This window comes from Microtus oregoni, unplaced genomic scaffold (assembly GCF_018167655.1).
Source record: "Microtus oregoni isolate MIOR12 unplaced genomic scaffold, Mior012 000025F_ref0000491, whole genome shotgun sequence".
Classification (NCBI taxonomy): Eukaryota; Metazoa; Chordata; class Mammalia; order Rodentia; family Cricetidae; genus Microtus; species Microtus oregoni.
Window position 1 is genome coordinate 31,682,254 of NW_024543084.1, and position 144,179 is coordinate 31,826,432.

At 41.9% G+C, this 144,179-nt stretch overlaps 1 protein-coding gene across 1 annotated transcript; it reads left to right on the top strand.

Annotated features, from left to right (window-relative positions):
• Positions 1–1,185: 1,185 nt before the first annotated feature.
• Cpe (carboxypeptidase E) lies at positions 1,186–95,340 on the top strand. The gene is made up of 9 exons (XM_041674740.1): positions 1,186–1,635; positions 68,774–68,970; positions 70,701–70,868; positions 77,820–77,937; positions 79,536–79,718; positions 81,999–82,138; positions 89,812–89,911; positions 92,973–93,091; positions 94,660–95,340. Exons 1-9 carry the CDS (start codon positions 1,329–1,331, stop codon positions 94,756–94,758), a joined length of 1,431 nt encoding a protein of 476 aa, XP_041530674.1. The 5' UTR covers positions 1,186–1,328; the 3' UTR covers positions 94,759–95,340.
• Positions 95,341–144,179: the final 48,839 nt, after the last annotated feature.

Consider the following 144,179-nt stretch of genomic DNA (forward strand, 5'->3'; position numbering starts at 1 on the left):
AGGTCGACTTTGGAAGGCAGTGGGCATTCTTAGAGCCACAGAGACCACACAGCCTGTTAGTCTGATGGGTGCCACTTCCCAAGCATCTGAGTTCCCTTTGTCCTCTAGCTGCTTCTGAGGCCAAACTGTCTGGAAGAGAAGGTAGGTCCAGCCAGTGTTTCATGCTGCACTAAGAAAGAAAAAAAAAAAACCCTAATGAAGCTATTTATAGATCTGGATTCCTTTCCAGGTGACAGGTTTTATTCAGGACAGTGTATTATTAGACAGTGGAGAAAGAGACACCCGAGCAAAAAAAAAAAAAAAAAAAAGTCCAACATGAAACATTAGTCAGCGTGTTCAGCCTTTCTTTTTGGTGGCCATACTCAATGGATTATTTATTCAGATCCGTGCTGTCGTTAAATCCGAATGGCAACCTTTGCAGGTGTTGCTCTAAAAAGGCAAGTCTTACCCAAGGGTGGTCATTTAAGCCCACGCTTTTAGATTTTTGCAGTCACTTTGTGAACAGAATGGAGGTGCCATTTGTCTGTATTTCCTCCAGTACAGGACTTAATCATAACACCAAACTAAATCCTATGTCTCGTTCAGAAGCAGAGTCTGATTTTGTGTTTTGCAGGGTGTCACAGAAGGCATCTGGTATAGGTCGGACTTGCAAAGGATGTTGTCCCGCCTCACTCCCTATTCCCCCACGGGACACAGGAGTATGTCTGCTAAAGACAGTATCTATTAATGGATAGGGAGCATCTTTAAATCAAAATGCAGTGTTCTGATTTAGAAATCAGAGCCTTGCTATGATGAAATCACAACCCTTAAATTTGGATTATTGAAGCAGCGATGATGGGGAGAGAAGGCAGCAGCTAGCTGCTTCTCAACCCCACCCCACATTCTGTTGCGTCCAGGTAGAAATCCTGAAGATGCAACCTTTTAAAGCTCTATTAACAACCCAAGAATGTGTTTTCTACAACCACGGTCCTGGGTCATGGTTCCCTCTCACTGACAACAGCCTTCCTGAGCCAAGGCCTTAGCTGTCATTCCACCTGCCCGGTCCCTGGCGCCATTTGACTTTTGACGTGGGTCTGAGCCAAGGAATAAGGCCAGCATCCCTGGTGGTTGCCAGCCCTGTGCTGGGCCTCCTGGCTCCCGCTTCCCGGGGAGGGTAGGGCAGCGCGCAGAGCCGCCGCGTCGCCGCTGTCCTCTGGGTGGCCCCAGCGTGCACCACCACTCATTGAGCCCTGGAAGGTGAGGAGAGAGGAGGCTGGTGCTGAGCTCGCCAACTCCACCCGGGCCCGGGCAGACAAAAGAGGCCTGCGGTGCAGCTTGCGGGGGACGCGATGGCCCGACGCGGAGGACGGGTGCTGCTGGCGTTATGCGCTGCCCTGGTGGCCTGCGGGTGGCTGCTGGCTGCGGAAGCCCAGGAGCCCGGGGCGCCCGCGGCTGGCATGCGGCGGCGCCGGCGACTGCAGCAGGAGGACGGCATCTCCTTCGAGTACCACCGCTACCCCGAGCTCCGCGAGGCACTGGTGTCCGTGTGGTTGCAGTGCACCGCCATCAGCAGGATCTACACGGTGGGGCGCAGCTTCGAGGGCCGGGAGCTCCTGGTCATTGAACTGTCGGACAACCCCGGGATCCATGAGCCTGGTAAGTACCCTGCCTGCTGCGGGACCCCGGTGCCCGTAAGAAGAGGAGATTGCCGTTGGAAGATGCTTGGATGGAAGGTGGGAAGTGGGAGAGGAACCAAGCGCCCAATGTCTCCCCAGTCGTTCTTATATCCGACCCCTTTTTGGCGAACACAGGCAAAGGAGGTTGGAACGATGCTGGCAGGAGTAATAGGCAAGCAAATCCCAGAGCTCGTTCCCCGGGTGTTCACCCTCACATATGGGTCGAACTCCAAACAGAATGAAATTGTGAGTTCTCAGGAATGCCAACACCTTTCCCGCAGACACCAGTGAAAAATAAGGTGCAGAAGGCGGGGTCTCAGAGGAAACTAAAAAGAGTCATTGATCATTTGTTCTAGAATTTCCAAAGGACCAGCTTATTGGGCGCCGCAGGCTCTGCGCACCCACCTCTACGTTTGTGTGAACCTTAGGTGCACTCTTAGCTGTGGATGGTGTCAAATTTCAAAAAGATAATGATGATCTAGGTGTCGTGTCGGGTGCATATATATCGCTCTTCCTACCAGGGTGGAAAAAGGGTCTCTATCAGGCATACAAATTCTGAAACTGCAGATGGCCTTACTGAGAGAAAAATAGAACATTACGTTTTGTCCCCTCTGCTTTAGCCACTCCGAGATTTTCATGACCGGCTTTCAGCTCCTGTAACCATCGTGTTAGGCATTTTCCTTTAAAGTATGTTAAATAAAGCACGTTTTGATTTATGCTAAAGGCTGTGGGCTTACTATAGCAGGCATATTTTAAGCCGTGTTTTGGGACCTTTTGGGTTATGTTTATGCTCTTTAGAATGATTTAGGCCTGAGCTTTCTGTTGATAATAACAGCCTGCTAGAGCGATCTGGGCACTAAAATCAGTATGGGATGCTTTTTATTTTTATTTTTAAAGGCGAAGGAAACACAAAAGCTAGGCTAAAAATTCTCAGTGCAGGACGTGAAAAGTCTCCCTTCCTCCATCTTCCCCTCCCATTTTCTTTCCTCGCTGGGTCTCTTGCTTAGCTTGGCCTTGAATTTGAAATGCTGTGGGTGCTGGCCTTGAAGTCCTCATCTTCCCTCCAGCTCCCAAATCCTAAAGGATTTATGGGTTATGGGTGTTTCCCATGATTCCTGACTTTTTTCTTTTCCTCCTCTTTTTTTTTTTTTTTTTTTTTTTTTTTTTTTTTTTTTTTTTTTTGACGTTGTAGGATGAAATCTGCGAAGGCTGAGTAAGCCTCTATCGCTGAGCCATGCATTCAGCTGCCTGCTTAGATTGCCCAGCTGCCAGCAGTTTCCCCATGGTATATACCAACCAATCTGAGACGGGATTACAACAGGCACTAATAGAGACACCTTGGTCTTTCAATGTGGAGTGTACATGTTGATAAATAACAAGCCTTTCGAAAACATTTCTTGCGTTCGAATATGGTAAATGAGAGGACGTGAGTGAACGTGCTGTGAGAATCCTCAAGCCAGGTCCTAGAAAAATCCACACGGGGTTGCAGCCGGGTTCAGTGTGGAAACCAGAAACTCGATGGCTTGTGTTTGGGTAGTTATTGGGAAATTAAGGAACCATGCTAGCACGAAGAAGAGTCGTTTCAAGCAAGTCAAGCAGTCAAAGCTGGCTGTCCCTGACAGTTACTGACTCTGCTGCTTACTCACGGTCCTCTGTTCGGAGTCTCCTGAATTATTTAGAGATTTTATGAAAGCTATGGTTTAACGTTATGTGGCTTCATATGTGGAGACCAAATGATAGGATGATATTATTGTAAGATATGATAGGTTCTACAAATGAAAACGAATGATTTTGCTTGAAGATGTGGAATGGATAGTACATTAAGATCTACAAATATGGCTGAAAATGATCATTTTTTTAAAAAAATGTCCTTCAAATTCCTTTTAGGTTAAACAAATAAAGTAATAGCCACACGTCTTCTGAGGCAGAAATGGGTTCAATCAGTGTTTTTGTTTTTGTTATTTGAAATCTTACACCTTCAGGGTGAGCTAAATTACACAAATTATCCACAAGGTAGTTCCTGCCCTCAGGGGCATGGTGAGTGGGACATTTGGCATAAAGGTTATAGGGCAGTAAGTGACTGGTAAGACTGGAAAATCATAGGTAAGGGGGACTGGAGAGTACGTTACAGAAATCAGGAAAGGCCCAAATTACTGAAATTTACAAATTCTAATATTGCTCAGACCTCTTTTGAAGGCAACTTAACTAATTTTATCTCAAAAGTATATCTGAGATTTGTTTGAAATGATGCTAGACATTTAAAAGACTTTATTATTTCTTTATCTGTGTGTGTATGTGCAGATGTGGATTCATGACGTGATGTATGGGCAGAGGTCAGAGGACAACTTTCAGAAGTTGGTTCTTGCCTCCAACATGTGGGTCCTGGGAATAAACTCAGGTTGTCAGGCTTGGCAACAAATGCCTTCACTTATGGGCTCTGAAGTAAAGTAACACTTTTAATTCTTCTTTAAGTTCATTTGACTTGATTAAAGATTTCCATGCTGTTTGAATATTCATTTTATTTCCCAGCATGAAAGAAGAGTCAAGTGTTGGTTTTCTTTTCTTTCTTTTCCTTGATCTAGACAGTTTGGGAGGTAGCTGAGTGGCGGAGCACCCTCTTAGGGCTTTGTGTTGGGTCCCCAGTATGGAAAAAACTATGTGTCTATTTCTAAGGATTTAGTTGCTGTAATGGAGCACAGAATAACACCCCCACTCCAACAATGACAGCAACAACTGAAAGTTTCCTTTGGTTAGATTAGCATTTTATGGGTAGACACTTGTCGAAACCCCCAGCTTTCTTCTTGGACAGAAGGAAGCAATCTTGGTATCTGTTTGGCACAATCTGTGAACCGAGTTTAGCATCTCCCCCAAATGATGTCCTTATTTATTCACCCTTTGAGCTCATCCAAAGGGAAAGGAGGTCAGGGAAGATGGTTCAGTCAGTGAAGTGCTTCTCTCCCAAGCATGAAGGCCTGAATGGGATCCCTCAGAACTCAAGGAAGAAGCTGAGCAGAGAGCACTCAGTGCTAGCGATGTAGTCAGGGGACCCTAGGAGCTTATTGGCCAGCCAATCCAACCAATCAACAAGCTCCAAGTTCAGCAAGAGTCTTGCTTCAAAGAGTGAGGTGGGGAGTGATTGAGGAAGCTACTAATGTTGGCTTTGTACCCTCCCTCTTGTGTGCAAGCAAGCAAGAAAGCACACATGTCCACACTCATGCATGCATGCACAATCAAGAAATCCCACTTTGGAATCATCAGTGAAAAACATCTATACATATTATGTGATGATTTAATAGGAACCAGCTTGGTTTTTGACTTGCTAAAATATGCACGAAAGAAACCTTTATTAATTTATATCTAAGTAGTAGGATCCAAATGCGCAGACTATGCTTTCCAGGGTTAAAAATCCATTGTTTGGAACAATAATTGTTTACATGTAATTTAGGTTTGCTTTTGTAAAGTCAACCTGATTCACAGCTGAAATTCCATTTTAAATGCATTCTTGAGATTTTCTCTTTTACAGCCTGGAATGATTATTTTGGACCTATTCCCCCCAAATCTGTAAAAATTTAAAGTTCTTGAGTGCCAGTATGCATTTGCCAAATGTTGTGATGAAACATGTTTCGCTTACAAAATTCCTGCAAAGCTTGAAAACACAACAAACAAACAAACAATAGAGATTTTGATGACATGTTTTTTTTTTTTTTTTTTTTGCCTAGCAAATTTGGTATGAATTAGTGTGAACCGATTACAACTGAGCAGGAACTGACTGTCAGTGAAGATAGATGTTAGATTCTGAAGAAGAATCTGAACCAAATCACACAAGGTCAAGAGTTATATTTAGACTGGGTGAGTCAACAGGACTTTTGCCAGAAGCTACATTCTTGATTGACTTGGGATTGGCCAGTGGAAGTGGGGGAGAGATGAATCTGGCCTATAGCCTTCTATTTAATGCTCAGACTCCTCAATCTTGAGGTAGAACCCAGGGCTGGTATAATCAGGGCAGCACATCCCCAATCCAAAGGGACAGCTTTTTATGGAAACCAACATGAGAAGAATCATTTCTATCACATGCCACATTGGTTGACCTAAGGGATAAAGTGCCTTGCCCTTCACACACATCTTCTTTGGAAAGATATTAAGGAATACAGAGGCGCCTTAGAAAAGGTAACATTTCCTAAGTTCATTTAATGCAGCATTGATGCATGGCTCCACAGGCATTAGACAAATAAGAAAACCAGGTTTGTCTGTTTAAAAATTTCTCAGGATCATTAATAATTAATAGCACTCTTTTACTGAGCTATATCATCCCCAGTCCCGTTGGGTGTATAAAACACAGTATTGGCATTTATTATCTTATTATTAAGGATTCATTTGTAAGTCTTCATCAGAGCACCTCATAAGGAAAGCTCATCAGGAGGTGGGGCATGGGATTATCATTTCTGTTATTGTTGTTCATAAGTACCTAGTATAGTGATTTATTTATTTACTCATTACATTGATTGCAGAAACATGCGGAAGATTCTGAGACCATGAAGCATAGGATAATTTAATGAGAAGGCTAGTAAGACTGAGTCATTGTAATTTGTCTTTTCTTATTAGGATATATATATATATATATATATTCATTTTTATTCTGTGTATGTCTCTTTGTGGCATTGTGCCCATGAGAGCAAGCCCAAGGAGTCCAGAAGATGGCAACAGATTTTCAGGAGCATGAGTTGAGGATTGATTACAAACCATCCCTCATGGGTGCTGGGAAGTGAACTCAAGTCCTCAGTAAAAGCAGTGAGTGTTTTTAACTGCTGAGCCATCTCCCCTTGCTTTCTTTTGTTATAGACTCACACCTCACAGGAATGGCAGGAGGCTAGACGAGCATAGTCTATACCAAAGGTCATCCTGAAGTTGTTTGTGTCTATTAGGAGATGGGCTAACTAAAGACGTACCCTTCCCTTGGCGGCTCTGGAACTGTGCTCTATTGACCCAGACTGCTTAGGCCCGCTGCCCACCTCTTACTGCTAGTGCTATACTGACCTGGTTGACGGTCCTCCTGGTCTTACTATTTTCTTCTTCACAGACGTTTGCCTTTAATTTGTTTTAAAGTGTGGGGTCTTGCTTTTGTTCCAGTCTGACAGACTATTTTACTTAATAGAAACAAAGTGCTTCTTCTTTGAGACTACCTTCATGATGGTTCCTTTAGGTGAATAAATACATCTAGGGTAAATTTGGTATTTTCATTGGTGATCTAACTTGTTTTCCTAAAGAATTTATGATGGAGTTGCTGAAGGTCATGACCTGTCTGTCCATCTCAGCCCATGTGAAAGGTATCTGGAACTGGCTTTTCCATGCCTTCCCAAGTATTTCTGTACTGGGGTTCATTCTATGTGTTTCTGCGAGTCTTTGGAAAATACAGGGTAAAGACTACAGTGATGATTTTGATATTAAAAAAACTGGAGTTCAGATCCTGTGTTTTGTTTTCAGCTGAGTGCTCGTGAGAGAGCCGATGAATTATCTTCTCACCAGTCCACATATCTGTCACCTGTGAGATGATAATAGCACGGTAAAAGAGATGATAAATTTTAGGTTCTTGATCCAATATGTAGTAACAGTTAATGTCACCTCTGCTATGACAATTCCTTTGTTGGCCTGTGTGCTCTTCTAGTAACTATGTGCTTAGGGGTTTTACTCTGTTTTTTTTTTTATTATCTTAAGTGTCTAGTACAGTTCTTGTGGTTTAGATATGAAATGTCCCCTGTAGGCTCACGTGTTAGAACACCAGTGTACTGGTAGCACTGCTAGGGAGGGCGTGAAACTTTTCAGAGGTACACCACATCTGGACGAAGTTCATGGGGCACCCATTGAGGATTTGTACTTCGGTCCTACTCCTTGTTCACGCTCTGGTTCTTTAGTGCCAACGAAGTGTGACCAGCTGTCTGCTTCTCCCATCATGCCTTCCCCACCACAATGGAATAGATGTCCAACTGCAAGCTGCAGGAAACCCTCCTTTCCTTAACTTGCTTTGGTGGCCAAAGCCGCAAAGAAGCTAACGCGGCAATGCTTCAGGCACACGGTTACTCAATGGTTATCGGTTGAAGAAATACGCACTTTCTCAAACCGGCAAAAATGCTCACTACCAAACAAGGTCACGAAGAAGGTCATGATATAGTACATGTGAGCATGCTGAAGTGTGAAGACAAAGAATCACAGGAATGCCTCTAATTATATTTCATTACATACTTTTTTTTTTTTATAATGGAGAAATCGCCAACTACTGTCTTCTCAAGTTGCAAGGATGTCCTTGCTGTGTTGTTGAACTGGAAAGACTTCGTTTTGGGGCTTCTTCACTTTATAAAGCTAAATTGCCCTTTAGAAGAAAAGTTAAATTAAAGTTTAAAATGTAATCAGCAAGAATTTCTTCAGCGAATTTTGACTTTTAAAAGAAATCTGCATGAGTAGCTAGTGAGATGGCTTGGTTGGTAAAGATACTTAGAACCAGCCTGAAGATATGAGTTCACCCTCCACCCCATGCTAGAGAGAGAGAGAGAGAGAGAGAGAGAGAGAGAGAGAGAGAGAGAGAGAGAAAGAGAAAGAGAGAGAGATAGAGGAGAAAGAACTGACTCCCTCAGGCTGTTCTCCGATCTCTACACTCAAAGTGATAACACACGTGCTCCTGCTCATGTACTCCCACACAAACCAACCAGAAACGAATAAAACATGCACCAAGGGTTAGTGTTGCACAAGAAGAAATGAACACTTGTTTTAAACACCGAAGCTGCACATCTCCAGACTTTAATTTTATTTTCTTCCAGTACATGATGTTGACAATGTCACACGGAAGACCGCCCAGAAGCTGGCTGATAGATCAAATGAACTCAAATGTGAAAGATGTTTAAGTGTGTTCTTCTATTCCCAGTAATTATTGGAATGGCAGGAATCCACCAATGTGTTTCTATTTCTTTAAAAATTCATGGTATGACTCTTTCTAACAACACCTGGCCCAAGAGAAGAACTGCTTCTGTTGCTAGAACTTTTAATTATTTTCAGATGATCACCTACATCTTAAACTGTCCCCAGATGAGTTATCCTGAAAGAAGAAGTGGAGTATGTAGACTATTACAGGGCAAAAGCCCAGACAGCTGCTCGGACAGTACACTCAGAAATAACTTTCTGAGGCTAGTAAATATTTTGCCTTTTATAAAAACCTGTTTACTGTAAAAAGCTTCCTGGTTCTACAGCAATCGCTTAAAAATCTTCATTTAAGTATATTTCATTTCAGTAAAGGTTTTTTTTTTAAAAAAGGGGAGCAGATCATGTATTTTTAAAATGAACCTAAATAGAACTTTCAACTTAAACTTAGATTGCTAAAAAAATAAAATAAAATAAATGCTTTGCTGTGGTTTTGCTTGGCACCAGAATTGGGATAAACCCATAATTTATTTGATTTGCTTGCTCATGGCAGATGACTCTCTCATGTTCAGATCTAGAAGGGATGCTGTCCTAGAGAACTCTCCCCGTTCCTCTTTCTGTGTCACACTGACTGTGTAAACCAGAAAGTTTCACTTCTGCCCAGTAGTGCCATTTACTGCAATCCCACTCCCCCTCCCCAACAAGAAGCATCTTGGATCTACCAATAGACACAAATCATACATTTGATCATGTTTAGGGCAGTAAGCCAGTATTTTTTTTTTTTTGAGTACTAAGTAAGTAAGTATTTTATGTGTTTGTGGGTTTTTCCTGAATGAATGTATGTGCACTTTGTGTGTGCCTGTTCTTAGTGGGGGCCAGAAGAGGGTGCTGTGACCCCTGGAACTGGGATTTCAAATGGTTGTAACCTCTGGATGGGTGCTGGAAACTTTGGTCCTCTGCAACAGCAATTAAGCTATAACTTTATTTTGCCATTAATTAATTTTTAAGCTTTTGAGTGTAACTGTCATTTCACAGCAAAATGGATTTCTTAAAAATGAAAAGAAAATGTATCTCTGATAATGCAAATAATACTTCCACTCTAATTTAGGCATTACTTAACAAATGTTATATATATATATATATATATATATATATATATGTATATATATATGTTTTTTATCGTGTTTATTAGGTCCTTTGAAATAAACCCTTTGCACATTAAAAAAAATTTTTTTGCATGTATGCATTTACTCTCTCCTCTCTGCCACAGCATTATGTGGAGGTCAGAGGACAGTTTGTGCATTCTCCCTTTTCTTGTGGATCTCTAGGATTGAGCACTGGTTTTCAAACTTGATAGCAAGTGCCTTAACCCACTAAGCCATTTGGGAGGTGTCTTTTTTAGTCTTTCCTCTTTTTCCTTCTTTCTCTCTCTTCTTCCTTCCTTGTTTTCTTCCTTTCTTTCTTCCTTCCTGCCTTCCTTCCTTCCTGCCTTCCTTCCTTCCATCCACAGCACAGGGGCGTTTCATCACATATCTAGGATAACTGCTAACTCACTATGTATACCTCACGCTGTCTTCAAAAATAGCAATGATGCCCCTGCCTTAGTCTCCCACCTGCTGAGAGCATAGATCTGAGACTTGCATCCAGTTCTTTGTTTATCCTGCCTTGGGTTTACCCTCTACAGATAAAATTCACTGTTACACTCCGATAACATTCTCCATTCTGGAAAATGTCTGTTGCATACAGATTCCATGGTTATGGCCTTCCCTATTCTATCCCAGACAGGCAAACATAAAGACACAGGACACAGGAGAAGCTGCTAGAAATGCTAAAGGCATTTACAGAATGAATGGTTTGTGTTCTTGGAAGCAGGGTTTAATTTCTGCTTTTAACGTGCAGTGGTCCTAACAAGATAGCTTCATTTGTCATGTTAGCACAGATGGTTTCTGTTTACATTTACTAGAGGAAATCAGACTTATTATTGTGGGAACTCAGTAAATGTTAACCCAGATTCTGGACTTTCCAGCATTGGGGGATTAGACACTGCAAGTTTTGGAAACAGCTTGAAAAAATTGGCACAATCCAGTGACCATCACGCACTCCTGCAAAGAGAAATCAGTGGGTTAAATGGATTTTCTCAAGACTCAGCTTTGCTTGAGCAAACTAATAAAGCAACAATAAAATAATTCTCATGCATTTGCTGTATAGGCGTAGGTGCAAGAACACACTTTAGAATATGACAGACACATATATTTTGTCTAAGTTTTGATTGTGGCAAGACAATTGTTAGAGAAGATATCATCTTAAAATACTTACATTTTCAGATTGGTTTTCAATATGTATAGATGTCTCATACTACTAATTTAAAAGGTAAAGAGCAATCATTTCTAAATTGTTATTTATTTGAAGAATTTTCTTTGGTTATTGTCCCCTTAAAATTTGGTCACATATTCTCCCAAGGTTTTTAAGTAGCTGATCTGAAGTTGCCTCCGCTTTTGGGTGAGTGCTCACTTGGTGCCTTGGGATCAGCTTGGAGAGGCCGGGGAACATTAACACATCTTTCTCTTGTCTCTCACTCCATTTTTGTTGTGGCTATGAAAAGAGGAGAGACGAGTAGTCCTATCTTTAAATCTTACTTCTTTTATTATTTTATGTGAATAAGTATTTTGCCTGCTTGTGTGTATTGTGCATGTCTGGTATGGAGGTTAGAAGAGATCGGATCCCATGGGACTGGAGTGACAGATGGTTGCAAACTGCCGTTGGGTACAGGGAATAGTACTTGGGTCCTATGTAAGACAACAAGTGCTCTTAACTGCTGAGTCAACTCTCTGGACCCTAATTTGTGGCTTTTGTCTGCTTAGTTTGAGTCACAAACAACCAGGCGTGTATCCTCATGCCCAGCCACATCTGTGTCTGTGGTACATTTGCTGCCAGTCATTTGTCCATAGCTGTCTTTCTCTAGGGATGCCTCCACACTGGGTTCTGAATTAGCGGCATCTTTGTGTCTATGGCACAGAAGGAATTAGTGCTTACCTTCAGAGGCTTTGGAGTATGCAGGGTCCTTCTTTTGTTGAAAGGTTGAAAAGAAAAAGGCTAGGGATATAGTTCAGGTAGCAGTGGGGCACTCACTTGAGTGTTTGCATTCAGTCCCAAGCCCTGGCGGAGAAGAGAAGAGAGAAAGTACCTGAGTTTTCTTCCTTTTGAAGGATATTGTCGCATGGTCTTATTCTCTTCAAAATGCAGACACCCTGTTGTCATTTTATAGCTAAATGTACATATACATATGCAGCAAAACATTCACTTACATAAAATATAGAGTAAATTAATCTTAAAATTATTAAGAGTTTTATTTTAAGAAAGTTAGGTAATTTGGCTATTTATTTTTCTAGTGTGCTATTTTTAGGAGAATTTATGGAGACCCATGTCTTAAAATAGTCATATTTTGGTTAAGTCTATGTTTTCTTATTTCGTTAGAAAAGGATAGCCTGTGGCTGGCTACACAAAGGAGCTTTTTTCCTTCTCATCCACATCCTTGCACTCCTCTGTTCTTTTATGACAGAACAAAGAGCTCTGTAAAGGACTTTAAGAATGTATCTCTGAAATCCTCTGAGTGTCCACGGTTTGAGTATTGCTTGTGCTGGAGCTTTCTTCTCTCTGGAGACCCATCCTTTCCTTTAATTTCTTAGTCAAACATACTAAGGCTGCCAGGAGACTGTAGTGACGTATGGCCATTTATTAATTAAGCTTTCTAAAGTTGTCTGAAAAATAAGCATGATTAAAATGTCACCAAGATAATAAATGAGCAAGTCTAAATACCTAACAAAAACCATGCTTTCACAGTTTGAGACACATTTTATGTCAGTGTTAAGTTTTCATGTTGCCAAGTTATGTATTGGTATGCCCTCCTGCTTTTTCTTAAGTTTTATTTTTTACTTACTTATTTGTGTGTGTGAGTATGTATGAACACATGCATATCCCGGCACACATGTGAAGGTCAGTGAACCCCTTGATGTTGTTGGTTCTCTCCTTCTACAATGAGGGTTCTGGAGGTTGAACTCAGGTCATCCAGACTATTGGCAAACATTTTCACCTCCTGAGCCAGCTTGTTGACTTTTTCCCATTTCTTAAAAATAGATTTCCTAACCGATCTGTTGTTTTCTGGATCCAGGATAATGACTGTATGTCTTGAGGGTGGACTATCCGAGGTGTCTGTTGGGTCTGTAGTAGGTTCTCAGTGAGTGCATGAATGAATACTTCAACATAAGCGACAAAACATGTTAGATGTGCCCACTCTTGCCAGTCATTACTTGTGAGTGTGCAAACTAGTAGTGATGTCAGTGCACAGTTTTGTCTTCCTTCCCATATTCTCAGGGAGCTTTATTGTTATGTTCATAGTGTCTGGCACACGTAATTTTATCACCAGTAGGGCCCTGTGGTAATGCCCTAGGTTGGTCCTACTTCTTATCCTGTCCTTTATACATAAAGGCCTTACTCACATGGACCTTCAGATCTGTTTCTTCTCCAGACATCGTTCTGGGCAGGTGAGGTAGCCCAGCAGGTAAAGGTGTCCACCCCTGAGCCTGGGAGCCTGAGGTTGGTTCCTGGAACCCACACGATGGAAGAAGAGAATCAGCTGCTGGATGTCCTCTGCCCTCCATACACACACTCTCCACAGCACAGCCATATCTACACATCTACCCACTCCTGCACACAAAACAAGCAAACAAATGTGAAAACAATAACAAAGCAAAACCTGGCTCCTCTTTGTACGTGGTGGTGCCTCAGTCTGTACAAAAAGGCTTTTTGTACCCTGGGGAACTATCCTGGAGACTGTGAAGGAAGGACTACACAACCCCGTGTGATACTTAATTTCCAATTAAACACCATTTCAATATTTGTTGAGAATAATGTGGGGGGCTGGAGCGATGACTCAGGCGTTAAGAGCACAGGCTGCTCTTCCGGAGGACCTTGGTTCAATCCCAGCACCTATACAGTGTCTCAGTGGCCTGTAACTCCTGTTTCAGGGGATCTGATGCCCTCTTTTGAACTCCACAAGGGCCAGGCGCCCACATGGTGAATAGACCTACATGTAGGTAATGCATTCACACAGTAAAATTAAAGATATAAAATAATAATATAAAAAAAGAGTAATGTGGCTCTGTCAGACAGGGTGGTGATGAGGAGGAAGTCTTTGCAACAAGAAGAACAATTGGTTATTAAGTATACCAAGGAAGTATAGCACCAAATACTGTCACCTGGGAGGAATTGGCAATTCTAACTCATGTTGAAAATTAAGTCATAATAGGACATAAACCCATGGATATGGGCTGAATCACTAGTATGCTCTTTGTCTATGGGAAATAGAAACTATAAAGGGCGTTCAGTGTGCCTGTCGAGCAGGGAGAAAGTTTGCCCTGTCAGTGGCTTCAGGTGTCATTTTTGGTGGAACTTCAGTTGACACAGTCTCTTCCTAACTTCTCCCTGCCTTCCATGTGTGTATAAATGTCTCTAACACAGCAGGCCTTGACATACTGTGTGCCTTTGGAGGAAGAACCTTTAGCTTCAAGAAAATTTAGAAAAAAACATAAAGCAGGAAATCTGGGGACTGTTTTATCTTTTATTAAATCAAATCTAATGCCCAATGATATTACAAGACAAAAGGAGGAATCCAGGTCACATTTCCAGCTACTCCACTGTCCCTCGGGGGACCCAGCTCTCTGGCTGTAACCTCTTTCCCAAAGGGCCAAGGGAGCTCCAAGCCATAGTTCTGCTGGTCCCACACTGTCCCAGAGAGTGTGTGACCTTTGGCCCTCAGTTCTTATTCTGTCACGTACACAGAGAAGACAGCGCTCATAAGGCTACATCACCCCAATACCATTGGCTTATTGGACCCAATTCCCACCACAAAATTATGTGTCTGCTCAGTATTTTAATTACATTTAAAACCTTATGATGGTTAATGGAATTTGGTACATTGCAGTGTCTAAAAGCTAACCCGGTAAGATAAAAACCAACCAACCAACCAACCAACCAACCAACCAACCAACCAAACAAGCATGTAACTGCTGAAGTTTTGAGTGTGCAGTAGGATCTCATGTAACTCAGACTGGCTTCCAGTTCTCTGTGCAGCTGAGGTTGACCTTGTCTCAACCCACAAGCGTTGGAAGTACAGGCTTGGACTAGGGCTCTGCCAACGAGTCGCAGCGCCAGGGTGAGGTTTGTTTGTTTTGTTTTGTTTTGTTTTGTTTGTTTGTTTGTTTTTGAGAGTGTAGGTATAATCTAGTCAGTCTTCTGATCTCTCTATTTTTTTTATTTAATTTTTAAAGACAAGGTTTCTCTATTATGTAGCGCTGGTGGTCCTAAAACTTACAGTGTAAACCAAACAGACAGATCTGCCTCCCAATCCCAAGAGCTGAGATGAAAGGCACCTCTATACCTGGCTCCAGTTTTGTGATATTTTTAATTTGAAAATTTTTAATTATGTTGTAGCAGTAAAACCCCGTGAACTGTGATTATTATTGAGAAGTATTTTTGTGGCCTCCCTTACTATCTCTAGGCTTCTGGGTGTGCTGTTGATAGTTGCTTCAGGGAATCAATGAGATGGTTCAGTGCATAAAGGAGCCTGCCACTGAGTCTGGGGACCTGGACTCGAGCTTTGAAACTACTTGGTAGAAGATGAGAACCAAGTTCTGAAAATTGTCCTCTGACTTTCTCTCTCTCTCTCTCTCTCTCTCTCTCTCTCTCTCTCTCTCTCTCTCTCTCTCCTCCTCTCCTCTTCTCTCTCTCTCTCTCTCTCTCTCTCTCCTCTCCTCTCCCTCTCCCTCTCTCTCTCTCTCCTCTCTCCTCTCTCCTCTCTCAAAAACTTACATATGTCCCAACACACACACAGAATAAAATAAAGAAAACCATGAAACAAGCCATGTTGCTGGAGAGGACTTTGGTCCCTAATGATTTTTAATTTTGAAAGCGTTTTCCTTTCTCACTTATCTCTGTTTCCGTTTGTATGCACTGTATTTTAAACCTCGTGTGGCATGTAGGAGTATAAGTCAGAGTGAGTTTGGAGCTACTTCTCCTAAGCATTTAAAATTCTTATTTTGTTGCTGTTATTCCTTTAACGTTGAGGTTGATCTCACTGGTTGCCATAATTCCATAAGGGGAGGGGATGGGCGAGAATGTGTTTTTTAAGAGAGTGTGCAGGAGGGTGAGGATTGCTGGTATTTTTTCAACAACTTATTGGATGAAGTTAGTGTGTTTGTGGACTCTCAAAAGACTGTAGCATAAGGAAAACATTCATCCTCCAGCCAGCATTTGCCACAGGCGGAGAAGGCTCTCTTTTGTGGACCATGTAATATTTTCCATGATGTTCTCAGACCCAGGTCATATGCTGTGGTATCAAAGGGCCCTGTTAGCAACATTCAGGTACAAACACCCTAATAGGAAAGATCACCAGAAGAGAAGAATGGCTTTCATTCATGAGGTATTTGGCAATGCCATAGAGAAACACATTTGAACCTGTTCTCATTTGGAAACCAAACTCCACGTCCTAGAGGGCACTACCTCATCTCTGTGTCTCTGTATCCACCTCAGATTCAATGTAGCAATAATAATTCAGTGCTTTGTGAGTGACAATCAGCAAATCAAAGAGATGCTTCAAGAGCCAGGAACAGAACCTGGTGGCATGGTGGTTCTTGCCTCTTATTCTGCACTCAGGAGGCTGGGTAGAGGGTTGCCATGAATTTGAGACCAGCCTGGGCTCGGAGCAAGACCTTGTGTTCATGGCCAAATAAAAATAAAGGAGCAGAATAAGAAATAAAACAAACAATAGTGTGTTGGTATGTAATTAATAATAAAGGATTGAAGGGAGAGTGGGAAGAGTGGAGGGAAAGAAAGAGGGAATTAAGGGATACAGGGCTAATTTATATCTACTATATGATATATGTTGATATATATTAAAAATGGGTATATGAGCATTGAAGAAAGGGCCAAAGGGGATGAGGGAGGGGGCAAACAGGGTAGTCGGTGGTCGAGATAAACAACTCTTATGTGTTTTCTCTTTAGGTAGAATCCACACTTCAAACGCTAAAGCGGAAGGGAGCTCTATGCTGAAGTAGGAAATCAGGGAAGTGAGGGAGAAGGGACAGGGGACAGTGATAGAGGGACGATGAGGAAAGTTCAGTAATACATACGTGTGACATGTCATAGTGAAACCCATTGCTTTATAGTATACATGTGTAAAATGTCATAGTGAAACCCATTGTTTTATAGTATGTACGTGTGACATGTGAAACCCATTGTTTTATATGTACGTGTGAAATGTCATAGCGAAACCCATTGTTTTATAGTATGTACATGTGACATGTCATAGTGAAACCCACTGCTTTATAGTCCATACGTGTGAACTATCATAGTGAAACCCATTGTTTTATAGTCCATACGTGTGACATGTCATAGCGAAATCCATTGTTTTATATACTAACTAAAGCAATTAGAACAATGGATGCAACACTTTTTGAAAGAAGATCATTTTAGAAGAAATTGAGGGTTTGGGTAGGGTTAAAAGATGAATTTAAAATTTTTTATTTTGGCTTGGTGATGGTGGTACATGCCTTTACTCCCAGCACTCAGGAGGCAGAATCAGGTGGATCTCTGTGAGTTCGAGGCCAGCCTGGTCTACAATATTGTTCCATGACAGCCAAGGCTGTTATACAGAGAGACCCTGTCTCAAAAAACAAAAAAAAAAATATTTTATTTTGTTTTGGGGATAAAGTTTCTCATTGTGTAGCTCTGACTGTCCTGGAACTCATTATGTAGACCAGGCTGGCCTTGAATTTGTAGAAATTCACTTGCCTCTGCCTCCTGAGTGCTGGGATTAAGGTGGGCCTACTATGTCTGGGTTGTTAGAGACTTTCTAGTAATTCATAGAGTAAAAACATGTTAGATAGTTTTGATTTTGCTAAGCCAATTTCTACCAGTTAAATATAGCTCAGTTAGCATTCTGTTTTCACCCTGCAATTAAAAAAAAAAAAACATATTTAGTGTTGAGCAGAGCGGCTTTGCTCACAGGTCCAGATACTCAGGACACAGAGATGGTTGAATGTCTTAAGGCAGGGGATTCAAGGTCAGCCTGGTTCACGTATCTATACCTGGTCTCAAAAGTAACACAACGAACGTGTTTTTAAAAAACGTGCCACAAATAGAAACAACCAAAGTGGTGATGTAGCTGAGGAGGTGAGGGAGAACCCAGCCTTCAGCGTTGCTTTCCAAAGTGGCAGCTGCTATAGAACATTGGCCCAGCTGCACCTAACCTTCAAATAATGATCATGTGGTCTGTTGGATGATTGGTGGGAGAGATTCACTACTTGGAAATATTTAGCATTTAGCTAATTTTTCCAATTATAGGTTTTTGATTAGGGCAAATTTATTTTGAATGACTCCTAATGTTGGACCCAATCTTCATTAGCATCCCTTAGAACTGTCAAACATTAGAACTATAGCTTTTTTTTTCCTGACTGAAAGGAGTACTCTCTTTCTGTGGATGGTTGTATTAAGGGTCCGAGAGAAGTGAAACACCCTGTGCTATGTTTTGAAGCCTAGATCGCCTGGACCTGATTGAGCTGAGGAGTGGATGATGCTGTCTCTCATGGCTGTGAACTGTTTGTGCAGACTTGTCTGCGGAAATTAACAGAGTGTGACATATCAGTGTGTTTTCCGTTCTGTTGAGCAGTGCCTCCCGACCTGTGTGATGTGAATGCTGAAGGTGAATGGGCATGGCTTGGGGTAGAAGAAAGTCAGGAAAGGACTGCATACATCACTCTAGCTCAGCATAAGCAAATGCAGAAGATGTTATTTTTCTTGGCTGTAAAGTCCACTCTCTGGAAAGAAACAAACTTTTGTTGGAAGACTTCTCTGCACTTGTTGAAGGGTTGGGCTTCCAGGGCAAAGAAAGGAATTAACATAAATAAAAAACAGAAACACGCATTCGGAGTCTGGAAAGGAAGGAAGGGAGGGAGGGAGGGGAGAGACAGGGAGAGAAAGAGAATGAGTTGATGGTGGCCAGGATTTAAGAAAATACTGGGGATTAGCAGATTTACTTTAATCACATATCATGCTTTGTGAATGGATGATTCTGGCAGATGGGATGAAGGATTTAATTTTGCTTCAAGATACGTATGGCAGTAGCTGAGAATGGAGCTTAATGGTAGATCATGTGATTTAAAGAATATAGTAGGCTCTAGGTTCAATGCCAAGTATCAATATAAGAAGCACTAATCTTACAGAAAAGAAAGTGGGGAATAGCCTTGAATAGAAGACAATTTCATGAACAGAACACCAATAGTGTACACACTAATATCAACAATTAATAAGTGGAACCTCATGAGACTGAAAAGCTTCTGTAAGGCAAAAGACACTGTCAACAGGACAAAACAGCAACCTACAGAACGGGAAAAGATTTTCACCAACTCTACATTCAAAAGAGGGCTAATAGCCAAAATATATAAGAACTCAAGAAACTAGATATCAAAAAACCAAATAATCCAACTTAAAAATGGGGAACAGATCTAAATAGAGAATTCTAAACAAAGAAACACAAATGTCTGGGAAACACCTAAAGAAATGTTCAACATCCTTAGCCATCTGGGAGATGTAAGTCAAGTCTACTTTGAGATTCCACCTTACACTTGTTAAAATCAACAACACAAGTGACAGCCCATGCTGGTGAGGATGCGGAGCCAGGGAACACTCCTCCATTGCTGGTGCAAGTGGAAAGTTGTGCTGTAACTATGGATGATATATATGATATATGGATATCAATATGACGGTTCCTCAGAAAACTGGGAATGGATCTACCTCAAGACCCAGCTATGCCACTTTTAGGCATATACTCAAATGACACTCTATCCTACTACAAGGACACTTGCTCATCTATATTCATAGCAACTTTATTCATACTAGACAGAAACTAGAAACAACCTAGATGTCCGTCAACCAAAGAATGGATAAAGAAAATGTGGTACATTTACACAATGGAGTACTACTTAGCTGCTGAAAACAATGACATCATGAAATTTGAAGGCAAATGCAGGAAACTAGGAAAAAAATCCTCCTGAGTAAGGCAATCCAGGCCCAGAAAGAAAATCATGGCATGTACTCACTTATAAGTGGATATTAACTATTAAGTAAGTGATAACTATTCCACAACCCACAGACCCAGAATGGCCAAGTAAGAAGGAGGGTTCTGTGTGGGGCACATGGATCTTACTGAGAAGGGGAAATAGAATATACTTTGGGGATAGACTGGGGGTAGGTGGGGATGGGAATAGCAGGATCAGGTTGGGGGAGAAATGGATGGAGAAAGAGTGGAGAGAGGACTGAACTGAAGGACATTTCGGGAATGGTGTGGAAATTGAGTGCAGTGGCAAGTCCCTGGGATCTATGAGTGTGACGCTAGTGACGACTCTTAGTAATGGATAATTGATTTATCCCATGCTTTTTCAGACTTAGGCCAGCTGGCCTTGGTGAGATCCCAATAGAACATCCCCATTGTCTTAGTGTGTGGGTGCACCCCTCGTGGTCCTGAGTTCCTTGCTCGTGCTCCGTCTCCTTCTGCTCCTGATTTGGACCTTGAGATTTCTGTCCGGTGCTCCCGTGTGGGTCTCTGTCTGAGAGCTTGGTGTTCTGACCAACTCAGAAAACACTCAGTCCCAGACCAGGGCTATGAGTTGGCCCATCCTAACATTCACCTCATCTATGAAGTGCTGGAGCATATGAAGGGCTCATCCTGCAGAATCAAAACTGCGGGATCTCCATGACACAGGGTAACAAGATATCCAAGAGGAGCCCAGCGAGGACCCAATATTGGTAGTGTAGCAGAGACCAGAGCCTTGAAACAAACCAATGACTCTTCATGATGAACACTTGCAAGTGAAGAAGCGTGAACTAAAGAGCATACTGTGTAATTCACTGTATCACACTACAGATTCCAGGGGGAGAGTTTTCTTTCTTCCTTTTTCTTTTAAGCCAGGCAGTGGTGGCGCACACCTTTAATCCCAGCACTTGGGAGGCAGAGGCAGGTGGATCTCTGTGAGTTCAAGGCCAGCCTGGTCTACTAGAGCTAGATCCAGAACAGGATCAAAAGCTACAGAGAAACCTTGCGTCAAAATACCAAACCAAACAAAAAAAAAAGCAAATAAAAATTTTATTTAGTTTTATCTTGCAGGGTTGGGGAGGTTGCAAGGGCAGAGGATGGATGTGGGTGGATGGGAAGATGAATGGGATCGAGATGATGTGAGATCCACAAAGGATCAATACAAAGTTAAATTAGGAAGAAAGCAATTAGAATAACTAAGATAGGAAGACCCAGCCTGTTTTCAGCATTTCATGGACCGGTGTTCCAGACTTCATAAAAGGAGAAAGTCAGCTGAATCCAGGTGTTCATCTTCCTCTGTCCTCATTGTGGATGCAATGTGACTAGGTGCTTCAGACTCCTGCTGCCATCACCCGCCACCCCCATGACCGACTGTATCCACAAATCCTGGGCCAGAGGAAACCATTTTTTTCTATAAGTAGTTTTCAAGAGCTATTTTATTATAGCAAGAGACAAGAAACCAAAATGGCAAGTTATTTATCAGTTATAACACAGTTAGGACCAGCTTCTCCCGGACCACAGCACTGGTTAGAATAAATATATAAAACTGATTTAGTGGGGATAAGTTGAAAGAATTGAAGTTGGCTATCTTCCATCAGATTTTTTTTTTTTACTAATTTAGGGGGGATAAATTGAAAGAATTGAAGTTGGCTATCTTTCATCAGAATTTTTTTTCAAGACAATGTTTCTCCGTGTAACAGCTCTAGCTGTCGTGGAACTAGCTCTGTATTCTAGGATGACCTCGAACTTATAGAGATTCACCTGCCTCTGCCTTCTGAGTGCTGGGATTAAAGGTGTGCACCACCACTGCCCAGCCAGGATAATTCTTAAAAGGTTCCTGAGTTGTGTTTTCCAAAGTAGAGTCCTGGTCCCACGGAAAAGCAAAAAATGGGAGAGGCCCTTTGGGAAGGTCCTGTGGGAACGGCTCCTGTTGCGTGCAGGGTAAGACATGCATTGTGCCGTCAGAGGTTAGAAAGTGAAAATAAATAACCCATATTTAGAGGGCTTTCTTTTTTTTTATTTATTAAAGATTTCTGCCTCCTCCCCGCCACCGCCTCCCATTTCCCTCCCCATCCCCCCATCAAGTCCCCCTCCCTCATCAGCTCAAAGAGCAAACAGGGTTCCCTGACCTGTGGGAAGTCCAAGGACCATCCACCTCCATCCAGGTCTAGTAAGGTGAGCATCCAAACTGCCTAGGCTCCCCCAAAGCCAGTACGTGCAGTAGTTCTTGCCATTGTTCTTGAGTTCTCAGTAGTCCTCATTGACCGCTATGTTCAGCGAGTCCGGATTTATCCCATGCTTTTTCAGACCCAGGCCAGCTGGCCTTAGTGGGTTCCCGATAGAACATCCCCATTGTCTCAGTGTGTGGGTGCACCCCTCGCGGTCCTGAGTTCCTTGCTCGTGCTCTCTCTCCTTCTGCTCCTGATTTGGACCTTGAGATTTCTGTCCGGTGCTCCAATGTGGGTCTCTGTCTCCTTTCATCGCCTGATGAAGGTTAATATTCAGGAGGATGCCTATATGTTTGTCTTTGGATTCACCTTCTTATTTAGCTTCTCTAGGATCGCGAATTATAAGTAGAGGGCTTTCTATGAAGAAACCAGCCCTGTGTTAACCTGTTCATGTGTCTACAGGAGCTGGCAATGCAGGAAATTAATTGTTGAGACTATTTTCCAAACTAACCGTTAAGAACAGTTTCTTCAAGGAGGCTGCTTCCATATTTGTGACTATTATTTCTGCTGAAGTATCTGCTGATCATAGCTCGAGTGATCTGAAATTTTTAGATGGGCAATTTGTCTTGAAAACCCAGCACTCTTGCTGAAGTAGCGTTGCCATGGTGAGAGAACAGCTTAGCAACCGAAGACTGATCTCATTGGCTGAGTGTCACCTCACAGCATCCGTATATCCCCTCCTGTTATTTTTTTTAATTGATGAGACCTTCTGGCATTATTTAAATGTATAGTTCTGTTGTCAGAGAACCCTAGGCAATATACACCTAGTTGTTAGGCATAGACATGGCAGATAATGTTTTAACCAATCAACTAGTCCATCATTGTTACAACTAGTTAATTCCTGGACCTAAATTTTGGCACTAGGATTTAAAGGGCTTTTCTTTTCCTCTTATTTATGTAACAAAAAATGAATTGCCTAAATATTCTTCATTATATGATCACATTAATCTTGATTTACCTAGAAAAAGATTCATTTGGGACACCATTCTCCTCCATTATATATCCACATGCCAAATAGTTTTACATGTTTTTTCTTTCCTTTTTTTTTTCGTTTTCTTTTCTTTTATTTATTTTTTAAATTTTTTTTTAACAAGGTCTTGTGTTTGGTTGATGTCTTTGAGAAGCCTTTTCTTTTCTGGGGGATGTGCGAGAGGGGAAGCTGCAGTCAAAATGTATCATATGAGAGAAGAATAAAAAAAAATTAAAAAAAAGACAGGGTCTCACTATGTGCTCTGACTGTCCTAGAACTTACTTTGTAGACCAGGCTGACCTCAGACTCTCCGAGATCCATCTGCCTCTGCCTCTGCTTTCTGAGTGCTGCGATTAAAGGCATGTGACATTATGCTTAGCTATACATGTACTTTTAATTACATTTATTCTTGTTTTGCTTTTTAAGACAAGGCCTCTGTCGGTAGTCCAGGTTAGCCTTCTTGATATTCCTGCCTAAGTCTCCCAAATGCTGGAATTATAGGCATGTATGGCACCAAGCACTTTTTAAAAAAAAAATACAAAAATTATTTGTGCATATTAATGGGGGAAATGAGATATTTTTACACAAGTATACATTGTACTATGTTTGCATGTATATATTTAAGCTAATGATTACTGGTGGTGATTAATGTATCAGAATATGAGTAATTATTAGTGTTTTCAATTTAATGATTTCAAGTGAGATTTGTAAAGGTGGTAACTATTAATTATAAATGATAAACGTATGTTGTGCATCGATTTAAAAATATGCAGTCTTCTACTATTTTTTAAGAAGCTTCTGCTATGTAGCTGTGAGGATAAGACACATACATATGTTATGACAAGCAAGACCCAACATGGCAGGTACTTTCAGAGTAATTGAAAGTTCCAAGTTCAGAATGGAGGGATATCCATTTAGTGGGGGCAGTGAGGAAGAAGAGATGTGGAGGGAATGATGTCTGTTCAGCTGAATTGTGGCCAGTGTTGGTGAGAATTCTAGAAGATGAGTTCTCATCTGGGTTTTAACTCCATCCTCTGTTGGCATGGTTATCAGATCCTCTTTAGGGGACAGCCATAGAAGGTTTTGTGCATAGACCTAGCAGTACAGGCAGGGGGAGTGCAATCTCAAATGATGGACTTTGTCCATGTTATGAACGTCCCTGAATGCCAGGCTGAGGATTTAACCTAGTTGTTGGTTTGTGCAGAAAGTAGCACATGCTTCTGGTAGATTTAGGGAGTCACTGGGACCAGCCACCTGGAAGGAGATATCTGATCATCACTTTGAAATGAAGATCTTCATTTGAGTCAAGATGTTCTTTAGGAACCTTTGACTGGCTGGTGAAGGTAAAATGGTAATCGCAGATCAGCCACTAAAGGAGAGAGATTAGCTAGGGAAGTAAGGGTATTTCAGGACAAAACCTTAGCCTCACCAGTACCTTGAAGACTGCAGTAGTCAGAAGAGAGCAGAGAGGAAGAGGCAGAGAAAGACAGACGGCCATGCATTAGTAGCACAGAACTCGTGGCATATCAAGAAAGGGTTGGGCCTGTGATGACCGGCTGGATGAGCTGGTCTATTTGCAATACAAAAGGAGAATCTGATAATGCTAATGGTGGCAAACATGTTCTGCCAATTCACTCAGTGTATGCTCAGTCCCTTTACCTCTTTACGTCTTTGGGTGGATTATGAAATTGACTGGTCCCGGCGTTACAGAGAATCCTCACGATGTACATAAAGTTACTCTTGGTGGATGATTTTGCCTGTGTGGATGCTGGCCTGATAAATGTAAAACATATTACAAAAAGATTTATTCTCTATAGAAGAAGACATAGCAAATCAGAAAGCCCTAAGAAAAATTGTAGGTTGGAGGATAGAAAGGAGAAAACCATTTGTTTAAAAAAAATGGTCTAAAGATTGTTTTGAATAGAATTTTATTTTGAGGAGGATAAGCACACATACTTATGTACACCCCCTATACACATACTTATATAGGGGGTGTACAGGTGTACCACAGAGATCAGGGACTTTGGGTGCCATCCTCAGGAACCATTCACCTTGGTTTTGGAGGTAGGTCTTTTACTGGGGCCTGGGGTGTAATGATTAGTCTAGGCTGGCTGGAAAATGAGTCCTAGGGCTGGCACACACCAGCATGCCCATAAAGGCTTTTGTTGTTGTTGTTGTTGTTTTGTGGGGATAGAATTCAGCTCTTTAAGATACACAGCAAGCATGTTATGGACTGACCCATTTCCGCAGGCTAGATTGTTTTGAAATTTGAAATGCGGAATTCTGGAGTCTTGTTCCATTTTTAGAGATTTGAGGTACACAACACTGGACTATCTTTCGTACTGCACAGGCACACCAGATTGAGATCAGGTTTTAGAGGTCACCTCTAGACATCTATGGCTAGTAAACAGTAATTATGAACATTGTTTTGATTGCTACAGTCTTTCCTGCTCCATGCAACGTATTAGCAAACCATGGAGAAGAACTATCTGGGTCTGAAGAGCTAGCTCAGTGCTTAGGAATGTGTGCTGCTCTTGTAAAAGACCTAGCTCTGTACATGAAGGTTCGAGTCCAAATGGTTGTGTGTGTTCTTACTCTAATCAGTTCTGTTGGGCCCACTTGGAGGATAAAGTATTTACTACATGTTGACTACATATCCTGGATGGAGGATAAAAATGTCAAGGCAGGAATATTTATCGGAGAGTTCTCTTCTGTCAGGAACTGTTTCACGTTCTTTCATTTCACAGATGAGGAGAGACAGTTTAGACTGATTTGTTCAAGGTTGACAGCTCAGAAGGAGTGTCATATGAACGCAAACCTGTCCATGTTCTGTTTCAAAGCTTCACCTTTGTTTCAATATATCTTTCTTTCAACCTGGAGTCCACGTCATTGCCCTTGTTAGAACAGATTGATTGACACTCACTATAAGTTTCTGATTAATTAAGTCTGAGGTGGGTTTTGAAATTTTGTATTTCTGCATTCCCAGGGATGCTTATCTTGTAGACTCAGGGATAATTATAGACCCCGGAATCAACAGGTACACTGGATCCATTGCCCTGGGTATCACTCCCAATACTCAGAAGACTTTCTGGTTAAAGGGCTAAGAGTATATAGAGGAGGAAGAGCACTGCCCTGCAGGAGACACCGTGGGAACAGTCTGCTGACATCAACTCAAGTGTTTCCCTCTCACTGTGAACTCATGGAACAGCTACTGTCCCTCCTGACATTTGACATGTCACAAACATACCTATTGTAGGTAAGTTCTTACCTGTGTATGGAAGCTTATTCTGGATTGCCTAGGGCAAGGAAGGCAGAGAGATCAGAAAGATAATTACACCAAGTACAAGAATATAAGACAAGGGAAGCTTGCTAGACTTTTCTAGTTACACTTAGATACTGTGGTCGGGAAAGTTGATGTTCCTTAGAAGAGAGAACAAAATTAAATAATAGGTTTTAACTTTTAATTGTTCTTGAGACAGGGTCTCAGGTACCCAAGGCTGGCCTCAAACTCTTTATATAGCCAAGGATGTCTTTGAACTTCTGATCCTCCTGCCTTTACATCCAGAGGGCTGGGACTGTAAGTGTTTGCCTCCATGCTTAAATTATTTTGTTTGTGCTGACCAAGGACCCTGCTGACTGAGCAGCATTCTTGGCTCCACACAATTTTTTTTCCATTCTGAATCTTTATTTCTTTTTTTTCAGAATTTATTTATTTTCATTTTATGTGCATTGATATTTTGCCTAGATGTATGTCTTTGACAGGGTGTTAGATCTTGGAGTTACAGACAATTGTGAGCTGACTGCCACATAGGTACTGGGAATTGAACCCAGGTTCTCTGGGAGAACAGTCAGTGCTCTTAACCACTGAGCCATCTCCTCTAGCCCTGTGGGTCTTCAATGTATATATATTAAAAAATAACAGTAATATTATATGTCAGTGAATTTCTAAGAGTCTATGAAATACTATGTAGTTATTATCTGGGAAGAGATGTGAAGAGACCATTTTATTCATGTTATACTATGGTTGGTTTGTGCTTTATGACCACCCGGAACTCTTACTTGTCCCTGGATTCTGTACAGTATCATTGCAGGACCAGTGTCCATGAAATTGGCGGACCTCAGGATTGTTTAGTGGCTGCTCTTCTTTAGGAAGTTGCCTGTCAGTCATAGAAAACTCCGCTTCCCACAACCTCAATAGAGAACTTGACCGACCAATATTTAAAAATATATAACTTAATTAAAAATGTAAACATTTATCTATTTATTGTGTGGGGTCTCTCTCTCTCTCTCTCTCTCTCTCTCTCTCTCTCTGTGTGTGTGTGTGTGTGTGTGTATGTGTATGTGACAGTACACATGTGAAGTCAGAGGGAAATTTGTAGGATGTGGTTCTCTCCTTTCAACATGTGGGTTTTAGGGCTCAAACTCAGGTTTTTAGGCTTGTTTGCAACTGCCATTAACCCTAATTTAATTTAATTTAAAAATACCTCAGCATACAAAGTTTTAGTATCATTATGGTTCCTCTTCCTCCTGCTCCTTCTTCTCCTTCTTCTTCTTAGGAGACAGGGCTTCTCTGTGTAGCCCTGGCTATTTTGGAACTCACTCAGTAGACCAAACTGGCCTCAGATTCATAGATATCCACCTGCCTTTGTTTCCTGAATGCTGGAATTAAAGGTGCGAACCACGATTGCCCAGTTCATTATGGTATTTTCAAATGAAGTGTTTTAGTAAATTCCCGTCCACCTAGTTTCTCCCAGTCTCTTGTCCTTCCTCATGATGACCCTCTTTCCCACCTTCATATCTCAAGTCTTTTTATCCTACCCATCCTTAACAGCTCTTCTTAGCATCTCTTCATATTCTTTCTAGTTTTCAGACTTAACCACATTTATACTCATGTGTATAAACCTATGCATTCCGGACCAAAACACATATGAGAGAGAAAGTGGCTTTTGTCTTTCTGAGTTTGTGTCATTCCATTTAACCTCAATCTTTCCAGATTCACCCATTTTCCCTGCACACTTTGTGTCTTGTCAGGCCATGTTATATGAAGCCCTCACTCACATGAGTAATTTCAGTTTGTAGAAGGAAAGCGACAATTCTCCGAGTCCCACAGTTCTGAACGACCTCTTGTGCCCAGCTTTATTATCCAGGGTCTTAGTCATGGCAGGCTCAAAGGAGAAAGTCACGCTCAGCCCAGGTGAGTAAGCACCAGGGCCAGTGTTCTCTCAGCTGCCACACACCCAGCTATTAATGGCCACTTCTTTTTATTACACATTTACAGTCTTCTCATACTCGCAAATGCTGAAATAGAAACTCATTAATACTTAAGAGGCAAGGGTTGTATAATCTTGTGGTTATTTTTAAAAAGAAGCCAGAAGAAGTATGATATTTGTCTTCAGGCTTGCTCTGTTTATCGGACGGAAGTAGAATAATCCAATAGAAGGCATTTGAAAGATCTCGCAGGCACGTTGAGTTTGGCTTAGCGGAGAAGGACATCTATCTCCCCGTTGGTTTTCTTCTTTCCATTTACAGTGCTGCTGTGCATCCGAGGATGAGGGAGGGAGGTGTGTGAGCATAGTTCCTGTCAGGCTGGGGGCACATGTGCTGGCGGACCTCCCTCTTGTGTGTGATTCAGGACCACCCAGTGGGAAGTCCATTCCCAGGGACTGACATGTGCCCATGCACTCCACAAGGTTTCCATGTGTGTTATGAAGATAAAAACCAGAGCAACCAAGTCCAAAAACAAGTGAGAAGCTGTTTTCTCCTCAGTTCTATCTTCAGTCAACCGTGAGTTTGAAGAGGAAGATGCATCCATTGATCAGAGCTATTCTCACCGATCATTTGGTACTGATTAACCAACTGTGCACAGTCAGTGTACCTGCCAGATGGTTGGCTGTGTGTGAGCTCTACTGCTTAAGATAAGCAAAGTAGAACAGGAATCACGGAAGGCGGGTGGGGACATTTCCATCATTTCCTGGATTGTTTGGTCAACAAACTCAGGCTGGAGAATTTATATGGGAGAGAGGAGGAAAAGGGGAGTGTGGGACCTTATCTTCCCAGTCCCTAAAGAAATGGGTGAAAATGTCAGTATTGCCCCCAGGGATGTTGACCACACTCTCACCCTGGGATTTCTTAAGATAGAAGTCTGACTCTCTGCTTTGGAGAGTCTGCCTCTTTCTCTTCACCAAAGGGGCTAGTTTTTCCCTCTCCATGGAAAGAAGTTATTGTGCCTAGAGAGGTTGCTGGGAAGGCCTTTCAGTGGTGGGAGGGGGACTGAGAGTCAGTATTCATCTAAAAGACAAGGCTCCTGTGAAAACTGCTTTTCCCTTCTTCTTCTCATTCTTGTCTTCATTTCTCCTTCTCCTCTTTCCCCTTCCACTTTCAGACTTCCCTCCCTCCCTGGCTCCTGTTCTATTTAGTTTATCTTATGGAGTAGATCTCACGATCTGTGGGAACACAGAGGAAGGGGTAACTGGCAGTGCTTAAGGGGTCCAGGGAGATCCCACTGAAGCTCCGTCTTTATCTTTCTCAGTTTCTTGGTACAGAGGTGCCAGGAGGCATCTGAAAACTGGGCAGCTGTTGATCTTTCTGGCGGTGATTGGTCAAAGGTCTTTTTGAACTGAGAACTGTGCAGGTGATCTGTCCATTTACAATTCTGCTGAGTTAAATGATTCGTAATGGCCTTTCAGGAAGACTCTGCTATAATGTAAACAAGAGGAATGCCTGGTTCTAAGTGCTTACCAAGCTCGCTTACAGATGTCAGGGACAAGTAGCTTGGTTTTATTATTTTCTCAGAGTGTTTATTTTTTCCTCCTGCTGTGTAATGAGAAAAGCAAAGTCTGTGTAGATTTTAGCACTATCAAAGCTGTATAATCCATGATTTAAGCTTTTCTTTTTCAGAGTTATTAAAATAACGGAAGGAATTACTATTCGGGAGAGTCATAGCATATCAAATTGCATTTATCTTCAGAGAGTTCTGCATCTTTCAATAACATCAGTTTTTGAAAGAAAGTTTTGTTTTAAGACAGGTAAAAAATATAAGATATGATGTTTTACGGCGATGAATCTGTTTCACAGAAAGATGTGAATAATGTGTTAATATTTGCACAAACCTTGAAGCCACATATGTTTTGCAAAATAGCTTTTACACATGAAAAACGAACAAACAAACAAGCAAATGGTATAGCTCAGAGGCTAAGATTATATTTCTGTCATGTAGTAGGCTTTTGTTTTTCTTGTTGCTGAGTCTGAGTAACTGAAAGAAGCAAGTAGAGGAGAGAAGAGCAAGTTAAGGGTTATGCAGAGGATTTATCTTGGCTCCAGGCAGGGACAGTCCCTCAAGGCAGAGGAGGCATGGCTGCTGGAATGGGTCAGTGTGTGGCACTGACCACAGTGGCAGCTTCTCATGTGGCATCTGCCAGGAAGCAGATGGTTGAGTTGGAATCAGTCGTCAGGCTACAGTCCTCCAAGACCTGCCCGCAGTGACCTCCTTTTGCCAACTACGCCTCCTATACTACAGAGTCCATACTCCCACCATTCCCAAAGGTGCACCACCAGCTGTGGCCCGGGTGTTCAAACACAGGAGCCTCTGCGGGATCATTTTACATCAAAACTCTAACATGTCATGCATTTCTAATTCATCATTAAAGTAGTTTGGTGACTACGAACCAGTTAAAACAATTTACTTGAAGACATTTTGAATATAGCATACATATATAAATAAATAATTGGCATTAAGAGTGCACCTGGAAATAAAATCGAGCTTGAAAAGTGGCATGTAATAGGATTGCAGGGGTGATTGGTAGTTTTCTTAGCATACGTTTGCATCTGCAAGCGAAGTGCAGTGACCTTGGGAAATGCTGAAATGGAAGAGCAGGAAGTCAGCCTTTTCTTTCTTTTACAATATAATGAACACTACAGACATGAGTTGTTTTCACAGTTACCTCATTATTCCACATTAATTTCAAATTACTATGTTTGAATAAGCTAGACAGATGGCTCAGCAGTTAAGAGCGCTGCCTGCTCTTCTAAAGGTCCTGAGTTCAATTCCCAGCAACCACATGGTGGCTCACAACCATCTGTAATGAGATCTCGTGTCCTCTTGAGGTAGAGACCTGGTCAGTCGTCCTCATCAACTTAGACCAGGAAACCCAATATGGACAAGTTCAACAGAACCACCATATAGGGGCTGCCCATGCATGCTTCAGCATTGCCAGGGCATAAATTTCATTCATGTTTGAATGAGACATTGGTTTTGTATCTTAGTTCACAATTATTTTTGGTATTCACAAACTTGGTTAATAGAGAAAATTATGGAAATGTTAATAATGTTAATCCTAGGATAGTCTCTGGATAGCGGGGACAACCTGCTGAGAAGGCTCTTTACAGGTTTCCACGGTAGGCAGTTAATTTTTCTTTTTTCCCAATAAGAGGCAGCAGAGACTGTGCTCCTTCCCATCGCATGCAAGATCTGTTGTTCTCTGGGGATCGAAAGAGCTAGTTTGAAACTGCGGCAGTGGAGGGCAGTTTAATAAATTCTGGTGTCATTTGGATTAAGAGCAGCAAAATGAGAACCCCATTATTCAGCAGGGCTGTCACCACAGTCATTAATGTTTTCTGAGTATTATTTTTCCTTAAAGTATGTTTTGGGACAAATAATAATGACCAGTAGATAACTTTTTACCCCAAGTTAAAGCTTTTGGGTAAACATAATAATATTCCATATCCCTCTATTATTCCTGATCATTTCCCAATTACTTCATAACACAAGAGTGGGGTAACTTCAAGTATGTACACACACATAGATCAAAGTTAATACAAGCACAGCTTGTGACATGTGACACGTTATGCTTGTCATTTATGGTCCTTCTTCCTGTGTAATAAAGCATCCAGTTATTAAATAAAGTTGACTTTTTTGTTTGTTTAGTTTTTTTAAGGATGTATAGTAAACGTTAAATATAAATCATGGAGCTGGAGTCTAGGTTTGGTTCTCCAGTTCCAGACATTGCATCAAATCCTCTCCTTTTCTTTCCTCTCTTCCCCATCCTCTGTCTCCTTCCCTTCCTCTCCCTTCCTTTCCTTCCATGATAATTAGAAAGGATCTCATTATAAAATCCAAAATGGCCTCAAACTTGTCATTCTCCTACTTTAGGCTCCTGACTGCTGGATTTATAGACTTTTTGGGGGGCAGCTTTTTATGTTTTCAAATTTAGGCCCCAGATAAGACAGGGGATTCCTATCTATAGTTTCTTATTAACTCACAGTTTTTCATATTCCCGTAACATCTCAAGCCTAAATTTAAATAAAACTAAATCATTACTTTAAATGAAGGCACAAGGACGCCTTAATAAGGCTAAATTAGACTTTCCCAGCTTGACAATGGAGATGGTTTAACTGCCCTTCGTCCCTGCATTTGCCCAGTTTCCTTTTACTTCCTGCCCCAGGAAGCCCTCATTACTACAGCTACATTAGCTGGGCTTGGGTGGAACAATTCCCCTTAATAAGCTTCAGTTTGTGGAGGGGGTGTAATATGGTTTTAAATTTCTGAAAGCATAGCTCATGGCAAGATGAAGTCCTTATGCAAAGAGACTGGAGGCTCCTTGGGAACAAGCAAAACCAGCACAAAGAGCCAGTGAAGCAGACACATCGGGCTGTTTGCTGTACTTTCCCTGATCTATAAATCACCAGCTCCTGCCCCGCATTTCCAGGCTCTCTACACGTCTTCTCCAGGGAACCAGTTTCCGGCATCACTGCCTGGCTCTCTTTTCCTCATTCCTTAGATTGCATGGTGTTACGCCTCACTGCATCCCCAGGCCTGGATTAGCTTGCCCCTGCACAGTTTAGGGATCCCAGCTGTGCCTCCTCATTTATCGAATTTGCAGCTGTTTATCTGTTTACGTCATGGTAGTGAGGGGAACTTTTATGTTTCTCAGTACCGTAATCAGCACCCCGGACAGCGCCAAACACACAGTGGGCTCTCAACAAACACGTTTGGATGAAAGAATGTGTTAGTGAGTGGATGGAATCCCAGAAAGCTAAGTCAGGTTTCTGACGCTACCATAGGGCTCTTCTCTCATCATAACCATGGAGAACTGGGATTGGGGTCTTTAAAACAACAACCTGAAAGATTTCCTTCGGAGGCACAAGTTAACCGTTGGCTGGGCCCAGGAAACAGAGAAGTGGTACTTTCTCAGTATAGAGAGAATAGATTAGCGACATAGGATGGGTTATGTGGGTGGAGTGGATAATCAAGAGGTGCCATGTGTGTGGCCATTGGTTATCAAAATTCACAAGCTGTCCATTTTTTCCTTAGTTTGTTTCTTTTCCCCTCCAATGAACTGTTTAGATGTCAAATGTGCCACAGGAAATTATTTTTATTAAGTTAAATGTGACTTCCTTGATAATCTAAAGTAACATTTGACTTAGAGAAAGGATTTCTCTTTTTTGAGCTATTTCTGTGGGTGTTTGTGGAGATTTTAGCCTTTAAAAAGCAGAGAATTACTTTTGCATTATAGTTAAGAAAAACCGCTCGGGGGACTAATTAATTTCAGGATTGTAAAACTAACAAACTGAACAAAAGACGTTCATTTGTCCCCTTCTTAAATATTTATTGGCAATAAAATGTTTTTTTCCACCATGCCATTCTTTATTCAGTGGCAACACAGAGAAGTCTGTGTAGGCAGGAACACTGAATTAAGTAGATCCTTTCAGCATAAATGAGAAACTTCATCATTTTGCTCATTCAAAACTTAATTGGCTTTGGCTAGGGAGATGTCTCAGTAAAGTGTTTCCCATGCAAATTGGACCTCCAGCATCAATGGAAAAACTGGGCATAGTGACATGCATCAGGACCAGGGAAATAGAGACAGTTGGATCCCAGAGCTGCCAGCCAGCTGGTCTATCTGAATCAGCAGCTCCACTTTAAGTGAAGAGGGAGCAACTATGGAGGATATCAAATGTTGACCTCTGGTCTCTCTCTCTCTCTCTCTCTCTCTCTCTATATATATATATATATATATATATATATATACAGGTACAAACATATAGATATATATCATATACACACAAGCATGTAGGCTTTAGATCCAGTTCTTTTTTATTAGAATCTTAGTATCTCATCTGTATTTTAAAAAAGTATTTTAGATTTATGTATTTTATTTTACAAAAATTTATGTGTATGAGAATTTTGTCTACTTCATGTGTATGAGAATTTTGCCTGCATGTATGTATGTGTACCACATTCATGCCTGTTGCCCATGGTGGTCAGAATTGGGTATCAAGATTTCTTAGAACTGCAGTTACAGGTGGTTATGAGCCACTATGTGGATCCTGCAAACCAAACCCTATAGGCAGAGTTTTCTGTCTAGTTCTGGACCACTGATTAGTTCTGTCCAACCAGCCTCTCCCCAAATAACCACATGGAGGCTTAATATTAATTATAAATGCTTGGCTGGTACTTTAGGCTTGTTTTTAGCTAGTTCTTATAACTTAAACCCATTTCTATTCATCTATGTGCTGTTTCATGTACACACATCCCATCCTGCTTGCTCTGTGTCTCACGGTGTCTTCTCTGATTTCACCCTTCTTCTTCCCAGCATTCTCTCTGCCTTCCAAATCCTGCCTAGCCATGGACCAATCTGCTTTTTATTAGCAACAAGAGCAACATCTGTGCACACTGTACAGAAGGATTATTCCATGGTAAAAACCATGTCTTTGACAAGAACAACAAGCACTCTTAACCCTTGAGCCATCTCTGCAGTCCCTGTATCTTTGTTCTACTGAATCATTGGATTCCCAGTTCCTGGAGCCATGCTTAGCACATGATGACCATGATATCTTAATTAGGGTTTTTATTGCTGTGGAGAGACAACGTGACCATGACAACTCTTATTAAGACAACTTTTAATTGGGGTGGTTTGCTTACAGTTTCAGAGGTTCAGTCCATTTTTATCATGTTGGAGATCTTGGCAGCCTTCACACAGACATTGTGGCTGAGTAGCTGAGATTCCTACATCTTGCAGGCTACAGGAAACCAACCGGCACTGTGTAGTATCCTGAGCGTAGGAACCCTCAAAGCCTGCCTGTACAGTGACGCGACATACTTCCTCCAAGAAGACTGCACCCATTCCAACAAAGTCACTCCTCCTAATACTGCCCCTCCCTATGAAATTATGGGGGCCAATTCCATTCAAACTGCCACAACCTCCTAAGGAACATTTTACGGTAAATGAGAGACTTGAGGACTGTGAATCATTTACTCTGTATTAACAGAGCCTGGCAGTTTTGGTTGTTTTTCTATATAAGGAGTATTTCACTAAGTGTGAACTATGAGAGACTTCTGGGGTCCAACTCCTGAGCTGCTGTTACAGGCAGCACTGGAAATGAATTCTAAGGGATCTGAGAGTCTCTTGTCTTCTGAGCCTTTCCTGAAACCAATGATCACCATTGCAATAATCACTGGGAACTGTAGTGAAGACGACTGGAAAGGTGCTGTGTTCAAAGCCCCAGTGGGTGGAGAGAAGGCTCAGAAGGCAAAGTCGTTGCTGTGCAAATATGAGAACTTGAGTTTGGACCCCAATACCCAGAGAAATGTAGGGCTGGAGAGATAGAGACAGGAAGGTCTCTGGGGCTCATTGACTAGCTAGTGTAACCGACTGGTGAGCTCCAGATTCAGTGAGAGACTGGAGGGTGATAGAGAAAAATACATTAACCTCTGACCTCCATGGGCATGCGTGCGTGCATACACACACACACACACACACACACACACACACACACACACACACAGAGGCGGGGAGGAGGGAGAGAGAGAGAGATCAGCTAATGATGTTGCAAACACTGTATGAATGAGAACTCAGCCTCCTGGTTGGCATTCCAGACCAACTGGGACAATTAGGACACAGGGGAGTGGGAGGAGCTTAGGTGACTCAGACAGGAGCGGCTCTCCAGCATCCCAGAAGGCCAGAAGGTGGTGAGAGAAAATGCCAGACAGCAGACTGGTGAAAAACAAGCCAAGGAAAGTGAGTGTTGGCCCTCAGAGAACCAGATGGTAGCAGGGAGTGTTCAGTGAGGGCTGGTTGTGATAAAAATTACAGACTATGAAATTACCTCTTTGTAGTTGGAGGTTTTGTGAGGAAATTAAAGCTCTTTTGCTAGTACAGCCGAGGAAGGGTGGTAACACAGCAGCAGAATATTAAGTACCAGTGTATTTGTGTCTAAAGAAAGAACTGTGTGGCCTAGTGTATTCTGTTAGGATGGAAATTTTGCTTCGAGATCGTGACCAAAATCGTACAGTGTAGTGCTGCTCGTAAAAGCGATTGGATTTGCATTAAACGTGCTTCTTACACATCTTCATGCAATAAAGCATCCTGCTTGATGTCTAAGGCCGAAATGACAGGTTTCTAACTATAGGAATAAACGCTTGGCACAGTGTTTGCTTTCTACTCCATCCATTCCTCCTCAGAAGGATATGATAGAATAGGATACAGGGAATGCCAGTTAGGGTGGCTTATGCCTTTAATCATGAGACAACTTTTCCTCTATTATTTTGAATAAGATATGCCAAAGTATGAGTTTTGGGAAAATGGAAATATTTTATATTTTTCTCTTTTAGAAGAATATAGCAAGTTTGCTAATGTGGTAATATGTCTCAGTCATTCCTATGCAAATTATATTTTTATTGCTACTGTGGATGAATTTTTTACTACCGCCCCCGCCCCACAATTGCTTTAGAGGCGACTGTCTTGCTTTGTATCTTAGACTAAATTTGAGGACATTACGTAGTCCAAGCTTGCCTCACACTTACGTTCTACCTGCCTGGGTTGCTCAAGGCCTGAGTTCGCTGGCCTCATAACTCCTGAGATATTTTTAACATGCCAAAGATCAGAAGGAGTTTCTCCAGACAGAAGGCTGTGGTTTTCCTTTGCCTTGTGCAGCCATCTACACTTAACTTCACTGAGGCCCACTGCGTGAGACAGCCAGCCTATTTGCAGAGAACAATGCCAGCTGTGATATTCTTTCTAGCAACCTCTGGAGCCATGTCCCCGACAGGCCTTCCTCTACCACCGCCCTGCCATGCCTGCCATGCCCCCAACAGCCCTTCCTCTACCACCGCCCTGCAGAGAACCAGAGCTTTCTGCTGCTGTAGCTCAGAATACAGTTTGAGTGGCAGCCATCTGGTGCGTCTTTGGGCTTCCCACTCTCTGGGATTCCCAGACATTTACCGACTACTCTGCAGCCATTTCTCCTGTTAACTTTTCTGTGGTTGGTTTCTTTTCCGGGTTCAATGATGGCACTTTGAGGGTCTGGGGGGAAGCTTCTCCTGCCTACTTCCCAGGCTAGGGTCTGGAGACTTCATGTGCTTGCTTTCTGAACGGTCCTGTCACTCCACCTAATATTCTATCGGAAGTGGGGCACACTCTGCGAATGGGGGAGCTGGTCTGGACAGCCACTGCTTCCCTGAATCTGTCTCCCACATGGAGATGTGTGCACGTCTGTGCGACACTGTATTTTATACTCTTTCCATCTATCCCTGATTTCCTTTCTATTGTCTCTAGCCTAATTAATTATTTCAGTGTTTTTTCTTTTGTAGGCTTGTAAGAGGCTTATCTGCCTCACTCAGCCTTTTCCAAGCAGAAAATGCATTCTCCTTCTCTGCAGAATACTAAAAAAGTGGGGCGGATTAGCTTGGGAAATTGTACCAAACACCCGACTTGAGGATTCAAAGTACACATTAGCATAAGAAAAGAACCGAGAGGGGTTTAAGTGAAAGAGAAGAGAACTTTTGAAGTTGATTTAAGGATTCCAAGAACTTCAAAAGTAAGGACTTACTGTGTAGAAGAAGACTTTTCTCCAGTTATTGAAATCACCAACCAACTTTGATTTTTTTTCTTCAACACCAGTTTGAGGAATGCTGGTCTATTTCTTTATTATTTAAAACAAGGAGTTTTGCAATTTATTTATTCAAGCCATTGTTTTTTTCTTCTGATTGTTTACCACATGACTTACCTTTAAAAAGGAACTTTCCCACCAATTTTTATTATAAAAGTTGTTTGTTTCATTTATTTTTTATATTCAAACTGGAAAAACAATTGAAGCTATGGCATTTTCTTTGAGTATCTATTCAACTCTCCCTAGACATATTGTTCTCTAAAAATGTCAATACTACTGTTTTGTAAAATATTTTAATTGCTTTCCTTGACTTTATTTTGAGATAGGGTCTCACTGTGTCGTCCTGGCTAGCCTGGAACTTGCTGTGCAGGCCACATTGGCCTCAAACTCATAGAAATCTGCCTGCCCGAGGCAAGCTCCTTATTTGGTGTGTGTGTGGCGGAGGGAGGTGAGATGGCTCAGTGAATAAAGGGGCTTGCCCCCAAGACTGATGACCTGAGTTCAATCCCTGGAACCCACAATGTGGAAGGCAAAACCTGATTCCTGAAAGTTGTCTTCTGGCTTCCATATGTCCTGGATGCATAAGGTTGGCCTCTCCCAGGTCCTCAGGTCCTCTTTCCAAATCAATAAATAATTAATACATTTAAAATATTAAAATATCCAACTCTAAATTTCCTTTCAGTATATAATGCTTCCTTTTCTTTCTTTCCTTGCCTTTCTTTGGTTTCTTTTCTTCTCTTTTCTTTTTTGAGACAGGGTTTTAATTTGTAGCTATCACTGGCCTGGAACTCATCCTGGAGACTCTACTGGCCTTTAATTCACAGAGATACATGTGTGCACACGCATGCCCATGCAGTGGTGTCTGTCTTATTTTACTGCTGTGGAGCTCAGAGGACAGCTCTCAGAAGGAGGCTTTCTCCTGCCACCTTGGACTCAGATCATCAGGCATTTGTACAAATGACTTATGGAACCATCTCAATATTTCTCTTTTCCTTTTGGCTTCTGTAATTATTAAAAAAATACAAAAAACAAAACAAAGAAACAAAATACCCCAAACAACCCAAACCGTTAAACTCCACTGTTGCTTGTTATAAAAACAATATAAATTTATGACTTTGTTATTATGAGAACATATTTTCAATATTTGATGGCGCTTTGTATTTGAAATTTTAATTCTTAGTTTTAAGTCTCTGTATATTTATTTTTTCAAAATAATACCAGTGATTCTCTTATATAACTTACCATTCTTAGGTTAATCTCTTGAGTCTAAATATTATTTCACTATTTTATTTTTATTTTTTTACAGTTTCACATGGCTCAGGCTAGACTTCAATTTCCTGTGTCAGTAAGAATGACCTTGACCCCTGATGCTCTTGTCTCCACTTCCCAAGTATAAGCTGAGACTGCACATTTATTTCCTGGCCACCCAGAACCAAATAATCACACAGAGACTACATTAATTACAACATTGCTTGGTCAATGACTCAGGCATATTTCTAGCTAGCTATTACATCTTGAATTAACCCATTTCTATTAATCTGTGTATCACTACTAGGCTATGGCCTACAAGTAGGTAGGTGCCATCTGTCTCCTTTGGCAGCTACATGGCGTCTCTTTGACTCTACCTACTCTCTCTCTATTTCCTGCCTGGCTTTACTCTATTAAGCCATTGGCCAAAGAGCTTTATTCATTAACCAGTAAAAGCAACACATATACAGAAGGACACCCCACAGCTTCTCCTACTTTCTGTCTAATTAAAAAGGAAGGTTTTAACTTTAACATAATAAAAATTACATAAACAAAACAGTTATCAAGAATTATAGTTACAATATTTAGTCCATTTACATTTGACAAATTAAGGAAAAAATTCTATTATCTATCCTATCTTTGTGAGTCTAAAGTTTTATATCTAATTTATCTTTTATCATTAACTAAGGAAAACTATAACAATCTGTCTTCAATTCCTCAAAGACCCCAGAAGGATGTAATATTACCTAAGTAAACAGGAAGTACATTGTAAGCAACTTCCAAAATTCTAGAATTGACAGAGATGTCTTACTGATTGAATAGTCACCGAAAGTTCTTCTGTAATGTTGGGGCACCCGTCTTCAGCCTACAGGCCCACAGTATCCGGCAGACTTTTCCACGAATCAGAAAATTTGAAAGACTATTTTTCTTATATTAAGATTTTGTCAGTCACTTTGTTCTCTGGTGGAGCAGGTACCCTGAAGTACCATCTCACCTTCTTTTGGCAAGTTCAGCAGTTATTTTTCTGTGGGTCCTGCATGTCCAGTTCATACAGCATACCATTGAGCAGTCCAGACAAGAGCAGTTTCTTGCCCAAATGGCTAACCTTGTCACATTGAAGGCAAATTCCATAATGAGTTTCTTCAATGCCCATCAGCCTCTCTGAAGTAGTTGATGCTGCCAGAAGCAAACACATCTCAAAGTTGAGAAAAGCCTAAGTTTTTAAAACCATATTCTGTAGGTCTTTGAAGTGTTGAAGATTATCTATCTAACTGAAATATATTTCTATATATCTAGAAACCTAACTAACATGACAAGTTTAACTATTATAAAAGACTATCTATTAATTTGTAATTTCAAATTATACATTACATTTTAAATGACCTGTATAAGCATAATACCTTAAACAAGTGCAGAAATACATATACACAATAAAACAAAATCCATGTTAAATCTGAATTAATAGACCAAGATCCATGCCAATTCAAAGTATTCTTGTCTACATCATATTTCCTCTTCTTTTTTTCTTTTTTCTTTTTTTAGAAGAAGATTTACTGTGATAACTCGCCACTTATAATCAACCCCCTTTACATGAAAACAAACATTTATAAACAATCATTTTGGAAATTTGGGCATTGTTTTCTCCAAATGCTTCCTGCTGTTTACCAGGCAAAGTATTTTTAGGGTTCATGGAGACCTTTTGGAGGTTCTTGTTCCACAAACCACATTATCTTGGAAGGAATCCAGAAGTTCTCATCTTCTGTGGAAACAAAAGCAAAACTTTTTTTTTCCAAAGTATCCTATACTTAGACCCAAATTTAAAGTCAAGATACCTTTAAAATATATATGTTGGTTTAGTTTAGCAGTTCCCAGAATCAAATGTCTCTCTGCAGTCAAAAAATTCGAAGAAAGCACAATAACTTACATAATTTAGACTGTGTATATTTTCATCATTGTGTGACTTATTTTCTATTACTTTTTATTATTTATTTTATTATCCTTGCTTCTTTAATCTATGACTGTCTATACTCTTGTCTATACTATTTTTCTTCTTTCTCCCATGTCTACATACATTTTTTTAAAACATACTGTGACCCATTCAGCATTTATTTATGTCTGAATCTGTTTTTGTTGCATATTTATAATCATTTTTTGATCAGGAACACCTTTTTATTTTCTTAAATGCTAAGCAGGCATAGATAGGATCAACTCCACGGTCCTTCCTGTTGGCTCTGCCCCTTCCAACATGGTGGAGGTACATCATCACCTCTATGAGCCATTCTCACCACCCCAGCTCCAAGGACGCAACAGAACTATGTCTCCATTAAGCCACTAGTAGCTCGCTGCTCACAAATGCCATTTAAGTTAGAACCTCCCAAAAGAGCCAGAGTTAGTGCTGCCAGCATGAACTAGGAAGCCATCTCTTAAAGAAGCCATAAGTTTTTGCTTTCAATGATGAATTGTGAAGCCTTCTCTTAAAGTCTTAAAGGAGCCACACCTCTGCTTGCCATCAGCAAACAGAGCCTATCTTGAAAAAATGTGGCTACCAAGAGGCTCCTATTGACTCCCATTTTTTGTGGGTCTAGAAGTGCTTTTTTTTTTTTAAGCTTTCTTGATCTTTATGTGGATTTATGTTGCTGAATGTTAGGCATCATTTTGTAAGCAGAGACTGCATGTTTGTTCCCTGGGCACCCAGAGCCAAAGAGAAACTATATTAATTACAATACTGCTTGGTCAATGACTCAGGCTTATCTTTAGCTAGCTCTTACATCTTGAATTAACCCATTTCTATTAATATCTATATCATCCTGAGGTTATGGTCTACTGGTAAGGTAGGCACTATCTGTCTCCTTTGGCAGCTACATGGCATCTCTTTGACTCTGCCTACTTTTACTCTGTTTCCTGTCTGACTTTATTCTGTTAAGCCATTGGCCAAAACATCTTTATTATTTAGACAATAAAAGCAACACATATACAGAAGGACATCCCACATCACCCTTGTGCTGGGATTACAGGCATTCATCATCAGATTTCAATAGACTAAGGACCATATAATCATTGCCAGATGTTTTCTCAAGGTGTTTGCGTAGAGAGGGTGTGATAAAATCAGTGTTTCCTTTCTCTTGTTTTGGAAATGAGCACATTCTAGCTGTCTAAGAAAGAGGAGCTGCAACAAAAATCTTCCAGTTATCAGATGCTGACAACAAATCACCTAGACTTATTAACGTCAGATCCATAAGCAACAAAAATAGTTCCTGGAAAACCTACTTACATTCCTAGACAGTCAAAGATGTTTCCAGAAGCAGGGTTCTCAGCTGCAGCAGTTTTCCCACAGCCAATGTCTGTGCTGTTACACTGAGGTCAGGCTAGGTGCAGACAGTGGTTACTGAAGAGGACTCTGGTAGGTAGAGGTGGAAGACACCACTGAACACCGTGTGATACACAGGGTGGCTTCCCAGCAACACAGAATGTTCTGGTTCCAAATGCCAACAGAACAAAGAAATGCCTGTTTGAGCTTGGGGGATACCTACAGATGTCTTCATGAGCAACTTGAAGAAGGCAGCAGTGAGCTTTTACAGAAAAGCTTCTCTGCATTTGGAGTTCAGGACGCTCACCTGCTGAGAAAAAAACTCACTGTGTAGACCAGGGCAGTTTCAAACTCAAGGAGATCTTCCTGCCTCTGCCTCTTGAGTGCTGGGATTAAGGTCTGACTCCAACTCCTGGCCCAAGTGTCTCTGGAGTTAGTCTCAGCACTTTGTTTAGAAGCTGACTATTCCCAGAACTTCTCTTCACTCTGCACCTTGTGCTGATTGACAGATGAATTCACAAGGTCCAGCAAGGTGTTCCCTTTGGAGACTGTTAGTGCAGGATTTTCCTGCTTCTTCCATTTTCAATACTTTTGCCAGTCCAAGTTATACAAAAGTATCCCTACAATAAACATAATGAAGAGGTTCTTTTTTTCTTTTCAACATAGTTTTAAAATTATGAGACCTAAGTAAACAACACACAATGTAAAACCCATAACCAGTCAAGACATAGAGTCATTCTATGCCTTTGTTTATCCTGTGTCTGTGACTCAGGGGTTGCTTTTCATACTGTGTGCGTGACTAAAAGATAGGTAAAAAACATCTAAGCCTTAGGGAAATCAGGTTGTTGTTTGGGCAGCTGTGACTTGGTTAGGAGCTTGTCTGTAGATAATTCTCATGATCCTAGAGTTCTTATTTTTTAATTATTTAAAAACTGAATGTAAACAGGAAATATATACATATATGTACATATATATATATATACACATACACATACATACATATAACTGTTGTTGGGAAGCTCTTTAAAATGATTGGTTGGGACCCCACACACATACACGCACACTGGTGTTGAGGTCCAAACCCCAGAATCTGAGCTCACTAAGCAGTTCTGTCACCCCAGAGTCTTTGTCTTTAAAATCACCTTTTCATAGCTTTAGAAATACCATATTCTGAGGACAGCTTTCAGCCTAGGAGTTACGGCTTGTAAGTAATAAACTACCATCTGTGCCTAAATTGATTGCATGTGTTGACTCAATTTTTGGAAGAATAATCTTAGTCATACTTGCTACAAGGGCGTCTTGTTCTCCAAGGAAAATGTCACTTTGGGAATTTTGCACAGAGTTTCTCCAAGTAGTACAAAACAAACTGTGTAGCAAAGTAATATAGAAGTTTCTTTGGTGAGGAGGCTTGACATTCTCAACATAAGGGCTCGTGTAGGGTTTCCAAGTGATGTTTGTTTCGACCCTCAAGATTCTATTTCAGGAGTGCTTTGAAGTTAACACATTAAACTTGTGTTAATTAATATGCAAGCTGCATCATTTCTGGTGTACATTCCCACAGGAAGATATCAAGGGATTTCTGGAGCTTATAATTGATGGTGGGAAACACTTTGGTAATAAAATATAGTCTTTATTTCATATTGTATTTGAAAAACATATAAAGCTAAGGGCTGGGGGTGTAGCTCAGTTGCTAGCGTGCTCATCTAGAATGCACAAAGTCCTGGGTTTGATCCCCAGCATCCCATCAAACTGGGAGTGATTGCTGCTCTTAGGAAGAGGGATTAGATATTCAAAGCCATTCATGGCAAGTTCAAGGCTAGCCTGGGATATATGAGACTCTATCAAAAAAAATCGTATGTATATATTTACATATACATATATTTCCATATATATGGAAGTACCTTTTATATTTAATACACATCATGTAAATGAATCTTGTCTACAAAATTGTGAAAATGTTACTAACTGGTACCTACTTTCTAAGCCGGTAAAGAGAGAGTGAAGTTTAGGGTGAGATTATTTGATGTTGTATTTCAGAAAAAGTAAGAAGAACCACCAGGAAATGATTAGAGTTAAATATTTGGATTGTCTGAAAACACTAAAGTTGACCACCACTGGCACCGTTCAGAGGAAACTAGTCAGAGAGGGATGCTCTAAACAAGGCCTGGCAGTCATAGCTGTACTACTGGCCCAGAGATTTTTGTTTTGTTTTTTTTCCCTTTGGATTCTTTTATTCTCAAGATTATGATGCAGTTACACCACTTTTTCCTTCTCTTTCCAGACTCTCCAAGATACCCCTCTTTGCTTCTTTTCAAGGTCATGGCCTCTTTTTTCATTAATTGTTGTTATATGCATATCAATACATGTAATTATATACATACATACATTCCTAAATATAACCTGCTTAATCTGGATAATCTTGCTGGTATGTATGTTTTCAGGGCTGGCGGTTTGGGATTAAATAGCCAGTTGGCGTGCTCTTCTCTGTGGAAGATTGTTTCTCCCACCCTTGGTATTCCTAGTTGCATGTAGTTCTTTGTGTTGGGTTGAGGTCTCACAGTTCTCTCCCCCCAGGTCCATGTTAGCATGTCTGTTGTTGAACTTGTTCAGCTCATGTTTAGGCAGTCATGCTGATGAGACTTTACAGGGTAGCTTCTGACAATCCTAGGAGACCCGCTGACACAGCAAACTCGTGATCCCGACTCCTACAGTCTCTCTGCCTCTCTTCCACAATGTTCCCTGAGCCTTAGGTTCAGGGTTGCTTTGTAGGCGTATCCAATGAGTCTACACCCTACAGTTCTGTAGTTTGATTGGCTGTGGTTTTCTGTAATGGTGTCTGTTGCAAAGAGACATTTCGCTGGTGAGGGGTGAGGCTTGCATTTACCTGTGGCCCAACACATTCTGTTTCAGGAAAAACCATCTGGACATTGCTCGCAAGCAGCCCTGCTTTCCGGCCTGTTTCAGGCTCTAGCTGTCAGTGCACAGAGACTTGCTGACCATTGCGAAGGAGGCTTTGGCACCAACCCCAGCTTTCTGTGAGGCAGCTGGCTCTGGAACAGAGCCGCCTGGGCCTTACTCTTGCAGTGTCCACCATGCCCCTGCCTCTTACCACCCTCCTGACTTGCTTGTCTCAGTTGTCTTTTGCCTATTGCACAAGGTCTCAAGATTTGTGGTTGATTTATCTCCATGTTTCCCAATTGCTACTCCAGTCAAACTCCCTCCATCCTAACATGGTCTCTTACTTCTACTGTCCAAATCTTGGACCGTGTATTGGCAACAGTACTTGTTTTTGTGTCTTTATAGCAGTCTGCCTATGGCTTAGGTATATTACTATTACAAAACAGTGCTTCTATAAAATGGTTGGCAGAGCTAGCTATCTTGCTGAGTAACAGAGGGAAGTAGAAAAGGGGAGAGGGAAGAAAACCCAATTAGGCCCCAGAGCAGATGCTCTCCATACAGAAGCGCATTTCCGTGACACAGCTCTCGGTGAGGCGATTGGTACCATCTAGGTAGGGCTTGAGTCGACAGTGCAGGAGGGTTTATAACAAGTCCATGCCTTCCTTGCCATAACATGCTACTCCCTCAACAATATGTAATATATGAAAATGCCACATCTGTATTTTTCTATATGTATGATACAATGATGGTAATTGAAATTAAGTCCCAAAGGAACTGAGAAATTTTGGCAGTTATGTATGAAAGCCAACACAATTTTTGTTTGAATATGAAGACATTCAAAATGTGGTAAGTAGGAACTCTGCCAAAGAATAATTAGAAAGCCATATCTCTAGCCCCACAATCCCACAATTACAATAGTTACTTTTTGAGACAGGAGATCACTATTATGTAGCCCTGGCTGTTGTGGAACTCACTCTCTAGACCAGGCTGGCCTGTTCCTCACAGAGATTTACCATTCTCTGACTCCTGAGTGCTGGGATTCAGAGTGTGTCACCAGGTCTGGTTCAAGTCTATTTTTCAGTTGTGCTGGTTGCTCTTCACAACCCCCTTTTCCATCCCGGCTTACGTCAATGGGTCTCCTGCACAGGCTTTTCCAGTGCCCCCTGACTTATTCTCCTGGCTACCGACTTAGCCTTCCGATGGATTCCTAAAACCAGAAGTCATCGAACATCTGTACAGGGCCAACTAAAGGTTTCTAGCTTCATTGTCCACAGAATCTCAGAGCTTCTTTCTCCTAGTGGAAGACAAAGCAGTCATAGATGACAACAAACACACAAGGCTGTGTTCTAAAACAACATTGCTTACAAAATAGACTGTGGTGGGATTTGGTGCTCTAGCTGTGGTTGCTAGAGATCTCTGCTCCCTGCTTGCAGACTGTCCTTCTGACTTACAAATGGCTTTTGTCAGGTTATTGCTTAAAGCTAATTAGTTGCTTCAAGTTGCTCAGGAGAATGATACTCCTTGTTCCTGCTTCTCCTGATCCCTTTGGTTTTTTTCTTTTTTGCTCCGTTCACACAAATTCTGTTGACTTGTTTCCGGCATAGCCTGCTGGCCTTGTTTCTGGCATAGCCTGCTGGCCTTATTTTCTCCAGATCCTTGAAAGTTCTGCCATTATGTTCGAAGTGAGCTGTTTTTCCTCTCCTGAAAAAGTTAACTCCCACACAACTGTCTGTTCTCAGCTGAAATGCCACTGTCTGAAGGAAACTTCCCCTGTCCTTCCTTGCTGACTTAGGTGCTTCTGCTATATCCATAAATCTTTGTAACTTTTACTTCCATGATGTTCTGGACAGTTTTATGTCAATATGACATAAGCTGGGGTCATCTGAGAGGAGGGAGCCTCAATTGAGAAAATGCCTCCATAAGATCAGGCTGTAGGCAAGCCTATTGGGCATTTTTTTTAAACTTTGATGAGGAAGGGCTCAGCCCATGGTGGATGATGAGATACCTGGGCTGGTATTGCTGGGTTCTATAAGAAAGCAGGCACAACGGGCCATAGAGAGCAAGCCAATAAGCAGCACCCCATTTTGGCCTCTGCATCAGCTCCTGCCTCCAGGTTCCTGTGTGGCTTGAGTTCCTGTCCTGACTTCCTTTGATGATGAATTGAGATGTGGAAACATAAGCTGAGTAAACTCTTTCCTCCTCCCCAATTTTCTTTTTAATCATCGTGGCATTTCATAGTAGCAGTAGTAGAAACCCTAGCTAGGACACGTTGTACCAAGAGTGGGATATTGCCGTGACAGATCTGAGCATGTTGTATTGGAGAGGACTGTGGAAGGACTCTGGAACTTTGTGAAAAGAAACTCACCGAGTGTTCAATGCTTCGTGACCTGTTCTGTAGGAGCTTGGAGGATAAGAATGCTGAAGGCAATGCAGGAGATGTGGCCTTGCTTGTGAATTCTGTGGTTTTAGTTAGCTGGCACCGAAGGATCAGCTGTGATTAACGAGATCCCAGAACTACTGAAGTGAATCTTTCCTTTTCTGGGACACTTTATGCTGCTTGGCTGGAGCTGAGAAATTAGTGGTGATTAAGAAGAGACCAGCATCACTAAGGTGAAATCTGGAAAGCCTTTTTTGAGACTCAGCACACAGAAGCTGTGTCCCAGAGGTAGCCAAGGTTGTACCTCATGCTGACAGCCAAATTTGGAAGTATAAAAGTCACTTAGGCGGTACTGGTTTTGAAGGTATGAAGGGGTCATGAGGATTGGCACTATGAGAAGCCAGGAAACAGCATTTGTGAGGGTGCAGCTCACTGGCAATTGAAGGTTCAGAACTGAAGGGATCATGCAGAGTAATTGAGGCTTAGTACCATGAAGAAAGCCTATGAGAAGCTGTTGGTGAAAGTATAGCAAAGTTGCAGCAGAAAAATCCTCATATTTTTGGAGATGCCAGTACTGTGGGATGGTAACCAAGAACAGCAGGCGTAGTGGGGTGGGTAACAGCTGGAGCCTAAAAAACAGCTGTGTGCTGCAGAGGGCAGAGCTGGAGAAGCGACCCAGGAATTGCAGAAGAGCATGAGTGGACCCAGACATTGAATGTTGGGTTATTTACATCTTTGGAGTTTGCTTTTGCTTTGATTTGGTTGTGACTATGCCCTGATTCTTTCCTTTTGAAGTAAGAGACAACTTAACAAATTTTTAATTTATTTTGAAGAAGCCCATAGTTGAGAGATTTTGGATTTTAAAAGAGATTGGCAATTTTAAAGAGACTGAACTTTTGATGTGCTTGAATTTGTAAAAACTGGAAATTTTAAAGAAATTTATATTTTTAATGTGCGATTTTGGGGATGGTTGAGAAAAGAAAGGCTGTGGCTTAACAGTGATTTAAGTGTGTGTCAAACTGACAAGGGGTCAGTTGTTCTGGAACAAACCAAAAATGATTGATATGAGAGAAACATTTTTAAATTGGAGAATCACAGTGAAAATAGAGACACAGTGTTGAACTGGAGCTATAGAGGACACAATGATTTCACAAGAAAAACAGGCTGAACCACACACAACTGTTTACGTTTGACTACTTGAGACACGCGTACGATATCATGCCGTTTGTTTCAGCTCTAGATATTGGGGACTCTATATTTTCAGTGCTTTATTTCCAGTACCTGAATGCTTGATGGGGTAGGAAACACAGCACCCATGTAGCACATGTTGCACTGAATTCTGATTTTAAATTTTATTTACTATTATTGTGTGTGAGTAAGCATGCTTGATTTGTGGCGGGGGGGGGGGCATGCATGTTATGTGTGCTGTGTCTTGATAGCCCTGAATGCTGAATTTAATAACCTCTTGATAGCTGTGAACTACTGGAAGTAAGAAAGAGATACTCTACCAGTCAAGAGGCTGTGCATAGGAAGAGTAGCTGCAGGCACACCTGATATCTAGGAATGTGTTAGCCAGATCTTTGGAGCTGGTTGGCCATGGTTGTTAGGAGAGTTTTACTGCACATCCATGATAGAGTCCGTGAGGTGAAAGGAGTATGGCTTTGCACATAACAGCTTTCTGAGAGAACAGAAATGTCAGGATCTTTCAATCTTTCAGGCTACAAAAAAAAAAAAAAAGCAAGAAAAGAAAAAAGTGGGGTAAAGGAAGGACAAGCAAAATGCTTTGAGACAGATCAGAGGAGGAAGAGTTCATTGTGTAAATCCCGGAATTCTTGTGCTAAAGCACATTACACATTGGTAAAACCTCTTTGCATTGCATCATTAAAATAGAGTAAATAAGAAACAGCTGGGTTCTGAAAAACTCTGGCCCAATCATACATGGTAATGTTATTCTCAAGATGTAGTTTTACAATGAAATTGACCATATGTCTAGGAGTATTTCAACAGTCTAAAGGCACTTCAGTGACCTAAAGAAAACCCGCTTTAAACATGAAAATGCATATTGGTATAGAACGCTCAAATGCTAGATCCAGTCATGATGCTTGCAATTATGGGCACCTGTGTTCACAGGGTCTTAGAGAGGGGGTCTGGCCGAGCATCCTTCCTCTTTGGCTTCCAACTAACCATGGGTAGATGAAGACTTGGGCTGGGAACAAAGCAGGGTCTCTTAGGAAAGCCAATTCTTTTGAGGTTCATCTGTAGCCGGTTGGGTAAATTCCAGCTGGAGAACAGACAAACAGAAGAACGTGTCAAGTACCAAGGAAGCAGGTAGGAGAGGGGACTGACAATCTGAGAGCAGGATGTGGGATGGGGGAGGAATTCAAAGAAGAGATTTTTTCCTGAAGGAGTTAATACTTGAGCAGGATAAGTAAGAGATTCTGCACGAAGTAGGGGGATGAGGCATCTAGGCAGAGGCCACGGAAAGCACGCGTGTGGAGGTGAGCGGAGCTCTAAATAATTTTCCGTGGCTTGAGGATGAGGCGTGGATCAGGGAGTGGTAGACGAGAGCCAGATGTTGGAAATCGGCACAGGCTACATACCAATGGATGAGTTTGAGCGAAAGGATTCAGACTTCTGAGGGAGAAGCTCTGTGGGGAACGATAACTTAGGAGGACATAGTCTGCTTCGTGTTTGAAAAAAAATCTCTCTGACGCCTGGGGGAGAGAAGTCGGCTGGTGGCTTCTGGAGGCAGAAGCCCAGAAGAATGTTTTATAAGCTACTGAGAGATAATGAGGTAGTGAATGGAAAGAGAACAGATCTGAGACACATTGGCGAAGTTTGAAGATGAGATCTACTGTGTGGTGTTGTTTGTAATCCAGGGCTTCTCCCAGATACAAGTGGATGACATCAGAAGGATGCTTTAGTCTAGGCAATCCATAGGGTTATGTGAAAGTACACAAAAGTCCCCGAAGAAAGAATCGGGAGCCACCTGGGCAGCATCTAACCTTTATCTGAAGGACATTTATGCTGAATGAGTTCTCACCTCCATTCATTTCAAACATCTGTCTGTTGTCTCAAGACTGAGATACTTAGGATGAGCCGAACAAAGCAACCCCTGTCTGCATGCCTACAGTGTCTGGAGGGAGACAAATGATGGCTTTAAAGGCACAGTGTCAGCATGATGGGTGTTATAAGTGATGAAAATGATAAAATGATAAAAATGGATTGAGAAAGAGAAGACAGTTCTAATTGGATATAAGGCCTACCCTGGCTTCAGGGCTAGCAAGTGCTGTAAAGGTTAATGCCAGTCACTGTACTGGGGCTACCCATGGAAACACCCTAGGATTTCTTGGAAACCATCAGTGGAAGAATTCACAGAATTGTAAGACACATGAGCCCCAGGGTCAAAAGGGCAGGTAAAGAGCCCTAGCCTACTTCTAGCACAAAGCCGGTCCCTTTAACGCTGAGTAGCCCATACAGAGGTGGGTCTGATGCCAGGGCCTTCCGACTGGAACGTGTGCTGGCGTGTTAAGAGCGTTGTTTTCACAAGTGTCTGATTTACATTCAGCAAGAGAATTAAAGCTCCAGAGACTCTGGCTCCTACGATTCTGCTTAAGAAAAGGAACAGTGAGAAACCAGTCGTGAGCCAAGCACACTGAAGACGATCTTGGATAAGCAGCCTTCTTCATGCTAGAAAAACAACAGGCCCCATTGGTGATACCAACACCAGCACCAGCATAAAAATAACAACACAAAATCCGGTTGCCTGGTAATTCCCCAAAGGTGGCTTCCATTTGGGCCAGCTTTAAATCCTGGTAAGGCAACACAGGGAACCCATGCAAGAAAAATTGATAAGGGAGAAGAGATGGGGAAAAGGGAAATCAGTTGAGGGGTTGTGAGGAGAGGCAGCCAGACTATTGTTGTTTACTGTTCTGATTTATAAGTCAGCAGAAGTTTCATTTCCTTGTGAAATCGTAAGAAATAAATTATTCACAGGAGAGCCATCTGGGCTCCCTGGTGCCAGTTTTCCACTTCAAAGGAGCAGTGTGTTGTGGCAGTGGAGTGGTGGAGTAACTTTTAAAATATGACTTGTGTCACTTTAAAGGTTTTCTTCAGCTTCAAACACATCACATGTCTCGCTGTGATGGGGGATCATGTGTGATTTTGGCACTGAGAAAAAACCCCAGGAATACAAATAATCAGAGAAGGTCATGAGTGCAGCTGACGTATGTGATGTAGTTATATGACACATCCGTCTGTAGGAAGACAGTGGAGAGGAAATTCAACCAGAAATCCATTGGAGGGGACGCCAGCATTCTAGATGAAAGATCACCGGTGAGACAAGAGACTAAAAGCACTTCTTTCAGGAATCACATCAACAGAGCAGTCAGAACAAATCTTAAAATACCCAGTCTTAATAACAGTCATATAAAGAAAGTGTTACCTCTGAGGAAGGGACATCCTGAGTAGGGAACTTGCCAGCTACAAGGCACATTCTGAGAGAGGCAAGAGGGCAAGACTCAAGTATTGAAATTTTCCCTGGCTTTGACCCATCTATGAGGGCTTAGGGCCTCATAGGTGTCTTCAGGTCAACTCATATTCAGATGAAAGGACAGAGGCCTTGTACTTGTTTTTGAAGATGACTTCGCCGCTGTTTTGAATTTTTAGATTTTATCCCCTTGATTCAAAGATAATCTTTGTGCAATGCAACTGTTCAGTCATAATGCTTCTCTTCAGCTTTCTTCCATTTAGGTTTCTATCGACTGAAAACAGGCATGCCCCTTTGTTTTCTGCTTTTCCTGTCTGTGTACCCTTTCAAAGTCTCACCATGCCCCTTGTGCTGTGAAGCCTTACACCAAAACACTTGTGGCGTTCCTTGACTAGTGATGTGTCATGAGGTCGCAGCAAGAATGGTGGCTTTGACACATTCATCATCACAAAGAATAACTTGAGCTATTTGTTTGTTTGTTTTTTCTGCTTCCTTTTAAAATTTGGAGGCAGGGTCTTACCGTGTAACCCATGTTGGCCTTGAACTGGACTTGACGTTGCTGTTTCTATATGTTGGGATTAAAGGTTAGAACACCTAGCAACTCTGTCTCTTTTAATCATCTAAAATTCTAATCAGTCCAAGCCGAGTCCCCTTTACAGCACAGATGATGCTCTACCGTACAAAGTAGATGGGTTACACAGGTTCATCTGCAACAGAGATGAACCAGATGTCAGCTTCAGAAGCTCTCTCTGCAACTGCTGAACCCCTTTCAGGTGACGGTTCTTGGGGTACTAGCCTGATTTGCAGGATTCTGGGAAATGATACAGATTGTATGTTTCAGAGGAGTAACACGGGCCATGAACAGGAGAAACGACTGACAATTTAGGTACTTTGAGTCTATCTGCCTGATGGGATCTGTTTCTTGTGCCCTTTCAACAGTTTCAACTGTTTCAACAGTTCCCAGTCCCCAACCATCACTAGCGTCAGTGCTGGGAGAATTCCAAGCAGTGGTCTAGAAAGCACTGCCTCTGCCTTATTTCTCAAAGTTGAAAACACTTGTCTAGAAGGGTCTCCCTCTGCAGTATGTGTATTCTTCTCAGACGCTGGCTCGTTGGTGCTGGAATTTTCCCTAGAGGTTTGGAGATGCTGGAGCAAGTGTTTCTTTTTCCATGTATAGCATCAGCAAATGTTAACAGGATGGAAACTGTCTAACGTCCTACTCTTAATAATAGCAATACTATGAACTGTTGCTTTGTATTTCCCAGGATGCCCCTGGATAGAAAACATTCCAGGGCCAAGAACATCCTGAGGGAAGGAAAGGTGGGGAGGCTTAGGTACTAAAATGTCTCTCTGCCTCTACCTAGATTGTTGTATAGTGAGTTTGAGGCCAGTCTAGACTTCATAAGAGACTGTATCAGCTGTCCCCTCCCTCTGAAAAAAAAAACTGAGGAAAGTGAAGTTGGCACAATAGAATCCTAGCTCCCCCCACCCTCTACTGGCACAAAGCTGTGAATTTGAAAATTAAAATACAGTAAAATTTTCATTTTTATTTGCTTAATTTTTCTTTTAAAGAGAGAAAGCACCAGATGATATTTAAGAAATGACTTGGATGGTTTTTATTAACAAATTATGAGCTTCTATATGGAAGAATGCATGACAAAAGAAAAATATGTTTAGAGAAAACAGAAGACTTATGACAATTGAAAATATAATGTACTTATTATCCATGAGATTTTGTGAAACATTAGGAAATGTAGGCTAGCCATATGGCTGACACTGGCGTGACCGAGGAAGGTAGGTTTACGTTTGAGACCCACTAAGGCTACAAAGTGAATTCCTGGCCAATTGAGTTTCTGGAATAAGACTCCGTCTCATGAGAATAAAAACATAAAATTAAAATATTTCCCAGGAGTTCTGGGTTTAAGGCCTGCTTGAGTTAGTCACATGGTGAGGTTGAGCCTGAAGTACAGAGTAAGAGATCCATGTCTCAAGACACAATGCTCTATCAAACCCAAGAGCTAAGTTCATTTTTTTTTTGAGCTCAGATCTTATGGAATCATGATACTACCACAAGTAACCTCTCTGATACAGAGGAAGTTAGTCTCCCAGCATATCCTAGGGTCCTTGAGTTCCTCGCCTGTAAAATGTAGGTGAGGTAGTTCCTAACTATGAGGCGTGTGTGCATGAGTGCCTCTGTGTGTATATGTATGTATACACATGTATAGTGTGTTTTTGTGTGTGTATGTGCATGTGACTGTGCTCAATAAGTGACTAAGCACACAGGGGATCCTTGGAATAGTCCCTGACACAGTGAGTGCTTTGTACTCTCAACTATTACGATGACACCAAATCCTAGGCTCTAGGTTCTAGATGATCGTCTGCTTTGAACACGATTGGCCCGTTTGCAAGGGCACAATGACACTGTCTGACTTTCACCATCAATTTAAAGAAGAGGAAGATGAGGCAGAGACTAAGGGACACTTTGAGGCTGACGTGTCTGTGAGTGTGCACTAGTGTGGCCATCTTCTTAATGTCAGACATAGAAACGTCCATCGGAAAGATGTAGAATCAGTAGAAGGCACTGAGTGCGATGACCTTGATGGTCTTTCTACTGGCCTGCTGGAGACAGGAGAGATGCATGTGAAGTACGTGTGAAGACAGCGAAGTGTTTGCTGAGTGGTGCAGGCGAAACAGGCGTACGCAGAAGACAGCAGTGTTTCCCGTTTTCAGGGTTCTGAGATGACCAGATAGGTGAAAAGCTACATGCTTTTTGTTTGTTCTTTTGGCTTGTAGAACTTCCTTGGCCATTTGTATCTCTTGATCATCTTCCCAGGGGAGAAATTCTTATCTCATGCTGAACTTGAACTGTACTTATTTTTATTTCCCGAGCAGCTAAGAGCACTTAGACAATCTGAGAACCTTTGTCCAATAACCGATGAAAGCAGAGCCAGAGATCCACAGTCAAGCATTGGACCAAGCTCCAGGAGTCTAGTTGAAGAGAGGGATGTGGGATTCTGTGAGCAAGGGGGGGTCAAGATCCTGACAGGGGAACCCACAGAAATAGCTGACCTGGGCTTGTGGGAAGTCACGGATTTGGGGACATATGACTGACCACTAGGAAGCCTGCATGGGACCAATGTAGGCCCTCTGCATGTGGGGGACAGTTGTGTAGCTCGGTCTGTTCATGGGGCTCCAAGCAGTGGAATCAGGACCTGTCCCTGGCGCTTGATCTGACTTTTGGGAACTTGTCAGGAACCTGTTCTCCATGTTGGCTTGCTTTGCCCAGCCTTGATGCAGGGGAGGAGTTTGATCCTACCTCAACTTGGTCCTGTCATGCTTTGTTGATGCCCGTGGGAGGTTTGCCCCTTTCTGAACCTAGGTGAGGACGTGTGTGTGGGGGGGACAGATTGGAGGCCTGGAAGGGAACAGGAGAAGAGGAGTGAGGGGAAACTGAGGTCAGGAAAAGAACACATAGAATAAATAAAAAGAAAGTTAAAAAAAAGGAAATCTGAAATGGAAACTTGATATGTCCATTTGATGATTTTTATTATTAAGCATTAACTAGAAAATTTTTTGCTTTGTTCATAAAGAGATACTTTCCATGCGGCTGTGGAGATGCCTCAGTTAGGAAAATACTTGCTGTACAGACATGGGGACCTGACTTCAGTCTCCAGCATTCACACAAAAAGCTGGGTGTGGTGGCCCATGCCTGTAATTCAAACTCTGAGAAAGCAGAAATGGGAGAAAAGCTGGGATTTGCAGCCTAGTTAGTCTTGGTGAATCTGTACTCCTCAGGTTCAGTGAGAGACCCTCTGTCAAAAAAGGTGGAGATTGATAGAGAAAGGCACGTGTTCATGTCTGTACTCTACACACACAGACACAAACGCACACACATGCACACACACACACACAGACATAGACACATATGCAGACACAGACACACAAGCAGACGCAAACACACACGCAGGCACACACACGTAGGCACACACATATGCAGATGTACACACATATGCAGACATACACACACATGCAGACACAGACACACACACAGACACACATAGACACATTATATACACATACACCAAGCAAATACACATACACAAATAAATACTTTAAAGGCAGAATGCAGGAGGCTCGCCCCTGGAGACAAGCCTGTGCTCCATAGGGAGACCCTATAAAAAGGGAAGAAACATTTCAATAAGAATTTTTGGACATCACATATTAATCATCATTTGATTTGAAAACTTAAGTATCTTTTAAAAATCTGTGACCTTTTAACGCAAAAATCATGACTTTTTTTTGTTACCACTTTAGGTCTATAGATAATATTGATTTGGGTGGCACATAAAATTACAAACAACAAATTTATTTAGTAATTGTTGTCTATTTCTTTATTGAAGTGGTTATGTTTCAATTAGCAAAACATTTCACTATCCTCTACTTTTGTTTGTGAATGTACTTTAGTCTTTAGTACTTTAGATTCTTACAGGAAGGGACAGGTAAAATACTTGTGCAAACTAGTAATTGTTCAATATTAGGAATCTGAAGCCTTTGTTGAGGTCATTGTGAATCTGTTTAGTTGTATACTTGACCTTGTTTGAGATTTCCTTCTCATTGTACTACTTATTTTTCTTTTGGAAAGCAATTTTCTAGATTTTCTCTTGTCTTGGTCTTTGAGGAAATAAAGCAAAAGATATCCATCTTCTCTCACCGAGTGGGAGATAAAATTGGAATTGCTATGATCAGTAAAACTCTTGAAAGCCCTTCAGTGAGAGAATAATGGAGAAAATATGATGATCAATCTCCTGTAAGGATCCATAGTTACTTATAACTTATTCACGAGTACATTAAAAATGTAATGCCATGCATAATTTTTTAATGTATGTTTAAAATTTAAACATTGAATTGAAAACCAAGGAGAGCGGTGCAGTCTCTTAACTGAACAGTTCAGGGGCACGGCACTGCGGGCATTTCAGTAAATGCCCTTGGCTGGGTGGATGCTCAAGTTGGTTGGAAGAGTCAAGAATAAGAACAGATGCTTGACTTTTTAGGTTTTGTGTTTTTCTCATTCCCTGTCTGCCTTCTTCCTACCTCCCTCCTTTTCTTAAGCCTCTCTTGCTCCTTGTTCTGCTCGCCCTGAAATTTGGAGCTTCAGATAACCTTTCTATACTCAATGGTAACAGCCCTGGCTCCCCTGAGAGATCATTTTTCTGTTTGGTTTTGAGTATGGGGTTTTATGTAACCCTGGCTGGTCTTGACCTTGATTTGTAGAAGAGGATAGCCTTGAGCTGCCCATCCTCTTGCCTCCACCCCTAGGGTTCTGGGTTTAGGTTTGTGCCACCTAATGCTGGACCCCTGGTACCTCACTAGGCCTGCAGCTCGCAGGCAGTGGTATATTGCTCACCCAATATTTTGTTCATCTTTACAGTAAGAGATGGCATGGGGAGTTTCCTGTCTGCTTGAGATCAGAAAACAAGCTTGTGGATATTCCTGGGAGGCCATGATGGCTTTTTCTTCATTCTGCCTTGTAAACATCTAGAACAGATTCCTTAAAAATGTAATATTTCCAAATAATATAACTTTGGGGGAGCACATACAAGGGAAGGGAATTCGTACTTTTAAATCAAAATTTCTGAACAGTAAACATGATCTTCCTCAGCCTTCAAGCCAGTGACTTTCGGATACTGTAATTCCCACATGTCAGCCTCCACCTTGGAATCTCTCATTTCTACATATTTCAGAAGTCAATTCCCATCTGTTCCTTCTCAACCCTGGCATCAATCACGATCACCTATAGACTCTTTAGAGTACTGGAGCTCAGACCTTCTCAAGGATGGTCTTTGGGAGTGGAGCTGGGAAATCTGTGTGTGTAACAATGTGTATAGACAAGACAACTGTCAGCACAGTTTTAACTTTGAACTTCCCACAAGTTCGAAAGGGGATATTTTGTATGGAATCACCTGCCCTGTGGGGATCGCCTAAGGAGAGGTGGTCAATAGAGCCAGCTTTCCCAGGGGTTACATCACCAACAATCGTGAACCAGAGAACTCCATTTGACCCTTCCCACCCTTGAAGTCATGGTCTCCTTATGAAATCTGGGAGGGCCTTATTTGTAATCCTCTTGCCCCAACCTCCCACGTGCTGGCATCATAGGCATGTAGCTTCCTTCATACTCATAGGCTCTTTACTGATTTAAACAAATGTATTATATTGCCTACTGTTTCTGGAACCATTGTGACATTTAACACAGTTTCTAAGTTATATTGTTGAAAATGTAACATCCTGAAAACACTGTTATCTTCGTTCTGAGAGAAAAAGCAAAAGAAAGCAAAACATTTCTGAGGATCATTTGAGGAGCAGCTCAGACAAGCTTTAACGTGTTGATTTCCGTGGTTAATCCTACTTCCTCTTTATCAGGTTATCAGCAAATGGAACGCTTTGTTCTGGTACATCCCGGTCTGCTGGGATGGATTCCCACCCACACAGGTGCTGATGACGTCAGTTTTACTCATCCTCCTGTCTGTACCCTTTTCGGTAGATGAGCTGTTCATCCATGGGCACAAAGAGAGGTGATGAGTGGAAATGCACCTGTGTTTTTCCATTGCATCTTAGGACCCCGTTCTAAGTCACTCTACTGACCTCTAGCCTTCTCATTGTTCTGGAAAGCTAGCAAATCTATCAACGTTTATGGACAGTGGTTTGTAAAGGACAATTATTGAAGCTTAACTACCAATAGTTAAGCAAACAAAGAAGTTAAAACTCACTTTTATAGACTCTAAAAGGTCTTTTAGTCCAAACTCCAAAGAATGTTTCCTAGAGACCTTTCTGTCTCTGTGGGAATTAGTCACTTCACAGCATCTCCTCTGCCTTCCAGTGGCTCTAACTGAAAGGAAGTTTGTTCTTCCGCTTCGCTAACTGCCGTCTCTGAACCTCCTAGTTACAGATTCTAGCTTTGCCTCTGGGCTTCTGCAGAATGAACCAATTCTTTGCTACATAATGACTTTTAAAAGCACAAATTACCTTCAATCTTTAGAAACTTGGTAGTGCCACCCAAAATTCTCAACTCAAGCCATAAAGTAAATCCTCATGAAATGATTTTCCCAAGTAGATGTATAAAGTTACACACGGACACACACACACACACACACACACACACACGCACACACCCCTCACGCTGTCACACACATTCACGCATACACTCTCACATGCATACACACATACACACCATGTCTGTAAAGGCCCAAATCACATTCACAAACATGGTTTACCCACATGTCTCTCCTACACACTTTTTTTTAAACTTATTTATTTTTAACTTATCTGAAATTTAAGAAATTATTTTATCTTTAATTGTGTGTGTATGTATGTGTGCTTGTGTGATTATGGGTGTCCACACAGTCAAGGAGAGGGAATTGTATTCCCTGGAGCTGGAGTTCCAGTCCATTGTGACGTTGTGAACCATCTGACTTGGGTGCTGGGAACCAAACTTAACCTTTGGAGCACTTTTGCCATGTTCTCAGTCCTGTGTTTTTTAATCTTTCTTTTGTTTGTGTATTTTAAAATTATGCCTTATACAAGAAGATGCAGAGGAAGAGAGAGAATAATGTGGGAGGAGTAGAAGGAAGGGAGGGAGAAAGGAGAGAGTGAGGGAGGATCCAGACATCACAGGAGCTGAGCCTAGTGTGGTCTGGAGTTCCACATAAATAGGAATGACAATCTCCCTTGTTATGAGTGTGACTGCTGAGTTTATATGAGATCCTCCTGGAAAGCCTACCCCCGCCTCTGTGTATCCTGGTCGAATGTTAAATCAGCTTTTGTTCTCACAAGCACTAAATAAACATCCATTGGACGGAAACAAAGGAAGCAAATGTTTAGTGTCAGTGTCTCCTGCTCTTCTTAAAATCTTTTTATTTGATAAATTCATACATGTCTGCCTTGCTCCCCTCTCCCATTCTTCTTAGACACCCTCCCAACACCTTCCAATCTTTATGTCCACTTTTTTTTTTAATATTAGTCCACTGAGTCTAATTAATGCTACCTACTAGAATATTGACTGCTCTCATTGGCTTCCACTTGTGTAGGTCAGAGCTACAATGAGTTCATGGGTAAAATGGCAATGTGGCCCTGTTTTGTCCAGAAGACAGTATTTTATACTATTCCTCCTATCCTCTTGCCTTGGGGATAGGGCTTAATCAGAAGTCTCATTTAGGGGTGGACGCACGCACACAATGCCAACAGGCAATGTTGGGGCTGACGGTGAAGCATGTGCCAGCACACCACTGTGTGTGGACGTGTAATAAGTCTCCATGTCGTCTGGGAAGATGCCAAATGATTTCCCTTGAGAAGACTGAACTCAGTTCTGTTAATATCTAATGTTTGAAATGCTGAGTTTATTTTATGAACTTTTGAAGAGGAGGGGATCATCTGCTGGTTTGGTCAGCCCCTCCTTCATCAATGAGGATGTAACTAGAAGGGTTTAGATGTTATATGTGAGAGAGTTATAAAGAAATGTTAATATCTAATACATAATTAACATTTTCTTTCTTCCTCCTCCTCCTCCTCCTCCTCCTCCTCCTCCTCCTCCTCCTTCTCCTCCTCCTCCTTCTCTTTCTTTTTTGGTTTTTCAAGACAGGGTTTCTCTGTGTGACACTGACTGTCCTGGAACTCACTCTGTAGACCAGGCTGCCCTCAGACTCAAAGATTCGCCTGCCTCTGCCTCCCAAGTACTGGGACTAAAGGTGTGTGCCATCACGCCTGCTTTATAATTAACATTTTCAAAGACCATCTTGGGGCTGGAGAGATGGCTCAGTGGCTAGTAGGGAATACTCATTTTCAGAGGATCTGGGTTCCTTTCCCTGTACCCTCATTGGGCAGCTCAAAACAGTAGATAACTCCAGTTCCAGGGGACCCAATGTCTCTTCTAGACTTCAGGGGCTCTTGCACTCATATGGTCACCCCACCACATGGCACAAAACCCTTCATGTACACATAATTGAAAATATCAACCAAATCTTTAAAGAAACAATCTATATCTGATAAAAATAATTGTGCGATGTATTCTAGTTTCACTGGCCATAAAAAATCAGATTAATTAAGACTTCACTTTTAAGACTTTGAGTGAATTGATTTGTTCTTTTCAATGTGGTTTTAAATGATGTAAGAAGCAAAGGGGGACTATTATGCTTCCTAGGTCTGTTATTTCTTTTGCATTTTTTGACTTTTTAAAAATTTATTTTCCTTTTTTAATTTTCATCATTTATTGTATAGAAGATGAATCTATTTTTATGAGTAAATTAATTTTTTGCATTGTTTATCTGACCCTTGGAATTTTGAATTTCCTTCAGAAATATGCTCAGTATTTTAAAAAAACCTAAAAGCCTGCTAAACCACCAGCCAATTGATGATATCTTTACTGATGTTCTAGTAAACTCACTCACAGGGTTTTTGCTCCTGCTAGGGTGATTAGAGCCGCAACAGTGTAGGTCATCAGATAAATGGAAGCGATTGCGGCCCTCGTGTGCTTACAGCAGACTCAGCACTGGGGAGAAGCTCACTGAGTGGAGGGCCCATCTGTTCCACAGGTGCCCCACTACCTGCCAGCCATTTGTGGGCCCCACCAGCTTAACGACTGAGTTGCTTTCATGGCCTTTGTCCAGTCCTCAAAGTCACTGTTTTATTATAGTGCCCTTGACAAGTGGCGTTTTGTGTATGGACTTGTGCTATTCAATAGTGTATTTAGAGAAATTCTGAGAGTATCTACTTTGAAGTTATCACCAATTCTGAGAGTAACATGTGAGTGACTTAAATACACCCATGTACACATGCATCCGTGCACCTGTACACAGTCCAAACTCCATAGGCTAGCATTCCGTATTTGCATACACAATCGACTCTATTAAAATCTTATATTTAAATTTTATTATTACTTATGATTATTATTGTTTTTTTGGACATAAGTTTTCTCTGTGTAACCCTGGCTGTCCCTGAATTCTGCTTGCCCCTGCCCCCCACCTCCTGAGTGCTGGGATTAAAGGTTTACAACAACACCCTGAAATTTTTTTAATTTATTTTATCGTCTTCACTTATGTGTACACATATGTGTCTCTGTGTGCATATGCCCATGTTCTTATATATGTCCATGGAGGTCAGAGGTCCAGTCCCCTGGAGCAAGGTGCTAGGAACCGAACTCTGGCTCTCTGAACCACTGAACCATCTCTCTTCTTCTCTCAAATATGTTTTAAAACTTCACATGCACTGAACATGTGCAGACTCTTTCTGGTCCCTGTCCCCTAAGCAGCACTCCACAGACAGAGATTTGCGTGGTAACTGCTCTGTGTTACACATCCCATGTGGTCCGGGTGATGTAAAGGATGGAACAGAAAGTGGGCAGGGTGCATATAAATACTCTGAGTTATACGTGAGGGCCTTAAGTTTCCCTGATTTCGCTCTTTTTGGAGTGTTCTACAGCCAACCTCCCTCCTTGACTGAGTGGTGAGTGTACAGAGATGCATTTTTAATAAAATGTTGGTGGACAAATAGATTCATCTCGGTGTGTGCATCTGTGTTCCGGCTGACTCAGGGGAGGATTCGATTACCATAACTCAAGCTTGTCTTCCCTTTAACCTCTATTTTTCCTAAGCAAAGAGAGTGCATTGGTGTAGAATTTCACAATTTGCTTCCCACTTTTACATTAGGTATCTCATTTTCATAGGAATGTTCCCTGTGCTGTGGCTCTTCAAGCTCTCTAACTGACGCTGTGCGCAATGCTTAGTTAGCCTTTCTGAGAGGGCTGAATTAACCATCCTAATCATCCTTCCTTCCTTCCCTCCCTCCCTCCCTCCCTCCCTTCTTTTCTTACTCTCCTCCTTCATTTTTTGTATGAAATATAGTAGGTAATAATATCTTTTTAGTTGTCCATGACTTTAAAATTTTATTCATTTCCTGTGTATGTATGTGGAGGATTGAACTCAGATCCTGATGCTTGACAGCAAGCCCCTTTTCCAGATGAGCCATCTCCTTGGCCCCTATTGACTCTTTCAGTCTAGCCTCTTGGGCTTTTGCTTTAAGATCTCGCTGATCACGTCACAGTATGTCTTCTACCTCTGAGAGCATTGTTAGCTTGCGTCCTGCTTCAAACGCATGTACATGCTAAGCCTAATGGGTGTGCTTCTCAGCTGTAAAATATTAGCATTTTCCTTTCTGGCAATAAAACTTTCGAAGGAAGTGTCTTTTGATATATTTATTTCAGGTAATACTGATATACAGCTCAGCAAATAAAGATAATAAGGATAGACTTAAAATCCTTTGCTGTTCTGATTTGGGATTTATGAGGTCGTTCTGCCTTTATCAAAACTGGGGTTCTTGCCAGGTGTGGTAACATCTGCCTGTTACAATTCAGGGAGTAGGCATGTGGGGACATCTCGGGCTACTTAGCAAGACTATTTAAAACAAACAAACAAACCCCCCCCCAAATCCAAAGATCCTATTTTTAAAATTGAGGAATTGCTCTTTTCTTGTGCTAATGAGAAGGCAAATCCAGCCAAGCAGGTGCGCTCTTCTGTGCTCCAGACGACATGAATAACCAATCATATTACATGGGGCTCTCTAGACGATTGCCTGTTCTTAACCGTCCTCCTGATGGAAAGAACCTGTGAAGAAACTGCAATTCTGAGAAGTTAAAAGCCAAACCAAGCCAACAACAACAACAGAAACAGCAAAAATAAAAGCAAAGGAAGCCTGTGTGGAAACTGATGGAACAGGAAAGGAGGGCTTTCTGAGACCGTCCCCCGCCCCCGCCCCCGCCCCCGCCCGGTGTTATCTGTCTGTGCTTGTGCTAATCTTCAATTGTCAAAGGTGGAGCTCGGGATTTGTTATGTAAAGATGAGAATGAACTCGATAGTGAGAGAGGAAAAGCAGATGACTATAAGACACCTATTCCCGAGTGTTCGGCGAATGGAGCTTCCTGGTGCCCTTTGCTCCTGTTGCTGGGAGAGAGCTAAGCGAGCCCTGGTGACTGTGTGTGCGTCACCAGTCACATCCGTTAGCTTTGACGCACCTGGTAGCTTCAGCCCCGGAGAACTGGGGACCTAGGACACACTGTAAACAGGAGGACAAACGCCACCACCTGTCCTCACCGCGGAAGAGAAAAGCCCGGTTGAAAGCTTCACTGCCCTGAAGACACTCTGGCACCGAGACGACCATCCATTCCCACCCCAGGGCCTTCATCTGAATCTCTATTTTGGGATTAAGGGTTCGGAGGGCCAGTTTCTTCTTAGCCTCCACAACAAAAGTAGGGATTAGGGAGCTCTTGCCTGGCAAGGTTCTGTGGTGACCATGGAGATTAATCTCTTCCTTGGGAAATCAGCTGCTTACAACACTGCTGTCTCCACTCCCACCAAGAGGAATTTCCGTTCCAGTTTGGAGATGTTGCATACGGCAGCCAGACATGGAGGCTTCTAGATACTCGGCACGGGATACAGGCGCAATGACGCCTGAAGCTCCCGTCAGTTTCTCACTTACTCTCTTGACTGTGTGGGAAGATGGGACATTTAACCTACCACTTACTCAAGATTTCTCTGGCTTACCATTTGTTACGCTCTTTTCATATTACAGGCTCTGGACCCAGTATGGCTGGCAGACTAACAAGCTAACGTGGATATTATTTCACCGCTAGTAGACCTTGCAGATTTAGTGTGGGAGAGGAGAGAATCACATCCTAGTGATTTATACATAATTTTAAATCGAGGTATTAATCATGCCAGGGCATTTCTATTGATGTTAGTTGATGGCTATGAAGACAAAGCAGTGTGCACGTGTGTTAAACTGAGCATTCTATCGCGGTGGCTGTAGGCAGTATGTCTGGGAGAGAAAAGACAACGTCCAAGGGATTGATGATGTCCAAGGGTCAAAGCTAGGCCACGTAGAGAATTTTGGTATGGTCATGAGAAGAAAATGGGTAGTATTTGGTGGAATTTTACGAGAATTGTAATCTTAAAAGATAACGTGGGTCCAGCAAGATGGCACAGCAGGAAAAGGATTTGCTTCACAAACTTGGTTTCCTGAGTTCAGTCCCTGGTCCCGTGTAAAGGTGGAAGGAGAGAACTGATCCTATGTTGTCATCCTTTGAGATCCATGCATTTGCCGTGGCCCCCACACACCATACACACAGAGACATATGTGCAACAATGATAGCAGAAAATTATTTCTTAACAAAAAGGTTCACTCTGGCTTTAGGTGGGACCAGAGCTGAGAAGAAGCCAAAGAGCTGGGGAGAGTAGTGTGGCTTAGATCCGCCTGTCTCTGCCTCCCGAGTGCTGGGATTAAAGGCGTGCGCCACTACCGCCTGGCTGGTCTCGAACTCACAGAGATCCGCCTGCCTCTGCCTCCCGAGTGCTGGTATCAAAGGCGTGCGCCACCACCACCGGGCCAAGTCACTTTGTATCAGACCAAATCTGCCGCTGTGGCGGCTTTTGTTGCAAAACCGCAGGTACTTGAGCTTTTGCTAATTCAGGCAGTGGGGTTCCACTGCAAAACTTAGCCAAGGCAAGCAGAATGGGCCTGTGTGGCCGAGTGTGTCTCGGACTCGGCACTGGGGCCCGAGTCACGAATTAAAAAACAGCACCCGGGAGGGTGCTGTGTTAGCTAGCGGGCTACCCGCTTGAGTCGGGGGCAAAATAGCCCACGTTGGACGCCAAAATGTAGCGGCGTAAGCGAATGCAGACAGATTGTAAATATATATATAGCTTTAATGGAGACTTACAGAACCACCTTTCCAGCATCGGCTGGGAGCATGCCAAATTTATGGGCAAACATTAGCCCGAGGCGAACACGCCCCCTTAGGGGCGGGACTTATTCCTACACACGGCAGAACTGTAGAGAACATGCGGAGTACCAAAGCATTTGTGTTCAAGTGCAAACTGCCCAGCTGAAGCAGATGGGGCCAATTTGGCTAAGTGATGTAAATTTCATATTTTTCCTTTAAGTAATTAAAAACTGAAACTCAGAGAATTAATTTAACAAATTCAGTGCAGTCATCGTTTCTTTGAGATGTGGGACAAGCTCACACCTCCCCGTGATGTGAAGCTTCAGGCCCTGCTAGGGTGAGGACCAGGGTTCCTCCCACAGTCTTCTCCCACAGCTGTGTGGATGGATTCACATCCTTTCCTCTTTCTCCATCCTCCGCTTCCCCTCTCATCTCTTGCCAGTTTTTCATCTCAATTCCATTTCTCCTCTCCTTTCTCTCTCCACCCTCTCTCCTCTCTGTACCATCTTGTCTCTATTATCTCATCTCTCCGTCCATTCTCCACCTTCTTTACCCCCTCTCTTCTGACCTGATTTCCATTCTTTTACCTCTCCTTTCATCTTGCTTTCTCTGCTCCTGTCTCTTCCCCTCTCCTCTCTCTCCATTCTCTTATCTCTATTTCTTTTGGTTCCTTCTCATGCAGCAGTTTCTTCTGTGCCCCAACCAGATGTTACATACAGTAAGGGAAAGTGTCAAGTGCAGATGTTACACACTAGAAGGGAATGTAGCAAGTGCACGCTTTTCACAGAAAGAAAAGAGGGTGTGATTTAAGGCCAGAAGCAAAGGGAACATCTCCCCTCTTTCTTCCCCCTCTCCATGCCTCTAGCCCAATCCGTAGCAGGTAGTTCAGTTATAGACTCTTCCTCAAAGGAAAACAAAATGAGTTGCATATAAATAGCACTGACCCATTTCCTACCTGATCCTTAGATTAAGATTAGCATAAACCCAGGAGGAGAACAGACAAGGACACACAAAAGTAGGCTTGCACAGTAAGGAGTCCCTGCAGTCAGATGGCCTGAAATCTTAGCCAACGATTATTTGATTAATACATATGAAAGAGAGAGAGTGAGAGTGGGGGAGGCAGAGACAGAGAATGGAAATGTCTCATTTAATATCCAAGGAGTGATCCTCATGGCTTTGTAGGTGGGAATATCTTTTCCACTGCAGAGTTTGAGGCAGATGATGTAGTTTATGGGAGATCACTTGGTCGCCATGTTCTGCAATGCAACCGAGAACAGCAGAAATGGCCAACTGCGTTCCATTTCAAAGTCTACGTTCTTTCTTTGGGCTTCATCTGTGACATCGTGATAATAGAAATCTCAATCTCCCAAGTTATTCTGTAATTAATTATAATGAACAAATTAGGTTATGTCTGACAAAGTATCTCACTGTGACAAGATAATGTCGCACTAACAACAATACTGGTAGGGATAACGATAACAAGCTCACAGCAGTTCCTAGTTCCGGTACAGGGCTAGGCTTTTGCAGTCATTATTTCTTATCTTCTCCATGAGGTACACTCTGCCATTTTCTCTGTTTTTAAATGGGGAAGCAGAGAAAAGGAGAGCGGAACGACTTGCAGAAGGTCAGCCAGTATGAACTGGTACCAGGATTTGATCCCACAGAGACTGTCTCCTTTTCATCTTTACAGATCAGGGGAAAGAGAGAGTAAAAACCTATAACTAGTGCAGAAGGCCAGGATTTGAATTCTGGGTTCATGGGCTGTACCATTTTCATCAGGTTTACGCAGTGTGGATCTCAGTCCATCCATCTGTAAATAGGAGATGGGTAACAATACCTTTAAGATGTTTGCTGAGGACTGTGTAAGAAAACAAAGCCTTCTAGGGCACAGAGTACCTTATTGGTATGAATACGTGGGCCTGGTTTGACTTCCATCACACAAGACTACAAAGGTGGCTTAGGCAACAGAGATCACTCCCTCCCTGGGTTTTGGAAGCTAGAAAACTAAGGTCAAGGTGTGGCAGAATTGATTTATAGTTGAGACTCCCCTCCTGGTATACAGGCAGAAACCTCCTTACTGTGTCCTCACAGGGTCTTCCCTCAGCGAGGGAACCTTATGCAACCTTATGCTCCTGTAAGGACAACAGATCTAATTCAGGAAGAATCTTGGGACTTTATTGACCCTTAATTGCTTCCTTGATGACTGTGTTTCCTAATGCAGTCACACCAGGTGTCAGGTCTTCACACCCAAAACGTGTGTGGACACAGTTTTGTAGGAGGTAGTCAGTAGGGAGAGAGACTGGAAGGATGGAGCCATAGGATGTTTGGTTAGCTCTAACACCCTGGGTGGAGTTCTTTGACTCCCTTTCTAGAGGGTTAATCATGATAAATTAATAGATACATAATATATATTTTGGGTGGCCATCTTAGCTTCTTTTATATTTGTGTGGTAAAGATCACGGCCAAAAGCACCTTGGGTGTGTGGTGTGGGGGGTGGGGGTTATTTGGCTGACACTTCATCATTGCAGTTCACTATCAACAGGGCAAACACTCAAGGCAGGACTATGGGGACAGCAGCTAAAGCAGAGGCCTTGGAGACATGCTATGTATTAACTTGAGCTCCACGGCTTGCTCGGCCTCCTTTCTTGTGCCATTGAGGACCAACTTCCCAGGGTGGCTCAATAGTGAGCTGGGCCCTCCCACATCCATCTTTAATCAGGGAAGAGTCCTGCAGATTTGCCTATTGGCCAATCCTATGGAAGCAATTTCTCCATTGAGAGTCCCTCCTCACAGACATGCCTATGTTTGTGTCAGGTTGATAAAAGTCAACCAGCACAACACGTGTGTCATCTGCCTTCTCTCTGTGGACACTGAAAATATCTTTTACCGTCTATTTTTCAGGCGAACCTGAATTTAAGTACATTGGGAACATGCACGGCAATGAGGCGGTTGGGCGGGAGCTGCTCATTTTCTTGGCCCAGTACCTGTGTAACGAGTACCAGAAGGGGAACGAAACCATCGTCAACCTGATCCACAGTACCCGAATTCATATCATGCCCTCCTTGAACCCCGATGGCTTTGAGAAGGCTGCGTCCCAGGTGAGAGCCAGGCAGGGTCAATGTGACCTGCTGTCTTCATCCTTCTGATATATTAGTATGAGTGTACTTATCTATCCACAGCTCCTCGTCGAGCATAAGGATCACGGAGAGACAGTCCAATTTGCTGCTAAGAAAAGGGTATTGCTGTAAAGGATGCTTTTCTTCAGCAGAAGCTTTGCTGAAGAATTTTGTAAATAAGTTAATACTTTAATAATGTTTTGCTGGACTGTGAAATAAGTAACATTGATTCGTCCGTAGTTGCGAGTAGGCAAAGTTGCTTCTAAAGCAGTGGTTCTCAATTTTTGAGTCGCGACCCCCTTGCGGTTGACTGACCTTTTCACAGGAGTCGCCTAAGACCATCAGAAAGCACAGATGTTTACATTATGATCCATGACAGTAGCAAAATTAAAGTTATGAAGTAGCAACAAATGTAGTTTTATGGTTGGGGTCTCCACAGCATGAGGAGCTGTATTAGGAAGCTTTAGAAAGGCTGAGAGCCGCTGCAAGCAATGCTTACTGCCAAGCCTGTAACAGCTGGGTGAGTTGATGTCATAGCGCTCTCTGCTGGAAGGAAGGAAGAATGACTTGCAACTAGATCAATATAGAGGATTAATTGCTGGTTTTATAAAAGATCAGTGAAGAAAACAAAACAAAACAAGTTCTCCGCGTTTACAATAAAAATAATTTTATACATTTTAAGTGTCATGATAAAAAGTAATGACTTTCTTTTTGAGACAGAGTCTCACGATGTTGGTGGCATGGAACTTGCTATGTAGATCTGGCTGTCCTTAAACTCACAGAGATCCTCCTGCTTTTGCTTCCTGAGTGCTGGGATTAAAGGCATGCACCACTCTATCTGGCACTAACGGCCTTGTAAGAGACTATGTGTGTGCTTCCATTTTGATTGGACAAGATTGGGGGACATGGTTGTTAAATATACTGTTTATGGTATAAAATGTAAAATTTTGACACATGTTATATAACAAGCATTATAAATATATTTATCTCCTCTCATGCTGGCCTTTTTTCCTATCATAAAGACTTTTAGAATCTTTTGTTCTGGATTTTTAAACAGAATGCATATATATATATATATATATATATATATATATTTTTTTTTTTTTTTTTCAAGAAAGGGTTTCTCCGTAGCTTTTGGTTCCTGTCCTGGAACTAGCTCTTGTAGACCAGGCTGGCCTCGAACTCACAGAGATCTGCCTGCCTCTGCCTCCCGAGTGCTGGGATTAAAGGCGTGCGCCACCACCGCCCGGCCAGAATGCATATTTTTAAAGAAGCCTGCGAGAGGCATATAAGCTATTAATACATGAGACCCATATCCAATATCCTAGTTCTTAGTATTAATTATTAATTACTTAGAATATTTAAAAATCAGGGTGCTGTGATTCACAGAGGCAATTTCACTTAATTCTAACTATTGATGGTGTGATTTTAAAGAGGTCGGAACTACTATTAGTTAAAAAAATTCATTGAGATACCCTCCACCTCCAAATGCTTATAACAAATATTTTAAACTGGGTACCTTCAGGAATACATTGATAAAATAGCGAACATAGCAGTGTGGGAGGATATTGTAACAGATAATCTCAGTAAACTATTTTTTTTTTTTTGTTTTTCGAGACAGGGTTTCTCTGAGTAAACTATTTTTGAGAGCAATGATGGGACCTTAAGTAGGGACTGACGGCTGTAATAAATAGCGATGTTGTCTTTCTTAGCCAGGTGAACTGAAGGACTGGTTTGTAGGTCGCAGCAATGCCCAGGGAATAGATCTGAACCGGAACTTCCCAGATCTGGATAGGATCGTGTATGTTAATGAGAAAGAAGGTGGTCCCAACAACCATCTGCTGAAGAACCTGAAGAAAATTGTGGATCAAAATGCAAAGGTAACACGTACATGGCTTTTCTGGGGTCCCACGTACAGAGCTTTCCTGGGGTCTCACGTGCATGTATTTCCCAGAGTCTCACATGTTCGGCTTTCCTGGGGTCTTATATGCTCGGCTTTCCTGGGGTCTCATATGCATGGCTTTCTTGGGGTCTCATATATTCGGCTTTCCAGGGTCTCACATGCTCAGCTTTCCCGGGGTCCCATATGCTGGGCTTTCCTGAGGTCTCACATAGCTGAATTTCTTTCACTACTCTGTCTCGGATGCGACACAGCCTTCCAACCTTATGATTACGTACTTCTCAGTATGTATACCCTTCTCAGAACTGCCCCAGTCAGCTGCTGTATAAGATTTCCTAGACAGGCACACATAATTACAAAAAAAAATCTTAAAAAGTCATGCCTATGCACTTCTAAAATGAGAATTTGCACTTAAAAACCTCAGTGTCACTTTTACATTAAAGAGAATGATGCAAAAATTCAACTTTAATTTATTCCCTGAGAAATAAGCAGAATTTATTTGTAATGGTAAACCTTTACTGGTTTGAATGAGAACAGGCCTCATGGGCTCATATATTTGAATACTTTGTTCTCAGTTGGTGAAACTGATTGGGGATTAGGAGGTGTAGCCTTGTTGGAGGAGAATATCTCTGGGAGCCATGCCTGTCTGCTTCTGTGTTCTCTACCATGTTGATCGTGGACTCTAACCCTCTGATACTATAAGACCTAAATAAATTCTTTCTTCTACAAGTTGCCTTGGCCATGGTGTCTCATCACAATACAAAAGTAACTGATACACAAACTGCCCATGTCTGGTTCTTTTCCTCTCCACTTTTGACATTAAGAATGACACAGCATTTAGACTCAGAGCAAGTATTTAGTTAATGGTCTTAGATAGCCCTCACTTCCAAGTTCCCATTTTTGAACACAGTATCTTATCTTTACACCTTGAAAACGACTTTAATTTTCAAGGCTTATGTTGTCTTGTGTATCAGGCTTAAGGATGTAGAGGTCTCTGGCTACAGATTCAGGGTCTTTGGAGTATGTGTATGACCGTCAAATGGTAGAACGAGACTCCTAGGGAGTCCTACAGATGCTGGCACGTTCCACTGAGACACATGGCTAGAGGTGGACACACAGCGTTCTTCTGAGACTCTAGGAATAAAAATCTTCACCTGCTTCCCAGAGCTTTTCTTCTAAATCATTTCTCATCTGGCCCGAGCTTCACCGCCTGGCTGCCTCCGTGGTTACTTGAGTTCAGCATCTGAACCTTGGCCTGAATTGCTTGAAAACAGCAGGGCTTAAAATATTTCCGATAATTTATTAGTGTTATGCTTTTCTTTAATGGCCGGAGTTGTGAAGGAATCTGAGAAAACACAGCTTTAGCATATTTTAAATGTTAAAGCCATCTAATTATAGAACATGTCATCGAGCTCTACTTAAAGTCTTTAAAATGGGAAGGTTCAGAAGTTTTAAAAATGTTATTGTGTGTGTGTGTGTGTGTGTGTAAGCTTACATGTGTGCACAGAGGTCAGAGGACCCCTTGGGGAGTCAGTTATCTTCTTCTGCCTTGTGTATTCTTTGGATAAACTCAGATTATCATGCTCAGCAGTAAGTCGTCCCCCTGCCCATTTCTCTCTGAGCCATCTTGCTAGCACGTTTACAGAAGTTTTGAAGATAAGTCACAAACAGTTCTGAAATTTTCCAGGCTCTTGCTTTTTGGGGCGCTCTATAGAGTGGATTGATTAGACAGACCCAGGAACTCTCAGCATTTAGTCAGGCTGAAGGACTCTGTTTAAAGTCAAAGAGATTGTTGTTGATTGCTGTTGTAAACAATAACATGCACATTAGCCATAGTGTACACATAGCAAGAGAGCTTATGGAAATATCTAGCAACTGCATGAAACTTAGTGTGTTCATGACAACATTGGAGCTTTTTTAAGGTTTTAAGTTTTGAAATTAATATATTGTTACAAAGGATAAGGCAGATGTAAATAAGAAGAAAAATAACCCAGTGTTGTAGTCTTCAGTAATTCCGATTCACACGTTGGTTTGTGTTCTTTAAATGTGTTTCTATACACAATACTCTAACAATTCATGTAGGGTCCCTATGTGAGGAAGAATGTGAGTCCTTGGTCTTGCTCATGCTCCAGTAAATAGCTCCCACACACACTCATCTACTAAGTCTACTGTTTTAGAATGGTATTCATTGACAAACGTTATTTGTTATCTGTATGCAGCAAGAAAAGAAATCACACATAGAAACGATCACATTTAAAATATCACTTAGGTATAAATATTGTGTAAGATGTAGTGCAGTTGATAGACTGCTTGCCAAGTATGCCTTAGCCTTGGGTTTGATCCCCAACATTGCACAAACTCGACATACTTGTAATTCCAGCACTTGGGAAGTAGAAGCAGGTGGATCAAAAGTTCAAAGTCATCATTAGCAACATAGTGAGTTCCTGGTCTGAGTGAAACCCTGTCTCAAAAATAAAACAATAGATTGTTTAAAAAAAATCCCTTAAAGGACATATATGAAATGTGTACTAGTTAGGGTTACTGTTGCTGTGATGAAATACCATGACCAAAGCAACTTGAGGAGGGAGTTTATTTATCTTACTCCTCTATATCATCATCAAAGGAAGTCAGGACAGGGCAGGAACCTAAAGGCAAGAGGTGACACAGAGGCCACAGAGGAGTGCTGCTTATTGACTTGCTCCTCATGGCTTCTCAACTTGTTTTCTTGTAGAGCCCAGGACCACCAGACCATGGGTGGCCACACCCACAATGGGCTGGACCCACCATCCATCATGAATTAAGAAAATGTCCTACAGGCTCACTACAGTTGGGTCTTCTTATGGAGGCATTTCCTCAAGTGGGGTTCCTTCCTCTCAAATGACTTTAGCTTGTGTCAAGTTGACACATCAAGCATAAAACGTTAGCAGTAGGTATCTTTAGGTGGCAAAATTATGGAGTCGCTTAAATTTTCCACTTTGCGCATATATGTCTTTACTATACTTTCTACATCCCAAATTTATTGGCAGATAAAATCAACCACCCAAATAATAAAAATAGTGCACAATTTTTTTTTGGTTTTAACACATAATTTTGCATTTGTGGGGTGATCAAGGAGAGTGATCAGCATTTCCACTCCTTAGACCTCTGTTATCTCTTTGTAATGAGAATCCTTAAGCATCACTCTTCTAATTCTTTTATTGTTTTAAATTTTTCTTATTTATTAGTGTTATTTATACTTTTTGTGTGTGATATGCAGATAGTGTCTACAGAGGCCTAAAAAGAGTGTTAGATTCCCTGAATCTGGAGTTACAGGAGGTTGTGTGTTGGGGAAAGAACTTATTTGCCCTCTTTAAATATCCTTTGGTATCAGCTAACTACACCTTCTTCTAAATTGTACTTTCTCATATGTGGAAACCAGAATATATTCAAGACTGAACAACTGGTAATCTAAAGTCAGTGTGGTCCCTACACTTTGCAGCCTGGGTTTGAATCCTTGGCTAATGAACTTGGATGTATATGTTACTTAACTGTACTTGGTCTTCACACTCTGTGCTATGAAATGGTAATGAGTTTCTGCACATCCAGTGAGGATGCTGCTGTCCTCAATAAAAATGCTGTATCCAAGACATCATCAGAAACAGTACATGGAGGGGGTTTTTAATCTGTCCTGCCTGCCAGATCCCAAACACAACATGGAGAATTATTAGTTATGAAAGTTTGGTCTATAGCTTAGGCTTATTCCTAACTAGCTCTTATAACTTAAATTAACCCTTTTCTATTAATTTACATGCTGCCATGTGACTCATCTCCTATATTTTATGCTTCTTTTCCATCTGGCTGGTGACTCTACCTTCTTCCCAGCTTCTCTCTGCCCTGAAAATTCTGCCTACCTATTGGCTATTTAGCTTTTTATTAAAAACTATAGTGACATATCTTCACACAGTGTAAAGGAATATTCTACAACACTTCCCCCTTTTTGTCTAAATAAAAAGGTTTCAACTCTAATGTAATAAAACTATAAACAATAAGAACAATTTTCAGGTAAGAATTATATTTAAAATTTCCAGTCCATTTGTATTTGGCATGTTTGGAGAAAATACTTTATTATTTATTCTATCTTGATGAGTTCAAAACTCTGTACTTAATTTACTTCTATCACAAATGAGGAAAAGTGTAACTATAACTACTTGGTCTTCAACTCCATCAAAGACTTCAGACCTGAGTAAACAGGAAGTGCAGTGTAAGCTGCTTCCAAATTTATAGAAATGGCAGACATTTGACCCCTTGGACGGTCACTCAAGGTTCCTCTGCAACGGTGGGGCATCCAATCGTCAGCCTACAGGCCTAGTATATCTAGCAGATTCTTCTATGAAGCACAGTTTTGAAGGACTATACCACCTAGTCTTGGCAAAGTTAAGAGGTCACTTTCCTGTGTGTCCTGCTGAATGTCTGGCAGACTTTTCTGTGAAGCAGGTATTTTGAAGGACTGTCTTACCGTATCTTGGCAAAGTTCAGCAGTCTCTTTCCTTTGTGATCTGCTTGTCCAGTTTGTACAGCATGCTGTTAACAGTCTAGGCAAGGGCAGGTTCTTGCCCAACTGGCTAGTTTTCCATATTGAAATCAGACTCCATATGCAACTTCTTTGAGGCCCATCATCTTCTCTGAAGTAAATAAGTACTACATATTCTGTAGGTCTTTGAAGTGTTTGAATACCATCTATCTAAATATATCTGTTTAACCTTGAAAACATATCTAAAATGACTATAAGTTAGATTGTTATAGGTGGCTAACTACTAACCTGCTTTTCTTTATTATCCTAAATAGTTTATAATAATAACCTTCAAGAACTAGAAATTTACACTATACTGTTAAATTAGCTACATAGGCACACTATGTCAAATAAGAGTAGACATGTATGTATAGTATGTCCTAATAAAAATAACCTTAAATTTGTATCAATATACAAAAGTCTATTCCAATGTAAAATATTTGAGACTAGTAATTATTCAAAAGAAGACTCAACAATCTATGCTTTATCTCATTATTTTCATACCATGCCTCCTTTTTTCCTTTTTAGAAAGAGATCTCTTAATCTCCTTTGTTCAGTTTATTTTGACCATGACCAAAAATATCTGTAGCCAACCCCCCCCTAAACAGGGACAAACATCCATAGCCCACCAAATGACCAAAACCACCCACCCTACCTCTTAGGAATATGGGAGTTGTGTTTTCTAGACTGCTTCCTGCTGGCATCTTTAAGGGACCCTGAGAAAATTAGGATAATGATCAAGCTCGCAATCAAAAATTCAAAGACAGCACAGTAACACACAGAATCCAGACACCCTATGTATTTTCAATTTCTAAGTGGCTTATTCTTTTTTTTTTTAAATTAGTTTCTCTTTCTTTAAAAGCTTTACTCTATTATTTTAACTATTTATTTAATGACTGTCTATATCCTTCTTTTTTTAAAGCCTCCACACATTGTTAAGCACACTAACCTGTTTGCAGTTTTTGGGTTTTGTTTTGTTTTTTTCCATCTGAGCCTGCTTTACAGTCTATCTGTAACCTTTGCTCTCTGCATGAGCAAAATCTCAAATAGTGACACAGTTTAACTCATGGTATGCTGGTTGTTCAAGCCCAAGGGCAATGGATGAGAGATCCATCTCTGTACAGCATGCATTTGGCTCTTTTATTGTATGCTTGAAGCCTTTCTTTTAAAGCTTTCTCAGGTCTTATGTGGAATTATGTGCCCAGGTGTTAGATACCGTTTATAGCCAGTTTTTCTCCCTCCTGTCAACCAGCTCCCAAATCACAACATGGAGTCTTATTATCAGTTATGAAAGCTTAGCTGATAGCTTATGCTTGTTTCTAACTAGCTCTTTTAACTTAAATTAACCCATCTATATCCTGTCACATGGATCATGGCTTTTATCTCTCTTACTCTGCCTCTAGCTGGCAACTCTGCTTTTTTCTTCCCAGCATTTTTTTCTGCCCTGAAAATCCTGCCTAGCTATTAGCCATTTACTTTTTATTAACTCAATCACAGTGGCATATCTTCACCCATCGTAAAAGCACAGAAACGCAGAAGTTTAACAAGCGATACAACTAGATTTTTCCGTCCTGAAAGAGCAGGACAGAGTGCATCTCAGTAAACCCTTGCCTTTTCATCAGAGTGTTTGGAGGTCTGAGGTCCGTCTACTTGTTGTTAATGGCTCGTCACATTGCATAAAAGAATCAAGGTTTTTTGTTTTATTTTGTTTTGTTTTTATTTGCTTTCTTTCTTTCTTTTTTGCTCCAGATTCTTTTGTTAATAATTTCTTCTTTTTATTTTCTTCCAAGAAAGACCAGGAATCATTGAAAATATCATGAATTCCTGAAACTTGGGTTTCTGTCTACATTTTAAGATGCCCATTCCAAAGTAAACTGACATTTTGTGGTTAGTTCTCAGTGAGACTTGATCTATTTTCTTTCATAAAGACAATGTCTGAAATGGTTGAAGGGAATGGGAAAAATAATAAGAAATAATGGGAAATAAAATTTATCATGTGTTTGAGCCACTGAGGGAGAAAAGCATTGATTTTTGGTTCAACAGTATTTTCTCCATCTGCTAAGGATTACTATAAGTCTGTAATCCTTATGGCCGACAGAGGAAGGGACCCTGATGTGATTTATATATTATTTTCAAACCCGAAGAGAGAAACATGTGCATTTCCCCAAAGTAGATCTTTTAAGGAAATGTAAACGTGATGAAAATATTTTTCATAATAAATGTGGAAATATTGACTGTTGTTTCTATGCAAACTTTTCTCCCTCTGCAAAGTGAACCCAAACATGTTTGAACTATGAACAGTTTCTGATACTTTTTTCTGTGTCTTTCCTGGGATGACAATTATCAGCTTCTGATCCATGTGACCCTTATTCTTTGTTGCAGCTTGCCCCCGAGACGAAGGCTGTCATCCATTGGATTATGGACATTCCCTTTGTGCTGTCGGCCAACCTGCATGGAGGAGACGTCGTGGCCAATTACCCGTATGATGAGACAAGAAGCGGTAGGTAGTCCCCTCTCCTCTAAGTGGCTTAAGGCCTGTAGGTTCCAGTCAGGAATCACAGCATGATTTCCATGCTACTATTGGTTTTGTTCTTTAAAACAAAATCTTTCTCTGCAGGCTGAGATGGCCTTGAACTTTCAATTCCTCTGCTTCAGCCTCCTGGGTGCTGGCATTATAATAGGTGTGTGCCACTATGCTCCATACTCTATTAGGGAAGCAGTTCATATAAATGCTTGCATTTATGAGCATTTCACATGGTAATGGCGTAGGGAGGAAAGCAGCAGAAGTGGTTATAATGCCTTTCTTTTTTTTTTGATGAAGGAAAATAGAAGCTTAATTAACTCTTAGGGAGGAAATAGAATAGGAGCCCTAGAAGAGCGGTTCTCAGCCTGTGTGTTACATCGCCTTTGGGAGTGTGTATCAGATCTCCTACATACCTGATATTTACATAACAGTTCATAACAGTAGCAAAATTATAGTCCCCACAGCATGAGGAACTGTATTAAAGGGTCACAGCACAGGAAGGTTGAGAACTATTGTGAAGCCAGTCCTGGCCCCTGGTAAGGTGGACTGCATACAGACATTAGATAGATTCATGCACAACATGGCTTAATAACGGAGGTAGCCGTTGACACTTCACCCTGCCGTGGGAATGCACCCACGTAGCCAGCTCTCACGTTTCTGCCCTGGGTCCTCTTCTGCTTGTGTCAGAGAGGAGCAGCGACATTTTGACTTTTCTCGAATGTGTTTCAGTCAGGTTTTAGGTACAGCAAGTGAGTGAGAGAAATTCCTGCTTCGATCCCTTTGCCGAGAACTCAGAAGGGTAAGATCTTTGTACAGGATGGCAGCTTCAAGGACAGAAAACTCAGGTTTGGAGAAAGTCAGATTGGAGGGTATTATTAGATAAACTTGAGATTCTGTGGTTTGCCATTACCTGGGCAACTTGTCAGCCAAGTATATTTTATAACACATGAGTAAGAATACAGGGTATCAAAAGAAACATCCTCTTCTACAATACACACAGGGAGAGTTTAGAAACATCTGAAATTAAACGCTGGCTAGTCTGGGTGTCAATACTTCATAATGCTTATAAAATGGCTGCTGATGAATCTAAGGATGGCCTGGAACTACTGACCCTTTCACCTCTCTCCTAAGTCCTGGTGTCACAGGCATTGTGCCCTACTAGTAAACATTTTATTAAACTAAACAATTTTAATAACGGAAATGTTTCTATCTTCTCAGGTCTACTGTAGCCTCATCAGCTCTTCTTGCGAGGCTTTCAGTGGGATGTGTATTCTATCTCACCTCTTATCCAAGTACTAACCAGGTCCCACCCTGCTTAGCCTCTGAGGTAGGGGCATTCGGGGTGGTATGGCCATAGGCATTCTGCCTAATCTCTATATTTTCGTGTTAGGGATGAAAGTCATACAGCCTGAAACCTAAGTGTGTCTGTTTGACATTTTAACTTTCATCTTCCTGAAAGCTTCCACCTTCCCGAGAGCTACATCAGCAGGAGCTCAACGTTGAAGGGCTCTCAGTAAACAATCATCACTCTCGGTCGCTGTCCACTTCTCCCAACTTGTGAATTCATTTTCTAGGTACCGCTCATGAATACAGCTCCTGCCCTGACGATGCAATCTTCCAAAGCCTGGCTCGCGCATACTCTTCTTTCAACCCCGTCATGTCTAACCCCAATAGAGCTCCCTGTCGCAAGAATGATGATGACAGCAGCTTTGTTGACGGAACGACCAACGGGGGTGCATGGTACAGCGTCCCGGGTGGTGAGTTTTGCTCTCTGATTATGTGAACTTGACTTCCTTTAATTGCCATGTAGACTCAGAAAGGGATTTCTATCTATAGAATTTTCATTGTTCCTCAGCTGTTTTAAGTTGGTGGAACTGAGAGGCGGCTCAGCAAAGTCATTGTTACACATTACTTTGTTTGTATTGAATTAAAATGCGTGTGCTAACATCTGAAGGAGTACACTGAGAAACTAGAAAGAGAATGGTGGTAAGGGGCCACTTTTCAAGTTCAGCCTTCTGCGGTAAGAGAACATCTTTATACAGGTTAGTCATGCCTTTCATTACAAGCAAATGTGCATCTTAGAGGCTGTGGAGCAGTCTTTAGCAGACCTTGTATGGTGGCTTTAATGAGAATGGCTTCCATAAGCTCTCTCTCTCTCTCTCTCTCTCTTTCTCTCTCTCTCTCTCTGAGAATGGCTTCCATAAGCTCTCTCTCTCTCTCTCTCTCTCTCTCTCTCTCTCTCTCTCTCAGAATGGCTTCCATAAGCTCTCTCTCTCTCTCTCCCTCTCTCTCTCTCTCTCTCTCTCTCTCTCTCACACACACACACACACACACACACAGCGAGAGAGAGAGAATTTCATAATTCCCTAAGAAAATATCCATGGTCTCCAACTTTCCATTGCACACGTTTCTTGTTTTCACTCATATTTTGCATTTGAACAGATAAGATCTGGTGTATCTGGTATAGTCTCCTATCCTCCCCTTGATAAGTTGAGAAGTATGGTCTACGTAAAATTTAGGATTTGAAGTACATCAAATACATCTGGTGGAGAGTGATAGACCTTCATTTAATATTTGAAAGCAATTTTGCACTTTGACCCCAGACACTGGCTTTATTCACAATATAGAGAACTGGCATAAATCGCATGACAAGAGAACCTCAATTGAGGGAGTGTCCAGATTACACTGGCCTGTGGGCGTGTCTATGGTGACTGTCTGGATTCTTAGCTGATGTGGGAAGATCCATCCTGCTGTGGTTGGGATAGTCCCAAGATGGAGGGTCCTGAGCTAGGTGAGACAGGAGAAAACTAAGAGACTCGGCAGGAACAAGGTGGATTCATTTAATTTTAAAAAAGAAATCTTCAATGATTTCTTTGGAGCAAACTTGCTAAGCTAGTAGCATATCACCTGCATAATATAAACTAATATGCACTAGTAAAGCACTGGTAATACTCACAGTAAACATAGCAATGCATTAGCCAATCATTACGCCCCGCAGTAAACATTCAAGGGAGGTTGGAAGATCTTTAGCTCCCTGTTGTTATTTTATTTCAATTGTTATGACAGATCTGCTGACCAAAAGCAGCCTGGAGGGAGAGTTCATTTGGCTTACAGTTCTGGGTTGCAGCCCATCATTGTGGGCAGTCCAGGCCAGAGCTTAAAGCATCACTTCCCCTGTCAGGAGCAGAGAGATGCTTCTAGCCTTGGCCTGATTCTCTCTGTAAAGAGCCCAGACAGGAAGTTGTCTCCGTTAGAGAAGAGAGACATCTTGGGCTGCTCCATTGTTTCTGGGAGCTGCTATCAGCCATTCTCCAGGAAGGGGGGTGGGGTTGGGGGAATTGTCAATTCTTAAAAGCCAACACAGCAATAGAAGGTTGGTACTTTGGCTTCAGGAAAGCAATCTGGTAGGCAACAACATACCCAGTGAATCTGAACGATAGCCTCATTAAAATAATTCTGAATATCAAATCTTGTCTGTTGTCTGGTTTGCAATATAATTCACATTATGTCGAATACAAAGTAGATATGCCATGTTTATTAAATTAATATATGATGTTACATATCATATACTATGATATATCTTATAAATCATACACTATGATAGAGTTCTAATCCCTCAGGAATGCACTTTGATGTTGGTTGAGTTTAGAAAATAATAGCATGCCATGTCGCCTCATTAGACTCTCCCAGTTCCTGCCTCATAGGAAGGCAGCTTAGAAGGGCTCACATTTCTTTACTAGGTCAAGGGATACAATCTTTCAGCTTGTCTTTCCTGAAGTCTACTGAGAACTGTGGGGTGTGAATGGCGTCTGCTTTTGCTCCCACCCTACAACGTGGATGATCATTTAAGACACAAGAGGTTGTTCTTTTAAAACAAGAGTCTCCCAAGTATGTTTTTGGTTCCCCCATGGGAGGACATTTCTGTGCAGATTCCTACAGGGCCAGTCTTCAACTCAAGCTCTTAGCTGATCAGGACAGCATGTGGAGAGTTACACCACTTTGTGTTCATATTGACTCTCCGTCTGGTGCTTGTGCAGGAATGCAAGACTTCAATTATCTGAGCAGCAACTGCTTCGAGATCACTGTGGAGCTCAGCTGTGAGAAGTTCCCACCCGAAGAGACCCTCAAAAGCTACTGGGAAGACAACAAAAACTCCCTCATCAGCTACATGGAGCAGGTAAACCCAGTATCCAGCATCAGCTGATGGAGGAATCTTTAACCTTGTAGTATGTTCGACTCATCAAATGGTTTCTGTTCGGGGAGGTCCATCTGAATGGGGGTGCCACTATGGGAAACAGATGGCTGTGGTGTCTCAGTAGAGGTTTATATGCTAGGTCTTATGGTTCATGCCTGATCACTGAGAACTGACTACATGGGAGAATATTCAAATGAGACATCTTGGTTTCCTTTATTCATACTGTGCAAAGCAAGAACAGTCTTTTTTGTTGTTGTTGTTTATTTTTAAATTTTTTTAGTTGTTGAAAAAAATTTCCGCCTCCTTCCACACATCGCCCCCTCCCCCCACTCCATTCCCCCTCCCTCTCAAGACTGAAGAGCAGTCCAGATTCCCTGCCCTGCGGGAAGTTCAAGGTCCTCCCACTTCTATCCAGGTCCAGGAAGGTGAGCATCCAAACAGGCTAGGCTCCCACAAAGCCAGTTCATGCATTAGGATCGAAACCTAGTGCTATTGTCCTTGGCTTCTCATCCGCCTTCATTGTCCGCCATGTTCAGAGAGTCCGGTCTCATCCCATGCTTATTCAGTCCCAGTCCAGCTGGCCATGGTGAGCTCCCAATAGATCAGTTCCACTGTCACAGTGGGTGGGTGCACCCCTCGTGGTAAGCAAGGACAGTCTTAAGACACTCCCTTAGCGGATCACCTTGGGCTTTGAAGGGTGCGGGGCAGAGCCAGGATATAAGTGAGGTGAATGAGTCAGGAAGGTGTAGGACGATTGTTGAGTGAGTCTCCTGGATTGTGTGCCCCAAATGCCTCACTCACTTCTCGGTATACTCAACTGGATCACAGGTGATAATTTACTGAGCCCTTTTGTCTTTCTCAGGCATTGTTCTGAATGTCTTACACGTAATAATTATGCAGTGGATCCTTGCAGCAATTCTGGGAATCATATGAGATCACAACCACCACCCTCTTCTGTGAATTAGATGAAGAATCTGATTCCAAAAAGGTTGACCAGTTTTCCTAGGTTATGCACTAAAGACCTGAACCCAGGAAGTCTTGTTCTAGAATTGTCCTGCTGTCATTGTCTATCAAGACAAAAATCTTAATCAGAGTCACCTACATGTCTGATTGTAGGTGACCTACATATCATTGCAAAATGTTGGTATAGAATTTCAGGGTATCTCACAGTCTGTCAAAATGAAATCAGTTACCTACTCGGAATGGTCTAAGCGTTTCTATCCCTTCTATAGTATATATGGATGCTGGTACCAGGGAATAATAGTGGACAGACCAGAGGATATCACTCCTTGCCCAACTGTCTTCAAATTCTATTCTCCATGTGGCTATTTCCCCCTGCAATCCACTTGAATGATGTTTATTTCTCACATCCCTGCCCAGGTAGCCAGGTGTCTCTGTCATTTTTGCACCTTTTGGAAGTTGCCTGGTTGAACTTCCTGTGTACTCAAGTAATATTATTTCCCTTCTCAGGTCTTTAATGGGGTTGAAGACTAGATAGTTGTAGTTACTTGTTTCTCATGATTTAGCCAAGTTATTTCTAATACAAGATTTTGACTCCTTAGAATAGGATAACTATTGAAACATTTAGCATATGTTTTTTACTTCATTTGTTTATGCTAGTTGTAATTTCCATTTTTATACTTAATATTTAGTATTATTGTATATAGTTTTGTATTAGGCTTAGAACTCTTATTTTAGACAAAAGGGGGAGGTGATATGGGAATTCCATCAGCCAATAGCCTTTAAGATACCGGCCCACTTTGGGCGTGGTCAAATGTACTATATATACAGATACCAAAATGAGCATGGCCCCTTGGCTGCTGGATTTGGTTCCTGTTTCCCTGCTCATGCAGATGACCACAGATCTGTGAGTCTACCCCTAAATAAAGAAGCCTTTATTATGCTTCATTCTGAGCTAGTAGGGGACTATTTTATTATTATAATCGACAACACACCACAGACAGTCTAGACTAATCAAATGGATTCAATATAAACAAATATCCTCAAATAAACATTTAGCTATGCCCTAGATTCTTTTCTATTCCTGTGACTGAATACTCTGATACAAGCAACTTAGGAGAGAAAGAATTTATTTTGTCAGAATTCCAGGTCATGTAATGTTGTGAGGAAGTCAGGAGGCAGAAATATCAAACAGCTCCTCATGTCCACAGTTAAGAGCAGAGGGAATGCATGCATGCATGTGTAGGTAGCTCGGGCAGCTCCTCATGTCTACAGTCATGAGCAAAGGGAATGCATACATGCGTCTGTAGATAACTTGGGACTGAAACTTACAGCATTGTATTTCCTACTTTTAGGCTGGGGCTTCTTACATCAATATAATCAATTAATATAATCCAGAAAATCTGGCAGAGTTGTGCCCATAGGCCAACCTGATTCAGGCAATTTCTCATTAAGAAATTAATAATTTAATCATTAATGAAATGAATAATTCTACATTTTATGAAGTTGACAATTGAAATTAACAACCAGAGTGATTTACGAATATAAATACATATAGAAATGTACACATAAAACTAATGCTTATTTTTGTTTGTTTGTTTTAAATATGATCTTAACTATGCAGCTCTGACTAGCTTGAACCTCACTGTGTAGACCAGGTTGGCCTCAGTTTCAGGGACTGTCTGCTTCTGCCTTTCAAATGCTAGGATTAAAGGTGTGCAGCACTATGTTCTAAAAACCAATGGTTTTAAAAAGATTTTTTTTTAAAAAATGGATTATTTGACACATATCAGGTGTCAAATAGAATACCTTATCAAACACGATTCATAAAATAGATCCATCAATGATGACTTTTGGTAAAGAACACCTATTCTATAAGATTTTTAAAAAAGAGATCAAAAGACTTTTCCGTTGCATTTAACCATTAATGATTTTGGATTAATAACATTTGAGAATAATGAACCATATTGACTTTATAATAACTCTGGTATGAAAGTCTGCAGGATGTTTTGTCAGAACAACTATTTCTCTGAGGTCAAAAATTAACTGTTTTATTTTATTATTTATTTATTTTGGTGGAAGAAGTCAGATGGGCTCTTTGTGTTCTCTACTGATATCAAAGGATCCTTTTCTGATAAAACATTTAGCTTTCATTTGCCCATTTTTTTCCTCAACAGAAATGTGTAAAGTTGCTTTTATATCCCAGAAACCCTGGGAGGTGTCTGTAATGTATTTTCTTGGCCAAACCTCTCCACCAACGCAAATAATCCCAACGAGACCAAATCAGATCGAATTAAAAGATCCCAAGCTTAATAGATGACAATACTTTTGGGTGGCCCCTGGAAAACATAGAGAGGGGAAGAGGAAAAAGGGGAGACCACTGAGAACCTGAAGACCATGTATTCATACTCTGGGTGGGGGGCAGTTTAAAGAGCCTGTGGGAGTGGTCTCGACCTTCCCTGGGGAGGGTTACCCTTTGGCGGGCTTTCTTGACCCTCCTTGTGAAGGGGGTCACCGTTTAGTGGACTGGGGCAACTCCCAGGGGAGGGAGTTTATGCCAGGAGCTGGGGTGAAGCCCCCAGGCAAACAATCCAGACTTTTTGTATAAATCGGTTCCAGGGAGTTGAGGTGATACTTCCGACCAAAGAGTGTCAGTTGCAGAGACCGTCTTTCAGAAGGGTCTGACGTAGTGAGTGGGGTCATAAACACTAGTGAGTACCTAATCAAGAGAGGCTGTAAATGCTGAAATAAGGAAAAACTACAGGAATCACTGCAGAGGTTGGACACAGAGGCTCCTTAACTCAGTCACAGGGGCCTAGAGCTGTATGGAAGATTCCCTGTGGTTGCTACCATTGAGATCATCACCTTGAACCACAGTTATAAGACAGGTTCTGTTGATGCCTATACCTCTTCAGAAAAAGTATAATCCAAATCTAAATAAAACGTGAATCCAACCTATCGGGAGAGGGAATATTTGCCCTTTCCACGTTGCAGATTCGTCTTATGGCAGAAGCGAGCTGAGAGCAGAAGGGACGGAGTCACGTGGCGCTGTTTCAGGCCAGCTGGAAGGAGGATTTGCTCCGATCTGGCATCAGTGCTATGGTGCAAGCTGTGTAGAGACAGGAAGAGGCCTTTATGATAAAAGCGCTCAGGTTGCGCCATGGGAGAGGGAATATTTGCCGGTTTAGGTAGGAATCAAGGGCCCATGAAACCCCATGAATACTGCGGGCAGTTCTCCGCCGTAATCGCTTTCATGACAATGGTGCTGATTAGGGAATGAACACCAGGGCCTGAGATCTAAGTAAGGCCCATGTTCCCACCTCCTGGCAAACAGGTGATTAGGTCTGGTTTTGCCGTTGGTGCAGAGGACATTTCCTGCAGAGTTTCAACAGGGATGTTTGCAGGAACTAGACGTATAAAGATAATTAGAGCCAATGGCTGGAAAAGCTCCGCAGTCAATCGCTTTGCAAGAGCTTAGATCTCAAACATTCTCAAAGAGTGTCTCAGACTGCTCCCGGGAACACTCGAATTAATACCATCTGCCGTGGACCAGTTTCGACAAAAATGTGTAAGTTCCAGGGTAGGAGCTTGCGGATTAGAATTATTAGGCAAAAGGAACAGAGATATAGGAGAACTAAGAGACTGGAACACAGGAGAGTACCGGGAGGGACACCCAGTGAATACTAAATCCCCCTCATTAATCCTTCCACATGCTTAAATACTCCAACGGGGTGTGGTGGGGGCAACAGACTTCATTAGCATGACACAAGGAATAGACTTAAAATCTCTGACCTTTGGTCCTGGAGGAGCGGATCTACTTCACACTCTAAACACTAGTTATCCACTCCCCATTATTATAAAAGAGCCAGAATCTCTCATTATTAGCCACATCTGTTAAGTTCAAACTCTCTGACTTCCAGACAGGATGGAACAGGCTCGCGTCTGTGTGTGTCCCTACAGCCATCTAAGGATCCTGGTAACAATGAGCTTCTGTCCTATCTCTTTCTGCAGAACTTACAGTCTGTAAACCACTTGGGGGACCGACACTTCAGAGGTGTTTAAATGCTACTGATACAAATAGACCTTAGGATCCCCCGGAGAATCTCCCTGGGAATGGAAATGTCCTGTAGTCTGGGGAGAGATTACCACAAAAGGGGACCAGAAAAACAGGAGGGGACAAGAGCAGCTTCTCCAAGCCACAGTGAAATGCGAGCTTCGTGGTTTTCTTTGCAAAAACCATAAAACGATAGCGATTCCTAGTCTGAATTCCCATCTACGCACTTACGATGACTTGCGACATTTCTGGTTATTTGTGCTACAGCAGGAATTTTCAAACAGAAAATTTTCTATGTCAGAAAAAAAAATAACAAAGTTTAAAGAATAGTGAAAACATTGACATATCAGAAAATTTGCTCATAATTGACATGTAAGAAGAAGATGTTTAGAGGCAGGAGGATATCTATGAGTCCAAGGCTGACCTGATCTGCAGAGTTAGTTCCAGGACTGGCAAGGTATGCGGTGAGACTCTGCCTAGAGAAAAGCAAAGGAGTTCAGCGTCATCTTTGGGTTTTGAGGTTAGAGAGACAGCTCCGCAGTTAAGAGCTCCTGCTGCTCTTACAGAGGACCCAGGTTCAGCACCCATATGGCAGCTCGCAACTGTAAAAATTTACACACACACACACACACACACACACACACACTAAACAAGTCTAAAATGGGGAAAGGCATTTATTATTTGATCATGTATTTCACTGCATATTCTAAGTCCTATGTGATTGATACAAATAGAAAAAGTCATGAACTTTAACTCAGCATATTTGTGCCTACTGCAGACTAATCTCAGCTTTTGGGGAATGATTGCAAGAATTACTTTTCAATGATAAGGGAAATTAAAAGTTTCATCTTTTGAAGCTTCACAAATATCTGGGATGTCAAAGTCACAGTGTCTCAGGACGGACAAAGCGCTTCTGGGCATACAATCCTGCTTTCACAGACTGGGGTCATTTTGAATTTTGCTCATCGGTTCTCAACGAAACACCCTCAGCCTAGTTAGGAAATTTCTGATTTGTGATATGTCTAGTTCTCGGAGCTGTCGTCGGCCCTCATTCTGTCTGATGAGGAATGATTTGCTCACTTTTCATTCAGAAACCTAACCTTCCTGTTTCCTGGCTCAGAGTCAATGGTTTTCTGTTTTGGCTGGCTGGTTCAGAACCAAAAAAGTAAGAGATTCTCTAGGCCCTGAACAAAAATTTAAGTTGTAAATTCTCCTCTCACTAAACCAGCTGCCATTGAAAATGGTCATTTGTTGTTTCTGACAAATGCAGCTTAAAAAAAAAATAAAATAAAACAAACCTAGAAATTACCCTGAGAGGGAAAAAACCTACATGCTATTTTTTAGAGCTTCAGAGATCTAAAAAAGGCAAAAAAATTTTATAGAGAACTGCAAAATCATGCATGATTTCCAAGTTTACTCTTCAGTAATAAAAGGGATATCTGGGATTTATTCTATGCTCTGTAGGAAAACATTTAAACAGCTCAGGGAGAAAAGGGATTTCACTTTATTTATGTGACACAATGTCTCCTGTATCCCTGGCTGGCCTTTGAATTCCATTTGTTCCTGAAGATGACCTAAACTGTTCTCCTGACCCCACCTCTCACCGCCTGGGATTACAGGCGTGTACTCTATGCCAGTTTATGCAATGCTGTGGTTTCAGATATTAAAGTATCGAATATAGTTAATTGCATTTGATTTTCTAGAAGCTGTACTGCCTACAGGTTTGAATTGGTCTAGGGAGATGGCAGTTGGTAAAATGTCTGTTGGGCGAGCATGATGCTCCGAGTTGGGATCTTCCATGTAAAGGCAAGGTTTCTGGCACTGGGAACCCTAGTGCTGGGGCAGCACAGACTGGGTGATCCCCAGAGCTCAATGACTAATCACTGTAGCCAACGGTGAGTTCCATGTTCAGTGAGAAATTCTGTCTCAAAATACGGCAGAGAAAGACACTTGGTGTGGACCTGTAGCCTCCACAGGCATGCGTGTCTGCACACTTGCATCTGAATGCATACAGAATACAGGCTTAGATAAGTCATGTTATAAAGATTATAATATAGATGTTTTGCAGCTTGCGTCGCAGTAATTAGCTGCCGATTTAATTCAGAGGGATTGTTCTCCGTAGAAGCGCTTTCCTTTCCATCCTGAATTGGTATTCAGTTTTCAGTCTGAGTTCACTGATCTATCATTCCCTTATTTTCAGTCAAAACCATGCTGGAGCTTGAAGGCAGGCACAGTGTACGTCGTCTTTTCTTCCAGCTCAGCTAGCATTAATAGGCTGTGCCGCACTTGTCAACTACACAAGGTTCGAACAGCCGACCCTGTTTGTAAGAGAGAGAGACACTACTAAAGTATGCACAGGCTAAAATGTCACCAACACAGCAGGTTTTTTTTCTTATTCAGAATGTCCTTTAAAATCTTTGTTTGACACAGAACATGACATTCATTCTCAGAAGGTGACTTCTCATTTGTTTGTGGAAGAGCCCAGAGAAGAGTGCGCACAAACATTTGTGGGCAGTTTGTGCCTGTTCTGTTTCTTAAACAGGTTTCAGTGTATTCCTAGAAAACAAGGGGATCGTTGACATGGACCGCATTGTAAAGCCATTTCTATTATGAATTTTTTGGCTGTTTTTGACCTTCACAGATACACCGAGGAGTTAAAGGATTTGTCCGTGACCTTCAAGGTAAACCGATTGCCAATGCCACCATCTCTGTTGATGGAATAGACCACGATGTCACTTCGGGTGTGTATTTACTATTATTATTGTTGTTGTTGTCACTGTTATTTTGCCTTGATCTGGACTAAACTACTAATTATCATAATTATAATTATGTGCTAATTCTAAACATAGCAGTTAATTGATTCATCTGCCTTTTCACCTACTCGAAACCCCCAATTCTTTCTGTGAGAATTAACAGAAACCCAGGAAGTCTGCGGCATGTAGAAGTCTCGAACCAGCAGGTGGCGCCCTTTCCCCAGAGCAGGCAGCCCTGTCTGCGTCCTGCCCTGTTGCCGCGACTGTGGAAGTTGAGTTCCCAGCATTTGGTGTGTCTGAGTACCCAGCATGAACTTCTATTAAGCTCACTTTACTTTAACCACGACCCACTGGAATCCTTTAACCAGAGAACAAGGATAGGAACAAGAACTCTCTTCTTGGTCCTTAGAATTATTTAACCGTTACTTTATTTTCCAAAGCCCCGTTGTCCTGTAAAATTAATTTATACATTTATTCAACAATATGCATCACTGTACCACCAAGTCTCGGGATGCTTTTCCAGTCAGCATTCTAGGAACCATGCCAGGATCCTACTCCCCTGCGCCCCTTTCAAGGGTAGAACCCAATCCTGATGTCCTCTGGCCATAGGATATCTGTTCTGTTAACTCGGGGATGCTGTTTTCTTTGCATCCCAGGATGCAAAATTGTGGGGGAAATCTAATCTAGGGAATAATTCCTAGAAAGGAATGAAACGGAGGATTTATAAGCGTTACAGCTCAGTCGGGAAAGCTTTCCCTAATAAAGTGTTGGAACTCTGAGGGGAAATCCCCAACCCAGGTATTACAGCTCTAAGGGGAGTGTGGGATCTCTGAGGGGAGAGGATTTCCCTATATAAGTGTTCCAGGTCTGAAGGGAAAGGTGTCCTGCCCATCGGGAGCCAAGGAATACCACAGAGTCACACCTCCTGAAAAACCTCACACAAGAGCTTTATTGGGTGAGACACAGGAGGGTGGCTGCTTCTGCTAGGGTGAGGAGCAGAAGGGCACTGAGCAGGAGACAGGTTTTTTTTTCCCCTTCAGGGAAGAGTTTTCTAGGGTAGGGAAGGTGAGATTTCAAGTCCTGAGCTTAGGGCAAGGCTAGGAATTGTTGGAATTTTGAGCCTAGGGATTGGTGGGTTTTCAAACCTGAAGGTGAGCTCAGATCTTTTATCCTATAGTTTGGCCTGGAGCATTAGTTCCCTTTTGAGGCTAATGGCATACAAAAGAATGAGAAATGAATCCTAACACAGAAAATCAAGTGTGCTGTGCTCGATGCCCAGAGATGCTTCAAGAGGGAGAAAGTGGTCAAAGATGTCCAGTAAGATTGCCCTTGTGAGTCAGTCCCTGGATTTGACAGCATGGAGACTTTTGACCAAACCTCTATCAACAAAGCGGGTGGTGTGAGTGGAGCTGGTCCAGGGCAGATCAGCGAGAGAGCTGTTAGTGCTGGAAAACATTGACATTTTATTCAAACTTTGTTGTGAAGTGCAAATGATAAATGTATTAATGACAGAAGGGAAGTGCTGGGTATGCAGGAAGACAAGGGACCAGAGAATTTTTTTCTTACTTTTTTTTTTTTTTTTTAAAAAAAGTGATAAAGTAACTTACAGAATGCCAATTGAGAGTGAGGACAAGGGGGATGTGTTAGAGGCACAGGCAGAATGGAGAGTGTAAACTGCCCAGTAGGACTTTAGTTACTCGAAGTGTGAATTGCGAGACTTCAGCATCATCCTGAGGGTTAGGTATGTGGAGTCCAAGGCCTCAGCCCTGAGCTGGTCAATCAAATCTTGTATTTTTTTTTTATATCAGCTTTCCTGTTTGATTGACATGTATCTGAGTATGAGAAGAACTGTCACAGAAAATGGGAGATTGATGGGCCAGGGAGGTGTGGGAGAAACCTACCACCATCTGCCTGAGCAGGGGTGGTGTTTAGGGATTAGAAAGTGGCCACTGTCGGTGTTTGCCCAAGCTTCTTACAGCCGTGTTGGTGTAAGCAGAGTACGGAGTGGTAGTTTGTCATGGTTCTTAGATCAAGGGAGAAAGACAGGTGAGCTAAGGCCCATGCTCAGTGTAAGGTGTTATGGGACCCAGGCTAGGTTTAGAAGAAACCCGGGGAGGGTGGATGAGATTGACTCATAGCTTTCCTTAAGAATTCCAAACGCAGTTCCTGAACAACATTGCAGATCGATGTCTTATACATCTTTATAAATCTTTTTGTAACATGAAGGGGCCTGTTTGTTTGGGGTTTCTGTCCTCCCACCAGGTACCCCACAACTGTTTAGCCCCAAAGAAAATCACACATAGGTCTCCATAAATTATAAGCAGATTGGCCCATTAGCTCTAGCCTCTCACTGACTAACTCTCACATCTTGATTAACCCATTTTTCTGATCTACGTTAGCCATGTGGCTCAGTATCTTTTTTTCAGTGGAGCAGATCACATTCTGCTGCTTTGGTGGTCTGGATAGGAGTGGGAGGAATCTACTTCTCAGAATTCTCCTGTTCTCATTACATCATTTCTACTTCCTGTCTGGTTTTCCCGCCTATATTTCCTGCCTGGCCAATCAGCGTTTATTTATAATATGATTGACAGAATACAACAGTTCTCCCGCACCATCTTTTGAATTTGGGATTACTGTCAAGGACCCAGGGGATTCTAATGAGGTTATCTTGGGCTATGCTTTGTGAAACATCAATCTAGAAGACCCTTGGGACCTGAGCTCTTTACCTGGTAAGAATGAAGATATGGTGCCCAGGTGATACTTACCTACTGGGGACTTTATGCTTCTTCTTACCCATGCTACTCCTGATGCAATGAGAAAATTCATATATGGTAAGGCTTATTAAATATCTAGCATGGGTGTCTCTTATCTAGCTCTCAGACATGAGGCTGGTGGGGACATTTGCAGTCTTTCACCTAGAATTTCCTCGGTGAAAGTCAACCACACTAATGACATACTCCATCCTGAGTTGGTGTGACTACCAACATCCTTCGTTGGTGTGACTACCCTTTCACATGTGTGCCTGGCTTTGATGTTCTGTTCCCTGCAGCTAAGGATGGGGATTATTGGCGATTGCTTGCGCCTGGCAATTACAAACTTACAGCCTCAGCTCCCGGCTACCTGGCAATAACAAAGAAAGTGGCGGTTCCTTTCAGCCCTGCGGTTGGGGTAAGTTGTCATGAAAACAGCTGAGAATAATAGCCATAATCTAATAATAACTCAGCACTTGCCACTGTCAAACACATTTAAGAAATTTATACTTAATCTTTACTCTAGCCCTACAAAGTAGGCACCATTATTATCTCCATTTAACAGACGAGAAAACTGAGGTCTAATAAGGTTAGGTGACTTGATCATAGTCTCTTGATTCTTGGAGAGTTTCATAAGAACACAAAAGCAATACTTAAAATATTAGTTTTAATTTTCTAACTTTGATTGCAATATAAATGGAATTCTATGCTGGCTATCTCTCTATCTGTAGATTCCAGCACGATTCCTTACTCAATACGCATGGGAAAAACATGCCAGTAAGATAATCTTAGGTGTTAACTAACATTTGTTATGAACCCTTAATGAGGACTAGGGAGATGACTCTCACAGGAAAGCACTTGCTCCCCACATGTGAGGACCAGAGTTGGATTCCCAAATCCAAGAGGTTGTCCCACAGACATGTCAGCCACCTGGGACCCATGCCCCACAGACATGGGTACCCTGTTGGAATCCAGTGCTTGGAAGGAAGAGATGAGGGAGCCTCAGCAAGCTGCCAGCTAGACTGGCATATAAGTTGCCTCTGGATCCTGCTCCAGAGACTAAGGTGGAGAATGACGGAAGACGGTAGATGTCAGCCTCAGGACCATACAGTAGCCTGCAGAGTTTCCAGTAATAGGACTCGCTTGGGGGAAACTTCACTGTAATTTTGTTTTCATACCAGGAATTCAGAGCATCAATAGCTATTTTGTGTGTGTGCTGTGTGATGCACTCACGTGACTGTCCTTCAGACCTGCTGAGCAACGGCTCACACTAGTTTTTGCAAACAAAGGATATTGAGCTTTGAAAACAGTTTATTAAATTTGATTGTGTGTGTATATATATGAGGCTGTGCCCTGTGAAAGGCAAGAAGCAGATTTAGGCACAGATTGGGAAAGGTTCAACTCTTTTCCTTCCTAATTTTTCAAATAGTGCAAGGATGTAGCGAGTGTAATCTTATACCTAAATAACCAGGTACTGAAGTAGGTGTATCAGGGAACACTTAGTTCCACGTAGCATGGGAGGCAGAGGAGGAGTGGGTGGAGACTTGGAGACTATGACCAGATCAGCACTCATTCATTCATTCTGTGTGGACAGGTTCTCTGTAGATTGGAAGGAGACCCCCCCCCCCCGCCACCATTCACCAGGACAACAGCTTTGATTTGTGTTTAACTTTGTAGACAACTTGCTAGCACACTGAGCTGCATTCCATCAGTTTAAACCCCAGCCAGAACAGAATTAGAGGCTGACAGGCAGAGGTTATGAGATAAAGGGCCGTCCTGGAAGGGGGAAGATGGGTATGGATCTCACAAAGCTAGAGCCCTTTGAAGCTCTCACATTTGAGCACTTTCTGAGCAGAACTGACTTCTGAATTTTGTTCCAATAAAAGTACATTTTGTTTATTACAGATTAAAAAAACTTACATTTATCCTACTGTACTGTAAAAACCACAGCATTTGATGGCAATCTGTTATATTTCCCCTCTTCAGGTTGACTTTGCACTGGAGTCTTTCTCTGAGAGGAAAGAGGAGGAGAAGGGAGAATTGATGGAATGGTGGAAGATGATGTCAGAAACTTTAAATTTTTAAGAAAGGCTTCCAACTGATTGCTTCAATCTATCTATCTAATGTAGTAAGATGCAATGCGGCTCTTTTATTTTAGATTGTGTGCAGTTAAGATTTAACAGTGATTTATGTTTAATCATTTTAGTAGTAACTGATATTACTAGAGTATACTCAGATGAAAACACGGTCTTGACCGACTTCGTTCTCCCATTAGTGCTCTCTTCCCCATGTAGCTGAAAAATAGAGCTCTTTTAATGTCACTGGTGACAACGTCCCAGAAGGATGCCGTGAAGAAGCCAACGGATGTGGCGTGGCGTTGTGAGCACTGTGCTGCCAGAATCACATAGTTACGTATAAGTTGTCGTTTGTCTCCATGCCGATGTGCTTGTATAAGCATGCTCCTGCTAATGTACCTTTGCTGGGAAGAAAATGGACGTGTTCCAAAGCAGTTTTGAACAGAATGAAAACCCACTTCCTGCTTGTATTTCCAAGAGTGGTGTCGTTTTATTAGTCAGCCTGTGAATGCCCCTTCAGAGTTTGAGGTTTTTGTCTTGATTGCAGATTGGCCCAGAATTGCATTGTGAATGAATAAAGGCTTAAAAGAAATTCTGTGGTGTTTGTTTTCTCTATGATTTTTTTTTTTTGGTCTAACACTATGGTTTCATGGTGAAAAAAGTATTTCCTTCACAGTGCCTCTTGTTTGTTTAGTTTTTACATTGGAAAAAAATTTATGCGAAGCTGTGTGCAGGCTTTGAGTGTTGAGTGAAAGGTTCTGATTCCATGGAGTTTACAAAAAAAGATTTTATTTTTATGTTTAATTATGTCTACATGTATGTGTCCGTGTGGGTTTGTACACCTGAGTGATTTACAAAGGCAAGAAAAGGGTTTCTGATTCCCTGGTGCTGGAGTTACAGGTGGTCGCTGTCTCCAAACATAGGTTTTGGAATGTGACTCTGCCTCTCTGGAGAGCAATATGTACTCTTAACTGCTGAGCCATTGCTCAAGCTCCCTGATTCTGTGGATCTTTGTGGATCCCTTGTGGATGCAGACTTTAAAGAAACATATACACAGTTATTGTGTAAGTGTGTGTTATTGTAATCTGCCTTGCAGTTCAGTTATTCCAGGGTCCCTAAGAGGCGCTATCTGAAAAAGACATGGGCGGGAGACAGGAAGGAGACCAAGCAAAAGCCAGACAAGATTCTGTTCTCGATTTGTCAAGGTCTCACTTTATTAGCGAAATGGTTGTGGCTTATATAGCCCTTGAATGAGGAATTTGGCTTGGGATGGGGGCAGGGCAATGGCAAGGGCAGGAAGGGATCTTGCTGGGGCAGCAATGGTCACAAGTCGACACACCTAGTGTTCTCTATGTAAGCATGCAAGCAGAATCGTTCCTTTTGTGATTCCAACCACAAACTATTCTCTAGATAGTTGGAATGTGGGGCGGGTTCTGCTAACAGATAGCTCTCAAGATAGTTGGGTGGGGGGTGGGCTCCACCAACAAACAGTTCTCAATACAGTTGGGGTGTGGGGCTCTCCGCAAACATCCCCAGGACAATGGTCCCTGCCATCATCCCTGGAAAATGGCTCCCAACATGTTATCATCAGGAAAATGAAAGGATGTGGCAAGAAAGGACGATAGAGCATCCTAGCTGAAATTGGGTGAAAGGAGTCAGTGGTGGCCTCTTAATGCACTCAAACCTAGACTTACATTATGTAGGAGCAATGTGGAGACTGAGTATAGAAGTGTGTGTGTGTGTGTGTGTGTGTGTGTGTGTGTGCCACTGGCAACGGTTGTGGTGTGGTTGGTTAATGCTCCAGGTATAATAAGGGTTGTGTTAAAATAACAACAACTGCCAGCCTGGTCTACAAAGTCAGTTCCAGGACAACCAGGACTATTACACAGAGAAACCTGTCTCGAAAAACCAAAAGCAAAACAACAACGACAACAACAAAAACCCAGCAACTGCCATGATACCAGAACCCAAATACCTAGAGGCTCAAACAAAACAAAAGTGTTTTTAATGCTTATTAAGCAGTTCTGAACTGAGCAGAAGACAAAAATGAGGTGGCCTTTCTCCACACTCTGTGAGACCAGAGTCCATGACTCTTTTTTGTGAAAGATATGCCATCATCTTGCGCCATCTATCAAAGTTGCATTGGCGGTCTTCTTCAGCACAGTCACTGGGAAAGGGGGAAACACCCAGAAGGATATATGAGTATAGTTTCACCAATAGGCCTGGGGATGCTATGCACTGATTAAATAACATGGCCTAGAATTGCATTCCTGATTGCATGGGAATCTGGGAAATGTAGTCTAGGAGTATAACTAGAGAGGCAAGAAAGCATATACTATTACACATGGCTTAAAATTATATTCCTAACTGCAAAGGCGCCTGGGAAATGTCATCTAGCAGTATTCCTAAAGAGGTGAGGTGAATTCAGATGGCATGAAGATTTAACAGTCTGTCAGTTGGCTGGGCCCACAGATAAAAGAGCATTACAATGGGAAAGAACAGCAGTTTTGAAGAACTTAGCAGAAAGAAGGCCTGCAGCAAAGAGATGGGCGTAGTGGTAAGTAGAGCCTGGGAGACAGGTGATCTCACAGAGTAGAATTGAAGGTTTGGAATTTTGATCTTAACTGAACATATTTTAGCTGGGAAGGAACATGACCTAGTTTATACTTTAAAGAACATTCTAACTACCTTGTTGCAAATAGAAGAAGAAACAGGGACCAGGTAGGAGTCTACTGCAGGGATCCAAAGGAGGTGCCAGGTAAGGCTGTGACAGTGAAGGTAAGACGTGGTGGGTTGGGATGTATTTCATAAGTAGGGTTGACAGGTCTTAATGAGGAACCCGTGTGAATGGCGAGGGATGGTGGTTATGAGAGATGAGTCGGTGCTTGAGTAGCTGGGTGCTTGTTATGTGGCCCGGTGAAAAGAAACGGATTGGGAAGTGTGAGAAGCAAGTAACTACAGTGCAGGGATGTCACGTTTGTGATGATAGACAAATGGAGGTGCTGAGTCAGTGGCTGGGTTTTCCATGCTAAAAGTTTCCAAAAAAAAAGATTTGAGATTGGACATAGATATATGGACGTGACTGGCATGGGCTCAAAACTTAATCATCCTGATTGGAACACGTGAGAATGAAAAGAGCACACTAATTATGTGCAGACAATTGGAGTGATTCAGTGCTCTCGGGGTGGACTCTTGTCAGCACTGTGGAGACCATTCAAGCACATATAATCTCCCACCAGGAGCCCTTAGAGTTAGAAAAAACAATAGGGCTGAACCCTAAGGAAAATCAAGATTCTGCTGCCCATGGTTTCCATGTAACACAAGACAGGTTCCCTCTGTCCTTCCTGACCTCTGCTTCTTACAGTCTTTCTGCCTTCTCTTCTGTGATCTTTCCTGTGCCTTATGTTATAGATGTCCCACGTTTAAACAGACATTTTTATAGACCACTGTTTTGAGGGTTGAAAGCATTCCTTGCAATAAGCTTTCTTGTCGGTCTATCTTTGGACTACCAACTCACAAACAATAACCCAGTGACCCAGAGACTCATTAACTATGAAAGCTTGTTCTTACCTTAAGCTGTTCTCCAAGTAATTTATAGCTTAATTAACTCATATTTTTAAACCTACGTTCTGCCATGTGGCTTGGTTACCTCTTCTTAGGCTGGCACATCTGACTTGCTTCAAGTCTGCCTGTGAAATCACATGCCTGGATTCCTTCTCCTAGTTTTTCTCTCTCTGTCCGGAAGTCCCACCTATCCTCTCCTGCCTAGCTATTGGCCATCTAGCTCTTTATTAAACCAATCTGGTGGGATCTTATGCAGAGATACATATTCACAGTGTAAATAAATATTTCAAAACCATTCCTGTGTTTGGAATTGATTACTCATTGTGGGAAAATTTCTTCCTTCTTCTATTTTTTGTTGTTATTGTTATTGTTCTTGAGGGGACTAATTTTGTTCTCTTGGGCTCTTTTTCCCATTCACTCAGGACCTAGATTAGAGGAGGCCCCACCCTATATACCTGTGTCATTTGCAATTCCCCCTGCTCCTGTTGGAGGGAGGAGAGCATAGAACCAATTGAACTCATTACTTTGTCTGGAGGTAACGTGTCCATTCTACTCACATATTCTTGATTGGGATTGGTGACACAGCCTTGCCTAGATGAACCAAATCCATGAAGAAACATCACTGCCTCTAGAGACCAAGTGGAATAGTCACGCATATACAAGAAGCTGGGAGTGGATTCTGGGTGGTCTTGCCTTTTAATCATTTGGGGTGAAGAACATCACTTCAATGCAAATTTTTGGACACATACATGCATAATATATTTGTACATATGTACATACATAAATGTATTTTCTAGATTGCCCTTGAAGTTACTATGTAACCCAAACTGTCCTTGATTTGAAAGCAATCCTTCATTATCAAGGTTTTAATGTCTTTCAATTTTACCTAATGGGAGGTAGATTATATGGGGTTGCCCTGGCTTCATGGCAATGTGGTGAGGTAGCAATACTGGAACAAGACACCCAACCTTAAGTCTTAAACCTCACTCATTCTTTGAGAATTTGCTTATCTAATTGTTAGGTAACACCAGGTATGCCAATCAAGGGCAACAAGTTTATCAAAGGCTTTAAGTACCCAACCTCCATTTCCTTCCTAGAGTTAGATGCAAGCTTTCCCCTGGAAAGGTCTTGTAAACTTTGAGGACTTTTCTGGTGTGGTGAAAGAGGCCAGGCCGATGAGCACAGAGAATTAATAGAGTACCTGGTAGAGCTAACAATTTCTTTAAATAATTTATTAGTAAGAAAGTTGTGTTAGTATACACCTAGTCTATTTCCCAGCTGGTTCTAAATGAGAAAATGGAAGATATGGGTCTTATGTATTGAACCCCTAAACTCCTCAGGGACATAACATTTCAGTAATTTTGCATCACATCTTTTTTTCAAAAGCGAACTTTAAACATCATCACCGTCTTTCAAGTGTTTCACGTCTCTTACTATTGTCCTGGATGAGCTTGATGTGGTGGCACAACCTTTAATCTGGGCACGTGGGAGACAGATACAGGTGGGTCTCCAGGAGTTTGAAGCCAGCCAGGTCTGAATAGCAGGTTTCAGGACAGCCAGGGCCAGGTAGAGAAATCCTGTCTCAATAATAATAATAATAATAATAATAATAATAATAATAATAAAAAACAAAACAAAATTTAAAATCTCACTAAAAAATATAAACCTGGATGATAGGTCATTTGAGGAATGTTTTTCCACACTGTTGCTAAACTTACCATAAATAAAAACAAACTAAAAAATGCGATGTGGTTTTTATTGGAGATGTAAGTGAAGAGTCACACACATGTGGGTTAAAAGCAGCCAAGTCATGTTGCTCTAGGCAACAAAAATTAGAAAGGGAGGGGCCTGAGAAGTTGATTTTAATTCAATAACACTTTTGAACTTTTTTTCTCATGGACAATGAAAACCAGACACATCACTGTGCAGGGAATAGCTACATAGACTGATTTCCAGTTCTTGACATAAACAAAGAGAAACATTATTTGCAGAAACAGAACTCTGAACTTTGGTATTCATATTTTATTTATACAGACAGTCTCTGAAATCTTCCCATGATTTCATGTGGGAAAGTTGAAAAAAACCCATCATTTAATACAAGTTTTTCAGCTCCTCTTTTCAAGGTTCTCATGAGGATTGTCTTCTGTGGTTAAAATTGGAAGGCATTTGGTATTTCTGCCTCAAAAATGTCAAGATAGAATGTTCTCTGAGTTTTGTGTCTCACCTTGAACATATACAGAATCCTGGTTTAGATATTTTAAAATAAATGACAGTCTAGGTTTTTTATAAGTGCTGCAATTCCTTTCTAGCCTCTCTCGCCCTCCCTTTCTCCAAGATGAGTGTTGTGTGAATGAATTGACTCAATTATGACTTAGTTTTCAGGATATGTGTAGTGTTATATGATTAATTTATGTCAGGGTAAAATTCCCCAGGGATCTGTGTTTGTAAAACAGGACAATTATCTGGATTTCGTAGGGTAAAGGCCACCAGAATGACACAAGCTGATGCTGGATATAATCTATAATGGTGACTCTGAAGAGAAAAATCACATTGATGACATTTATTAGAAGTTTTTATATGTCAGGAGCTATAAGACTCTAAAGTATTGGAAGGATTCTGTAGTTTTATTCTTTTTTATGATTTTAAGCTACTTTGGTTCTGCTTGTACTTTCTTCAATGTCCTTTCCTCCATTCACACAGTGCTTTCGAAGATTCATTCAGTAATTACTAGGTGTTGAGTTCTCTTCCTGGAATGGGAAAATTGCTTTGTCCTGAGATGAGGGATTATGATCATGACTGTTTTTGTCATTATCATTCTTACTGTCATCACTGTGAGCATCCTCACCACCTCAGTTCATCCTCACCACCATCACTGTGAGCATCTTCATCATCTCAGTCATCCTCACCACCATCACTGTGAGCATCTTCACCATCTCACTCATCCTCACCACCATCACTGTGAGCATCCTCACCACCATCACTGTGAACATCCTCACCACCATCACTGTGAGCATCCTCACCACCATCACTGTGAACGTCCTCACCATCTCACTCATCCTCACAACCATCACTGTGAACATCCTCACCACCATCGCTGTGAGCATCCTCACCACCATCACTGTGAACATCCTCTCCATCTCAATCATCCTCACCACCATCACTGTGAGCATCCTCACCATCTCACTCATCCTCACCACCATCATTGTGAGCATCCTCACCATCTCAGTCATCCTCACCACCATCACTGTGAGCATCCTCACCACCATCACTGTGAACATCCTCTCCACCATCACTGTGAGAATCCTCACAACCATCACTGTGAACATCCTCTCCATCTCAGTCATCCTCACCACCATCATTGTGAGCATCCTCACCATCTCAGTCATCCTCACCACCATCACTGTGAGCATCCTCACCACCACCACTGTGAGCATCCTCACCACCATCGCTGTGAGCATCCTCACAACCATCACTGTGAGCATCCTCACCACGATGACTGTGAACATCCTCACCATCTCAGTCATCCTCACCACCATCACTGTGAGCATCCTCACCATCTCAGTCATCCTCACCACCATCATTGTGAGCATCCTCACCATCTCAGTCATCCTCACCACCATCACTGTGAGCATCCTCACCATCTCATCCATTCTCACCACCATCACTTTCTTCTTCCTAACTAGGAGAAGCCTCATGAGCATCCACTTCTGTCTGTCACTATCCTCACCATCTTTCTCTTCTTCACCGCTACTGAGCAAGTATCTTGTGCCACATTTCATGTAGAGCACTGAAATGCACCATTTTCAGAGCACCTTTTATGGTAAGAACTCTTTCAGTATTCTCATGTAACTAATGAACAAAATAATTTCAAATGAAGTTCCTTACCTCAATAAGTTGGTAAACAGCGGTACAAGATTAAAAGTCCTACCAACCTGTCTTTGAGCCCACCCTGCCTTGCTTTTTTTGGCATGATTTTATTTTTCTATTTAATGCATTCAGCTGACATTTTCACATATGTCAAGGGGTATACTCTGATGTCAGGTAACTCCTTATTAGCTATTCAAAAAGAAGATGTTTTAAAAACACCATTTAAATATGTGCAATGTCTTATATCATAGCTTCTTGCCATGAGAATTTCTGGGAATCTAATTAGCTCAACCAGTTTCCGCATGGAAATGGTGATGTTTGGCACAGATGTTACCCTTACTGGATACAGACATGTTTCAGGATTTACAGGGCAGGCCAGGCACTTACATCATCCCAACAGAGGAAGACCCAGCTCTGCACCTTCCCACTGTCTCCCAGCTTCCCAGTGAGGGGAGGGATTTCCTGGGAAGCCACACAGATGCTGGTATTGGTCGAAATCTTGTCTTACAGTTATAGTCGGGGGAAACTGCCCAAAATGAAGAACAGGAGTCTTAAATCAGGTGGAAAACTGGTGCCAACAAGACCTGAAGACAAAGTCAGATTCTCTCAGCCGTGCACAGTGAAACTGCTGCTCAGTGAATAACCTAGAAAGAAGGCTGGCTGTGAGGGTCCTGTGTAGCACATGTTAAACACATCAGTATATGCAAAGTGTTTAGGAATGGATTGCATATAACATGCTCAAAATGAAATCAAAGTTATTATTAGCACTTCTATCTCTCAGGATGCCGCTATAATTTAATGCTATGCTCTTATCTATCGGGTGTATGTACCTGATGGTGTGTGCATGTGTGTGTGCTGATGTGCATGCATCTCTGTGTGAGAATGAGTGGAGACGGGAGTGTGACTTTACAGTCTTTCTCAATCCCTCCCCACCTCATATCTCTCATTGGAATGTGGAGCTCCCTGGCTGAGCAAGGCTAGCTGAGTAGAAGTCCTGAGATTTTTCTGTGTGCCCTTAGCCCTGGGGTTGCAGACATGCACTTCCTTCCTTCCTTCCTTCCTTCCTTCCTTCCTCCCTCCCTCCCTCCCTCCTTCCTTCCTTCCTTCCTTCCTCCAACGTGCATTCTTGGAATCTGAATTCAGATACAATTGCTTGTGTGCCAAGCACACTGTTGTCGAAGGCCACTTCATTATTCCCTGAAACACTATCATTTTTATAGTTAAAAAAATAAATGAAATGCCTTGATACTAAGAAATTGGGCCTGATCTAGGATGCTAAAGGCCCACAGCCGGGAGTACTTGCATATGAGGTAAATGCTTCCTTATTGGAAAAGGGATGTGGCATAATATTGAGGTATAAGGAGTACTTGGTTCCACTTAAATATTCCTGCTATAGATCAGCTTGAGTTTAATGCCCTGCACTTGATGAGCCTGCCATGAGCCTTGAAGAAACAGCAGTGAGGACAACATAAGGACACTGGTGAGATTTCATGCAGAATGATTTTAGCTTTCAGTCATAAACCCAAGTACCACTCACAGCAGTCTTTGGAAGCCTTTGGAAAATGAGATGTATATTTTCTATTTCCTATTCTTTAGTCATCTACTACTTAATATCAAGACAGAAACACGTTTAAAAATAAGAGAAGCTGGCTGTGGTGGCACATTCCTGTAATCCTAGTGCTTGGCAAGCTGAGACAAGCTGGTCACTGTGGATTTGTGGTCAGCCTGGACTGCGTACTGAGTTCAGAGTTTCAGGCCAGCCTGGGCTACAGAGTGAGCGTATTTAAAAACAAAAGAAAGCAATTTTCTCTCTTGCTTCCACTTAAATATCCTTGTCTGAGAGAGAGAGAGAGAGAGAGAGAGAGAGAGAGAGAGAGAGAGAGAGAAAGAGAGGTTAAATTGTTGGATAAGTCGGTGTTTCTGCAGATCAGTCACCCAAGCATCCACTAGAGATGAACCGGTATAAGACGAGGAAGTTTGTCCAGATGTTCCGCGTGCCTGGAATGTGATGTCTACCTGCAGTTGCTGCTGAGAGAGTGAGTGCTGTGTTTGGCCGGCGATGAGCAGCACACATCTAAACAAAGACGTACCAATGTGAACTTTAAATAAATCCAGAGCCTCATCACCAACAAATAATCGGACATGGACGCAGCCACGACTCTCCCTGTTTTACATCACAAACTCCTGCGACACCTAACATGCGCCTGTCTTCTTTGTTGTAAAACGGAGAGCTTTAGTCTTTTCCATGTGCTTTATTTTTTTTTTTTTTAAAGTGAAAGCATGACAGACTCCCTCTCTTCAAATCAGCCAAGGACCAACAGACAAATTAACACTGTATTTAGTGAATCCCTGGGAAGCCAGGGATAATAAATTTTAGTTTATTACCCTAAAACAACACACATCAGGGAAAATGACAGGACCTCTTATGGGTAGCTGAATCACTGGTTTGAGGGTCAAATTTCCCGAGTTTGAATAAAAATATGTTCCTTAGGCCAGGCGGTGGTGGCGCACACCTTTAATCCCAGCACTTGGGAGGCAGAGGCAGGCGGATCTCTGTGAGTTCAAGACCAGCCTGGTCTACAAGAGCTAGTGCCAGGACAGGCTCCAAAACCAGAGAAACTCTGTCTCGAAAAATAAAAAAACAAAACAAAACAAACAAACAAACAAACAAAAACAAAAAAAAATGTTCCTTAGAATTTTCTGCTGGACTCTGACTACAGATGCTCCTTCTTCTTACATCAGTTTATAGCTATTCTAGAAATTTCTGAAAAGTCAGACCTACCCTGGCAGCCTCAATGCTGTTCCCTGCAGTGGGGTTATCTAGGGAGGGAACACAGTAGCCACCCCCATCAGTCACCACTGCTGTCTTTTGCTATAGAAATCTCTTCAGCTTTTACCTTGGTTGGTTTTAAATCTTGACTTTAAAGAGCAAGATGGTGAGAAAATATCGCATTTTATCAGGGTTTCCTGTAACTGTTGCGATGGCTTCTCTGGGTCTCTTAAACTACTGCTGTGAGATTTGGGGTCTAATTAAAGCTGCAGGCTCTCTCTATGGCATTCTTTGCTTAAAACCCAAGATGCACTGCGGTGCGTATTAAACACACAGAACTACTGTGAAGCCAAGGCTGTCTGTCACGAAGGTAAGAAGGGGTCTCCAACTCCACACCGGACAGCTCTCGGTGAAGCCGCTGGAGGGGTTCAGGACACTGAGCTGACAAGCAGATACGAGGAGACAGATTACTTGCTGGAGGTTTTGGTTCAGTCATCCTTAACTAGGTCCTGTAGGGTTGTGCTATCACTGACAGCTGCCCCCTATCCTCCGCCTTTTTCTTTTCTTGCTATGCTGGGATTGAACACAGGGAGGGTTTCACCTACAAGACAAACACCGCACTTTGCTGCTGCATTCCATCCCAGCACCGCTAACTTGGTTTTCATGTTTCTTTCCCCTCAACAATATAGAAAGGAGGATCTGGTTCTGGAAATCACCTCACAGGAGTCTGCACTCTCAACTTCATACCAGGGCTGACAGAACTGACTTCTAGGGAGCTTCGTGTGACCTACTGAAGGTGAAGAGGTAGCATGACAGCTATTGACATAATTTGGATTCCTTGAGATTCACTGTCGGGGGCCATGAGGGAGGAACAACAAGCAGCTTTGGAATTCAGAACATGGCAAAATCTTGCCAAGGGCGTTGCAGAGAGGCAGAACCACCGAGGACTCGTCTTAGGGACCTCTCCGAATGCTATTGACCATGGCTCTGCTTATTGCCCGAGTGGGTACCAAGTCCCTCCTAATCTCTGAGTTGTAGGGAAACGGAGGAAGTGTCTAGCCCCTCATTGGGCACTGCCACTGGTTCTTACAATAATAGTGGTTGACTATTTCCCAAGACTTGCTGCTGGAGCAGATTAGTGATTCAACCACCACCCTTAGAAAGATTTTTGACATGTAGATTGTTAGTGAAGTTAAGATAAGTTGTTTTTACTAATGGCTTTGATGTAGAAAATCTTGGGGAACAATTTAAAGTATAGAAGGGCACACTTTTAATTCTTGAGTGAGGGACTCATTGAGGTCAAGGGACAAGAACAATGGCAGCCAGGTTATTACCGACTGGCATGCCTTTCTTGCTCAAGGTGGGTTGGTGAGCCAAGGCTGTGATTCATACCTTGTATCCAGTTTTGCCCTCAGCTTCCTGATATGATTTAATCAAAAACTGTTGAAGAGTGGGTGTGCTCCCTGAGGACTTAAAGTAGAAATCCCTGGCTGTTTTCTTAAATAAAAGTTTAGATTTGAGATTTAAGATTTTTTATAAGATAATCCTTTTTAGATAAATAATAAAATGATTGATCCTTTTTTTTAATTTATTTATTTATTAAGGATTTCTGCCTCCTCCCCGCAACCGCTTCCCATTTCCCTCCCCCTCCCCCGATCAAGTCCCCCTCCCTCATCTGCTCGAAGAGCAATCAGGGTTCCCTGACCTGTGGGAAGCCCAAAAACCGCCCACCTCTATCCAGGTTTAGTAAGGTGAGCATCCAAACTGCCTAGGCTCCCCCAAAGCCAGTACGTGCAGTAGGATCAAAACCTAACTGCGATTGTTCTTGAGTTCTCAGTAGTTCTCATTGTCTGCTATGTTCAGCTAGTCCGGATTTAACCCATGCTTTTTCAGACCTAGGCCAGCTGGCCTTGGTGAGTTCCCAATAGAACATCCCCATTGATCTTTTTTTTTGTAACTGCAAAATGCAGCTTGCCAGTAAAAGAACTGATTGAGAAACATACTTGCTTACACATTGTTAACTTATAGCAAGTTACTTAGATGTGAATGTATGTGGGTTCTAGGGAATAATTTGTTATTCACCTGTACTATGTAAAATGTTTAATCATGTAAGGGAAATAAGAAACATGCTTTTTTTTTTACTTGTATTCATTGTAATCATTCACTCAAAGAAAAATAGAATGCAATCACATTGTAATTCTTATATGACTTAAATATTTTGCTGGGACATGTAAGATGTAAGGGAAAAATAAAATTAGAAAGGAAGACATCAGAAAAGAGGTAAGGAAAAAATAAAGAAATAAAAGACCCTAACATTTTGAAGGTTGTGTGTGTGTGTGTGTGAGAGAGAGAGAGAGAGAGAGAGAGAGAGAGAGACAGAGAGAGATTACCCACTTTGCTCGATGTCCCCAGAAAATTAAGTTTTATCTCCTCCCATAAAAAAGTCATTTGTGTGATTGCCATCTCAGGCCTCCTCCCCAGTTCCTGAGTGGGCCTTACAGCAACAGCACACAAGTGAACAAACAGAAAACAAAAGAAAAAGGGGGTAGGGGAGAAGTCATTATTTTCCTATCCAGGAGTCACTTTCAAACCTAGTTTTATATTAGTCTTTCAATCACTGCTATGATAAAATTCCTCATGCTAGGCACTTTATTGTAAAAATCAGATTTTTTATTAAACCACTCGAGGGATTCAAGTGCAAGATGTTGAAATCTGTTGAGATTTGGCGAGGACCTGGTAGCAGAGGGCCTCCTGGCAGCACAGCTTATGTGGGGTGGGTCTGGGTGTCACCCGACCAACAGGAAGTCAGAGCGTGGGACACACATCATGATCTTCTATAACAAACTCTCTGTCAGGAACTAACTGGGCTCCCAAAAGAGTGTCCTTGTTAATTCCTCCTGAGGCACACTACTGATTGTCTAATTATTTCCCCCTTCTTCAAGGCTCTAGACTAGCACACTCCCGATGGTGTAACTACTCTGCACCTGTCTCCACTTCCTCAGGGTTCTAGACTAGCACACTCCCGATGGTGTAACTACCCTGCACCTGTCTCCACTTCCTCAGGGTTCTAGACTAGCACACTCCCGATGGTGTAACTACTCTGCACCTGTCTCCACTTCTTCAGGGTTCTAGACTAGCACACTCCCGATGGTGTAACTACTCTGCACCTGTCTCCACTTCCTCAGGTTCTAGACTAGCACACTTCCGATGGTGTAACTACCCTGCACCTGTCTCCACTTCCTCAGGTTCTAGACTAGCACACTCCCGATGGTGTAACTACCCTGCACCTGTCTCCACTTCCTCAGGGTTCTAGACTAGCACACTCCCGATGGTGTAACTACTCTGCACCTGTCTCCACTTCTTCAGGGTTCTAGACTAGCACACTCCCGATGGTGTAACTACTCTGCACCTGTCTCCACTTCTTCAGGGTTCTAGACTAGCACACTCCCGATGGTGTAACTACTCTGCACCTGTCTCCACTTCCTCAGGTTCTAGACTAGCACACTCCCGATGGTGTAACTACCCTGCACCTGTCTCCACTTCCTCAGGTTCTAGACTGGCACACTCCCGATGGTCTTATTATGCTGCTTCATTCCCCACTTCTTTAAGGCTCTAGTACTAAGCTTCTAGTACAAAAAAACTGTTGTTTTTCCTAACCCAATCCAAACCTGAACACATTGTTGTGATTTTTTGCATCATGTGCGATGGTAGTGATTTTGTTTGTGTATTCCACTCACCTAGACCTTGGGTGTATATTTTCCCATCAGAAACATCCATGCCTTCCCTTCTTCATCTCTCCTTCCTTCTCTTCTGTCTTCTTTTCTCCTTGGTGTTCTCTCCCTCTGCCTCTCTAGACTTCTCTGTGTTAAAACTAAATTTATCTTGCAAAGAGGCACGGGAACTCCACTGCTCCACCTCCAGACTCTCTCAGAGTAGCTTGATTGCTGGAGACTACCTTGACCTTGTCCATAACCTTCAAAAAGCTACAAGCCCAGGCCCTGACTACAGGAGCTAACGTCCCGACTCCGAGTTCTGCCACGCCTAATTGAAATCTCTGAATTAAACAGAAATATAAGAAAGAGTTAGGATGCTCCCTTCACTGTTGAAGAATATGCAAAACTGCAACTAACTTACTAATTAATTAGTTGACTAATTGACTAGAAGCCAGTGGGGAATAGCTCAGAATTTCAGTCAGCATAGGAGAGTTGATGGGGCTCAGACCAGTGATCTCAAGTTGTTCAGCTGTAAGTGCCTCTGGAGAAGAGTAACTGAAGGCTTGGGGTACTTTAGCATTGCATGGATAACTGGAAGTCTGGGGTACTTAGTGCTGCATGGATATCTGGAAGCCTGGGGCACTTAGCCCTGCGTGGATATCTGGAAGCCTGGGGTACTTAGCCCTGCGTGGATATCTGGAAGCCTGGGGTACTTAGCCCTGCGTGGATATCTGGAAGCCTGGGGTACTTAGCCCTGCATGGATAGCTGGAAGTCTGGGGTACTTATGAAAGGTCTTTCCCTGTAGTCTCCTAAGTCATACAGGAAATTTCCCATGGAACGTAAGTGAAAGTGAAAATGGAAAGTGAACTCAATTTTATCTTTCTTGCTCTCCATTTTCATGTGTGTTGTGTTTGTGCATATGTTTGTATATTTGCGTGTGTGTGGCACATGTGTGGGTGACGTGAACATGAACATGGATGCATTTGGAGCCCTGAGGGAAATGCTGAGAATCATCTTTCATCTCGGTTTCGTTTTATTCAGCAAGACAGGACCTGACAATCAAACCCAGAGGCAGATAGGGCTAGTGTTCCTAGCCAGCTTGCTCTGGGGACTCTCCTCTTCCTTCCAGAGCTGGACTCAGACAGGAAGTCACACCCACCTAGCACTTAGGTGGGTTCCAAGGGATCTGTGCTATACTCCTCATATTTCCAAAGCAAGCTCTTCAACCATGGAACCATTGCTCTAGACTTGGATCTAAAATCTTTACGGTAATGTTGAAAATGGAGGCTAGTGCGACATGGAAATTCTTATAAGTGGTTGGAAGGGATGAAAATGAGTATAGCCATCATGGGAACTACTTGAAAAGTTCCTTAAAAAATTAAAAAAAGAACAATTATATTTAAGAAAGGAGCGCTATCTAGACCTGTATTAACATTTATAAATGAAACCATGTGCAACTATTTCTAGGAGCTGTTAGCATCTCTTCCTTGTCAAGCGTGGAGGTGGGGGTGAAGTGGGCTGGATTGGAGCCTAGGGTGAACCATTCCCCAGAATCTCAGGTGGGAAAGGAAGGTGGGGTAGGCTGCCATCTTTAAAATTTCTCAGTATTAAATAGGCTTGCTAGCTTTCATTTTTAACAATCTCGGGTTAAATGTGAAAACAGAAACAGCACTATTATGAACTCACCTGGCTGGCGGCATGTGAAACTGTATTACTACTTACTACTGAAACACAAAGCAAACTCTGTGAAAATGCACCCGTGCCCTTGACAGGGTGATTATGTGCCAACATATTTTCGTATGTGCAAACAGTTAAGATCCTTGGGGAGGATTATGCTTAATTTCTTGGGGAAAAAGTTTTCTTACATTTAAAGAGAGGTTTCTCTCAGTGGGTTGCTTTGCTCAATGACAAAAGCAAGTGTAACAGTGTCCAAGTAGGTAATGGACACTATCTCTAGCTGCTTTGTGGGAACATGTGGCCTCAAAGATTCCACATGGGTCAGGTACTTTGTAGAATTTAGAGCATGTGACCTTTTAGGTTTAAAAGTATATTGCCATTTATGCAGACTTCTGAGGACTGGAGAGATGGCTCAGCCATTAAAGGCTAGGCTCACAACTAAAGAGATAATTTTTTAATGCCAGAATTTGCCTGGCCTCCTTGCAGGGTTTCTCACTGTGTCCCACTGTGTCCCATTGTAACTTGTGGCTAAGTACTGCAGGCTGCCGATGTAAACCTGCTAAACCTCAGGTCTCTGCTGAGGGGAGGTAACTCTTAGCTCTTCGTAGTTGTTATATGGTGTTTATCATGGTGACATGCTCAGCAAATACTACTGGGTCTGTGTCTGGTTGGCCATAGAGCTTGGCAATTATTTTAATAGTGAATTATACCACATACAAAAGTGTTACAGAATCTGTCAGGAAAATATTCGAAGCCTAAGTAAATTAAGATGTGAGAGAATGAACTCATCGGAGAACACGAGGGAACAAAGACAGATATTCCCTTCTGCTGTCTCCCTTTGATTGGATTTTGTTTGACTGGCCTTTTTGAAATCTCCGTTCTGAGCAATGAGCCCATCCAACCAGTAGGGACTTCCTCTCTCTGATGTCTAAGACAAGAGGTACTTAGAGGGATGGCTGAGTATACGAAAGAAGGAGCACATGAAAGACAAGGCCGGAGGAGTGGTAGGACCAGGACTGGGTACGAGAGTTCCAGTGTGTATGTGCATGTGTGTGTGTGTGTGTGTGTGTGTGTGTGTGACCAGATAATATGTGTGCCTCTGTGTTCATACATGCCCATATGAATTCTTGAGTGTAGAGGTTGCAGGTCACACTTCCCATCTTCTTTTTTGAGACTTTTCCTTGGATCTTGCCACTTCTGTTTTCCAATGAGCCCCTTGGATGCACCTGCCTCTGAAATGTTGGGACTACAGATATGTGCCACAATGTTAGGTGCTTCTTCTTCCTCTTCCTCCTCTTCTTATTCCTCTACCTACCCCTCTCTTTTTAAAAGGAGGTTCAAAGTTAATTTCTTGAAAAGTTAATATGTGTGTATGATATATCTTGATTGTGTGGCATACCTTACCACTTTCAAAATACTACCACCCCAACTTTGAGTTCCTCTTCTTTTAAAAAATTTTTAGGTTTTATAGCCTGCTGAGTCCAGTTAGTGTTACCCTGAGTGTGCATGTACATTGGGGTCATCTTCCAGAGCATGGGCAACTTACCAGTGGCTACAATCCAGAGGAAAAATAACCTCTCCCTCAGCAGCTAGCAATTGCTGATAGCTCTCAGCAAGGGTGAGGCCTCATGAGCCTTTCTCCAGTTCTTGATGGAATGTTGATTATGCCAGGCTACTTACACGTGGGTTCTGGGGAACTGAATTCTGGGTTCCTGTTTTTAAGGTCACAGGAAGTGAAGATTCTGGTGAGAGAAGCAAATGTCTTTTTAAGTTTTAGTCACGGCAGGCCTGGACAGAACCTCAGAGTCCATGAGGTTTACTTACTCCAGCAACCTACAGCTTCCTAATTGGCTCCAGATGTCCTTTCTTAGCAAAGACCCAGGTGCCAAGATCAGACTGCTAACTGGCAGCATGGAGAGTCCTGGGAAGGACATTTGCTTTGGAGTGAGCCACACCTGGATTGAAACCCAGCTTTGACCACTTGCTTAGCCCTCAAAGATACCTGATGAACCAGAAGTTCTCTCAGACTTAGTTTCAAAAAACAAAATTAAAGACCCTGCCTTGCCTGGTGGTTCTGAAACTCCCTTGCAATCAGGCATACAAAATCGATGCATGGTGTTCACATAGGACAAATAGGATATAAGAAAAAAGACTGACAAATCTTGCTAAGATAGGGTAAGATGGTTTTGAAAAATTTCCTGCCTCTGAAAATTGTCTGTCAGTTACTCTAGGCCTCAGCCAAAATTGGTGCTCCAACATGTGCTAGCTAAAGCCATATAAAACTTGAGAGGGCTTGGAAAGCAATTCTAAACACTAAAAAAGTTTAGCTGCATTTTTTTTTTTTTTTTGGGATGGACTCTGCTTGCTGGTGGCATGCTGCATCTCCTTGAAGAGAAGTCTTCCTGATTCGGCGGTAGCAGAAAAAAAAAAAAGCACCAAAAAAACAAAATGTGTGGTTTCAAAATGGTGGCATCCTGGTTTGCCAGAACAAACAGCTCTGAGTCTTTTGGGAGGTCTGACCAAGGAGCATTTAAACAGGGTTTGTAAGCAGCATGTTACAAATTGCTTAATGGCTCGACATAGACCTGATTCATACTTGGAACTGGGGTCAGTGTGTGCAGCTCACAGAGGCAGTAAACATGCCTCCACCTTGTTAGACTGGGCGGAGCCAAAAGGCAAAGCAGCTTTAGTCCTAGCCATGCTGCAGCTTAGCATTTTAAGAAGGACTCCTGGATAGAAAAGGATTTCAGATACACAATAGGACATAGTCAGATATAAAAGACTTCTAAACAAGACACAGTGTGTTTAAAAAATGTATGTAGGCTTGGGAAAGAAAAGAAAAAGAGTAAAGATATAGTAAAAGTAATATAAAAGAATACAGTTATAGATTAAATATTAAACTTGTAGAAAAAGTAATACAGTAAGAAAAATAAGCCATGTAAAGATGGAATATAGACAGAGTCTGGATTATGTATATTATTGTGTTTTCTTTGAATTTTTTGACTACAGAGAGATATTTGATTCTGGGGGCGGCTAGGATAAACCAATATAAAGGTATCTTGACTTCAAAATTTGGGCCTAAGGATTTGTTGTTTTAGAAAAGAGGTTCTGCTTTTGTTTCTACAGAGGATGAGAACCTGTGGAACTCTTCAAGACTAATGTGGTTTGATGAGCCAAGAGCCCCTGAAAGGTTGTTGTGAACACCCCTAAAAAATTACTTTACTCAACAAAAGCAGGAAGCAGTTTGGGGGAAACCTATGCCCAAATTCCCAAACATTGTTTATAAATGTTTTTATATTTAAAGGGGGATATGCTGTAGAGATCAATACTTGCATTGGTATGAATCTTGGTGTATATACAAACTTAAGGTCAATTTTGTTTATATATATTATATATAATTATGCGTATATTTCTGCTCTTGATTAAGGTATTGTGTTTGTGCAACTGATTTAAAAATGTAATATATAATTAAGAAATATAGGTTAACAGATAATCATCTATACTAGTCAAGCTTCTAGTCATGTTAGGTTTTCTAGATATATAGAGATATGTTTCAGTTAGATATGTATTCTTTAAATCTTTCAGAGACCTTCAGAATATGGTATTTAAAATGTTATGAGAATTTAGGACTTATCAAGTCAATGAGGCATATCTGCTTTTGGTAGCACCAAGCTACTTCAAGAGGATGATGGGCACTGAAGAGGCTCCTTATGGTATTGGTTAGCCATGTGGGTAAGAAACTGTGCCTGACGGCTTGATGCTATGCTGTATAATCTGGACAGAGAAATAACTGCTGAACTTGCCTAAAGAGGATATGGTTCTTCAGTGTTCCTGCTACATTAAAGAGTCTTCCAGACATTCTGCAAGAAATGGAAGAAAACAACTGGTGGACTTTGCCATTATAAGACAGAACAGATCTTCAAATTTCCTGATTCATGGGAAAGTCTGCTGGATACTACAAGCCTATAGGCTGAAGATGAATGCCTCAATGGTACAGAAAAACTTTGTGTGACTGTCTAGGTAGCAAGATGTCTCGATCAATTCTAGAGTTTTGGAAGTTGCTTACAATGCAATTTCTGCTTACTTAGGTAATATAACATCCTTCTGGAGTCTTTGATGGAGTTGAAGAATAGATAGTTATAGTTGTCCTTAGTTATGATAAAAGATAAAATAGATATAAATGTTGTAACTGTAATTCTTGCTTGATACTTGTTTTTGATACATGTAATTTTACTATGTTAAAGTTAAAACTTTCCTTTTTATTTAAACAGAAAAGGGGAAATGGTGTGGGAAGTCCTTCTGTCTATGTGTTTCTTTCTTTTTCTTTTTTAAAATTTATTTATTTATTAAGGATTTCTGCCTCCTCCCCGCCACTGCCTCCCATTTCCCTCCCCCTCCCCCGATCAAGTCCCTCTCCCTCATCAGTTCGTAGAGCAAACAGGGTTCCCTGACCTGTGGGAAGTCCAAGGACTGCCCACCTCCATCCAGGTTTAGTAAGGTGAACATCCAAACTGTCTAGGCTCCCTCAAAGCCAGTACGTGCAGTAGGATCAAAAACCCATTGCCATTGTTCTTGACTTCTCAGTATTCCTCATTGTCCACTATGTTCTGCAAGTCCGGTTTTATCCCATGCTTTTTCAGACCCAGGCCAGCTGGCCTTGGTGAGTTCCAGATAGAACATCCCCATTGTCTCAGTGTGTGGGTGCACCGCTCGTGGTCCTGAGTTCCTTGCTCGTGCTCCCTCTCCTTCTGCTCCTGATTTGGACCTTGAGATTTCTGTCTGGTGCTCCAATGTGGGTCTCTGTCTCTGTCTCCTTTCATCGCCTGATGAATGTTAATATTCAGGAGGATGCCTATATGTTTGTCTTTGGATTCACCTTCTTATTTAGCTTCTCTAGGATTGTGAATTATAAGCTCAATGTCCTTTATTTATGGCTAGAAACCAACTATGAGTGAGTACATCCCATGTTCCTCTTTTTGGGTCTGGCTTACCTCACTCAGGATAGTGTTTTCTATTTCCATCCATTTGTACGCAAAATTCAAGAAGTCTTTGTTTTTTACTGCTGAGTAATACTCCAATATGTATATATTCCACACTTTCTTCATCCATTCTTCCATTGAAGGGCATCTAGGTTGTTTCCAGGTTCTGGCTATTACAAACAATGCTGCTATGAACATAGTTGAGCATATACTTTTATTGTATGATAGGGCCTCTCTTGGGTATATTCCCAAGAGTGGTATTGCGGGGTCCAGGGGTAGGTTGATCCCGAATTTCCTGAGAAACTGCCACACTGCTTTCCAGAGTGGTTGCACAAGTTTGCATTCCCACCAGCAATGGATGAGTGTACCCCTTTCTCCACAACCTCTCCAGCAAAGGCTATCATTGGTGTTTTTTATTTTAGCCATTCTGACAGGTGTAAGATGGTATCTTAAAGTTGTCTTGATTTGCATTTCCCTGATCACTAAGGAAGTTGAGCATGACCTTAAGTGTCTTTTGGCCATTTGAAGTTCTTCTGTTGAGAATTCTCTATTCAGCTCAGTGCCCCATTTTATAATTGGGTTGATTAGCCTTTTGCGGTCTAGTTTCTTGAGTTCTTTATATATTTTGGAGATCAGACCTTTGTCAGTTGCGGGGTTGGTGAAGATCTTCTCCCAGTCAGTGGGTTGCCTTTTTGTCTTAGTGACAATGTCCTTTGCTTTACAGAAGCTTCTCAGTCTCAGGAGGCCCCATTTATTCAATGAGGTCCTTAATGTTTGTGCTGCTGGGGTTATACGTAGGAAGTGGTCTCCTGTGCCCATGTGTTGTGGAGTACTTCCCACTTTCTCTTCTATCAGGTTCAGTGTGTTCGGACTGATATTGAGGTCTTTAATCCATTTGGACTTGAGTTTTGTGCATGGTGATAGATATGGATCTATTTTCATTCTTCTACAGATTGACATCTAGTTTTGCCAGCACAATTTGTTGAAGATGCTCTCTTTTTTCCATTGTATACTTTTAGCTCCTTTATCGAAAATCAGGTGTTCATAGGTTTGTGGGTTAAAGTCAGGGTCTTCTATTCGATTCCATTGGTCGACTTCTCTGTTTTTATGCCAATACCAAGCTGTTTTCAATACTATAGCTCAAATGCCCTCGCTCTGTTTCCTGGTTCCTGCTGCAGGCCAAGAACCCTCTCACCCCTCCGAAGGGTCTTCAGGATCAGGACCAGGCTCCCCGTTTGCCAGTGACCTCGCCAACAAAAGGCCTACCTCTTTGATTTAATTGTAGTGGGGCAATCTGCTCTCGTTATTGCGAGCCTGTCCCCGCCGCTTGTGTCTGTTGCCCCAAAGCCTATTCCTGATTGCAGCACCTCTCTGCCACAACTGCATGCTGCGCCTCTCCACCGTGACTGTGTGCCACCTGTTTCTTTTATTGGTTAATGAATAAAGAAGCTACTTTTGGCCAATGGCTTAACAGAACATAGCCAGACTGGAAGAGATATATAGAGAGAGTAGACAGAGTCAATGAGATGCCATGTATCCACTGGGAAGAGACAAATGGGTTCTATTCAGCAAGACAGGACCTGTCAATCAAACCCAGAGGCAGATAGGGCTAAGTTAAGATGTAAGAGCTAGCCAGTAAGAAGCTAGAGTTAATAAGTGAAATAGTGATTTAATTAATACAGTTTCTGTGTGGAAATTTTGGGAGTCTGGGCAGCTGGGAAATGAATAAGCAGCCCAACAGACTAGTGTCTTTTTCCTAGACAAAGTCACAGTTTAGGGACAGTAGACTTCAGTGCTTTTAAAAGTCTTAGGATAAGGTAAACATACTTAAGTATGCAATCCTGAAAACAGCTTATTTTATATAAAATAATAGAAGTACTTCTTAGACACATGGCTGGGTAGTGAGAAATTCAAACTTATTCTGGCCAAATGAAGAGGAAACCAATAAAGGGGTAGAGAGCCCCCATCTCCTTTTTAAAAAAAATATATTATATCATCTATGTATGTATGTTTGTATGTATGTATGTATGATCTATCTATCTATCTAATCTTAATTAAGGTTTCCATTGTTGTGAAAAGACACAATGAAGACAAAAACTCTTATAAAGGAAAACTTTTAATTGGTGATGGCTTTTAGTTTCAGAGGTTTACTCCGTTATTATCATGAAGGAAAACATGGTGGCATGCAGGCAAAAATGATGCTGGAGAGATAGCTGAGAGTCCTACATCAGAATCTGCACGAAGTAGAAAGAGAATGACAGTGGCCCAGGCTTTATCACTGAAATCTCAAATTCTACCCCCAGTGATACAAGTCTCTAACAAGACCACACATCCTAAAAGTGCCATTCCCTATGGGACTATGGGAAAAATTTTTATTCAAACTAACACACACACACACACACACGTATACAGGGAGATGGAGAAAAAGAGAGAGGGGGAATGCGAGTCTGCTGTCTGGTAATCATATTTGGCAATACAAGAAGAGTGTTTCCATTCTGTTTCTAGTTTCATTTTCATATATTTTATGAAAATAGTTTTTCAGTTGTTTTTAGGTTATGTTACCTAAAACAAGAAATTTGTCTTCCTAGAGAACTCATTGAAACAAGTAACATCAATGCAGAAAGGATACGCGTTATGTGGAGGCAAAGGAGAGGTGGGGTGAATGGGACTAACCCAAGACTCAGTTGGCAGCAGTCCAAATGACAGTATGATGGTAGCAGTTAACTTTACCGCTGAGTCACTGTGAGTAGGGAGATGATGGTAGCAGTTAACTTTACCGCTGAGTCACTGTGAGTAGGGAGATGATGGTAGCAGTTAACTTTACTGCTGAGTCACTGTGAGTAGGGAGATGATGGTAGCAGTTAACTTTACTGCTGAGTCACTGTGAGTAGGGAGATGATGGTAGCAGTTAACTTTACCGCTGAGTCACTGTGAGTAGGGAGATGATGGTAGCAGTTAACTTTACCGCTGAGTCACTGTGAGTAGGGAGATGATGGTAGCAGTTAACTTTACTGCTGAGTCACTGTGAGTAGGGAGATGATGGTAGCAGTTAACTTTACCACTGAGTCACTGTGAGTAGGGAGATGATGGTAGCAGTTAACTTTACTGCTGAGTCACTGTGAGTAGGGAGATGCAAGTCCCCTCTCTATGCTGTTAGTATGTTTTATTACCATTGGTTACAAAACAATAGAACAATAAGCTGCTTTGGCCAGTGGCTTAGCAGAACAAAGCCAGGTGGGAAATCTGCAGAGAGATATATAGAGAGAGTAGATGGAGTCAACGAGATGCCGTGCAGCTGCCCAAGAAGACAGATGCTGGATCCTTACCAGTAAGCCACAACCTCATGCTGATACACAGATTAATAGAAGTGGGTTATTTTAAGATGTAAGAGTTAGTTAATAAGAAACCTGAGCTAATAGGCCAGGCAGTGTTGTAATTAATATAGTTTCTGTGTGATTATTTGGGTCTGGACATCTGGGAATGAACGAGCAGTCTCTGCTTAGAGGCAGAAACTGTGGTGAGCTCACATGCTAGGTTTTTTTCTTTTCCTCTCTTCAGTGCTATTTCACATTCTTAATTCAAAGACAAGGGGACTTTATTACGTGTGTGTGTGTGTGTGTGTGTGTGTGTGTGTGTGTGTGTGTAGATACCAGAAGAAGGAATTGAATTCCCTGGAACCGTAAGGTAAACCACCTGAATGAGGTGCTGAGAAGCAAACTTGGATTATCTGGAAGAGATGCCAGCACTCATGACCTCTGAGCCATGTCTCCAGCTTCAGCACTGGTAGATCTTAGTGTTATTGTCTCTTGTCACTTTTAAAAGGCAAATCATCCCTACAGAAATTACAGTACCTGGAGGGACTTTTTTTTTCCATGTGTGATGTTTGTTTTATAGGATGATGCGACGGTTCATTTTTATTATCAATTTGAAAGGATTTGAAGTCACCTAGGAGACACACTCTGGTGGTATCTCTGAGGGTATTTCCAGAAAAGCTTACCTGAGATGACTCACCAAATGCGGTAGGGACCATCTCACTGGCTGAATTGCAGATCCGGTAATCTGGAAAAATATGAGAGAGCCAGCTGAGCACAGGAAACTATCCTTTGCTTCCTATGAGTGGGCACAATAAGGCCAGTGTTCACAATTTCCCACCTATGCTTTCCCTGCTGTGTGGTAGACTTGACTCTACAAACCCTTCATCTTCTAAGCTGCTTTTTGTCTGAGTGAAGAGAGAAGTAACACACATGGTAACATCTGCATGTCGATGCTGACACAGGTTCTAGGTGTATTACATACACAATCTTAGTTTTCTAGGGTACCTGTAACAAACTGATACAGATGTAGAAAGTTTGAAATAACAGAAATCTATCCTCTTACATTTTTGGGGACAAGAAGTCTGAAGTCAAGGTATTGGCCAGGCTGTGAATCCTTCAAAGACTAAAAGGAAAGACCCTAACTTCTGGTGTTGGAAATACCCAGGTCTTCCTTGTCCAATCTCCCCTTTTGTAGGCACATGGAATTCTCTCTGGCTGTGTCTGTTTAGATCTCCCTCTCCCTTTTCTTTTTATAAGGATGCCAGTCCTTATAAGGATTAGGTTAGGACACACTAATGAAATATGACATCACTCTAAATTGACAATAGAATCCCTATTTCCAAATAAGGTCACAGTGTAGGCTTTAGAGACTGGCACTTGGATATTTTTTTCTTTGGGATGCATTCTTTTATCATGGAGTAAATGCTACAAGAATTTGTGGCTGTAACTGAAGCTGTGTTCTTATTTCCTGTGGCCATCTCTCTATGTCGGTACCTTCTCTTTTCCTATCTCTACCAGGACCTTCATCACTTGATTTAGGGCCCCCTTGGATAATCCAGTATAATCTCTTCATGTCTAGGTTCCAAATTTTAATATGTCTGCAAAGATACTTTTTTCAAATAAGGTAACAGCCATGAGTCCTAGGGAATAGAACAGGGCACATCTTCTTAGAAGATCCCCATTTAATACACTACAGAGGTGATGTGATTTAAAAATAGGTTAAGTGTTTATATCTTTGTAGTGGTTTGGGGACAGTAGTTTTGAAATAGAGCAGGTCAAAATTGTTTTGTTATTTAATTCTATAATTGTTTTATTAATTAAATCTGTTCTTTGACAATTTTATATATGTATGCAATACATTCTGAATATTTTCATCCACCCTCTCTTATCTCTCTTTCACTGTTGTCCACCCTCATCCTCACAGGTCTTTTTCTACGTGTTGTTTTGCTTTATGACTCACTGAGTTTTACCAGGGCTCTCTTCACATAATCGAGTTAATGGAGCTAGCTAATGGAGCCTGATCTTATTAGTGTTGTCAAAATGTCTGTTAAAGAGAAGAAGAAGAAAAACCTCTCAGAAAATCACACATAAGTCAGATATAAGAGATTCCAGTCTTAGTAGATTTAAATTCACAAAATGATTTTTTTATACAAACTTTTGAACAAAGAAGATTTAAAAAATATCCAGCAACTCAAAGATGACCCAATTTGTATCCACGATGGATAGTCACGAGGCACAAGGTACAGCTGTTGAGGGGCCAGCCTCCCGTAGCACAGGCTTTGAAAGGAATCCAACAGAGTCTGTGTAAACTATTCTGAGGGGGGTTTAGGAAAGAAACACTCACTCTCTGGATGGCTTCCTTCTTTGTTCTTTGTTCTCGTGTTCTTTCTATGTTCTTTCTCCATGTTTCACTACCGTGTGCTTCTTTTCTACAGCTTATACACTCCAACAAAGTTTTTCAGGGAATGTAGGAATTACAATGTGGTTAAATTTTGTTTTTCTAGTGAATGATTACAATGAATACAAAACAAACAATAAAAATCAACATGTTTTCCATATCCCTTACATGATTAAACATTTTACATACTATAGGTGAAAAACAAATTATCCCAAGAATCCACATACATTCATACCCAAGCAACTTGTTATAGATTAACTGTGTGGGCAAGGAAAGAGTTCTTGTCAGTTCCTTTATTATTGGCGGGCTACATTTTGCAGTTACAAAGAATGGGCTAATTACTTTATTACTTTTCTTGAAAGTTATTCTTATAAGGAACCTTAAAGGAATCATAATCCTAAACTTTAATATACGAAAAAGAATCAGTCAGTTCTACTTAAATCTTTAGGGTACACACTCATCAATAATTTTTTATACCACAAGACTGAGGGAAGAAATGGGTATACGGAATTAATCATCACCTTTGGTCATCAACCAGACCTAGTAGGGGGAGCTAGCAACAATCAGGCCGTTTGTATTTTTGATGCTAGCTTAATGAGTCAGACAGTTCAGCTAAGTGTCCTTGTGAACTTTTGCTTGTTTTCTGGGGTTATTTATCTTAAAACTATTATCATGGCATGTGATCTAACCTGAAGTTATTTTGAAGCTTTATGTTAGTTAATGGCCATGACTATCTCTTTTCAACATTAAGAGAATCAGAACCAGCCTGGCTCTGGGACTCGGGTGCTTTCCTTTTAACCGTTAACCTGAATAGCCCCTACGGTGGAACTCATAGGCCCCAACTGTGAAACATATCCTTGTATTTATTTTTATTCATCAAAACTCTGTATAGGCTATCATTATTATCATCATCAAATTAGACAGTACTTTTTAGGGAGGGGTCTTCTTTTTGACAATCCACAGGTAAAAGTTTCCAAGAGATAAACACATTATATTACAGGCAGTGGGGAATCTCCCCACATCCACTCACACCAAGCTAGACGCCAGAGAGAGCCGTAGCAAATATGAAAAGGCGAGAGTTTCCTTCTGGTGGGCTGACACCCAGAACTTAAGATGCTACTTGCTGTTTCTCTGGCCTGGCCAATGGCAATAACGATTCTCAATTCCCTGTGCCAGGTAGGTCAGGCCTGGGTGGTTAGTAGTACAGGCCAGGGCCAGCGCCAACACTGTGTTCGTTCCCACAAAATGCTGAATAAGGATGGCCTGTGCTAACTTGTCTCCTTTTTACATGCTCTGCTCTGGGCTGTGTCCATGCCTCCCCTGTCTTCAGACTTCCGTGTGTGAGGTCCATGGGGGACATAGGTTAGAGGCCGAGGTGAGGGGGAAGCTGAGACGACAGGGTTCCTTTCCTATGTTCTAACCTGCCAGCTACTGCGAATCAGCTGTATTCCTCCATCTGAGCCTACAGCGGTTGTCAGCCGGGCACAGGCTCTGTTGCGGCCCCCAGCCAGGCATGCGCTCAGCTACCGCGGCATAGCACTACACCCTCCAAACTGTTTCCCCGAGCTTCATCTGCCTCTTTGTGTCAGTCTCTCAGCCAGTTCTCTCCTCTTTGCTAGGCCTTGATGGATATGATGCTGAAACACAGGGATCCTTTGTTTAGGAACGGAGTCTGTTTGTCTCTTTAAATTGCATTAAAAAAAACCCCTGTATTTCAAATTCATGCTTCCCCTTTCTTAAATGAGCAGATGAGGTTTCTGACAGGTTGGCACCGGGCCACACCCGTGAAGACACACAGCTGCCTTCTGCTTAGTGTTTGGGTTTCTTTTCAGGGAAACAGCAACGGCCTTGGGGATTGGCTTTTCTTGCAAGAATGATTTTATGCTTTATCCGTCCTCTCCTTGAAAACTCACCGACTCTCTTCTGCAGTGGCCCTGGTGAGGACATTGACCTCTGTGCAATTTAGAATCACACTACTCAAAATTTATTGATTAAAATGAAAAAAAAAATACATTTCTGGGTTGGCTCAAAACAGCCACTTCAGTGCTCTGTGATGGGTAACATTTTCTCAAATCAGAGGTTCTGGGGCTCTGAGAATGGATGAGATAGTGCCTCCCTGATCCCATGCACTCAAGCCGTCTCATACGTCTTAAGTTTACCCACCTGCTGATGGCAAAACCTGCAGCAAAACATATTCACTTTCTTCTTGCCTCGTTCATCCTCTCTGAAGGTAAAGATCAGGGTTGGGAGAGAAGGCATGTCAGCAGACCGTGGGCACTGAGGACGGAGTGCAGTGGTTCTGCAGGATGGCTTCTGTGGCTTTACTGCCTGTGAAACTTGGCTTGTACAAGCAGACATCTTTATTTTTATTTATTTATTTATTTATTTTGGTTTTTCGAGACAGGGTTTCTCTGTGGTTTTGGAGCCTGTCCTGGAACTAGCTCTTGTAGACCAGGCTGGTCTCGAACTCACAGAGATCCGCCTGCCTCTGCCTCCCAAGTGCTGGGATTAAAGGCGTGCGCCACCACCACCCGGCTAAGCAGACATCTTTAAAGACGCATTTTATTTAGTGTATGCGAGTGCCTGTGTCTGTGTGTGTCAATGTGTGTGTATGTCAGTGTGTGTGTCTGCATGTGTGTGTTTCTGTGCGTGTGTCTATGTGCATGTCTGTGCACATGTCTCTGTGTGTTTGTGTTTGTGCATGTTTTTGCATGTGTGTGTCTGTGCATATGTGTGCAGCTTTGTTGGTCTCATGGAGTCCCGAAGACACTTTCAAGAGTCACTTCTCTCTTTCCACCATGTTTTCTGTGTTCTGGGAATTAAACACAGGTAGGCAGGCTTATCCCACAAGGGCTTTTCCCCAGTGAATCATGAAATATTCAAATTGGTGGCCCTGAAATATTTTGATTGTATAGGGACTTGGGAGTTCTGGGGGGACTTCAAATGTACCCTCCCCCTTCCTTCTTGTGTTGATTTGCTTTGGCCTTGGTTCTGAGCGCACAGCACATGGCTGAGCATGGTACATGGGGGCCAAACCACTCATGTGCAGTGAACACTGTCTGAGACACCTCTGCTCAGCTTAGAAATTATGGTAAATTATAAATTGCAGTGGTTTTGCTGTTCATACAAGTTTTTCTTCTCTTACAGAAGCATAATTTTGGTTTAATTATGAAAAACAAGGGTTTTAAATATTTATCTACCCTCTTTTCACATGTAAGAGTTGTTTGTATTCATTTCTCTTGGGAGGATTGTATTGTATTAGAATATTTGATTTTAAAAATGACAGAGTTGCCGACTTAGTTTCATAAAAATTGTTAAATTTTGGCTTGGGATTAGGAACTGATGTATTTATATGAAACAGTGTTCTCAGCATTAATAATTATTGAGCTAAAATATTAATCAAGTCTGAAAAACACTGAAGGTACTCTATATTCTATATTTTTTCATATCAACCAATATTTAATTCTTTTTGCAAGAATAAACAAGCACAGCATTTGTTAGTATGCAAATTTTCTATAATCTCTAATAAGTTGTAAAATAAATGTGTACCAAAGAATTATTTTCAGATAAATTTCTTTATGACTAATCTTATCAGTAAATGTTTAATTGGTATACTTATATGCCAGGGTTGAATAAAGATTATTTTTGGAAGAAAGGTACTGTAAGTGGGGAGACCTCAAGAAGCCCTGATCTACACTACACATGGTGAGACTGTCTGTGCTTGGCGAGGGGCCTGGCTATGGCTCACAGCTTTGGATGGGATCAAGTCACTCGAGAAAGATCAACCATGTGGTTGGAGGACTGAACTTTTGTCATGGATCAGCCAACCTGAAGGTTGAGCTTCTACTGTGTAGCTAATCAATCAATAAATCATTCAAGCCTAACAAAGAAGTCCTTAATAAAATTCCACCTGTGGAGACACGGGTCAGCTTGACTTGCTGGTGGTACGCTGTGTGTTCTGTCGTAAACAAGGCTGAGAAGGGGACAACCTGACGACAATGGAAGCTTCACAGCTGGAGCCACAACTTAACATTGTGAAATAAAGGACTTTCAAAAAATGCCCTGGAATTAGTTTTCTGTTGGCCATCCAGTGCTGGCCATGGGGGCCTACCCTTAAGAGTTTGTTTCCCCAGAGAGACTTCCTTCTAGAAAGCTAATCTTTCAATTGCAAATGGCTACCAATTGGCGATAACTTGTGAGTTAAGCTGGGAAGCCCACATCTCCCTTCAGATCTATCAGATCTGATCTAGGACATTATCTGGTCCAGGCCCTGTGTTTTATGCTACAATCTGTGAGGTCACCTATTTGCCAGCCCTGGTATGTATAGAAGACCTTAATTCCTTGGTGTCCTCCATCTTCACTGGCTCCTACACTCTTTTTTTTTTTTTTTTTTGTTGACTTTCGAGACAGGGTTTCTCCGTAGCTTTTGGTTCCTGTCCTGGAACTAGCTTTTGTAGACCAGGCTGGCCTCGAACTCACAGAGATCCTCCTGCCTCTGCCTCCCGAGTGCTGGGATTAAAGGCGTGCGCCACCACCGCCAGGCTGGCTCCTACACTCTTTCCGCATTCTCTTCCCCAGTGTTCCCTGAGCCCTGAGGGGAAGGATCTGATGGAGACATCCTTTTTAGTGCTGAGTGTTCCAAGGTTTCTCAGTCTCTGCACGTCTGGCTGCAGGAAGAAGCTTCTGTGATGGTGGCTGGGCAAGACATTGATCTTTTAGTAGAGCAGACTGCTTTTTCAGGGTGGTCTTATTCTATGTTCCTTTAGAAGAACAGTTGTATTTGGTCTTCCCCAAGTTTCCTAGTCTATCTAGTCTCAGGTTCTTGGACACCCAAGGAATGTTGGGTTTGAGTTCCATCTCATGGAATGTGCCTTTAGTCAGATACTGGCTGGTTGTTCCCACAAGCTTTAGGCCATTATTGAGCCAGCATATCCGTAGGCAGGACACCATTGTAGATCGAAGGGTTTGTGTTTGTCTTTGGTAATGCACACCTTCTGATACTGTTAACACTCATCTGTAGGGTGAAGGCTCTAGGTGGGCACCAGTCCAAGATCTTGTCTTCAGCAATAGGGCCTTCCTGTCAGTTTGTGGAGAGCAACCAGTAACTGTTAAAACAAAGTGGGTTGTTTGGGGATTCCCATGGGACCCCTTTGGTCAAGAACTTGGTTAGATGGAATCCATTCCCAGTACTGAAGCTCCATTTGGTGATGAGAGATGTCCAACTGGGTCCGTGTCTCCCCCATTATATGGTGATTTTATTTAGATTGCCTTCATATATGTACATATTATAGGATGCTTTACTGTGCTAGGTTCCCATGATCCCTCAAATGGCCCTTGGTTTTAGCTGTCTCTCCCCTTACTCCCTCTCTTGCATTCCTTCTTCCCCTCCCTATTTCATTCCCCCATTTCGGTGCACCTCCTTCCATCCATAACTATCTGTTCTATTTCCTCTTCTTGGGAGGTCCATTTCTCCTTCCCCCAGTTCCTTGCTTTCTGCCTATGCTTTGCGGTGATATGGATTGTAGCTTGCTTATAAATGATTTAATAGCTAACATCTCCTTAGAAGTGAACACACTCCATATATGTCTTTCTGGGTCTCAGTTACTTCACTCAAGATGTTTTTCTCCTCCTAGTTCCATACATTTGCTTGTGAATTTCATTTTTTTTTCGTGGTTGAGTAATATTCCATGTGTAAATGTATTACATTTTTTTTACCCAGAAATCTATTGGTGGACATCTACTTTGTTTCCAATTTCTGGCTATTACGAACAAGGCAGCAATGAACATGGTTAGCCAATTTATCTGTGGTAAAATGTAGCATCTTTGTGTACATGTAGGGCAGAAATTTTGGAAAGATCTTTTAGAAGAGACAATGCTCAGCTCAGTCTTTTTTAACACATCTGCAGCCAGGCCCCAATTGACTTTCACTCAATGAAAACTCCCATCAGTGTTGAGTTCAAGAGTTCCTCCTGGTTTCAGATAGCAACACCAAGAGATGCCAGTATTGCCAGATGCCAAGCCCCACATCCCTTGGTCTTCAGGCTGTGACAACCCGGCCCAGCAGGATGAGCTATGAGTTTAAAATGCCAATCGCATCTTTCCCCCACAGGTACTAAATTATTACTGTTTTTCCCATGAAGTGTCAAAACTCCAGAAAAAAGAGTAAGTCTTTGATAACAGGGTGATCACTGTGAAGCCATGCTACACACAATGAAACCATCCTCAACCACTTTCAAATGCCCTGGAGCACAGTGAGGATTTGTGCTTAGCCACAGCACAGTTTCTTGTTCAAAGAAAACATCAGAAGCAAACTTTAATCCTCCGTAAACTCTGCTCTAACTTTAAAGCTTTTTCACGAGCTGTCAGTTTAACCATTTAACTTGAGCAGTCAACTTAGCCTGGAATTTGTGTCAGGTCATATGGAAACCTAATCCAAATAATATCTGAATTATTTGACCATATTATCAGGTCAAATTATCAGGCACTGGAGAACCATCATGTTTGAATAGTTGTGTGGGTGGGGGAAACATTGGGGAAAGGGGATCACTGGTGCCCGCCGGACACTAAGCATTTTGCTTATTTCATTGGCTTCTCACAACAACCTCTGTATTATCTTTATGTGTAATGATCCGTGCTTTCCATTTGCCTCTGCCACCCAGAGAGATTAAAGAATTTGCCCAAAGTTATAAAAAATACAGCGAAAGTGAAGCTTTTCTGTTGTGAAGTCTTGTCTCCTGGTATTTCACACTACTTGCCTATTACAGATTATACACAATTCAGAGATGTGTGGTACTATCAAATTATCCAAGGAAACCATCAATTCAGGGGTCTAAATTAGGAATTCTGAGATATGGTCTACTCTACCTATGGTTTATGAAAGTTTATGTATATGAATATATATATATACACACGTCAGCTAATTTCTTCTTGATTGTTGTAGTACTCAAGTTCAATGTTCTCTAAATATTTCTCTTCATTGGAAATATTGATCTTATATATAGCATTTGATTGATTGCCTTTGTAATATGTTTTATAATCAATATATTATATTTCATAAGAAATATATCAATGTATAATTTCCAACAGTCTACTTAATTGTCCATTCTAGAGTACATACCTAGGTTTTTTTTTTTCAAGACAGGGTTTCTCTGTAGCTTTGGAGCCTGTCCTGGAACCGGCTCTTGTAGACCAGGCTGGACTCGAACTCACAGAAGACCCACTGCCTCTGCCTCCAGAGTGTTGGGATTTAAAGTGTGTACCACCATTGCCTGATTGAGTATATGCCTAGTTTTGCTTATATTATCTTTGAAGTGGTTTCTGTTGTGGGTGTAAAAGCAGACCAAGTCTATTAAAATTTTTTAAAATTTATACTTAGGCTATTTATATTTTACCTCTTATATTTCTTTAAGGTGCAAATAATAAATTATTATGAAGGAAAATGAAGGTGGGCCTTTAAGAGGTAATGAGGAGATGGGGGTGTGGCCCTCTGAAATGTCTGTGCCTCTTGAGTGATGGTAACTTTCCTCTACTACCATCGTGTTACTGTAAATATGGTTTATAGTTGTAGCTGCCTCCTAGAGATGTGTGTAGTGATAGTTCATTTGTATTTTAATAAATAAAGCTTACCTGAAGATCAGAGAGTAAAACAGCCACCTTGGCCAGTCTTACAGACCAGACAGTGGTGACACACACCTGTAATCCCAGTAGCCACACTAGTTTGCCATAGAAACCGGGTGGTAATGGTGCATGCCTTTAATTCCAGCACTGGAGAGGAATATAAGATGGGAGGAGACAGCTCTTAGACAGTCATTCTGAGGATTGCTGGAGGCAGGATCACCATTTCGCACCGAGGTAGAGGTTAAGAGCCAGTGACTGGCTGTTTTGCTTTTCTGATCTTCAGGGTGAACCCCAAAATCTGTCTCTGAGTTTTTATTAATCGTGCTACAGATGTGTACTTTCTACCAGTCATTAGTGGCCTCCAATAAGGTTCATGGTTACTGTACTGATAAGTGTTTTAATTGATTAAGCCAGCCAGTTTCCTGAATAAGGCAGGGTTCCATCTAGAGGCTGCTGGTGGCCCTTTGCGCTCCTGGCGTTGCTCTTTACTATTCCTGCCCAGGACTGCTGCATTGACCTCATCTTAGCCAGTACACTCTTGAACAGGCCAGCTGCCCTTGAAGTGTATTCAGGATCACTCTTGCTTCCCTCTAGAAATGGATTCCCCTTTCAATCAGTTGCCTGATTTGGTGACTTACTATTTCTTTTTAACCAGGCCGTTTCTATGGAGTTCAGAGTTGTCTCAAGTGTGTGATGCTCCTGACTCAGCCTGCCTAAATATGGGAGCTACAAGCGCTAATTACCCATGCCTTGCTTCACATGGAGGCTTTCTCCTATCCATAACTCTCAGTTTTACACTTCTCGCTTAGGCAATATGCCTGACACTAAACACAGACATTAGACAAACACTTCTGGGGTGAATAAACAATGACTTGTGGCGGAGGAAAGGGGAATGGAGCAGGATGTCTGACACAGAGCACAGAGAGAAGTTCCTGCTTTCTCAATGTTCAGAGTGATTCGAAACAGCCTTAAACCACAAGGAAAAACCAGATGTCATCGTGATTTTTCACACATGCAAGCTGTCAGAAAGCTTTGCAACCATTTACAAATTTTATTATGTTTTAAAAAAAATGAGAGAGACAGAGTGACAGTTGGGGACAGAGAGACAGACAGAAAGAGAGAGAGAGAGAGAGAGAGAGAGAGAGAGAAAGAGAGAGAGAGAGAGAGAGGAGAGTTATATAGGTTGTAGTTTTCAGAAATTCTTCTGTGGTTCTTTTTATTAATACTAAAAAGTACTGGAAAATTGCTGACATGCATATGCCATACACACATATATCATTTTTGCTTTATATGTATGCGTGTTTTACCTGCATGTATTTTCGTGCATCATATGTGTGCATGCAGTGCCTGTGGTAGCCAGAAGCGGGGCGCAAATTCCCTGGGACTGGAGCTACAGATGGTCACGAACCACCAGGTGGAAGCTGGGAACTCAATCCAAGTCCCTCAGAAATAATGGTCAATGTTGGTAACCCCCAAGCTATCTTTCCAACCACTAGGCCCATTATATTTATATTTTCAAATAATTTTTCTGCCTTGACTTTCTCTCTTAGTCTTTGAGGATCTTAACTACCTGTTTTCACAAAGCTAATATTGCCCATCAAAAGAATGCTTCATCTGTGGATGGTGTTTTCAATTGCTGCATTTTCTTTGGCTGTTATTTCTCCCTCTCCTCTCCTCTCCTCTCCTCTCCTCTCCTCTCCTCTCCTCTTCCTCCCTCCTTTTTCTTCTGCTTCAATGCCATGCTGGCATTCCCATTTATTTACACCTACTTGACTCCTATGTTAGATAATTTAGCGTATTAATTATATCTTGACTAGGTGTTGCTGTATTATTTTTGACAGTGGGTGCTTTTTTAAAAAATCTTATTCTTTTGGATGTTGTATCATTTTTCTCACTGAATGCAGCTCTTATGTATAAAAGAAGAATGAGGATGAAGATTATTCATATGACCAGAAGGAGCACACTTCTTATTCTCTGAAGTCATTAATGCATTTGTGTATTTTGGTGAGGAGCATAGTGCTTCTTTGGAACTTTACTATGAAAACATCTCCTGATTCCTCAAAAGTATTGCTATGGCCTGTGTTTAGTATGAGAGAGGGAGAGCCAGGTTCCTCTCCGTATTTTCTCTCCACCCTCTGACCTGCATAGCTGCTGCAAGAGTCTTCCATGAAGCAAGTCTTTCTCTATGGACTAAAGGCAATCATTTATAGTTGTTCTTTGGTGTTTGCCCTAAGATTTGTTGTGAAGACAGGAAGCATTCTCAGTTCTCCTGTTCTAACTTCATTCTTCAAAGGATCTGATAGGACTGAATGTCAGGGATAGAAACTTAAAAGACAGATACTTCCCAACAGTAGAAACCGTTTGAGTCTTATGTTGTGTAGGAGCTGGAGTGCAGCTGGGTGTCCCTGCCACCTCGGGAGCAGGAGCGTCCTGCTCTGCATCGCTGCAGGGTCCTGGGGTGGTGGATGTCTTTCCTCTTTCCCTTCTTCACCATCAGCAGATGGCTACTGTCCAGGAACTGGAGAGGACAGGTGAGTTCCTTCCCTTCTTCTGCTGATAAACAAATTCTGATGGTGATAACAAGGGTGATTTGCATGAACAAATTGTCATTCTCTTTTTGTGAGAAATTTGTGTGCATGATTTTAAGACTTTTCCCAAGAGAAATACTAGGATATTGGGGTCTGTGATGGTAAATTTTAATTGTTGACTCTACATGACCTAGAATTACCTGTGAAGGGAATCTCAATGGGGGAGGGATTGTCTAGGTCAGCTTGGTTTGTGGTGATTATGTTGATCATGTTAGTTTATTTGGGAAGAGCTAGCCTAAAAGTGGGTGGTACCATTATCTGGGTTCTGACCCTGAATTGTGGTGCAGGAGATTTGTCTGTATTCTGTCAATCATATTTTAAATAAATGCTGATTGGCCAGGCAGGAAATAAGGTGGGAAAACCAGACAGGAAATAGAATTGATGTAATGAGAACAGGAGAATTCTGGGAAGGAGGAAGTTGATTCCTCCCACTCCTGCCCAGACCACCAAAGCAGCAGGATGTGATCTGCCCAACTGAAAAAGGTACTGAGCCACATTGCTAATATAGATCAGAAAAATGGGTTAATATAAGCTACAAGAGCTAATAAGTAGCCTGACCTAATGAAATGAGCCAATCAGCTTTATAACTTATAGAGATCTTTGTGTGATTTTCTTTGGGGCTAAACAGTTGTGGGGTACCGGGTGGGACAAAAACCCCAACAACAAGCAGGCCCCGTTCGTGTTACAGAATTGTACCAGAGTAGAAAGATGAGCTGAGCAGAAGGTGTGGATGTCTTCGTTCCTCTTTGATTTTGACTGTGGATGTGATTAGTAATGTCCCTGCAATTATAGATTTTAACGTAGGCATCAGTAAACTGGAGAAATGCTTTCTCCTCTAGGCTGTGTTAAGTCAGAATACTTTACTGGGTAGGAAGCTCAGGAAGGGCCTGATTTTGTTCTGGAAAAGCAAATAATTTTTTAAGTCCTCTCTGGAGTTTCTGAAAATGAGGTTTCCTCATGGATGATTTATAGTTTATTTCCTCCTTAGTTCTCAGGTGTTCTTTATCACTTTCTCTCCCATGCTGCCTTATGAAAAGAGTATTAACCAAGATTTTAGTCAAAAGGAATGAAAGCTACCAAAAATCCCAGGAGCCGACTATGCTACCTGAACTTGGACTACATAATGGACACATTCTAGTTGAGTTGTGTGAATAGCAATTGATCCAATGCTATGCAGCTTTAAAATTTGAATCAGGTAAGAGAAAGATGCAGGGAAGACAGAGATTAGAAGTTTAATACCTAGTTCTCCTGAGGAAAGAAATAAGGCTCAGGTGATAAATATTAGTTGGAGCTTCAATTTTAGAAATATGTTTCTATGGGTTCACCTTCTTATTTAGTTTCTTTGGGATATCAAATTATAGACTCACTGACCTTTATTTATGGCTAGAAACCAATTATGAGTGAGTACATCCCATGTTCATCTTTTTGGGTCTGGGTTACCTTACAAGAGAAAAGTGAGAAGGGGAGGATGGGGAGAGCTTGGGGGAATGGGATGGTTGGGATAAAGGAAGGGTGGATATGGGAGCAGGGAAGTATATAACTTAATTAAGGGAGCCATCTTAGGGTTGGCAAGAGACTAATCCCTAGAGGGGCTCCCAGGTGTCCAGGGAGATGTCCCCAGTTAGTTCCTGGGGCAGCTGAGGATAGGGAACCTGAAATGACCCTATCCTATAGCCATACTGATGAATATCTTGCATATCACCATAGAACCTTCATCTGGTGAAGGATGGAGATAGAGACAGAGACCCACACTGGAGCACTGGACTGAGCTCCCAATGTCCCAATGAGGAGCAGAAGGAGGGAGAACATGAGCAAAGAAGTCAAGACCGCGAGGGGGGCACCCACCCACTGAGATGGTGGGGCTGATCTATTGGGAGCTCACCAAGGCCAGCTGGACTGGGACTGAAAATTCATGGGATAAAACCGGACTCTGAACATGGCGGACAATGAGGGCTGCTGAGAAGCCAAGGACAATGGCACTGGGTTTTGACCCTACTTCATCTTCTGGCTTTGTGGGAGCCTAGCCAGTTTGGATGTTCACTTTCCTAGGCCAGGATGGAGGGGGGACGACTTTGGACTTTCCACACAGGGCAGGGAACCCTGACTGCTCTTTGGACTGGAGAGGGAGGGGGAGAGGAGTGGGGGGAGGGGGAGAGGAATGGGAGGAGGGGGAGGGAAATGGGAGGCTGGGAGGAGGCAGAAATTTTTTTCAATAAAAAAATAAAAAAGGAAAAAAAAGAAATATGTTTCTATTATATCATTGAGATTTTACACAATATTTTAATCATATTCACCCCCACCCCCACTCCTTCCCTTAGCTCTGCCTAGATCCACTTTCACTTCCCTAACTACCCCGTATGTGCGTTTCATATCCTTTAAAAAATAACCTATTGTGTCCAGTTTGTGCTGCCGATGGAGTCCTGGGTATAGGGTCATCTGCTGGAGCATGATCGACCTACCAGGAATTACCCTCCTCTGGGCACCTGACTTCTCCATCCTTGAAGCCGTGGACTTTCAGTAACTCCCCAGCAAGATTGGGGTCTTCTGAACCTCTCCCCCCTGATCTAGAGCTCTGACTGGTTTATATTGGATGCATCTTTCATAGGCAAACCCCACTGCTCTGAGCTCCTGTGCACGCTGGCCCTGTCACCTCCTCTATCTCTGGGTCTTAGAATCTTTCCACCCCCTCATTCACAGAGGTCCTTGAACTTTGGGGAGGGGGTGATAGAGATGCCCATCTGTTGTCCAGCGCAAACGCTTGTTCTCTATGCCTTGACCAATTGTGTGTGTGGAGCCACTATCTGCTGCACAATGAAGCTTCTTTGAAGAGATCTGAGAGCTGCACTGATCTGAAGGTATAGAAAGGAATCTAGAGGGCTGCTGTTGTGTGCATTTACAGCTTGTGTATTTATTTCATTAATCTGTTTGTGTGTGTGTGTGTCCAAATGTTTGTGGGTATACAAAGAGGCAAGAAGAGTGAGTTGGATCATCTGAGACTCAATTTACAGGTGGTTGTGAATTCCCTGACAGGGGTGCTAGGAGTAGAACCCAGATCCTCTGCCAGAGAAAGTAATTCAACTGCTGTGCCATCTCTCTAGACCCTCATTAGAGTCTTTCTTTCTTTCTTTCTTTCTTTCTTTCTTTCTTTCTTTCGTTCTTTCTCCTCCCTCCCTTCCTTCCTTCCTTCCTTCCTTCCTTCCTTTCTCTGTCTGTTTGTGTGTCTGTCTTGTTATGGAGTTTGTGAACCCTGGGGAAAGACCACAGGCTCAATCCAATTATAACTAAAAGATTTGTTGATTAGCCACTAGCAGGACAAACAATCTTTGAGCCAAATTGGAGATCGGTGTGAAGGAGGGGTGTAGGGAAAGACTTTTAAAGGGAAAACCACATGAAGACATTCCATATGCAAGCAAGTAAAAACTGTTGTGTCCTGCCAAGTTCAGTGATTAAGGCAACTCTAAACAATCTTTGGGTATCTGTGTAATCAAGTTACAAACAAAAAAAGCAGTTAGTCATATCATAACAAGTAGATAGTCATGTCTGTAGATTTCTGGGTCAGAGTTACTGAGAACTTATGTTTCAGGGACTGGAGTCAGAGACAAATGGCTGGTGGATAGCAAGGTGGATGCATAGCACAAAATGGAGCTTTTTAAAGCCATGACATTCCCCACTGGCTCTAGATCGTTTGAATCAAACCATCAATTCACATTTATGTAGGGGTAAAGGGTGATATTTTAATTACATGTTTCAATCAGATCCTGGCCCCCATCTCAAGTAACCCTTTTTGTAACTCTCTGATTTTAACAGGTATTTATAATACTGAGGGAGCCTGAATGCCAGCATGAGCTTCAGTATGCTAATGAGCACAAAGAGAGTCACTTGTCCCTTTTGACAATGATAGGAAAATGGCTCTGGCAGAGGGGAACTGTTGTTCTTTGAATCTAACATTCCAGACTTTAGCTAATGATAAGGGGTGATCTAGTCTCTTCTGTAATCATTTCTCAGCTGAATAGGATGTTGCTCTCAGGCCCAGGAAGGCTGGATTGCTGGGTGAAGGTCTGGAGGGGAAGGGTACTTCTAGTGTGCTGTTTTTTTTTTTTTTAACAATTTTTTTTTTATTAAAAATTTCTGCCTCCTCCCGCCTTCCCCCTCCCCCTGACTCCCCTCCCCCTCCCTCTCCAGTCTGAAGAGCAGTCAGGGTTCCCTGCCCTGAGGGAAGTCCAAAGTCCTCCCCCCTCCATCCAGGTCTAGGAAGGTGAGCATCCAAATAGGCCAGGCTCCCACAAAGCCAGTACATGCAGTAGGATCAAAACGCAGTGCCATTGCCCTTGGCTTTTCAGCAGCCCTCATTGTCTGCCATGTTCAGAGTCCGGTTTTATCCCATGCTTTTTCAGTCCCAGTCCAGCTGGCCTTGGTGAGCTCCCATTAGATCAGCCCCATCGTCTCAGTGGGTGGGTGCACCCCTTGTGGTCCTGACTTCCTTGCTCATGTTCTCCCTCCTTCTGCTCCTCATTTGGACCTTGGGAGCTCAGTCTAGTGCTCCAATGTGGGTCTCTGCTTCTATCTCCATCCATGGCCAGATGAAGGTTCTATGGTGATATGCAAGATATTCATTAGTATGGCTATGGGAATGGGCCATTTCAGGCTCTCTCTCTCCTCTGCTGCCCAAGGACCTAGCTGGGGACATCTCTCTGGACCCCTGGGAACCGCTCTAGAGTCAAGACTCTTGCCAACCCTAAAATGGCTCCCTTAATTAAGATATATACTTCCCTGTTTCCATATCCACCCTTCCTTTATCCCACCTGTTCCATTCCCCCAAGCTCTCCCCATCCTTCCCTTCTCACTTTTCTCTCCCTATCTCCCCTTTCCCCATCCCACCTCACCCCCCAGTTTCCAGTTTTTGCTCAGCAATCTTGTCTACTTCCAATATCCAGGAGGATAACTATATGTTTTTCTTTGGGTTCACCTTCATATTTAGCTTCTCTAGGATCACGAATTATAGGCTGAATGTCCTTTATTTATGGCTAGAAACCAATTATGAGTGAGTACATCCATCTGACTTTTATTGGACCATCTGAGGCTTGAGAATTGCAGGTAGCTTTGGAGCACTCTAGAATGCCCGTCCAATGCTGGGCTTGGAGGTGGTAGGATATTTTGTCAGAAGCCTATGGTTTTCACTGGCTTCAAGTACAGGGCTTGCTAGTGTCGAAGGATCACCTGAGTATGGTGTGTTTGGAGCAGTTTCCCGTCTTTAGCTGTTTGGGAATCTGCTGGGACAATTCCTATATAGACTAGGAATATAAATTAAAATTTAAGAACTTAAAGGAGCTTACTTATAATCTACACTAAACACCATATTGCAGAAAAAGCAGCTAACCGGTGTGTGTAAAACAGCTGTGGTAGATTCATGCCTTAAAGTCACATCATAAGCTATGTCTTTCGGTTAAAAAGTCTGAACATTTTTTCCTCTGTACAGAGAGCTGAATAAGTATAGATTGAACAAGAATGCTGTCAGTCTGATGAGAAGTACCTTCAAGTCTATACTTAGAAGATAATAAAAAAATTTGAATTTGTGATTGAAAAAGTAAGTAGTTCTCTACCAGATTATCATTACTCCTTTTATCAATGTTAAAAGCTGAACCTTTTTAATTGTGTTTTGAGACAGGGTTTTTCTGCATGGTCTAGGCTGTCCTGGAACTAGCTCTATGGACCATGCTGGCCTGGAAGTCAAAGAGATCTGCCTGCCTCTGTCTTCTGAGTGCTGGGAAAAACTGAATTTTTGAAATTTTAGTTTACAACAGAATAAAAGGGGAAAAGAAATCTGAAACATTTCTCATTTTTCATATACCTTAAATCATTTTCTCATATTGTTGGTACAATTGTATTTGTATACCTTAAATCATTTTCTTAGATACTCACTATTTACTTAAGCTTTTACATCCTCAGAATTTTATAAACTTTAGAATACTTACTGAGACCCTTAGAACTTGCAAAAACATTAAACCTTTTTCTTTTCATCTAATCATTTATTAGAGAGAAGAATATTTATTATTGACAAAATTCAGGAAGAGAGACAATAACAGAGCAAAGGAAATTCTTTTAAATAAAAGAATAGTAAATAGTTACATCTGAAATCTGTTTAACCTTTAATATGAAGCCTGTTAGCAGGACAATCCTATCTGTCTGTTCTCAACAGGATACCTAGTAGCTCTATAAAACACAGGGCCTGATTTTTACATATGGAATGAACAAACAAGGTAGCTTCATCCTTGGGAGAAGGAGCTAGTACTGCTGCTGTGAAACTGAGAAAGTTAGTCTATCCATCTCAGAGATCTGAGAAGGATAAATTATAACAAAAGTATAATTCAAATGGCCTATGTATCAGTTGAAATGACCAAGTCTTGCCATTACCTAGCGGCCATCCCACCAGGCTCCCTTGGTGTTGATGGCTTCGCTAGGGACAGAGGTCCCAGGGCAGCACTGGTGTTGGCCACTAGGCTCAGAAGCTCTGAGAGGTTTTCCTCTAAAGGAGGAACTTTGGGAACTGTCCTTTCTTTGTCTAGGCAAAGTGGGGCAATCAACTTTCCAGTGTCCTGCTTGTCCACAGTTTGGGCCAGGTCCTGGTGGCAAGCAAGGCATTTGGGGGTGGTTTTACCCAGTGGTTAGCATCACCACAATCCAGGTGGAGTCACTGTGTTCCATCATCATTTTTGGAGATGGGGTCACTGCTAGGAGTTGGGGTTCTATCTGTCATGACAAACTTTTTCCATTAATCATTTCGAATGTCACATTCAGCAAGTTTTAGGACCAATATCTGTTAAGTATAACTGAACTAAAGAAACTTTGTTGCTTTTTAGTTATTTGCTTTAGGCTTAACCTTGAAAACATATACAGGAGGCTAAATAGAGCTTGTTATTGATCATGAATTACATTTGTACTTATCATGATGATAAGCATAGTTTTGAACACATTAAGGAATTTGATCATGTATAAGATGACTGAATATTAACTTACATGTCCTAATTATCCTTAATAGTTAACTATGTACAGAGATTTAATTATTAATAGCTTATAAGATGCTAGAAGCTTTAATATCATTTCATCGCTATTGTGTTTTAACCTTTAAAATTGTAATTTTTGAATTGAGGTACTTTTAGTATCAAAATAAAACTTTAAATCATAAATATAGCACAATTTTATAAAACCATACATATAACCCATAGAGAGATTGGAAATCTTATTTTATTTATTTTTTGATTCTTTTATAGTACACTATTACAGAATGTTATAACTTCTTTTATGACTCAGTTTATCCAAATAGTTAAAGTGTAATGAAGTTAACAAAGACAAAGAGGCTAGACATAAATCTTTAAGTCAGTTATTGTTAATCCAAGTAGACCTTAGGAATTTATAAACCTCATGTATCAAATATGCTTTATTTATTAAACATATGTTGTTTTTATTTTAAAAAATTTCAGGACAAAAATCATTATAAAAAATTCTGTTCTAATTCAAAATATCTTGGGGACCCATCATTGTCTCCTTAGCCTAACAAGGAGATAAGCAGAGTTGATTTTAGCTTACATATAAGCATACAATAGCAAATTCAGATTACCTCTGTATAGAGTTTTAATTACTGATCTTTTCATTTCAAGTTCTAAGCTGATTCTTTTGCTTGGAATTTTATAGCTTTCTGCTTATCCATCCCCAATGGCCTTCAGATCCTGAGAGAATGAACATTTTCACAAGAGTCTTGAATATCCATGACCTTGTATGAGGGAACAATTTTTGTAAACAAGAACCAAGGGAGGAGAAGTCAAAGAGCTAGACATCTGTAAGTACATTTGGCCATCTTAATTTTCATGTAAACCCCTTTAAAAATTGAAATGACATGAGACATAGCAGTAACAAATAAATTTACCCTTTTCTGTAAGAATTTTTTCCCAAGGGGTGTTAGACAATATCTGGAGCCTTTATCCAGTGTATGTAACAGCTTTTCCATTGCTGCATAGGCGGATCCCATCCACATTCTTGGTGTTTAGCCTGTACAGCCTAGTTTGTTCCGAAAGCCTTGAGGCTTCGTGCAAATCGGGTGTAATTGCTTACAACCAGCTCTCAGGAGGGACTGAATGCTTAGGTGAGGGTCCAATGACCTTGCTCATCTCCTTCTTCTGAAGGAATACTAACTTTTAACAAGCTGAGCTCTGATTATTTTAAACAAGCATATCTAGAGCTATTATTGAGAGATTTCAGACAGAAGATTTTATTTTATTTTATGACCAGTTTGTGTCTGTCTGCAAATGGAGACAGAAAACCTGAAAAGCTTAATAAGTATTCTTTATATTCTTATAACGTCATTAACTTGTAGAATAACGTAAGTATTTGTAACTTAGAGGCCATTAAGCAGAAAACTATGAAAGTCAAAACTTCAAGTATTATATTGAATAGATATGGAGAGAATGAACAACCTTGTCTTGTTCTTGATTTTAGTGGAATCACATCGAGTTTCTCACCATTTAATTTTTTTTCCTCAGGGTGCTGAAAACATTTATTTATTTTTATATTAATTTTTTTAATTAAAAATTCCCACCTCCTCCCTGCCTCCCTTTTCCCTCCCACTCCCCCCACTCACGCCCCACTCCCCTTCCCCTCCCTCTCCAGTCCAAAGAGCAGTCAGGGTTCCCTGCCCTGTGGGCAGTCCAAGGTCCTCCCCCCTCCATCCAGGTCTAGGAAGGTGAGCATCCAAACCGGCTAGGCTCCCATAAACCAGCACATGCAGTAGGGTCAAAACTCAGTGCCATTGTCCTTGGCTTCTCAGCAGCCCTCATTGTCCACCATATTCAGTGAGTCCGGTTTTATCCCATGCTTTTTCAGTCCCAGTCCAGCTGGCCTTGGTGATCTCCTAATAGATCAGCCCCACCATCTCAGTGGGTGGGTGCCCCCCTCGCGGTCTTGACTTCCTTGCGCATGTTCTCCCTCCTTCTGTTCCTCATTTGGACCTTGGGAGCTCAGTCCATTGCTCCAATGTGGGTCTCTGTCTCTATCTCCATCCATCACCAGATGAAGGTTTAACCACTCTGATGGGTCCCCCGGAACAGGATCAGGTTCCTTTGGTGGCCAGGAACCTCGCTAAGAAAGAGCCTACCTTGCTGCAGACAGGCTATTGAAGCAAAGCAATTCCCGCCGGCCCCTTTGCCCTCAGCACCCCATCCCAGTGCCCAAACAGGCTGAGCTGGCCGATCCTCTGGCCCCACAGAAGGGAGGAAGAAGGGAGGAGGTTCTTGGGTGCAAACTGGGATGGGTTAGGGAAAGAGAGAGACCCCAGCAGAGGGGAGCAGCCCCTGCTGCATGACCGGGGAGTGAAGGGGGTTGGGGAATGTCTCTCTCTCCATTTAATTTTATGTTGGCTCTTGGCTTGCTATAAATTATCTTTATTATGTTTAGGTATGTTCCTTGTATCGTTAATCTCTCCAAGACCTTTATCATGAAGTGGTGTTGGATTTTGTCTAAGGCTTTTTTCAGCATCTAATGAGATGATCATGTGTTTCTTTTCTTTCAGTTTGTGTATATGATGGATTACATTGACAGATTTTCATATGTTGAACCATCCCTGCATCTCTGGGATGAATCATGGTGGATGACTTTTTGTGTGTATGTGTTGTAGGAAGAGCAGTGAGCTGTGTTCTGCTGCCCAGCTAGCTTATACCCCGAAATAACCATACAGAAATTGTGTTATTTAAATCACTGTGTGGTCATTAGCTCTAGTCTCTTATTGACTAACTCTCACATCTTGATTTAACCCATTTTTTTAATAATCTGTATGTCACCACGAGGTTGTGGCTTATAGGGAGAGATTTTAACCTACGTCTATCTTAGGCTGGAGATTCATGGCATCTGCCTGACTCTGCTTCTTTCTCCCAGCATTCTGTTTGGTCTACTCCACCTATCTAAATCCTGCCCTATCAAAAAGCCAATTACTATCATTACCCAATGAAAGTAATACATAGACAGAAGGCTCACCTACTCCACAATGAAAGCAACACACAAACAGAAGAACTTCCTACACCATGTATGTGTGTGTTTTTGGATTCTGTTTGCCAGTATTTTACTAAGTACCTTTGCATCAATGTTCATGAGACAGACTGGTCTGTAATTCTCTTTTTGTATCTTTTTGTGGTTTGGGGCCATAATGGGATTAGGGAGAAACCTGGTGCTAGGGAAATTCCCAGGCATCCACAAGGATGTTCCCAGCTAAGACTCCTTGCAATTGCGCATACAGTACCTGAATTTGCCTTTCCCTGTAATCAGACTGATGACTACCTTAACTGTCATCATAGAACCTTCATCTAGTATCTGATGGAAGCAGATACAGAGATCCACAGTCAAGCACCAGGCTGAGCTCCAGGAGTCCAGTTGAAGAGAGGAAAGACGGATTCTATGAGCAAGAGCATGACAGGGAAATCCACAGAGACAGTTGACCCAGACTTGTGGGAGCACACTGACTCTGGACTGACAGCTGAGAAGCCACAGGGACAAAACTAGGCTCTCTCTGTGTGGGTAACAGTTGAGTAGTTTGGTCTGTTTGAGGGGCCCCTGTCAGTGAGACCAGGACCTATTCCTGGTACATGAGCCTATGAGCCCTGCTACACTGGAGTCCATTCAATATGGTGGGATGCCTTACTCAGTTTTAATGCAGTGGGGGAGGGTCTTGGTCCTGCCTCAACTGAACTGCCAGGCTTTGTTGACTCCTCATGGGAGGCTTTACCCTTTCTGAGGAGTGGATGGAGGTGGGTTGGGGCAAGGTTGGGAGAGGAGAGGGAAGAGAGGGGAAACTGTGGTTGTATATGAAATGAATAAAAAATTTGAAAACAATATTTCAATAAATTACACTAAAATGAAACAAAAAGAAAACTATAAACTATAGGATCTCAAAAAATTGGCATCAGTTTTTTAATGGAATTTTGTTTTGTAGGTTTTAAATCATATCTAATAAACTTACAAATCTTAAGGCACAGAAAGTTTATATTTTAGCTGTTTTATAGCATTTACATCAGATAGTGTTTTTTTCTTGGGCTGTTTTGTTTCGCTCTTTGTCCTTGAGTCAGACTGTCCTAGGACAGAGATTTAGGAGGGATACTTAAAACAACCATGCATGGGTTAGAAGAGGAAGGCCATACCTCAACTCCAGAGTCAACTTTTTAGTAAGGTGGAACAGCATAAAACAATATTTTAATATTAATCATACTCCAAAGACAACCTAATCCCTGAAAAACAGAATCCATTGACCAGAGAGAGAGAGACAGGGCAATCAGAGAAGGAAGAAGGCCAAGAGGTAAGAAGTTCTGAGCTCAGGCAGCTGCAGCAGTACAGTGAGCAGCAGGTGGCAGAACAGGGGCTGATGGTGTCAGGGAGGGTTTCAGTGTCAGGGGTGCCCACATTGACCCAGCCCAGAGTGGGCGAGTGGCTGCAGTCAGAGCTCCATGGCCAGAGACAGGAGCCAGCTGGAAGACAGAATGAATAGGAAAAAGAAAGAGAGAGGCATTCTTCAGAAGCAGTGACAGGGAAAAGAACAGGAGGGCATGGAGAAGCACCCGGTGTACCTGTGGGGCTTTCAGTGACCCTTGAGAGGGACAGAGATGAAGCTAGCAAGCTCCATGGGGGAGCTAGTAGAGAGGCAGCCAGGAGCAGCACTCTGAAAAATCCTGAAAGTGTAGCATACAGCTCAGGGGCACTTTGTGCTCAGTTCAAATCCCCAATTCAACTCTGCAACAAAACTTGATAACACAAATCCAACAGACAACGAAGAACAGGAAAAGACAATACAGTGACACAATCAGAAAACAAACAAACAAACAAACACTAAACAAAAAGCCAGATGAACTCAGACATATGGTGCCCACCTTCACTCATACACCAAAGCCAGAAGGACAGTAGTGTCCCCTCTGTCCTAGAGACTGTATCTATGATGTCATCACTTCTCTCCTTTTGTCTGTTCAAATGTCCAAAACAGAAGAGAACAACTCACCAATTGGTCCAAACTTCAGAAACACATTTGCTGGCACTGCTGGCTTCCAATTTGTAAATGTGGGCCATTGCGGTGCGGGCTTCCCAGGGCCTATCAATTCTGCTTTGGGCTTTATCCCTCTGGGCTTATCCTAGATCCCTGAACCTCGAGTCTAGAGTTTCCTAGGGGTCTCCCTGGGGTTTCCAAATGTTATGGGGTTTGTGACTTTTAGGAAAACACCATAGACTCAAGCCAATTATTATTCAATGGTTTATTGATTAGCTGCTAGCAATGAGCAATCTCTGAGCCAAACAAGATTGCTGTGAAGGAGGAGCATGGGGAAGGATTTTTTAAAATTGTTTTCATTGAGCTATATATTTTTCTCTGCTTCCCTCCCTTCTTCCCTTTTCCTCTTCTACCTTATTTATGATTCCTATGCTCAATTACTCAGGAGATCTTTTTTTCTACTTCCCATATAGATTAGATCCATGTATGTCTTTCTTAGGGTCTTCTTGGTTGTCTAGGTTCTCTGGGAATGTGAATTGTAGCCTTTATGTCTAAAAGCCACTTATGAATGAATACATATTATATTTGTCTTTCTGGGTCTGGGTTACCTCATTCAATATGATGTTTTCTAGCTCCATCCATTTGTCCACAAATTTCAAGATGTCATAATTTTTTTCTGCTGTGTAGTACTCCATTGTGTAAATGTACCACATTTTCCTTATCCAGTCTTTGGTCGAGAGGCATTTAGGTTGTTTCCAGGTTCTGGCCATGACAAATAATGCTGCTATGAACATAGTTGAGCACATGTCCTTGTAGTATGATTGAACATTCTCTGAGTATATACCCTAAAGTGGTATTGCTGGGTCTTGAGGTATATTGTTTCCTAATTTTCTGAGAAACCACCATACTGATTTCTAAAGAAGAGAAAACCAC

What these genes read in the sequence shown, in the direction of transcription:
- Cpe (XM_041674740.1), top strand. Translation starts at nt 1,329, where the DNA reads ATGGCCCGACGCGGAGGACGGGTGCTGCTGGCGTTATGCGCTGCCCTG. An exon ending in CCCCGGGATCCATGAGCCTG is followed by an intron (nt 1,636 to 68,773) that starts GTAAGTACCCTG and finishes TCTATTTTTCAG; the next exon opens with GCGAACCTGAATTTAAGTAC. An exon ending in CTTTCAGCCCTGCGGTTGGG is followed by an intron (nt 93,092 to 94,659) that starts GTAAGTTGTCAT and finishes TCCCCTCTTCAG; the next exon opens with GTTGACTTTGCACTGGAGTC.